Source organism: Catharus ustulatus, chromosome 27, assembly GCF_009819885.2.
Source record: "Catharus ustulatus isolate bCatUst1 chromosome 27, bCatUst1.pri.v2, whole genome shotgun sequence".
Lineage (NCBI taxonomy): Eukaryota > Metazoa > Chordata > Aves > Passeriformes > Turdidae > Catharus > Catharus ustulatus.
Genome location: NC_046247.1, coordinates 58,537 through 160,964, shown reverse-complemented (window position 1 = coordinate 160,964; position 102,428 = coordinate 58,537). Strand labels below are relative to the sequence as shown.

Here is a 102,428-nt window from a genome sequence, read left to right as displayed (position 1 = left end):
GTGGTGCCCCTTAATGCTCTGCACATAAATTATTCAGTAAAACAACTTGCATTTGAGCATTTGTCCCATGTACTTTCCCATTTTCCTTATATTCCCACAAACTTGAGCACTTACACTGGTTTCTCTACTCTTAGGAGCAAGTGCTGTTTCACTGCTACCTGCTGAAGCCTGCTTGCATTTTCTAGCACTCTGGAGAAGGCAGTCACTTAAGTGCCTCTTTTGTACCTCAAGTACAAATGTTTGTTGGGGAGGGCATCTGCTATGTCAGGTGAGGACAGGTGTTCTGTGTAAGTGGCCTTAAATCTGAATTTTCCTGCGCTTTTTTTTTTTTATTTGCCCGATGGAACTTTGCTGCTCTGGTGGCAAGCTCAGGGCCATTTGGATGGAAGATCCCTGCACCGTGCTGTGGCCTGGCGAGCCCTGGAGGGAGCTACAGTGAGCCATGGGTTGGTGAGGCAGTGCCGTGGTCACTGGGTACTGTGGGCAGCCTTTCCCCGTGTGCTGCAGCTGGGGACACAACTGCTGGGGACACAACTGCTGGGGACACAACTGCTGGGGACACGGACATCGCTGCCCAGGCAGAGTCTCCAGGCTCTCCTTCACTTCTCCCCATTCAGCAGCTGTTCCTGAGCCCTATTAAGGGCTGTGTCCCCAGAGCTCTCCTCTCTGGGGATGGGACAGACATTTTCTTCAGGCATTGCTGAAGGCCACAGGCCTCCCGTCCCCACCCCATTGCCATGTCCTCAGGTGCTTGGACCCAGCTGCAGGTGCCCATAAGTCTCCAGCCTGCAGCTGGGTGCCCTGTCCCTGACACCATGGTGGTGTGCAGACCCCTCCTCGGCTTTGTGGGATGTCCAGCCATCCTGCTGCGCTTGGGGACCATCCCCAGCAGCATTCAGGACACTCCACAGCAAGCAAGGAGCTGGCTGGACAGGTTAGGAGGCACACATCCATCTTTCCTTGGCTCTCCCACCCCATGCCCCCAGTCAATATGTCTCTCTCCGATGAGAAAGTTAATAAATTTAGCTCTAGATTAAAAGTATCGATCATTTCATTTGTAAGCAATAAATAACCGGGGGGGGAGCACTGGGCGGCCCACGGGGTAGGGGCTGCCGGCTCCGGCTGCAGCAGCCGTGCACCCCACTGGGGCCAGGAGCCCTCATATGCATTCTGCCCGGATGCTGGCATTGATTTGCTATTAGTCTCCACGCACCACCCAGTAGCACATCATTCCCGGAGCTGCTATTAATGGCCTTTTGATAAATAATCACTTGTAAGTCAATAAATTTTTATTAAACAGTGTGGCGCTTTGATTTATGAAAATCCGACGGGGTTTGTCTGGGAGAAAAGGGATGCAGAATTGAAGCGGAGCTGCCATCCATCTGCCTGCCAGGCTGGCCTGCCTGTGCTCGCACCCCCGGCGCAGCTGGCTCCGGGCTCTGCCCACACAGCCCGGCACAGCACCAGGCACAGGGTGGGCAGAGCTACTGCTCACTGCTGACTGCTCCTGTCCAGACCTCAGCACTGATGGGCACCGCTCTGCCACAGCAGCAAGTGAGAAAGTGGGAGCCACAGTGGGCAGCATCGGGAGGAGAGGGCATCAGTGCTGGCTACCGGGCTGGGGCCCTGCATGGATCAGCACTGTTTGGGGTCCTGTCTCACTGTGGGGATGCACGGGGCAGCCAGGCTGCAGCAGCCATTTGTCACTCTCCCTGGCTACAGCAGGCCCTTTGCCACCTGCTTTATTTGTCTCCCAGCCCTGACGTGGCATCAGACAGGTGTTAAACTACTTAATCACTTTAAAATTGTTTTAATTTTCTGTTTTGTATTGATCTCCACAGCACCAATTAATCAGCTCACTGGACCAGGCAGTTAGTACATTAAAAATTGTCAGCCAAGCTGGGCAGCTTAGAAAATGTTAAAAAAATATCCCACCAGCAGCCCCTCACTTCTCCCACCATGTGGAACCTGCTCCTGCTGAGCACCGGCTCTGTCCACAGACGTGATGTGTCTCTTGCACCAGCCCTGAGCACCATGCTCCCACGGGAGCTGCCATCCCATATCCTTGCAAAGGCTCCATTAGCTCTGTCCTGGCCCAGACTCTGTCCCATGGAGGCAGTGGAGGGGCTGCATGGCTGAGGGGGGAGCATTAAAAGCCCCGTGCTCACTGCAGGGGCTGGACAGGTGGACAGGGCCCTGTGCAGGGACAGTAGTCCCCTAAGCTCTGGCCAAGTGGCACCGAGCAGTCAGGTCTCCTTGCAAAGGGCCCACAGCCCAGTGAGAGACTGGAGAGGGTTTTAAGCCAAGTGGGGGCCTTGGCAGGTTGTAGAGTGATGATCTGCAGCCCCACACAAGGCTGGTGCTCGGGGCCAGTGAAAGGTCCCAGTGCTCAGGAGCTTCAGCTGTCCCAGGCATGGACTCAGGTACTGCCTGCAGCAGCAGGGAAGGGCATCCCTCCACCAGCCCCATTCCCACCCCTTCCATGCCTGTGCCATGCTGCTAATCTGTGCCTGACGGGCTGGCAGCACCTTATCTGCTATCAATTTCCTTCCAAGACACAGCCCACGTGTTTGCTCACACCTGGCTGGCACTTAGTTGGCTCTTGGCTGAAAAACCGCCTGGCCTTCAGCGCTGTGCCTGTGCCAGCTGGGGCTCCTTTGGTGTCCTAGGCAGGTAAGGACAGCTGGCCCTGTGCAGCATCCACAGCTGGCATGCCACTGGTGAGCCACGGGGAGGCAGAACAGGGGGTGTGCAGACCCATGTGCACACACACGCCTGTACGTGCAGCCCCCATTGCACAGGAGTGCAGCACAGAGCAGGGGGGGCCCAACAGGTTGGCAGGCAAACACACTGGGGCTATTGATGCCACATCAATCCTGCAGGCCCGACAGGTGAATGGGCTCTCACTCACACCGTTAAGATAAATGATATTTATTTGCTGCTAAGAGCTTCCAATAAGAGGCCCCAGTGAGTGACTTTTGAACCAGCAGCTCTTGCTGCTGGTACACACCCAAACCAGAGAAACCCCTGAGAAAATCTCCAGGGTTCCCCTGTTTCCCTGGTCACTTCCTGCCCCACGCACAGGACCACAGCATGGTCCTTTCCCCTGCCTGGCATGCAGACCCTACCCCGTACATCCTATCCCCAACCCTTCTGTGGCTCAGCCTCACAAGGCCACCCTGGACCACATGCCCACAAAACAAGTGCTGGGACTTGACTAGGACCTTTATTTCATCAATGCCCGTAACACAGCTGCACCTGATGCTACCATGTGTGCTGCTCCCAGCCCTGCAAGCCATGCTCCCCATCAGGCTGTCAGCCACCCCATCCCAACAGCCAGGCACCTGCTGCTGAGGGGAGTCACCCCTGGCAGGACGGAGGTGGCTGGGCCGGGCACTCCCCAGCCCAGAGGGGCAGGCTGTGCTGGTGCTCAGCCGCTGTGTGTGCCCAAGCCCAGCATTGAGAAGGCTGCACGGTGCTTCCTCAGCAGCAGCCGGATCTTCTCGTCATCTGAGTCTGGGTCCAGGGGCTTGTTGTACTCATCGTCCTCGGTCTCAGAGGCTGCCCGCTCTCCGCCAGAGCCCCCCGCCCGCTGCGAGGATGAGGAGGGCTCCAGGGCACTCTTCTTCCTCCATTTGGTCCGTCGGTTCTGGAACCAGACCTGTTGCCCCATGGGCCCAGCTCAGTTAGCAGCTAACACGCTGCGGACCCCATGAGACACAGAGACCAAGTACTCACCTTCACCTGAGACTCAGTCATGCCAAGAGAATAGGCCAGCCGTGCTCTTTCCGGACCCGCCAGGTACTTGGTCTGCTCAAAAGTCTTCTCCAGAGCAAAGATCTGGTGTCCCGTGAAGGTTGGGCGCGTGTGCTTCTTCTTGTGGATGCTGTCAGCCAAGTGAGCAGGGGCTACAGGAGAGGAAGAGAGAAGCGGGTGAGTTCTTGGCAGCCCACAACTCTGGACAGCTCTCCCCTTGTTCACATGCACCAGCCCTCAGTGACCAAACAGTCCCTCCACACCCGCTCCCCTCCAAATTAAAACTGTATTCCTGTTTCAGGGCTTCAGCCCCATCCCAGGAAGGCTGAGCTGCCCACCGTTGGGGTCCCACACAGCCAGAGCCGGGCTAAGCACCTCCCGATGAAGGACAGTGCTGAGCGGCTGTGGTGAGAGGGTAAGGGTCGCTATCAACAGTGCTTGACCCCAGAGCCACGCAGCGCTGGGATCACTGTGCCCCCACGCCCCACACCTTGCAGGACACACGGCAGAAGACAGGCAGAGCTGGTCATTGGCTCGTAGCTGTGCCAGGAGCAGATGGCCAAACTGCCTCACCCATCTGCTCCAAAATCATCACCTGCAAAAGGGTGAACGGGACCAGAGCTGCAGGTTCTGAGCAGCTGCACCCAGCCTCCTGGGGCTTATCATGGGACAGCGGATGCAGCCATCCTACCTACCCCCTGGCACAGCAGCAACATGCTCTGCAATTTCCCCCGGGACAGCTCTCCACCAGGAAGGCAGCGCTGCCAGCCTGGAGCTCTGGGTCTGGCCATCCTGCCTGTCTCTGCCGTGAACTAAACCAGGCACTGACCCGCAGTGAGGCTGGCTGAGAGACAGGCAGATCTTGTCAGTCAGTGGGTTCTGCCTGTCCTTGCCAGCTGTGGTTGCTGGGGGCAAAGCATTAGCATTTGTCACTAGAGCTGCCCCTGCCCTTGAGCCAAAAGTTGTGTGACAGCTGGAGGTCCGGCCGCTCTGGCACTGGGGTCTTTCCCCCTGTCCCACAGCTGTGCCTCGTGCAGGGCGATGGAGAAGGCACAGCCTGCCCCGTGCCCTTGCCCTGGTGCCGACAGGTCAGGAGTCCGCACGGTGCCCGTCCCCGGCGGCACCCAAGCCCCCAGCACCGTCCGCGCCGAGCCCCCGGTACTTACGGCCGCCGCACTGCCGGGCCCCCCGCCACTCCGGGGCCGCCTCCGCCCAGCAGCTCCGGCCCCGCGGCAGGTACTCGCCACCAGCCTTGGGGAGAGCGCCCACCTGGGGCCCGTAATAGACGCCCGGGGAGCTCAGTCCGTTAAATCCGCCCGTGTGGGGGTAGCCGGGGAGGAGACTGCTGTTGGGTGTCGCCGCGGGCCGGCCGAGGATGTCCGAGATGCCGTGGGGGGTGCCAGCAGCCAGCTGGGCACCCAGCCCAGGGGGTCCCAGCTTGTAGAAGGAACTCTGCACTGAGTACTGGCAAACAGGCGCCTTGGCCTCGGGGAAGGGGCCCAGCGAGGGGCCGTTGAGCAGAAAGGTGCCCGGCAGGTTGGCATCCATGGCTCTAGCGCCGAGGCGGCCCTCAGAGCCCGGAACCCCGGAGGTGCGATGGCTGGCCCATTACCACCGGCCTGGGGGCCACAGAGCCCCAGATCCGCCCTGGCCCGTGGCGCCCGGCTGGCACTGCGGGATCTCGGCGCGGGCCGGGGCCGCGGGCAGCCCGGGAAGCGCCCGGTGACCTGGCGGCGGCTCCGGCCCCGGACCCTCAAGTTGGGCTCGGGCAGCGCCAACATTTCTGTGATAAAGACGAGCTCCATTAGAATAACGCGCGGCCATTGGCCGGGCCCGGCGGCCGCGGCCTCCATTGGCTGCGCCTCAGCGGCAGCGCGCGATTGGCCCGGCCTGACAAATGGCGCTTTGAACACCGGCGGCGGCGGCGGCAGGGACGGCACGGGACGGGACGGGACGGGACGGGACAGGACGGGACGGGACGGGACACGAGGATGGGTCGGATGGCATGGCATGGCATGGCATGGCATGGCATGGCATGGCATGGTGCGATGGGACACGGGGCCGGAGCGCGGCGCGGACGCTGGACAGCGGGCCGGTGCTCTCGGCAGTGCCGCTCCCCGGTACAGCCCCGCAGTGCTGGGGAGACCCGTGGCACCGGCTGCACGGACGCTTCTCCCCTCGGGCGAGCGCCGCTCCTGCTCCCTTCACCTGCCCCAGGCACGGCAGGAGCCGCCATCCCACGGCTGCCCTCGCCCTCCCGGCAGGAGGGGACCCGCCCGCGGGGTCACCGTCTTCCCCACCTTTGGAAAAGCAGAGACCAGACGCTGTTTGTGTTGATTTATTTATTAATTCATAGCTGGTGTACAGGGAAATGATCTATACATCAGGGCCTAAGACAGGGAGATCCAAAAGGCTTGTTTCCATAACAATTAAAAAAAGAAAATAAAAGTCATTTTTAAAACTTCTAAAAAGCTTCTAGTGTGCAGACTGCAGCATTCTCTAGGCTCAATGTTGGGTGCAGCCTCCCCCTACCAGCCCTACAAGCAATCTGAGCGCGAAGCAATGTCACTGCAGGTGCCTGGCACGGTTGCAGCACAGCACATTCCCTACGGCATACACAAGGCCAAAGCACTGGACCCACACACAACTCTAGGGTGATGCTACAGAGTCAGCTGTTGCAGTGGGTCTAGGGAGATTATTGTACGCAGCAAGGGTGATGGATGGAGAGTCTGTGCCTATATGGCTCAACTTTGGGGTGGGGAGGGGACTGCTTTGCTCTCCGAGGCTAAGCTGGGTCAGTTGCTTCGCTGCAGCAAGGCTTCTCAGCCACAGGGCAGCCAGGGGCTCTCCCAGCAGACGTGCATCCACTGAAAGGCAGGGCTGCCCTGCCAAGGCCACCATCATATGGCCTGAAGCTGGAGGTGCGCTTGTTCTGCACCTGGCCACAGAGAACAAACTCAGACTCTGCAAAGCAGGTCCACGGCCACTTCCAGGAGAAAGAGCAGGGGGTCACCACATCACTGTGCTACGAACGCCAGGTCCCCGTATCAGTTAGGTAAAGGACAAGGTCAGGGACCTGGGACCAAGTTCCACCTGTGCTCCTGGGGTCAGTTATTACAACAGGCTCAATCTACTGCCCAACTCTGAGCTGCCTGGGCAGCTCTGCCCAGCACTGCTCTCCTGCTGGAGCAGCCGCTCTGAGGCTCAGGCTGCTGCCACAGCAGATTCCACCTGGAGAAAATGCAGCCGCTGGGGCAGCAGCCCCATGTCTCTGGGATTGGTCCCGGGAGGGTGAGTATCCAGGGCTATAACCCCCCTCGCAGGGAGGCCAGGGTCCCTGCAAAGCCCTTGCCTGGGGTGCATATTGCACAGTTGTTGACTATTGCTAGCTCCTGACTCATCTCCTGAGCAGATATTGTGCTGACTAGAGCTAGGCACAGCCCCATGTGAGGCACAAGCACCCACTGCTCTCTCTCACTGCACATCCTCCCTGGGCCCCAAGCACCTCAACGCAGGCCTACAGCTTCAACCCAGCTGGAGCCAACACGAACTGGGGCTGGACCATGGGACTGCACCTCTAGCCCCCGCTCTTCAGGCCAGGAAGAGGCCAGGCTCAGGCAGAGGGGCACAGGACAGGGGTGGGCTGCTGCCCTCTCACTCCTACAGCCTTCCTGCTCCATTCACCAGAGCTGCTCACATATTCCAAAGGCTTTGCCCATCCTGCAGCCTGAAGAGGTATTTGAGAGCAGAGCTGTTAGTGCTTTGTACATACTGCTAGAGTGTCCCTAGGGGTTTGCATAGTATTTATTGGTTCATATACACAAGGCTGATTGCTGTACAGTTTACACTTTCAACATAAGCAACGAGCTCAGTGCTCAGCCCAGAGCTCTGCCCTGGTGGGAGACTTTGCATGTGCTGGGGAGAGGAAGGGCAGCCCTGCACCAGTCCCTCCGCCCAGTGCAGCTGTGCTCCCTGCAGCCTCCCCTTGCACCCTCTGGCCACTGCTGCCCTCCCCAAAACCCAACACTCACAGGGAGGGATGAGAAGCAAGTCCAGCAGAGGCAGCACAAGCATTTGCGGGGGGGCCAAGCATGTCTCCTTCTGTGCTGAGCAGCGCCATGCTGTCCCAGCTTTCCTCTTGCAGCTGGAGCACGGACGTGGGGATGCATCTACACACACAATCACACGGAGGTGGAATCTCTTTCCCTCTCATTTTCTTCTACTCCAGCTCTTGCCTCCCAAAGGAGCTGAGAGCACGCCCCTGGTGTGTGGTGCTGTCTCTGGGCTCCTGGCAGCAGCGGGGCAGGGATGGAGGCCCCTCATCAGGTTTAAGTACTGTAGCTCATGCGTCTTGCAGTCAGTCAGTCATGCGGATAGGACGGTAAGTATGTCTCATACAGAAATCATGCCACTAGCCTATAGAAACATGTACAGCCAGCCCTGCTCCCCTCCACTCTCTGCTCTCCTCGCCTCTCTTCTCAGGTATGTGTCAGAACGTGTGTGAAGTTCAGTGTTTTGGTGTTGAGGTGCGATCCTGGAGAGACACAGAGAGACACAGAAATGGGGTTACCAGGAATTCATGGTGGCACATCCAGGATAAATGGTGGGGGCACCCAGGAACATAGCTGGGAAGTCCCTTCTGTACCCTGTGCTTGTCTGACATGCATCCATGCTGCCAAGCAACCATAACACAAGTTTTGGGGGGTGTCAGACAGTGACAGAGCACCACTAAGTCGCAGGCCTGGAACTAGGAGCAATGACATCGATGGTATTGATGGTGCTGCCTCATCTGCAGAGAGCAGCAAGCAGCAGCTGAGCTGCACCAACTGCAACGTGGCACTGGGAAGGAGCTGTGACAGCTGCTCCAGGTTCTGGGATGGAGGAGGCCAGCCTTGAGCCCCCCACCTCACCTAGGGTGACTGACTGCACCCCACTCTCCCAGCAACGAGGAAGACCTTCCCCAGTGAACACCCTGGGCCACTTTCACACCATGAAAAACTGTAAAAGCAAAGCAACAGGAGTGGTGCCCCAGAGAGAGGCAGAGCCAGGGACTGTTTGGTGAGTGGGGCAGGCAGATGGGGACAGAGTCTGCGTCAACATGTGCCCACAAGCATAAACTAGAGTGGAGGGAGTGCAGAGGACCAACTGGCCCTGCTCAGCAGCCTCCTACCAGGAGGCAGTGCTGGGCAGCCGGGGAGCACACATGCAACAGCTTCCCCCAGTGCTGCACTGTCAGCCCAGCAGTGAGTGTGCAGAGAAAAAAATGATGCCGCCAGGCTCAAGTGTGCTGTGCCAAGCACCCTGCCTTCAACCTGGTCTAGTCACACTCTACAGAGAAGGCAGGGGGATCAGGGAATGCACAAGGGGCCATTCTGGGGTCAATGGAAGAAATGTCCTAGGTCAACAGGGTGCCCTGTTGTCAGCCCCTTCAGGTGTCACATTCCTGCACCCGCCACTCCTGCATCCCTTCTGCCCCAAAATTCCCCAGCAGCGTCCTGCCAAGGCCTGTCCCCATCCTGGCTTCAGCAGACCTCAATGCTTTGCTGTATACAGCTGACAGAGGCAGCAGCTGCATCTCCCAGATCAGTGCTGTGAGCAGAACCAGCAGGCCACGGCCCCACAGAACCGGGACACCCTTCATCTGATCCACAGCTCTGCCAGTGCCCAGCTGCCTCCCTTGGGAAGGGGAACACCAAGGCACCAGCTCCAAGGGCTGGTCTCATCTGCCACAAGGCTGCACAGTTAGTGCTCACGCATGAAGAGGTTAGTTCTGCTCAGACCCCATGCAAATGCAATCTAGCCCCTGGAATGGCTTTGGACGAAGACCATCCCAGAATAACCAGGAGTAACAACTCACTGTCACTGGGGACCATGACCCTGAGCAGCCAGGATGCTGTCACAGCAGCAGCAGCCCTTGGCACTATGGCTGCAGTGGGGTGCTGTGCACACAGCTGGCTGGAGCATCGCTGCAGACCTGTGCCCACAGCACCCAGGAGCAGGTTATCAGCAGGGGTACACTGATGCCCACCCTCAGTCTTTTGCTGCAGCACAGCAAACCCTCTCTGCAGGCCGGAGTCGGGCACAGCCCTGCCACACTTCCCCCAGGAGAATGTGCATGACCAGCAGCTCAGTGTAGGCAGCAGCATGGAGAGCCAGGACAGAAGGAAGAGCAAAGGCAGGGTTACCTCAAAAGAGGCCATTTGAGGGGTCACTGCTTCCCCCTTTTCAGGCTGGCTCGTTTCACTATCTGAGCCCCCATCCTGCCCCCAGAGACCTCTGGTTTCGGGACACGCACTCGCACCTCCTCCTGAGGAAGCCGCAGGGGCAGGAAGCAGGACATCACCCAGGTGAATAGACAGACACAGAGAAGAGGACAGGAGAGGGAAAGGTAGAGTCAGTTGGCAGGCAGAAAACATCAAGCAAAAGAATGGTGCAGTGGGCAAGATTTGCCCCTGGAAGTCTCAGAGGGGAAACAGGAGAGGAGTTCAGGACAGAAGAAAGGACAGAGGGTGACATTGTCCCAGAGCCTGAGAGTCCTGCTGAAGCCCCGAGAACCCTGGGTGCTGGCCCAGGCAGGCTGCCTGCAAGGCAGGGCTATGAGCCACACTGTACCTTGGCGCCCAGACCATCCCGGTGCAGGATGGAGTATTTCATGAAGTGATCATCCTCAGCCTCCAGGTCTTGGGGCTCCTGCAGGGAGCCCTCCAGAATCAGCTCCTCCTGTTCCTGCCTGTCACCCATGTCGCCAGGGCCCAGCTGACGCACCACCTTCCGGATAATCTGTGGAGATGCACAGAGCTGGGTGTCACAGCTAGCCCCAGGGCACCAGGACTCCCTCCTCACGCAGCCTGGTCCTGCACTGCACGTGGTGTGCAGCCTCTGCCCCATGAGCTGGAGAGGTGCCGTGCCTGTAACCCGAAACAGCGGGACGCGAATGCCCTACATGGGCCCGGGCTACAGGGGTGGAGGGGACAAGAGAAAGGCTGCCTGTCCTTGCCGCCGACCACTCACCTTCTTGGTGATGATATTGCCTTGATCATCGGTGAACTGCTCCTCAGTCACCTGCTCTCCAGGGAGATGAAGGGCTTCATTCCCCTGCAGGAACAGGAGCGACATCAGGGCATGCGAGGGCGGTGAGGGGAGATGTTTTGCAGGTAGAACAACACACCTGGCATGTACCCCTCGGCTCCGTGTCCCGCCCTGCCCTGACCCTTCCCTGCCTTCCTCGGCGTCCTGCCCCGGGGCCGCTCTCAGCTCCCCGCTCGTTACCTTGAGGAGGACGCGCCGGCGGACGACTCTGGCCGAGAGAGCCTCCTCGTCATCCGCCAGCCCCGGGCTCTCCCCGAGCTCCTTGTCCAGCTCACGATGGGCGTGTTTGAGCAGGAAGCGGACAGAGCCCCTGACGATGTGCATGACGTTCTGGCAGCTGACCAGGAAGAAGGCCAGCAGCACCAGGGCGATCAGCAGCTGGGCCAGGAAAGCCCACATCGTGCCTGGGCACGCAGAGCCGCCCGTGAGCGCGGCTCGGAGCCGCGGTCAGAGCCCAGCCATGCCCGGCGGCTCCGCAGGCTGTGCCCGGCTGTGTCAGCGCAGCTCTGCGAGAAGGGAGCGGGCAGGTGGGGCGGCCTCTGCACGAACTGCTTCGCTCAAAGTCATGTGGCCAGCGCAGCCCCTGGCACCCGCAGGACAGCGCTGTCCCTCTGCTCGGTCAGCCTGCCCAGCAGCCCGTCCTCCTGACTGCGTGCGCTCCTCTGTCACAGGACACATGAAGCCCTGGGCAAAAGCCAGGGTTCGGGCTGTCACTGGAATCACGCGTGACTCAGGAGACGCACACGCCAGAGCTGAGCAGCCACCTCCGAGCACGGCCGGGCTGCCGGGATGGCTGTGCATGCCCTCGCTGGGGAAAGGTGCTTGCCCTCACCTTGTACCTGCTGGCTCTGTGTGACCGTGGCATCAAGCCCTCCACCCAGCCTGGCCCCTAGACCAATTCTATTTCTGGCTCCAGCAGGCTGTTGGACTGGCAGCCAGGGCAGATACTCAATAAGGAACAACTTTGGGAGGGTGACTGGGTTATAAATGGAGAGCAAGAGCTCAGGTATCAAGCACAGAAGGCTATTCTGGGCTGAGGGGCACCCCAAGGGGCAGGAAGTATGCCAGAAGAGTCGAGGAGCTAGCACCTAGTCTGCCTGACTGGCCTTGAAGCAGACTCCAGAAAAGGTTGTCCATAGGGTCACCACTTCCTGCAGGGCTGAGTCTCCTGCTTCTACCCTCACCTGCCCAAAGAAGCGGCTGTCGGCCTCCTCCTGCCAGCCACCTGTGGGGTGCTGAGGCTGCCAGTCGCTGTCCTCCGCAGAGCTGACCCGCATCAGCTCCGTGGCTGGCATCAGGACCTGCTCTTGCTCCTGGCCCTGTGCCCCGGAGGCTGTGGTGTGCGTTGGGAGCAGCCTTCGGGTGACTCCCTCCTGCCAGGAGCCCGCTGTCAGGTCCTGTAGGCAGGAGATAAAGGAGCCTTCTGCATTCCAGTCCCTCAGCCTGGGCACCAGAGAGGGACAGGGATAGGGAGAGAGAGACAGAGAGAGAGAGGCAGTCAGCTTTGCATGGAGTGCTGCGCCCTGAGCACCAGCCGAGCTCCGGCAGGCACACCGGCGCAGCCTGCACCCCGCAGGTGCTGGCTCCACTCCCCAGCTCATGGCGCTGCTGGGCGCCCGGCAGAAGCAGCACAAAACACAGATGCACAAAAGGCACAGGCCACCTCTATGCCATGCTCCCTGCCCATCCCACAGCCTCATGGCTTGGCTGCCAGGGTCTGAGGCAAGAGCATGCTGTGCTCTCATGGTCTAGTGTGGTCTAGCTCTAATGTGGTCTAATGCTGTGGAGCATTTCTGGGTGCTGCCAGGGACCTCATGGGTCCAGTGCCACTGGGAATGTGAAGGAGGCAGCCCAGGTTAGGGTTAGCTCTCATAAGTACAACCTACATGCAGGGCCTGGCTGACTGGGGTCTCTTCCAGGTGCTCTGCAAGAAGCCCTCCAGAGCATTGCCAGAAAGGTGTGAGGCACTCAAACCATTGTTCTAGGTACTGCAGATGCCTGGGCTCCAGAACTGGAGACCAGCAGGGAAGCAAGCAAAGCAGGGAGATTATTGCAGCTGGCCCAGCACAGGGCAGTAGCTGGCAAAGCAGTTGTGCTCCCCTACCACGGTCACCCTGGTGCCCCAGGCTGCAGTACCTGTCTGCACTCTTCTCCACAGCATGGCTAAAGGTAGGTGATGTCATGATTCTGGCTTGCACCTTCTGCTGAACTGAAACAAAAGAGACTTCACTCTCCGGGTCCTGCTCCCCAGTCCCTGGTTGATGATCACCAGATGGCATCTTCCCCTCTGGCCTCTGCCCCTCCTCCTGCTCTAGAAGGTCAATCAGGCCATTCATGGCATCTGAGTCCACTGTGTCATCCTCAACCAGGTCCATAGAGCCCATGTGGTCTGGGCCATGAGCATCTGCTAGAAGTTGCCCTGGGAACCGGCCTTCACTTGTGGCATCCGAGTCCTCAGCCTTGCTGCACTCCAGAGAGGAGTCCTCAGCAGTCACCAGTGAGGGGGTGAGCCCCGAGGACCACACCTGCATGTCGGACATCTCCATCAGGGCATCCTGCTCAGTGGCAGCCATGGGGATAGCATCCATGATGGCCACCTCATTCCAGTACTGGTCGGCACGTAGCGGGGATGGCAGTGTGTAATGCAGGGAGGCAGGGGACAGCAGCTCGTCCTGCAGTGAAGCGTAACCTATATGGGCAGACAGAGGCATCATGTCCAGCAGCCATCTCACGCACACACAAGCACAGTAGGGCAAAAGGAAAACAGCTTCTGGGAGGATGACTGCCCCAAGGACAGCAATGGTCATGCTGGTCACAGCCCCCTGTGGCCAGCCTGAGCAGGGCTGTGCACACAGCAGTGACTGCTTTCACATGGTCCCTGCAAATGCTGCCATGCCTCCCTTCAAGTCCTGGGGCTGGTTTGGGCAGGTCCTGGGGCTGCCTCCTTCCTGTGAGGAGGACTAGCCTGGTGTTCACACAATTCTCCATCTACACTGCAGCACACAGTGCCCTCTTTGCTACCCTGGTCTACCAGACCCCTGGTCCCTGCCCACAGCCCCCATCCAGCATCAGCTGGCTGGCAGTCAGCCTGGAGTTCAAGTAGCAAAGTCTGGCAGGCACCAACTCTCAAAGCCAAACACTCTCCACAGCACAGAGGAGCAAGTTGGAAGTACCATGAGCAGAGAAGGATGGTCCCAGAACATGCCATGCAACCCCAAGACCCTGCAGAAGGCAGCCAGAGCCTTACAACCTAGTTGGTGTCTCCAGGGCTACAAGCCATTGTTCTGTCCCATTGCCCAGGGCCATGTGCACAGCTCAGGCACATCCATACGTGTCTACAACCAAGCCAGGCACTCCCACCCATGCAGATGGCTTTGCTCAGCCTTTCTCAGCTTTGAGCCATTTTTTCACCCCTGGAGATCAGCAGTGAACCTGTTCTGCTCCCCTGGCAGCCGGGGAATGTCAGCCACAGCCAAGGCACAGGGTACAGCTGGGACCCTCGGCACAGAAAGGGCACCTCACCCATGGGCACCCAGGTGCCTGGCCAGGGCATGCAGTGCAGTGCCAGCGAGGGAAGGAGCGTGGGGCTGTGCAGGAGGAGATGCTGGGATGCCTGGGATGGCTGCCTGCAAGCATGACAGCTGTAAGAGGGGTAGTCCCTGATGACATGCAGTCACTGGAGTAGGATGCGGCTCCCAGAGGGCTTAGCTGAGGTGGAGACAGTGGAGACAGGCAGTGGAAGATGAGAGAAGGAGAGGCCAGGATGAGCTCAGAGGAGAAAGGTGAAAAGAAGTGACCCACAGGAGTGCCCGCACCTGGCAGCACTAGGTGGCATGTTTGAGAAAACAGAACAAGGGGAGAGACAGAGAGGGAGAGAGCGATGAGCCAGCACTGCAGGGGCAGAGCCACAGTGCAGGGCTGTAGCAGCACAAAGCCCTGCCCCTGTCTGATGTGCCAGCTCCCCAGCAGCGTATGCCACAGCTGACTCTGGCTGTGTTCCCACATCCAGGCATACTCTGCCTGGGACCCAGCCCAGGACCACCACCACAGCTGTACATCCAAGACTCAGTGAGCTCCCTGGCCACTGACCAGCTTGCACAGCCAGAGACACCTCTCAGTGGCACACTGGGATAAGGAACACAGGTCAGTCCCACCTGGAGAGTTTCTGAGAAAGCAGTATGGCAGAGCCAGGCTTTCTGCAGCATAAGCCCCAGTGAAGAGGCCACATGTGTCAGCAATGCCTTGTGCCCACTCAGTTCTCAGTGGGCGCAATCAGGCAAGACACCAGCCCCAACCTCTGCACAGATTGTGCCCCCAAGGCCCTCCTGCATTTCCTGTCTGAAGCTGGGGCTCACCATTCATCTGGGACGGTGAGAGGGAGTAGTCTCTCTCCGTGTAGCGCCAGCTTCCCTTCAGGCTGCGGCTCTGCCGACCAGAGCCCTCCAGCATGTTGACAATTTCACCCCGGTCGATGTTCCTCAGTGCCGTGTACAGGTTCTCAACTGCAGGGGGAAGGTGGTGTCAGCAAACTAATCACTTGGGGAGACACAGCCATGCCCCAAACAGCCTCCAGGTGAGCAGGGAAGGCAGATATGCATGAACCACCACTGTAAAGCCAGTGATCCTTGAAGATGCACACACTGCTCTGGGTAGCTAACCCTGCCACCTGTGTGCCTGTAAAAGGGCACCACAACTACTCACTCTTGACATTCTTGCCCTCACGGCTGGCCCAGAGGTTGAGTAAGGCTATGCTCTGCTCCAGAAGGGAGTTGGGGTTCTCCACACGTATTCTGTTGATGTCATCCACTCCAAACTGCAGCTCACGTGCCAGCTCTGGGGAAAACACCACATCAGTATCACACCCTCTGGTGCCCACCACAAGCCTAGGGACATTGCAAAGGGCTCAGCCAGGACCACTGCAGAGAACCTCTGTCACATACAACTGAGCACAGCAGAACAGGCAGGAGCTGGGATGGGGCAGGGTTGAAGCCCCTCTGCACAGGCTGGCTTTGACTAGTGCAGTAGGGTCTCATGCTGACAAGTGTGGGCTCTGCCATTGGATGTGTGGCTGCAATGAACAGCAGCAATATGTACAACTCATAACAAAGCCCTAGCCTGGTACCCACGTGTGTGAATATGTGCACAGCCATGAGAAGGTTCACTTCAGTGCCCTGGAGTGCTCACAGCAGGGGTGCAGTGCAAAGCAGTCACTCCACCTGGCAGCACACCTCCAGCCTCCCTAGGTGTCAGCTTGCCAAGGAGTGCTGTGCACCCTCACAACTGTCAGGTGTGGACTCACCAGCCCAGCTGAGGCCCAGCTGTTCTGCTATGTCAACCATCTTCTGGTCTGCCTTGTCCATGCTGCTCAGAGAGCCTGGAGGGGAAGAAAGAGTCACAGCTGAGCTGCACAGGGCACCAGAGTGGTGAGGGGAATGGGGTGCTGGCCACAGGGGTCACACAGGCCTGGAGGCACAGCACTGCCCTCCAGGCAGGACCATGGAAACCTTCAGGGAAAGGGAAGTTGCTGTGAGTGCAACTACGACAGGATTATCCCAGCTTTCCACTGGCTTGGGCACCCCAAGTGCAGGTGGTGAGTGGGCTGGAATGGTCCCAGCAGGCTGCATACCAAAACTGGTCTCACTTAGAATGCTGTATCGCTCCCGCAGAGACAAGGGCGTCAGTGTCCTCCTTCGCTCCTCACTGCCGCTTCCCTGTGAAAGTGGTGACAAACCAAGGGGTCAGCAGCTTGAAAAGAGGGCAGCAGCTCTGCCCTGACAGAACTGCTTCTCCTTCAGCCCCAGAGTAGCATGACATGGCCACAGGGAGCAGGTGAAGAAGAAAGCTGACAGCAAGGGCTGTCCCCTGCACTTGGGGAAGGATGGGCCCTCACTGCCCCCTACCAGACCCTACACTGACCTTGGTGCAGGGTGGGATGCTGATGTTCAGGTGGCAGAGCACATGCTGGAGGTCCTCGTATTTCATGGCCTTGCGCAAGAAAGACAGGGAGCCACTGGCTTCCCGGCTGCTGTCCCGGACCTGAGTGCCAGAGCCCAGTTAGGTGGCTTGGCACAAGCCAAGGGCCCTAACTGCTTGCCCAGTCCTGTGCTCTGACATTACCTTGATGGGGATGACCAGACGATTCTCCCGGAAGGACTGGAAGAGGAAGGTGCGGGGCTGAGCGGCCTTCTTGACAGGCACCAGGTTCCCTGAGAGTTCAACGTGCAAAGGCATTCCCTCCACCACCTGACCAGGAGCAGAAAATATGCTGAGACCCCGTGCAGAGCTGCTTCTCCTGCTCCTGGACAGGGCAGGAAACCCTGGCTCTCCTAGCCAGGTCAGGGCCAGGCCCTTCAACTGGCATCAGTCTCCCCTCACTTTGTTATCCCTGTCCCTGCTGCCCTCCACACGTGCTGCTGGGGACAAACCTCAATGTCCCTGCTGCGGGCCACCTCAGTGAAGTTCTCGTGCTGCTCTAAAGTCTTGTCAACCTTGTCATCAGTCATGCAGTAGCAGCGCAGACGGCCTTCCCGTGCATCGTTCATCTTGGCAAACACCACGAATTTGGCCATGTAGGGCACAGCCGTCAGCTCCTTGTACAGCATGGTGGCAAAGTGCACAGCCTCAGCTGTGCGTGGGCAGTCAGCCAGCCAGAACCTGCAGGAGATCTGGGTCGGGGTGCTGCTGGGCACGGCACCAGGGAGCTACCCCCACCCCCCTCAACAGCCAACTGGGCTGCAGAGGAAGCCCCAAGAGTTCTGGACTCAGGTGTAGCCCCATCTGTGATGGGGACACACCCAAGTACAAACAATGGTTCCCTCTTCCTTCTGTACACCCAGCTGTCATGAGTGTTTCCTGGAATGGGGGTCTCAAAGCTAGAGAAAACCACCCTGCATGTAGGAATAGGGCAGCACAGCACCAGGGGTAAGGGGCTTTTCCTGGCAAAGGCTGTAGCAAGGCCCAAGGAGCACCAGATATCCTGAGATGGGCACACGCTTGCTCAGGACTCACCTGGCAGACACATTGGTGGTAAAGTTTGCACACTCATTTTCATAGACCAGCTTTGTGGTGCCTGTTATGTCTTCCCACTGGGCTTGGGCTGTCCCTCCTGCAACAGAAAGCACGGGTGAGCATACGGTATTTCTGTAAGCCCAGGGTCTGCATCCCCTAGGCATTTGCTTTCTCCACAGTTGTGCCCTTTACTGAGCTCCCTGGAGCTGCATCCCCCTGAGGCAGCCGAGCCCATCCCCACAGAGAGCACACTTGCAGCCTCACCGATCACACTGCAGAGCAGACGTAGGCTGGTGGTGTCACCCTCACCACTGTCTCGGGGATTGTCCTTCCAGGATGGTGGCAGTGGGATACGGAGGCCAATGGGGCGGTGGAACTTCCTCCGTCGTGGCTCCACTGTGACAATGGGGCTGAAGGTCGCTTGGTTCCCCAGAAGCTTAGTCACCAACTCATCGGGCACAGGCTGTGCCTGTGGGTAGCACAAGGATGGGCATCAGGGATGGTTTTTCTCCAGGCTGGAGCACAGCCTGGCTTGCTGCCCAGCCCTGACTGCAGAAGCATGTCTGGGCCCCAGGCTGGGCTCTCTGAGGCTCACCTGCAAGGCCAGCCTCACTCTTTTGGTGACAGCAGTTTCTGGGAAGGTGGCCTGTACCATGGGCACCAGTGTGCTTTTCAAACACCCTCCCTCAGGGCCGATCATATCACAGTCCTGGCAAATCCGGGACATGACCACAAAGTAGAGAGGGAAGTCAGTAGTGATGATGCGGCAGACCCTCTTCTTATCCAGCTCCTCCTGGCTCTCCAGCTCTGCAAGGGCAGCACAGCCGTCAGTGCTCATACACCAAAGCCTGTGTTTGTCACTCAACACCCCTCTGTGCCACACTGAACACACACTCAGCCCCGTTCCACCACCCAGGCCACGGCAGCCCTGCCCGCGGGGAGCTGTGGGGCGTGCAGCCCCTGCCCTCCGGCACGCTCACCCTCGTCCATGCCGTTGAGCAGCTGGTCCATGTAGCTCTCCTCATAGCGGTTGCGGTGCTCCTTCCACACAGAGCCATTCTCACTGCGCAGCACCACCAGCTCACGGTCTCCGCGTCCGTACGAGGCAAAGTGTGGGATCTCCACAATGACAGGGCTGCAGACAGCAGAGCAAGGCCACTGGCACCCACAAGCTGCCACAGGGACACGCAGGCATGAAGACGGCCCTGGGCAGAGTGCCTGCCCGTGCTGTGCAGCTGCTGGGGGAAGGACTGCTGACCTCCCTCCTTCTGGGAAAGAGGGCTCTGCCCCGGGTGGGACAGGGCTGCTCAGGGCTTTTCTGCCACTGTTGTGTTACTCTTGATGACCCGTGACAGAAACGTGCTGCACCCAACAAGAGGTGGGATCCCTCCTCTGCCAAACTCAAGAAGCAGATACAGGCAGAGGTCTTGTCCTGGATAGTAAAGCCCTCCAGATGAGCCCAGATCTGGTCTTGAGGGACGAACCTGATGTGGGCAGCCCAATCTGCTCTTTTCCCAGCTGTGCTTACCTGAGGAATTGGGCACCAGCAGGCCCCAGAGCAATGATCCGACTGCCCAGACCCTCCTCCTCAGCCAGTGGTGGGGGTGCAGGGAGCTTTTGGGGCTTCACCAGGCGGCAGGTGATGCGGGTCGGTGCAGCGCAGGCGCGGGGCGGGATGACCACGCGCAGACCGTGGTGCCGGCTGCCCCGCATGGAGCCACCACGAGCATCCACCATGAAGCTCACCAGGAACCTGGAGTGGACAGAGAGGCATGGGCACGTGGGCACCTTGCAGCCAGCTCGTGAACACAGCATGCACGCGCTGCACAGGCTGGGCACTCACCCTGTGTGCACGGGGCTGGCCACCGGGCTGATGTTATCTGAGGTCTCAGTGGCAGGGCTGCTGGGGATCAGGGAATCCTCATCGAACTCTTTGGAGGGCTGTGTAATGCAGGGAAGAGACCCTGTTGCAAAGGGTCCTATCTGGGGGTGTTGAGCCAGCCCACTCTTACACAATCCTTGCTGGACAGTCCAGTACCACCGAGTCAATGCCCATTGCCCATCACACACTTAACCTCTGTGGTGATGGGGGAGCTGCCCCAGCAGGGAATTTATGGGGGAGGCCATGGCAGGCTGTATCTCATGCTCACCTCCTGTGGGGACACCGAGGGTGCATGCAGCAGGCTGACTTGCTCAGCTTCTGTTTCCACTGGTCCTACCTGCTCAGTCTCCTCAGCTCTGGTCACCACAGTTTCAGGTGGGATGCAGGGGACCTGCAGGACAGCTGGAGACTCCACCCTGGCAGGAGAGGGTAGTGACAGACACAGAAGTTGTAGGGTCCCTCAGCCCCTGCCCATCCCCACAGAGTCCTGGGGCTGCTGGACAAAGACAAACTAAGCAGCAGTCCCACGTCCTGGTGCAGGAACAGCACTGACCAGCTTTGCCTGCCATGCCAGCTGGTGAGGGTTCAATGATCTGAGTGCCCTGCCCAGAGCCTTATGTGCCCCACAGGAAGCCCAGCCCAGCACAAGGCTGGTCCTGGGCCCTGTACCTGCTCCCTCCCCACCATACAGAGTCTCTTACGTTTGCTCCAGTGTCGTTGTGGTCATGAACTCCAGTATCTCCCTTTTGCCTTCCTGGTCTCTGAGATCAGGTGTCTTGGGCTTTAGTGCAATCAGCTCTTCCTCTGAAACCAAGAGCTGGCTCAGCAAGCAGAGGCAGACGCACAAGGGAACACAGACATCCAGCCCTTGCCCCCACCCCTCCTGAGGGCTGGAACCAGGGCCCATCCCTGCTCCCACTCCTTGATATACACACACCTGCCCCCTGGGTCTCAGCCAGACACGGGGTGGGGGCTTTGCTGTCTGCCAGAATGGGTTTGCTGGCAGGGCACGGCCCGTGTGGCAGGCCAGCGGGACAGGAGCTGTGGGAGCCATCAGGAAATCACTCTTTCTCACAGCACCAAACACAGTGCAGAGACTGCAGTGAGCACCTTACACTGATGTCTCAGACAGGGACATAGGCTCGGCTGGAGGCTGCCCTAACGCTGCACCCACTGGAGGCACAGAGCTCTGCTAATGCTGACCACTGGTCCCATTAACACCTGCTAACTAGCTCATCAGAGTTTGGCTCTAGCCAGTGCTACGTGGGAGGTGTCCAGCACCTCCCAAAGAAGCAGAGTGCCCCAGAGAAGGGGAGGGGACCACAGCAGCACAGAGACCCTTGAGCGCTCAGGTTAATCCCTGCTCTGGCCGGGATGGCACGGGGCAGCTGCAGAGGGACACCAGAGTTTGGCACAGTACCAGGTTCCTCCACCTGCCATGGACAGGGCCTGGCTCTGATGAGGGAGTCAGGGTCCTCCTGAGTGGGAGGATGCCCATTCATGCAGTCACACCACAGCAAGCAGCACGGACATGGATTGGCAGAGGGGATGGCAGGGCTGGCTGGAGAGCCCCAGACCAGCAGCAGGGCTCAGCAGATGGATGTGGCGTGCGGATGGTTAGTGGCCATGGGGTGAAATGGGCCATTGAGCTGGGGCAGGGGGACACATTTCATACCCATTACTGTGACATGAGCAGTGCCTGCAAAGTAAGAAGAGGCAAAAGTGAGGTATTGGTGGGAGGGTGCAGGAGCAAACCAGCTGCAGCTGGGCTGGGAGCTGGTACCCTCCAGCAGAGCAAGGCACAGTGGGGGCTCTGCATGCCCAAGGGCTCTCTGCACAGTCCCTGGGGCATGGGATCACAGAGATGTCCAGACATATCCCTCCTGCACAGTGCAAGGAAGCACCCAAGCCAGGAGGTGCCACCTCAGGAGTCTGGTGGGCTTCCCTCGTCCTCTCTGCAATACCACAGCAGGGCCCACACAGCTCCCCCGCCCTAGGTGGTCCCTGCTCCAGCTGGAACACCAGTGCCATCCCTGTGACTGCTGCCTGCCACACCTGACCCAGCTGGCAGATCTCTGGGATGGTGTGACCCAACTCTCACCCCTCACCTTCATCTTCTGATACATCCAGAATCTCGTCCACAGTCTCTGGGAAGCTCATGCGGTGTTTGTCACCAACGGACTGTGGGAGCAGAGCAGAGTCAGAGGAAGCCAGCATTTTGCTGCACAGCTATCTGCAGCCCCCTCCTCACACCTGGGCTAAGCACCCAGCTGGTGACCTTTCCCAGGCTGCTCCCAGTCCCAGCCCTTCTCCACAGCATCCTGGTCCCAGGGGCTCACCGGGATGTCGGTTTCCTCTGTGACAATCTTGAGCACGTCTGTGACGGAAATGTAGCCAAGCCGCTTTGCGATGGCCAGGGGAGTGGTGCCATTCTGTGCACAGAGCAAAGCCTGGGTCAGCAGCAGCCGCAGGGCAGCTCAGGCAGCTGCCTGAGCTTGCCACAGAGTGGGGAGGTGCAGAGTGGGAGGTGCAGGGGAGCAATGAACTCACCGTGCTGACCTCGTTGGGAGACGCGCCGTGTTTCAGCAGCAGTGTCACCACGTCCGTGTGGCCCTGCTGTGCTGCTTGGTGCAGGGGCGTGTAGCCCAGCTGCAAGGGAGGACAGAGGATGCTGCAATCACTTCTGGAAGTCTGCTGCCCCAGAAATGCCCCCAGGCCTCACACACTGTGCTTCATGCCTGGAGCATGAGGACAGCTCCACTTCCCCATCAATCTGCATGCTGTTTGGCATGGCAGAAGGGTACCTGGAGCACAGGACACCTCTGTACCTTAGTCTTAGCATTGACATCTGCTTGGTGCTGCAGCAAAAACTTCACCAGCTTGATGTTCCCATAATGGCTGGCCACATGCAGTGGGGTATAGCCCATCTGAAACACAAGATCAGGTGTCAGTCTGCCCTCACCACTGCTTATCACCCTTCTGGCTTGGATATGCTCATCCACAGGCAAGCCCCTATGCATGAAGGATGAGGCATATATCTGGGGGCTTCCCAAGAGCCCAAGACCAAAGCAGAGGGCTTCAAAGCATACTGCATCTGTGGGTACAGAGGTGAGCTATAGGAGCAGGCAAAAATCCCCACCAGAGAGGTGGGGGGGAGAGGAGGAACAGTCCCCAGGACACAGGCAAAATGGTAAGGATGCCTGCTAGAAGGGATTCTCTCGCACAAAGAAAAAGAAAATAAATGCTCTTCCCTGAGCAGGCCTAGAGGTAGTCCCCCATGTGTTTCACCAAAGCCATGGTCAGTGCACTACTTTACCCTGGTCATTGCATCCACTGTGACTCCATGTTTCACTAGAACATCAGCAACCTGCACATGCCCCTCTTGGGCCACAAGATGGAGAGGAGTCAGGCCACTCTGCAAAGAGAGGAGGTCTCAGCACAGTGGCACTGCCATGACTGCAGGTCCAGCAGCAGAGACTCTGTCAGGTCTCCAGCCTGGCAAAATGACTGACACAGTGTACTACTGCCCAAACACAGGGAGTCACAGGGGCCTGGACCACCACCCAAACTGCTGCTCTCTGCTGGCTTGTTTGCCTCCAGCCTGGCAGGATGCACTGGGATAACTTACCTTGTTGCCTAGGTTGCCATTGGCTTGTTTGGAGAAAAGTAGTGCCACCATGTCTGCATGTCCCTCCTGGGAAGCCAGGTGCAGGGGAGTGACTCCCTGCATTGATTCAGCATTTGCAGAAGCCCCATACTGCAGCAGGCTGCTGGCCACTTCCATCTGGTTCTGCTTGGCAGCAATGTGCAGGGGGGTGTACCCATTCTGCAGGGAGAGAAGCTCATTGCAGTGCTCAGCCCTGCCCAGCTGACAAGAAGGGACAGGAGGTACCACCCTGCCTCTGCAGGCCAGGTCTGCCCTTCCCAGCTGCCTCCAGAGCTCAGCTCTGCCCCACGCACCATTTCTCTGACAGCAATCAGCCCCGACACTGATGCTAAATCCCATTTTTCCAGCCAAGTCAGCACGGGGCTTTCAAAGACCACCTGCTTCAGGTTTGACTGGTGGGGGCTGTCCTGGAGTTTTCTACACATGGATTTCTGCAGCAGTATGCAGCCTCTGGGAGCTGCAGAAAGCTGGGGCAGACACACCTCCCGGGATGTGCCTGGCTGAGGTGTGGAGCTAAACTCCCAATACACAGCATTAGCATTCAGGCAGAGACTGCAGGGCCTGGAGCCCTGCTCTGCTGCCACGCTGCAGGAGCAGAGCAGCTGGCAGAACCCGCTGCCCGGGCTGACGTGAGGCTGCTGGTGACGCAGACCAGCGCGGGGCTGGCGCTGGTACCGGTGCCTGCCCAGCATGTCTGCCGGCAGCCTGCTCAGGGGAGAGCAAGGTGCCAGATGGGGAGGGCTGGCACCACCAGCCACTTGGCTGCTTCGAGGATGCAGCTTCTGCAAACAACATGGGAAGCAAGGCGCCTGCTGGCATGCTCTGTGGGGAGATGCTCCCCATGCTCAGGCAGAGCCGAATGATTCTCACAAGCTTGTGGGCTTTCTGACTCACTGCTTCATAGCTGCATGCAAACATTTGCCTGTGCTTTCCCAAACTGCCAGACCGCAGCGCTGCTCTGCAGGACTTGCCATGGAAACACGTTCCCCACGCAGCAACCAGCATGCTGCTAGCAGGGACCATCCCTGACACAGCCTATCTGCTGGAACAGGACCACTGCCTGGCACCCTGCCTGCTCCACGTGCTGTGAGCACAGGCAGGCGTGAGTAGCAGACACGGAGAGAGGCTGATGGTGATCAGCTCCTCACACATTCCCTGAGTGCCAGCGTTGAGGGGCAGTGCTGGCCCCAGACTGGCAGGCACTGGACACACACCACATTCCCACATCCCCAGGGAAGCCCAGCCCAGACTTACCCAGGCTGAGTTGTGCGGGGAGCTCCCCTTGGGAAGCAGCAGTTTGACAATCTCCAGGTTGTTGTGGTGCACAGCCACATGCAGTGGAGTCAGGCCATTCTGCAGGGGGAGAGAGAGTACAGACAGGTGAGACAGGGCCTCTCCCCATACTAGACCACTCCTCCCACACAAACAACACTCACCTTCCCTGCTGCATTGGGGTGAGCGTCATGTGCCAACAGCAACTCTGCCACATCCACCTTTCCATACTTGGCTGCAACGTGGAGAGGGGTAAATCCTTTCTGAGGAGAAAGGCAGCCCATCACAGGGTGGCAGAGATGAAGAGGCTGCTGGTGCCTGCTGCAACACAGGAGGAGGCTGCCCCTCCTGTCACAGGGACTCTGTGCCACCAGCCTGCCCAGCCTTGCCCCAGCGGGGTGATGCCTTCCAGCTGCCTACCTTGGTCATGCAGGTCTGTGAGGCTCCCTTCTCCAGCAGGGCCAGGGCTGTGTCCATGTGCCCCTCTCTGGCAGTGATGTGCAGGGGCGTGTGTCCTGCTGTGGTGGCCAGGTTGGGGTTGGCGTTGTTCTCCAAAAGGAGTTTGACCATTCCAGTGTGGCCAATGCGTGCAGCACAGTGCAGAGGAGTCTGGTCGTCCTGTGAGGGTGGCAAAGAAGTTGTTTGGGCACACCTGGACCAGTCTCTTCTTGAGATGCCAAAGGGGTCTCAGCCCTGTTCCCACTGTTGCACAGCCCCTGGTAGGGGCTGCACTCTAAGCACATGACAGAAAAGAAACCTGCACTAGCTGTTCCAGAGCTGATTATCACACAGGTGCTCTGTACCTACCTTGGCCTTAGCATTGGCTTTGGCTTTGTTCAGCAGCAGGTACTTTGCCACGTCTGTGTGCCCAGCTCTGGCTGCCATGTGTAGGGGAGTCTCTACTTTCTGCACCAAAGACAGGATAAAGTGGTAGGGCCAAAGGAGAGAAAACGCCTTCCTACAGTCATTCCTCTGCTCTGAACAGAGGAGAGCAGTGCATGCAACCCCTACTGGCTCCTTGTGCCAGCACAAAAGAGAGGGCACCAGGGGCTGCTCAGGTCAACAGAAAGTGCAAGACCTGGATATCCTGCTGAACCCCAATAAGCTGAGCTCCCAAAGTCCCAGTCAGGGTGGAACTCACCACGTTGGACACATTAGGAGAGGCTCCACGCTGCAGCAGAGTCTTGACAATGGGCAGGTGTCCCATGAAGGCAGCCACATGCAGGGGTGTCAGGCCAGACTGTGAAGAGAAAGAGTCCAGAAACCAAGACAGGACTTACGGCCTTGGCAATATCTCTTAATGTCCCCTCCTCCTCCTCCCCAGGGCAGGTCTCAACAGAGGCAAAATCTGAGTCCCCAGTCTGCTCCAGGAGCCTGGCAGGTGAGTGTGGAGGAAACAAGGAGCTTCTGTCTCCCCTGCATCTCCCTGCCCTTCAGGAAGATGCTGTCAGGGTAAATAGGTTCTGAACTGCAAAGAGCACCAAGAAAGGTCCCTGGGGCTTGGAAGAAGCAACAGGGAGATCACATCCTGCCACGTTGCCCACACTGTACATGCAGAAACGAGAGAACTGAGGATGGGCTCAGCCCTCCTACCTCTGTGACAGCATCAATGGAGGCACCTGTCTTCAGCAGCAGCTCCATCACACGGATGTGGTTTTTCTTGCAGGCAATATGGAGGGGCGTGAAGCCGTTCTGCAGAGACAGGGGGACAGTCATTTGCAGGAACACTCCCTCTCCCCAGGCCCAGCCCACCTGCCCTTCCTCACCAGGGCTCGGGAGTTGGGCTTGGCCCCCTTCTCCACCAGCAGCTTGGCCACGCGGTGGTGCCCACAGTGTGCAGCCACGTGCAGCGGCGTCAGGTGGTCCAGGGTGATGTCGTCGATGTCGGCGCTGTACTGCAGGAGCAGGCGGACGCAGTCCAGGTGGTCGCCCTGTGCTGCCATGTGGATCGGCGACAAGCCGTTCTGCGACCGTGGAGCAGGGCCTCAGGGCTGGGCCAGGAGGGGTCCAGGCATCCCACCCAGCCCCTGCCTTGCACCCCTAGAGACTACTCTAGGGCGGAAGAGACAGCTTGTTCCCCAGAGAGGAGTCCCAAAATCCCTCACTGAGACTTACAGAGGAGCAATGTCAAGTGGAGGGAAGGGCCTTAAGAGCTGCTGCCATGGGGCAAACTGCACCCAGCCATTCCCTTCTGGTTCTGACTTGTCCCTTTGAAGGATGAAGCCCTCAGGCAAAGGACTCTAGCTAGGGCAAGTAGGGCAGGAAGTTTCTTACACCTCTCCTCGTCAGGTCAAAAAGAGCCCTAAGCCAGCCACGGGTGCCAGCCAGCAACTGTACACAGCTTGTTACCCCACAGTGCTGCCCTGGGACCTTGGCAGCAATCACAGCCCCACCAAGTCATCTGGGTACCTTGGTTTTGGCTTGAATGGGAGCCCCATGGTCGAGGAGGATCTCTGCAATTCTCACATGTCCATTGCGGGCTGCACAGTGGAGAGGGGTCAGCTCATCCTGGGAAGAGAGAAGGGTTCAAGGGCTCAGTATGGCATGGAAGGGCAGGGTTCCCTCAGGTAGATGACTAACAGGGACTTTGCAATAATAACTTCTTGCCTGCAAAATAAGACAAAACTGAGCCTGGCCACTGCTTTGTTGCCATGCAGCCTCCCCTCACCTCCACATGTGCCAGCAAAAAATCTGGTCCATCCCCTTAGTGCACCAGAGGCTTTCCCCAGCAAGACGTTTGCAGGGTAAGCCCTGGGCATAAGGAGCTCAGGGAGGGAGATGGCCCGTGTAAAGAGGGGCTGTGTTCAGAAGTGCTCTCACCTTGGTCCTTGTCTCTATCTGGGCCCCACGGTCCAGCAGCAGCCGCACCATGATGATGTTGCCCCGGCGGGAAGCTATGTGCAGGGGAGTGATCCCATTCTGTCAGGAGGAACAACAGTCTGTCAGAAGGAACAGCACCTTCTCTTTCGAGGAGGAAAGGGACAAACAATGGAGAGAGGGCAGGGAGAGGTGCATCTCTGCGCAGGGACAGTGCTGGGGAACAGCTTGTTTAACAGGGCTGTGAGAGGGGGCTATGCAGCCAAAGGTTGCAGACAGAAGCTAAAGAGAGCTTGCAGGAGAGCACCAGCTCATGGATTGTGCTTCACCCATGGGTCTGGAAAAGGCATCCTAACTGCAGGTTCTATGAGCTCTGCCCTGCAGCAGCAGCACCAGCTTTCTCTCAGTCTGGACACAAGGTCCCCAAGAGCTTTCAGGGATGCATGGCTGCTTCTGACAGAAGGGAGACATAGCAGAAAAGGCCCATGCTGGTTATTAACTGCAACTCCCCATGCATCTGTACTACTTTCTGCATAGTCCCACGTCACCAGCATGCCCTGGCAGCTGCTGCTGTATCCTACATGGATAGGAGGCACAGCATCCTTCTCTGGTGCTGGAGCACCACAAGCCCCAGGAGCTTCCCACGCTGCACTCACCTGGGGTGTGAAGTTGACACTGGCTCCACGGTTCAGCAGCAATTGGGCCACACTGAGATTCTCATAGTGGGCTGCAATGTGCAAAGGGGTGAATCCAGTCTAGGGAAAGAAGGAGGGATCAGCCAGCCAGACACATGCTCCCTGATGAAACTACAGATAAATACAGCATACCAAGCTGCTGTTCTCCCTGGGGATGTGGGGAAGCTCCCAGAGACAGCATAGGAAAATCACACACCTTGGAGAGGACATCAGCATTGGGGTCATTCTGCAGCAGCACAGCAGCTGTGCGAGTGTCATCATTGCGGGCTGCAATGTGCAGGGCAGGCAGACGGACCTTACCCCTTGTCCCATAGTTGATAAGGTGAGCAACCACATTCTCATGTCCTTGCTGGAGAGCCACAGCTAGTGGAGTGAAGCCATCCTGCCAAGGAGAGGGAGAGGATCAAGGAGCCATGGCAGGACCCAGCACATTCCTCAGTAGCCCCCACAAGCAGGGCCACAGGCTCCTCCCCAAGGATCTCACCTCTGTGGCTACATTCTGGTTGGCTCCATTTTCCAGCAAGAACTTCACAACTTCCAGGTGGTTCTCCTGCGCTGCCATGTAGAGAGGTGTGAAGCCTTTCTGCAAATACAGGTCCATGTACATCAGCACAACTCTTCCTTGTGTTTCCTGAGTTCTTTTAAGACCTACAGCCCCACCAACACCCACACTCCCAGGTCAATGAACAGGGGCAGAAGCATCCATTTTGGGTGTGAAAAAGAAAAAAAAAAGCCTGGCAACAGTGGAACAATCACAGAGAGATGGAGCCCAAGGCTCCACATATCCAGAAAAAAACCAAGCAATCCTTCGTAAGAGTCAACCCAGGAGACACTGCCTTCTGCTCACTGCTCACTAGCTTTAGGGACAATTCTCCCATCAGGCAAAACCTGAAGAGCTTACAGCCCTAGCAGGTGCAAGGAAGAAAGAAAGAGCAAGGGAAGCACAGTGTATTTAACTGCAGGGACTGCTGGAGATCTCAAAGCTTTGCCAGGGAGGCATCAGCCACGAGTCCTCCCAGGATAAATTCAGCATGCTTGTATGTGTTGACAGGGACTCCTTCAACAAAGACCCTGCTGGTGCCCCCATGTGCCTCCACACCATTTGCACTCTTGTCTCTTTTCTGGAGTCTGGCAGAGCAGTCCTTGCTCCTGAGCAAGAATAGAGGGAAACTGCAAAGGGCTGCTGAAATACCCACGCTGAGCACAGTTCCCACCATGAGGACACCACCATCACATATGATGGGTGCCTTCCTGTTTCAGACCAGGTCACCCTACCTGGGACTGTGCATTGACGTTGGCCCCATAGTTCACCAGCTCCCGGACCACGTCCTGCTGTCCAGCCAAGGCAGCAATGTGCAGGGCTGTGTTTCCCTTCTGAAAGACACCACAGGAGAGTGCTCAGGGGCTGAAGCAACCCAGGATGCCAGGGAAAGATGGGCCTGACATGTGCTAACAGGCATGCAAGCAGAGCAGCTGACCAGGAAGACCTTTAGAAGGCCATGCAGCTCTCACTCCATGTTCCATCCCTGCTGTAGACCAACCAGCCACCCTTCCCCTTTGCTGGCCAGGGAAGAGAGTGATTTCATCTCTCCCATGAAGTTACTGGCAGCAGAGGCTGTATGCACTGTCAGGCGCTGTGCATCTTCAGCACTGAGAGATGGGAGGGGGATGGGGGAGCTGAGCTGGCAGTCTTCAGGCAAAACTGCAGTGTGCACCCTGGTAGCCAAGGCATCCCAGCAGATTTAAGGGATGATGAGCAGCCTGGAAAATGCACACACAGGCTCTTCCGACTTGTGCCTCTGGGTGGTGTGGCAGAATGCCAGATTGTGCTCTGTGTCCAGAACCTTGTGAGAGCACCAGGGAGGTGGCAACTGAGGCCTCCTGTTCTCGCAGCCCTTCAGCTGGTGCTGGAGGCTGCTCATTTGTCAGCCCTGCTTGCTTGTGCCGTTGTCTTGCTTGTCATCAAGTGAAAACCACACCTGCTGTGGTGGTGCATGAGAGAACAAGATGTTATTTACGGAGCACCAGAGCTCTCCAGGCTTGTGACAATGGTACTGACGCCATCCCAGTGCTGGAACATGCAGGGGCTGCCCTGGGGCAGCAGCCCGTGCCAAGAGGAGATGTTAATAAGACAGGACTAGTACATGCTGTGGTTTATGTTGCTCCCCTTTGAAGTCCACAATGGCCCCCACAGGGGAGAGGCACCTCCCACCCACCTGGAGAAGCCAAGCCTGTCCTTAAACCAGAGCCTAGTCCCAGGGCTCAGCCCAGCAGCGCTGCCACTGGCACAGTCTCTCTGGGGGCTGACAGCAAACAGCATGATCTCTGCTCAGCTACTGCTGGTGTGTGTGACAGCAATGAGAGGTGCAGAGCTGTGACCAGCGTGGCCAGACTTCCTTGTCCTTACCTTGGTCGTTGTCTCCAAAACTATCTCCTTGTGCAGCAGCTCCACCACCATTTTCACGTGGCCCTCCTTGGAGGCCAGGTGCAAGGCGTTCAGCCCATTCTGGAAGAGGCAAAGGTGGGAAAGGGGAATTGGTCATCATCTGAGGATGGAGCTCTCTGGGGAGCACCCTACTCTGAGCTCCCTTGCAGACATGACTGCAGGCACTTGGCCCATGCTTGGAGAAAGTCCAGGCTGGTGGGGGCAGGAGCGATTGTCCTGTCCTTGAGCCCTGCACTGACACCCAGCACACCAGCCATGGTGCCACAAACAGCTCCATGCTGCCAGCAAAACTTCACACAACTGAACGCTGAGTTGCTGACTAATGCTGGAGGTTTCTCCATGAGCAAAACATGCAGCCCATGTAGGCAATTTCCTAAGGATGGGTGGTACCAGAGCTCAGAATTTATGTGCTTGAGGCACAGGAATAGCTTCAGTCCTCCCTGCTCACGCACATCCCTCATGTCAACTCCTCTCTTTGCTCAAATGACTTTCCACGGGGAGCCCCTCTCATAGTCAGGTTTTTCACACCTGAAGCATAGAGCTGAGCTTTGTGCACAGCCCAGAGCAAAGATGCACCACAACTGCTGTGTAAGTGTACATACAAACCTTAAATTTTAACATTTACACAGGCAGTGAGAAGCACTGCTTGGGACAATGATTTTATCAAGCAGCAGCCAAATTAATTCACATAGTTCGTGAGCTTCCAAGCCAGAAGCTGGCTTCTCCCTGGCTTTCAGACTGCCCACCAGTACCCTGCAGCCCACAGTTTTTGCTCCCCTGGAGTTCAGCTACAGTAAAGAGTGTAGAGAAGACGCTGGCTGTGTCACTGTTAAGCTCTAACAGTTCCAGGAAGCTCCCAAAGAGCTAAAGTGACTTCTTAGGAACATCTCTGTGCGTGCCCCAGTTTAGTTTGCCTTTTTCCTGCACATGGAACCTGAAGAGCAGACAACCGGCCAGTGCCCCTTCAGCATCTCCAGGCTGTCAGAAGGAGGGGTGCCAGGCCAGACAGCATCCTCAAGGCTACTGAGACAGCTTCTGCTCTGGTATTTCTGACACCCTCTTCCACTTCCCAGATGTGAACAAAAGGGCTGGTATATTTGGCAGAAAAGAGGTTAAATACCTGCAGGCACTTTGTCTCCTTGTCCCTCACTTCTCCCAGGCAGATATGCTGGGTTTGCTCACCCCTACTCAGTGTTGCATGGCACAGGGATACCTGCTCCTGCCCAAGTACCCCACCTGCCAATCATGCATTTCAATTCCTGACTGGAAGGTGACTTCACAGAAATGCTTCATTCCCATCTAAATATTGGCAGGGGGAGCAGAAAATGCCCAGGGAGGCTCAGTTCCAGCCCTCAATACTCCAGTTAAATTCAGAACTGCTTCAAGAGTGTTGTCAGACTGGAAAAGGGTTTTCCAGTCTTTCTCAATGAAAGCACCAGTTGCCCAGGATCATAGCTGGAGTCACAGATTCTTTTGCTCAACTCTGATTACAGCACAAAGAGCAAAGATCTAAAAAACCACAGGCTTCCTCAGCACACCAAATCCAGAGTTCTGTCAAACCTCAAGTACAAAAGGTCTGCTCCCAAGGGGAGATGAAGTGGGAGTGCTGTAATACCCACAGAACAGTGCCACTGAGAGGAAATGCTCCCCAACTATGTCTGGCTACACTGAGTCCATCTTGTCTGGCCAAGCCCTGTTTCTTTGATGAAGACACACCTACACAACCCCATATAGATAATCACTGACACCCTTACCTCTGCGAGCTCACAAGTTGGATAAGTGGCCACAGACACACAAGTTTTTTCTCAGTTACACTCACATAACCAGCAAATGGAGAGTAAGACCACAGACGCTCAGCTGCTCCCCTCAGCCCATAAGCCCTTTTACATGAAGAATTCATAAATAACCTTTTGAATGCTATAAACCTGTGACAAATCATTAACCTGTAACAAACAGTTGTCCAACAAGCACAGAAGATTGTTTTCATTGATGGCCCATCAGTATTTCTGCTCCAGGAGCAATACAGGCTGTTTTGACAGCTCATCCGACCCAAAACTACCACAGGATGTGTGTAATTTGAAAGATGCCATATTTTCCTCACCAAATGCTACAAATAATTCCCACAAATCCCAGTCACTAGCTATCAATATGACAAATGCAGCGCAGTAGAATAACACAGAGACTTTGCACTTAGCCTGTCCCAAAGCAGGGACCTGCTCTGGACTGCCTGTCAGGACGGGCCACTTCAATAAAGACCATCTCCTGGGCACCCACGTGCCACCACGGTGCTGTTCCCAGCTGGTGAGAGTCCTGGCAGCAAGGTACACTCATCCTCAGTCCTCCAGCTCCTCTGGGATGAGATGCGATCATGCCGGAATTTGAAACACGAAAGGTGGATGATGAAGACACTGATGCAGCAATGAAGGAGGTGAAATCGGCAGGATGAAGATCAGATGGCATGTCAAGGTCTCTGAACTTGAGTAAGAATACAGGGCCTGTGGGATAGGTCTGACCACATATATCCCTCTTTATTCTATACAGGACATGTGAGGTTGGACCTTTCCCACAGGTCTGATATTCCTCAGAAGGAAACCCCAAAGTGCCATCTAACCTCAGGCAGGAACCAGTGCAAAGACATCACCGAGAGAAGAGCCTCATATTGCTGTGGCCATTGTCTTTCCATCAAAGTGTAAAATGCCCTCACCAGCACCAGAAATCTGGCTGGAATCAGGACTTGAAGCCGGTCAGTGGAGATAGCTGATGATAGACCATCTCTTTTGGTGAGGAAGAAGTTAAAAGCCATCATCTTTAGCTTGTGGATGAGTCACCCTGTTGTAATTCTTTACACAGCCCTCTCCAGAACCCCATACTCCTCTGAGCTAGAGCATAACAGGACCAGTGGACGCAGAAATCCTCCCTCTACTTTTAGGCTTGCCATTGGAAATGAGTGAATATTCACGGTGCACTCTGTGGGAACCTGTCCCCAGTAACTGCCCTGGCTGCCACAGGGCACAAATCAGTAGGGCTGAACTTCGCTTCCTTTGGGGCCTTGATACTGAGACAGATGAGCGTGCCTTTGTGCTACCGGCTGAGTCAGCCTCCCCAGCAACACCACTGCTCCAGAAAGCAGTGAGCACAGCCTGTCTGCTCCCCCTGCTCAGCCTAAGCCCCCAGAATCTGTCCCAACAGCATCTGCCCCAGTTCAGGCTCAGCCACTTGCATTTGGCAGCTACACAGATACAAAATGTTCTGATGATGATGTGCAAACAATTCCTCAGTGCCTGCAGCTCTTTGCTCCTGTACAAACGTGTTTCTGTGCAGGATGAGCAGGGCTCCTCCTGCCCAACACCTCCCAAACCACCACAACTGTCATTTTGCAGACATTGACTGCTCGTGATAAACTGCAGCTTCTAGGAATCCAAAAGCCTCAGCACTGCAGGCAAGGGCAATAACCCCCAAGTGCCATTCCTGTGTACCAGCCACTGTGTTACTCTTCACAGCTATCTTCTCTGCCCTCTGAGAAGCAGCTGTGCTCCTTCCAATTGTCCCATTTGCTTGGCAGACTAAAGGAGCCCCCTCTGCTTACCTGTTAATGTTCTTTTCTACGCTCCAGCCAGTACATCCAACTCCCCAGATCTTTATGGGTATTGCTGCCCTCCTGGCCCCAAAGACAACTGCTCCAGGTCTGCCCTCTGGTCTGCCACATTTTCACATGAACTAGAGATAGTACCAGAAGCCCTGTGTGTTTCACATACCTGGTTACAGGTGTTAATATCTACCCCATTCCTGAGGTGATCCAAGGCTTTGTCCAGGTTCCCAGATCTTGCAGCTCTCAAGAAACTGGTTGCAGCATCGGCCTTGGGGACAAAAAGAAAAAACCATGAAACTCAGAGCCCCCTTGTTCTCCCCCACCACCAGCACCAGGTCAACTCTTTGCTCAGCTGCAGAGAATGTAACTACACAGACCAGGCAGAAAAGGCAGAGCCAGGCAAGTCACAGTGGGAACTGCTGGGACAGACTGAGGTGCTCCAAATCAGACAGGAAGAAGAACGGCTCGGACCTGATCTTAGAGTGAAAAGCATCCAGATAATGAGGCAGAAGTTCTGCAGCTTGTCCCATCACACTATGGGGACATTAGGGAGGGAGCTCCTGCCCCCATGACAGCCTCCCTTGGCCCAGGAAACCTGGGCTGAAGAATCACACTGATGGAGCTGTAGTGAGCCCACCCCTACCCTCCTCCAGAAGCCACTGGGTAGCAACAGTGGTGAGCTCAGGTACTGGCACCAGGGACCACGGCCCCAGCTGAGCACCTCACAGCTGGGAAAGTCACAACTCTCTTTTCTGACAGTGCCTCCCTGCCACACCACAGCCAGCCCAAGCAAGGCACAGCAATACTTTTAGCAACACTCCCTAGCAGTGTGAGGCAGCAAATGGAGACAATGACATGGCTCACTAGAAGGTGGAGAACAGGGTGGAAATGCAGGATATGGGTCTGTGAGTCTGGGAACTTGGACTGGTAACTGGAGTTGGTATGTGCCTGCTTGGGACAGCCCAAAGGGCTCTCTGTGGCCACAAGACATCCATGGCATGGGTGCAGGGCACAATCCTCTGTCTTCAGCTCCAAGAGAAAAACAGAGCCCCTCTTGTACCACTCACATCAGGACTAACCAAGGGACCTCCTGTGCCAGGAGAGCTTCTGTTCTGCTACCACAAGTGCTCCTGTATTGCCCACAGCCTGGTTGCAGAGGAGTACCCAGGATTAGGAAGCTCCTGGGCAGGAGCTGGAAGCAACACAGCCAGAGACAAAACCACTGGAGGCATATTAGGGAGGATGATGCACCACACAGGTTCAGGGCTCCTCTCTTCCCTTTTCTTTGCAGTCTCAGACATTTGAATTGAGAGTTTGGAGCAGCACAAGTTAGATGGTCTTCTCCATCTGCCTTCCCCAGCTCATTCTTCCTGCCTGACACTCCTACCACAGAGAAAGGCAGCTGTGCCCTGCTCCCTGCTGTGGAGGTAAGGCCCACAGACAGCGTGACCTGGCCCTGCTGGTCCAGGCACAGAGCTCAGGCCAGGCTAGCACCACATGGCAGGGTGCCACGGCCCCAGTGGGGCAGCCCATGGGTCAGAAGGACAGGTGGTGCAGGGCAGCAGCACCATGCCCCACCGCGGTGCGCAGGCTCCGCGTGCAGGGGGAACACGTGCTGATGGCACGACCTCCTGAGCCAGCTGGCTCTGCTTGCTTCCAGCTCAGAGCAGAGCCCCGGCTATCAGGGAAGAGCCCCCAGATTCACAGCGGAGCTGTGGCTTTGGAAGGCTGTGAACCCAGAGGAGACACAGCACCTCAGTGCTCTGCTCACACGGAAGGATTAACTGCAAGAGGCGGAAGGCAACACCAGTGTTGTGCTTAGAAGTGCACATTCACGCTCTGAGCTCTGCGTGCTGTCTGGGGTCCAGTGAGGAAAAAACGCTGACAGCCTCAAGCAACAGGCTGAATACAAAGAGCTTTTCCAACTCCAGACACTGCTAGAAGCCTCTGCTTCTCAGGATCAACGACAAGGCAGCAAACCCTTGGAAAATCACAGCACAGCTCAGGCAGGCTCTGTCATCCATGGGACACACATGGAGCTCTGAAGATTAAATGGTTAAACTCTACATGGTCCTGCAGCAAAGGGGCTCCCAAAGCCCCAGCACATCCAGCAGCAGAGACAACAAGCAGAAAGCAAGCAGAAAAGCAAAGCAGAGGTCTCTGTGGGCATGAAGGAGAAGTGTGTTGAATACTCACAGCCACGTCTGGACCAGACCTGCCCTTTCGTGCTGCCATAGCCCGGCACTTCGGCTGAAACCTGAGCCTGGTGTCCCCTCTCTCCCTCCTTGGTTATCTACTCCCCAGCTTTGAGAGAGCCAGTAAGTTACATTGCATTCTATCTAAAAATACAGGCTCCGTCCTCTCTCCAATGCAGACCCTGCAGGGATCGCCAACTGCTAATGGAATTTGTTCATTTTCTCTCCATTATTGTGTCAGACAGGATATTTAATACCAAGCCACCTCCGGAAAGCAAATGACTGCTGCCAGGCGCAGGGAGGGGGTCAGAGCTGCAGGTACTACCTCATGGACAGCAGAGGAAAAGCTGCCCTACAGATATGCCCAGGAGCCTGGCAACTCACAGGTAACTCTGGCCACAGAGGAGAGGGGTTGGGGTTCCCTCCTGACCCTCTAGATGGTGGGGCCCAGGCCTTGGAAAACATGCCAAGGCTGGAGTGTGTCAGAGGTGCTGCCCTTTTGCTCCCCATGCTCAGCATGTACCTTCCAGAGATGCACAGAGAGATGCAGGGCATCAGACACTAGCAATTCAACCACACATTCCACCAGAGAAGATGGAATAGCTTGGTTCAAAGGGTGAAAGCAGATTGACAGTCATATTGTCCTTCTGATGTCAGGCTGCAAGATGGGACTGCCTGCCCATTGCTCAGGGCAATTCTCTCCCCAGGAAATGGAAGCATGGGCTGGGTCACTGCCATCTCCCAAATTTCAGCAAAAGAAAGCACTGATAGCAAGAAATGCAGAGACCCCGTGAACACAAGTAGATATGCACATGGGGAAGATACACACACGTATCCCAGCCAGCACCATCCCAACCCACCAAGCCACAGACACGCGCTGCACAGTGATCCCCACCCAGTAACGAGCACAGAGCGCAGCCGTGCCTCATGCACACGCAGTCACTCGCTGTGTGCCTCACAACATGCAGCAACTGCTTCCAGATGCAGAAGCTGCCTCTGCTGATTTTCTATTTTTTGGAAAGTTTGCAAAGTTTTTTTCCATTCTTCTTTGCCTTCCTAGCATTTTTCCAGGAAGGAGATACTCCTGGGGAGAAAACAAGCTGCCTCCCTTGCTGCTGTGCACCTCTTGCATGTTTATGAGGGTTCCTAAATCCTATACACAGACATCGTGCTCTGCAGACTTGCAGACAACCAAGCTGTGAAGTGTCAGGAGGCTGCTGCCAGCAGTTCTGCAGGAGAGAAGCCTCAGATCTGGACTTTGTCAAGTGCTCCAAGACCTTCTAAAGTCAAAAACTTAACATAGCACATCAGACTGGGCTTCTACTCTCCTTCCCTTTCTTTTCCTTCAGGAAAAATCTCCACTTGCTGCTGACAATCTAAATTTTTCCCTTTCCCTCTGTCCTAGTTTCAGAGTTAATTTTTTCTCATGACACCCTCTCCTGGCCCTGAGGAGAGGCTTCTTCTGTTCTTTTTCTCAGGGGTCCTCCTGCTCTCAAAGCATTAATGCCACTAGCCTGGAACCACATGAGCCCATTGCACTGTAGCCATGGCCAAGGCAATAAGCAAAGGGGAAGTCAAATCAGAGGCTCAGGCTGGATTTCAAGGGCAGCAGTCAGAGGTCTGTAAGCCCACCGTGTCTCGGGCTGCAGTCAGTCTCTTGCTCTAATCTCTCTTGGTCGCGCCTCCTCTCAGTCCCACCCAGGGAGGAGCTCCCACCAGCTCCGGCTGCTGCTGCTTGTCGCTGATAACAGAAGGGAGGGTCTCAGCATTGCCTCCTCCTGTCAAAGGTGGCCACACTTGGCAGGAGCCCGCTCTGTATGAGCTGCTAAATGCTGTAAGTAGATGATTTCCAAGCACAAATGAGTTCAGGGACTTGTGCTGATCTCACAGTGTTTTCTGGGACACAAAAACAAGTCAAGAAGCAACTCGCCACGCTATTCCAGCCTGGCACACACACACATGCTGCTGCATTGCCCTCTTTTCCCTGTCTGCCCACTTGTCTCTTCAGCCGAGCTGACACAGACTCATGAAGCAGCAGACAGGGGGTCCAGCAAGGAAGCACTCGAAGGCTGGGCAGGACACAGTCACCCCAACAGCCAAAGAACCCCAGGACTAGCAGTGAGATGCAAACCCAAATCCTGGCACCAAACCATGTATTGCTGTGGGCATCCTGTCTAGATGCTGTGGAAGGGTCCAACTCACATCTCAGAGGTCATCCAGTTATTTCCAGCTACTGGTGCCAGTGTCTTGGAACCTAAAGTCAATGCTGCCAGCTGAGGACGTGTGATAAACCCTTGCCAAAGGCAACAGCCCTTGCCACTTGCTTGGACATTTCCATGCTCATGTGGACTTGTGTCCAACAGTGGGCATGATCCTCACCTTTGAGGCATTATTTCCAGCAGAAACACCAAAACCTCACATCAGTGTAGTGGTTTACTTCTAAGTAACTGTCCAACCTAGGAATGTCTCTGGAGCCAATGCTCATTTGGACCTCTCCACCTTGCAGATATCAAGTACACAGTTCTGCAGGTGATAGCCTCAATCCTTTCTCATCAGATGAGAAGGATTTGTCAGTCCTCAAAACACATTAAAAGAGCTGCTAAGATTAAGAGCAGTTAGGGATAACACCTAGGGTCCCCATAGGATAATCAGGGAAAATCAGGAGATTCAATTCAAAATGCCCAGAAACAGAAGCCATACTGTCTATCTTACAGGAACTTTCTCTCCTATCTGTATGAACAGAAAGTGGATGCTCTCAGTGGGCCCTGCAACAGAAACAAAACCTACTGGCAGGTTTCTGCCTTCTGACTAGAAGGCAGCATTCAGCAGAATACAGCAACTCCAGAGAGGCCACAGTAGCAAAGCCTCAGGCAGTCAGCCAGCAGAACACAGGGAACAGGCAGATAATGCAAACCCAGAAGAAAGTAAAAAGCAAAAGCATTGGGAAGATTCATCTGATGAAAGGATAAATCCAAATGCTTAAATTCTATTATTTCATCATCCTCACCCATATCCACATGATTCAAGACAGATAAATCCAGATGCCCAAGTTCTATTCTCCCATTATCCTCACCTCTGCCTACATGATTTAACACAGGTCTGCAGATCTAATAGGACTGATGAGAGTTAAGGCACAAGAAGTCATCTCTGGCATCTGCCAAGTGAGTTTGTTCTCATTTCCTGCACCAGCCTGAGTAAACCCTTTGTCCATGCTCCTTTCTGCTTAGTGGAGATTTCACAACAGCCCCAAAGCACGTACCACAGAGGCTGATGGCTGATATGCCCAGCAGACATCCCCGAAGCAGAATGCAAGGGAGAGCTCAACCATCTCGCAGCAGGTGAATCAGAGCATGCAGGAAGTGACAGATCTGTTCATGTTCCCGTGCAAAGGATAGAGCTAGAGAAGAACTCAGCACAACTGGCAAAGGAGAAATCCCAAAGCAGAAGAAGGAGGGAATGAAGGCTCTGGCAGGTTTGTGGGAAGGGAAGCAAACTGTCAATTAGCATTTTTCCAGCACTGAAGGAAGAGAGGGCAAGCTTTCTGGTGCCAGCATCAGAGTGGCCTCTCCACCATGCACAATCCCCCACCATTACATAATCATGAGTAATGAGCTTTTGGAAAGCCCATTTCTGTGCACCCTTAACAGGAGAGGTAGTTCTGGACTGTCACTGGTGGTACAGGTCAGGGTCAAGGTTAACTGAGTCCCTGCTGAGCATTTTCCCATACAGACGACATCTGCCTTGCCATTTGGCTCCTTCCTTCCTTGCTCCTGGGTCCCCTTTACTGGCTGCTCCAGCTGGAACACGTTCAGAACTGCGAGGAGGGCAGATACACAAACAGCTTAATCTGCAGAGAGCAAGGCAGCAAGGAGCTGCCCCTAGCCAGCAGACTGATCTTTCTGATAAGGATCCTCTGGAGGGCTGCAGCCCACAGCTCTGAGAAAGCCTGAAGTGCCCGCCTGCTGCCTAATGGATTTTCTAAGTAGTGTGTTCAAGACCTTGTTCTGTCATTTGCAAACTATCACTCTCCCTTTGAAGGGCAGTTCTGGGTCCAGCAGCAGCGGAGAGTGAAAGAGGGGCTGGTCCAGAGACCTGAACAGGAAAGAGAGACCAGAACATCTTTCCTTTCACACAGAGCCAAAGCAAGGCAAGAATTAACACAGCTACTGCTCCTGCCAGCTGAGGCCACGCACACCCAGGGGAAAGCTGTCACTCTCCTTTGATGTTAGCAGAAGCCTCTGCTCTCTGCATATCCTGAAAAAGAAAAGCTATTTTTACCTCATCAAAAAATATATAGACTGTGACTGAAGACAATACATGAGAGCTCTTTGCTCAGGCACTACACCTCTTCTAATAACATAACAACATTTACAGCTGCTGAGAGAGATGCAGCAGCACAGCAACTGCTTTCTATCTCCTACTTTCCTGATGCACTACCTTTTTTGGACCATGACACAGTTCAGGCAGGTCTGTGCAATAAACACTGAGAGGGCTCTAGTATGCTGCCAGTGCAAGGGGGGAATCAGAGACCTTCCCTGAGCCTGCCTGATGTAGGCTTGGGACTAAGACACAGCTTCTGAACCTGTCCTGGGCTCTGTCAGCACCCTCATGCTCAGGTGAGGTGCTGGAGTCCAGATCATACCATCAAGGTCTGCCCTGGTGCCCTGTGGAGAAGCTTCCTTTTCTTTCCTAGAGATGCTAATAAACTGCTCCTGATTTCTGCAGTCTGTTCTGACTCATTCCCTACCTCTCCTCCAGCAGGACTAGTCCACACCTGCTTTGCCTGCCTGCATGAACAAAAGCACTTAGAAGGGGGTTTTCTGCTGGGATCTGCATGCTGAGTAGCATGAAGTACAGCCCTTGTACAGCTGTGGCTACCATAGATTTACTGTCTTGAGCCTTAAGCCAGGCTTGCCTGGCCTGCGCTTGGGGCGCAGCCTCTGGAAGCCATGCAGGGAAGAAAGCATTGACAGAAAAGCACCAGAAGCACAGGCCTGGCAATATATCTCTGCCAGCAGATCCCTGGAGGGGACATGCGAGCAGAGCCATTGCAGCACAGGCACCTGCTCCACAGCAGAGCCAGCGCAGCACTGTGCCCAGGGAGAAACATCATCCTGTGCACCTGGCCCAGGGCTCCACAGGGGCAAGGAAGGTGACAACACAGGATTCAACATTCACCATCACACCATCACAATACTAAAAAAAACAACACCTGGGGCACCTCCCTTCTCCCAGTAAAGCAGTGATGAGAGGGACAAGCCAATGCAGCACTGAGGGACCTGGTTTCAGTGCCAGGCACTGTCACTGGCTCCAAGGACAACCTTAGGCAAGTTAGCACTGACCTAAGAAGGGCAGCAAACTCTTCCTGCTGGTCTGAGGTCCATTTAGCTGTTTGGGGGGAATAGGCATTATCTTTGGACTAAAGTTCATATTACCAACCAGAATATACCTAAACTCCTTCATGCAAACCAGCTGGCCTGATTCCTCTCCTCTTTTGCTGCCCAACGAACCCCTGACCATTCCCAAGTACTCACCCTCAGGTAAGGCATGCATGTCATCACTGCAGGAGACGGTCAGCTCACCCTGGACAGCCAGGGTCTGCAGCTCTGATCAACCAACTTATGCCGAATGCTGGAGCCAAACCAAGCATGAGCAGGCTGGAAGAGGTTTATCAGCAGCTGGACTGCACCCTATCACCACTACGCACCTGACTGCAAGCCAGCACAACAAGGAATCTCCTGTCTGGAGTCTGGAGATTACGAGTTGTCCCACGTCAGGAAACTGGGGGGAGTTGCCAGGCTGGGCAGTGTTTAGTGAATGTCATCCCTGAGCCATACTTCATAAACATGTCTGTGAGCTGTGAACAGGGGGGAGCCCATGTGCATGACCTCTTCAAATAGTACAAGGGAAGATGAGACTTCAGCAATATAAAGCAAAATGAAACAGCTCTATGGCCGGAATCACACTGTCTCTTGGTCTGTGCCACACAAAGCAGGCTGGGCTGGAGACAGTGAGCAGAAGTCCTCAGGTTTTTCACAGGCTTGGCTGGGCAAGTCCCAAATGGAGGACACCGAGATGGAACTGAAGTAGCAAATGAGGTCTAGTGACAGCGCTCCAGGCTCTTTGTAGGGCCTAGAACCCACTACAGTACAATGAACGCGCCCCTTCCCCCCTTCTACCTGCACTGCAGACTCCTGCTCCAGCATCCCTTCAGGAGATCCTTGCTTGCAGCAAGAAGGCAAGGGGTCCACAGTGGTTGGTGCATGCCCTCTCTGAAAGACACGCAAGGGAGTCACACCAATTGTCCAAAGGAACAGAGCTCCTGGAGACCGCTCCCGTCCCACCCTTTCCTTGTGCTCCAGCCTGGGGGGACCCTGCGGAGCAGCGACCGCCTGGCTGGCGGGAGTCATCCCTCTTGCTTGTGCTTTCCTATCCCATCCTGGCTCCAGATGCTAAACTGGGGTCAGCCTGGCAAAGGACTTGGGGCACTGCAGCGGAGCCACACCGCTTGGTTTCTATTTCCAGCTACCATTCACCTGGCCCCTTTTTCCAGTCACAGGGTCAAGAAGGCCAAGGTGCTTCCAGCCAGGCACTGGGGCCAAACCAGTGAATGCATGGCCATGAGGTGATCACACCTGGAAAGGCCTGGGCAGTGTATGGATAAATACAGCTTGTGACATTTGCAGCTTCGAGAAACTGCTTTGTCAGCTGTATCTCTCTAGGGAATTCCTACAAAACAGCCCAGCCCACCACCAGAAAAGCTTGTATGAGCTGAGAGGCAGGAAAAGTAGATCAACAGAAGATTGCTTTACGTTACATAGTCATTGAAATTTTTGTACTGAGAAAAGGCCAAGTTTAGCATTAGAGCAAAGCCGAGTCCTTACCTCAGTCTAGGGAAAACACCTTCCCTTTTTCCAGAGTCATTCAGCACTTCATTGACAGTCTAGATTCCCTCTGATGTTTGAAATAGAATAGACACCACCTTCAGTTCAGATAGAGCTCAAATGTTTGTTGCCCAAAGGATGGGCACTGCAACTGCTGGCACACTGTATTTGCTCTCAAAAGTGCCACTGGTCTGAACCTACAGATTCAGTGTCTATCAGTGCCTCAGATCCTGCTTCACTCTGTAGCTGCATGTCGTGACTGCAAACACAAGTCCACACTCTGACAGAGGCCATTACCAGCCAGAGCTCATGTACCTATTCAAAGTTTCTCCCTCAGCATAATGCAAACTTTCTCCAGATCCTGCATCCACCAGGAGTGTTTATACACTTGACAAAGCCTAACTGTGCCCTGCAGTCCAGCTGGGCTTACCTCCCAGCACACCTCAGGGAAAAGCAATGTTACAGTGCCCATGGGATTGCCTCCCTCACCCCTCCCATTCTGAGATTCAGGCTGGCTTTGCTTTGTGCAACCTCTGGCACTGGTGACTTTCACAAACCCAGAACAGGGAAACTCAAGCATGGGACAATCCCCACGGCAGCAAACCTTTTACACAGACTGGCTCAGTCCTACAGATTTCTGGTGATACAGTGATGCCTCATACCCTCCACAGGGATGGAGAGGAGACAGGTAAGCCTTGCACAGTGCTGGAGGGAGCACGGGGCTCACCTTTGCCTCTGGCACAGGACTCCCTTATGGACAACCTTTGCCCACAACCACGGCAGGGTTCAGGGAAGGAAGGCTTGTGACTGTGTGCAGGGTAGGAAGCAGCTGTGGCGATTGTGGAGTCTGGAATGATGACCACACGGTGCTATGGCAGACTCAATAAGATGGAATTGCCCCAGGTCCCCACTAGAGAGGCAGAACCTTTCTACCACGGTGAGGAATGAGAAAAGCACCTAAATACAACATCTGCAAGTCAGAGCTCCTCTGACAGAGAATTATTACCTTTCGGTATGATCCTGACAAGTTTGGCCAAGCCACAAAGTCTCTACTTTCCCACTAAGACCTGGAGTTTTGCCTGCAAACAGCTCTCAACAACTTCCCACAGCCCAGAGCTCAGGGCACTGAGGCATCCTCGGCCATTGGTGGCATCCACATGGGTTGGCAGGTCACAGGCTGCAGCAGACCCATGGATCTTGAGGCAACTGTGTGGAGTTCACAGCATTAATACTGCTATCAGTCACATATCTATAGCTCTAAAAGTGAAGGTGATTTTGGGAGCATGAGTGAAGGGGGTCCTGTGAGGTGGGAGGTACCTGTCTGTGTTCCACCTTCCCTGAAGATGGGGAGAACAGAGCACTTTGCATTGAGTATGTACTAAAAACAATTTCTTTTCCAGGCTGTTTGTGAAGCTGGTGCTGGCTCAATCTGTAGGAAGACTGGTCTCTTTGCTCCATTAATTGCTGTCCCTTGTTAATTGTAATTTCCTTAACACTTCCCATTGGTGCCTCTAATAGGTCTCATTCACCCATTACCACCTCACCTGAGGCATCTCCAAAAGTTACACCTACCTGTAAATAGCTGAGCTGCATATATCAGTGCTGAAAACTCATACCTCAGAGCAACCTGCTTTACTAGCAGTTTGTCAGTGTTATCTTGCCTGTTACATCTAACAGGAACATCCTGGCAGTTCTGGAGAAACCAACACTATGGGCAAAACCCTGTCTGAGAAATCAGAGCCTTTGAGAGCTTGAAAAATAACAAATACAACTCAAATAAATGAATGCTTTTAATTACAAAAGGTCTTTCCATTTTCATGAAAACATCTCAAAAAAAAAAAAAAATCTCAGGCAGTTCCTTAACACTTACCTGTTTCCAGATGCTGAACTAAGATTGTCTGGACTGCTCATTCCCCAAAATTTCATTTTGTGTCTTCTCTTAGTGACATCTGAGCATACGATCATCACCATAAAGGCTTCAGAAATAATTGAAGATGGACTCGTGTCATGTTGTACTCATAAAAGCTAACACAGAGTTAAACTGGGGCTCTGCAAATGGACATTATTTACACTAGGAAAAACAGGAATATTGTCTAACAAAGAGCAAATTCATGTTGAGAAAAAGTGACCAAAAATTACTTTGGATAATACCAAATAACAACCTCTGGGAACCCCTAGGGGCTTTAGGGATTTTTTGCAAGGCAGGGTTTCAGCATTCTCTTAAGTGCTGTTCCCTGGATGCTATCATACTTATCATACCCAGGTGAAAGCTATTTTCTCCCTCTGCTATCCTGAGGCAGCTCCTGGGATAAGGCTCAGCATCCCTGGTGCCTCAGTGCCGTTGTATTCTGGGTTCACACCTGAGATGAGAGTTGAATTCCAGCAGCAGCTGTAGACAGAGTCACACGTGAAGAGAAGCTCTGTCAGAAATTTAGAAGGCAGAGGTCTCTGAAGAGAACTAGTCCTTCAGCTACAAAGAGCCTTTTTTTTTTTTTCAGGATACAAAGTTCTGCCTCTGACCTTTGGAGAAACTCTTCAGCTGTGTGATGATGTAGCTGTGAAGGAATGCAAGGCTCCTTCCTTGGTTTTGGTATCTGCCATGTAACCAGAGAAGTGACTGCCCAGAACCAGGCACTTGCTGGCTGCTACCAGTCTGTCCTCAGCTGTTCTTCCTTTCATTTAAAGGAACGAGGAGTGTAATGTGTACAGCAGAGAACCTTAAACACCTCACCCTGGAGAAGAATAAATTACATAAAATGGGCTTTAATACTTCGAGGAAGCTGTCTGTGCCTTTGCCCAGGAAAGAAACACAGCCCCTTGTGAGCCCAGCCACTTGAGAAATGATGGCAAGGTGAGTCCAGGACTGCAGCCACTGAAGGGAGCTCCCCCCGAGCACTTGCAGTACCCTCCTGGTACAAGGACATGGATACACACAGGTTCACCTTACTCCAGCATGTCCCATTTGTCCTTAGAGAGGAAAACACTCCCTGTGCTCCCTGCTGAGGCTCCCAGGACCAGCCAGGCTCCCAGGTTCCAGTCAGCAAGCTGTTATTTCAGGAAACATCAATGTAGTTTTAAAGCTGAGTCAACAACAGAAGCTGAATAATTTAAATGTTTAGCAATTCTGCTACTGCTGCCCAGCCATGGATAACAGCAGGTACACAGAAAAACAGTGGCACTGTCAGGCCACTTCCTGTTGGGAGAAAGCAGCAGTGATGCAGGCATAAATAAGTGGATAAGGATGCTCTGCAGAGCTGAAATAGATGCTGCAGCTCAGAGCAGGCAGCCCTCAGAACATCACAGAGCTGAGGCTTTGCTTTCCTGTGGTGTTTGTGGCTTCTGGCATGGTGAGTCCTGACTTCACAGGAAGTGCATAGGTGCCACTGGTGCTCAGCTTCCAAAGTGCTGGAATCATCAGCCATGAGCAACAGAGGAAGCATGAGGGGTCCACACTGATATCTGCTCTCCACTTTTCCATCTGAGGAGAAGCTGTGCAATGTGACGTGGTGGGAGGGGGACAAAGGTTTGCTGTACACAAATATTCCAGCCCTTGCTCTCTAGCTGCCTCTCCACCTCCTTTGTTGTTGGGGGGAGGATGAGAAAGCCAATTTAAGGTACTTCTCTCCAAATCCATCTAACAACTGGCATGCAGAAGCACAGAACAAATGAAAAGAAACCCAGTGGACTGGTTTGCAAAGCTCAGCAGCTATTAGAAATAAGAAATCTCTTTCTGTCATAGCCCTAATCTAAGAAACCGTTTAGTGGTCATTTATCTGTTCAGAACTATTCAATCTGTGAGATTCTCAAAGGAAATTCAGAAATACAAATTGAATAGATCTTCTTAAGGCTGTGTTTCTTGAACTGTGCACTGTTGCCTCCAAAGGCATGACTTTGGAGATGAAGCAGACTGCTCTCTTACTCCGAGAAATAGCTGCCTTGTACCAGCACAATCACAATTTAGTTCTTGGAGAGGAAGCCGCCTGAGCCCCAAACCAAGATGTGTCAGCAGCCTTTTGCCCCTCCCTGAGCACATACTGAGCAGACAGACAGCTTCATAGCATGTGCCTCTGGCATCTTACCACGACTTACCAAGTGTTCTTTTTGCTCATCATTTCAACAAGCCAGGCAACACAACTGAAAATGTCATCACACTGATTTATCTTATTTATACTTATTCAAGCATAAAAACTCAGGAAGTCAGACTCTCAGAGTGAAGACATGAAAGAGCTGCAAAGCTCCCAAACAAAAGGAATATTCACATCCCATTGTTTATGCTACAGCTTAGTACTGTGCCATCCTAGCTGCAAAGAAGATATCTGCACAGATAAAATTGTTCAGCAACCTCTGCATCCAGCTGTCTTATCCAGTGGACCAGAACACATCTCACCCACAAGCATTCACTGTTTACTCACTCCTCTTAGAGATTAGGCAGTTCTGAGAGCAAAAAGCATCACCTAACTCAGCCTGAATCTGAAAATTCCCAGTTCTGGGAACTCAGAATTTGGCATTATGCCCACAACATGGGCCAAGGGCAAATCACTTCTTAATTACTGCTCATGGTGCAGATTTCAGCTTTCATTCAGACAGGCACCAATCTGAAAGATGTAACAAGACTCTTCTCAGGCTGCAGTTAATCTCACCCCAGCTATTGATCCTGTTGGATCCACTGGTCCTGCTGTAACTGCAAGTCTGCAGATAACTGAGAGATGCCTGAATGTTATGCCTGTTTGGGAATCTCAAGACCACGACATTTCCGTCACTTGGCTGCAGTGCATGCCTGGAGGCAGCAGAGACTGACCTCCTGTGAGAAAAGATGAATGCACAGTCCCACCTGGCAGGCTGCAGTCTGCTCCTCTTGGAAAGGAATCTGCTCTGCTCCTGAGAATCAAGCCAGAGAGCAAGAGCTCAGATCTTGCCTCACACTTTCAGTGTACCTTTATTCGCAGGCACCCAGTCTCTGAGGTCTGCACTGTACCTAAATACCACAGCCTGCACCAAAATGATCTTGCTCTGTCATGTTCAGGCAGTTTGACAAAATATTTCCTCCTTTAGTATACAGTGGCCAACAGCACTGAGATCACAAGTCTGAGGGTTGTCTATTGTTGAAAGCACAAGGAATAGGCAGGGTGCTCAGAATGACCTGCTTTCCTTCCTCACACCACCCAGCTGCCCCAAGTGCCTGTCTGCACACACACACCACCCCCGAAGGACATCTGCTGTGTTCATGTCCGAGTAAGTCACACATGTGCCTGTCCCCTCAGACATGGGCCAGAGATGCTGGAGTCACCCACACGAGCAATGTTCACAGAGCAGCAGTGAATTCCCAGGGGCCATTTCACAGCACACAGAGAGGAGGACAGGGCGTCTTGCCCAGGACACACAGCTTGACAGACTCACAGTGAGGATCAACAGAAGCCCCTTGTCTGTGCTGCTGGAGCACACTACAATGTCAGATAGACCAATATGATATTTTCTCAGTGTTTAAAGCTCATCTTTATGTTCACTCTTGAAAATCCACTGCATCCAGCATATCTGGAGCTGCAGGAGGATAGAAGAGGCACCTGAAGCCAACATCCCAAGGGTAGGCTCACAGAAGCAGTTTTGGGCTCCTACAGAGTCAACGCTTGAAGCAGGGCTCAGTGCTCAGCTCCCCTGAGAGCCAGCAGAGAGAAACAAGAATATCTAAGGGTATAATTCAGCTGACCTACTTCCACATGTGGCATAGCATGGGAAGGACTCCCTCCTCCTCTCCCAGGCTGGAGGGAGTTGAGGTGAGCAATTCAGACACAGAGGTCTGCACCACAGCACTCCTGGGGTGGGCTGAGCATCCCCTCACACAGCAGATGCCCACCATGGCACTGATGTGAGAAGAGCAGCCCCACTCTGCCCAACACACCCAGCAGCAAAATCCCATCCCAGAAACATCCAAATCCTCTCAGCTGCTGTTGCCATGGTAACGCCAGAGCCAGGATCTGCCAGCCTTTGATGTTCAGATCTGCTCAAAGCGTGCAAAATGTTTAAAGTGTGAAAAATGCCATTTGGAAGCTGGGGAGTTGTGTGGAAGAGCACCTGGCTGCCCTGAAGATGGAAGGCCCGCCAGGGAGAAAGTGTTAATGCTGTCCAGCACCACTTCATCTTCCACCACAGCCCGTCACTACCAGCATGCTGCTGCTTCTGTGCCCCAGCTCACCCACTTAAGGAAGTTTAATATTTAACATCAGACAAGTGCCATTTCACAGGGTAATTTGGGTTATTAATTTAAAAAAAAAAATCCCCCTTCCCCCAAATGATAAAAAGCAGGATGCTGGTACTCCATTTTATCACTGCTGGGAGCTAAGCCCCATGAGTGCTGGCTCCAGAGCCACTAATAGGGAATCTGGGAAGGGAAGAACAGCCAGAACAGCCAGCAGAGCCAAGTAAGGTGCAGCACAACACACTCCCCATCTTCCATTGCATCACAGCAGAGAGGAGGAAGCAATTCCACATGACACACAAGTTGTGCCAATCACAGGAGCAGCTGGCAGTCTGATCCCCCCTCCAGCAGCGCACAGAGATCCCCTGCATGGCAAGGACACCTCCGAGCTTATGACTGCACAATCGCTTACCTTACAGAATTAACACTCTTGTAGCATTTAGTGCTATGATTCCCCGAGGATTTGCAAAAAAACACTGCTGTCAGTGCCAGGAAATGCTTGACACTGACCCTGCATCCACCTGCCTTACTGAGCCACCAAGTCAGGGTGGTTCAGTACAAGCCAAGAAGCTCTAAAGTGTAGGGGCATTGAGAAATGTTTGAAACATGTGAGAGATTTTTATGCCAGGCTTCTGACAGAATTTGCTTTACAATATGAAGCACAGAAACCTGCAATAGTTTCCTACTTCAGAGAGTAGGAGTTCTCTTCTACACTGAGAACATGTGTCCTGCACTCTGTCATTCCCACCACTTTCATTTTAAGATTCAGCCGACTCCACAGCTGCAAAGTTTCTTTGTATTCTTTCACCCTCTTGCTAGACGAGGGATCCCATAGTGATCCCAGAGTAAGAGGAGGCAGCCTTCAGCAGACCACAGAAATGCTACAGAGAACTCTAGGAGCTGGGGAAACAAGTGGCTTGAAAGAAACAGAATGCAATTACTTAAGAAAGATTTTTGCTGAGCAGAAGATCAATCCATGCATGCAAACACTTTATTGTGAAAAGTATCATAGCATCTTTGGAAGCAACTATAGAGGATGCTGGATATCAGGCTCACAAAAGAAATTCAACCTAAAACTTTAAATTTCCTTCTCTTAACTTCTTGAGGAAGCCTAAGTATCTGCTTTACAGGGACTACTAAGGCTGTGCTTGGCTGTGAATGGAATTATACAGTAAAGAAATCCTATTATTTCCTCTTTTGACTTCTTCAAGTTCTTTTCAACAGAAGAGACGAGCCATTTTCAGGTGCCAGCAGGCAGAGGCTGAGAAACCATTTTGGCCAGGATGCCCACTGTGGCAGATATGTGACAGTACCAGTCCTATTACGGCTGCTTTGCAGTGTTATCTGCTGACCATGGTTTGGAAGATGGACCTGCTGGAAGCCTGCAGCATTTTACTCTGTCCTCCTACTTTATTGCAACCCTTAGAGCCTCTTCAGAGGTATAACATCCTCCATACATGTTTCCATGCATGTTTATCACTCTGGTCTTTAAAAACATAGCCAAAATTAGGTCCTTGTTTTCATGGTTGGGTGCTAAAAGAGATTCCTTTGATTCTTTGTTGTTTCTTGGCACCTCACAACCAGATCACTGGCATGTCATATATCTGTTTTAATGTAAATGCAAAAATTATATATATCCATTTTCTAGACAGTTTTTGTCATTAAAAAAAGCCTAATATTATCCCAGCAACCTGCTGGCAAAGCTTGGCAATAAACAGCAGACAGCTTGAGGGTGGGGAGCTGACTGCAGCAGCTGCAGCTCCAGAAAGAGGACAAAAATCATCTTATATGCTTCATTTGTGGTGTTTGTTTTTTTTCCCCAGAAATCTCCAAAGAACAGTAAAGGAAACTCTAAAGCCTCTTCCTCCTCTGATCTCTTTTTTTTCCCCCTCAGTGTTTTTCAATCAGTTTTTACTCCAAAGAGCAAATGACAAGTTCATATCTCTTTACGGTGCACTTTCTCCAGCCAGAACTCTGCATTTATTCCTAACAGAACAGACAAAAACCACACCACCTCTGCAGAGAAAAAGTCTGCTCAGACTAAAGCTCTCAATATGCAGTACCCCTTCTCAGTGATGAACCTTACCTCCCAGTTTCATGAGGAAGTTGCATCACTATTGCAGCTGTGAGCAGAGCCTCTCAACCAGCTGCTCCGAGTGTCTTCACAGCTTTCTTAGCTCTAAGGCATGACTTTAAAGCAAAGTGAATTAGTGAAAGATGTCAGCTCCTCTTCCCAAGTATCTGCAATTTACCCATATTGTCTGGCAATAGAGGAGAGGCAGAATGACTGTTGACCCTGTGCTGAAAGTGATGGTGGTGCCACAGAACGTGCTGAGAGGCCGTTCAGGCAAGTGCTGCTGATCCCTGTGAAATGTTGTCAGGAGAGAGCAAATGCTGCTGCCTCACATTTTGAGTGGAGAGAAGGTATTTTCACTATGCCTTATTGAATGCTGCTGGCCTTGGAGGACTTCCCTGACAGGTCTGAGAAGCACATCTCACCACTGGCAGGGATGAGTTCACAAGTTTTCAAAAGCAGTTTTGCTGATACAGTACTGGTGGGCAACAGATATTTTATACTTTGGCCCTGTGATACTGCAGCTCCTCTTACTGCAATCTCAGCTCCACAGCCATTTGACAGCAGGCTGACAGGAACCATTTTTTCTCAGTCCTCACAGAAAGGGGGTCAGCCTGCTGACCATCGTGCTGCTCTTTAACAGGAGCACATTGCTATGCATCAGTGCCGTGGCACGTCCAAGCTGCGTGTAAAGAGAGCTGCCATGCTATGCTCCACTGAGCAATTCTTGCTTGGACCAAATCTACTGTCACTGTGAGCTAAGATGATTCTGCCAGGAAAAGAGCTGAAGAATGAAAAAGCATAGAAAATAAAAGCTTTCGGGACAAATACTGATCCCATGCAGGCATCTCCTAGCGCTGAACTACCCCCTGCCCCCCACCATACCAAAACCAGTGTCCCACTGGTGGGGGTGCAACTTCTCCTTCAGCATTAAAGATGGGAAAATCTGTAACACTCCCCATGAAGTAAAGGCAACTCTAACATCAAAATTCAGTAAGATTTATCATTCTTGGAACTCTCTAGCACACCACCACCTCCCTGTAGTCCACTCCCTGTTCCCACTGTCAGTCTGAATACTTTCATTCACCACAAGGGAAATAGAGAGGGGAAATAAATAAAAAATCACTCAAAAAAAGAGAGAAACGCCACACAGAGATTCACAAGTCAAGAATGCTAGATTATTGAAGTTTAGCATCTTATTTAAGGACATAGTTATAATCAGGTCCATAGAAAGCATTTATAATAGAATATCATTGATTCAAACAGCCATGTGAGAACCTACAAGATGTATATGTATGGTTATAGCACACAGTGAAATCTCACACTTCAGTCATCAGCAAAATACAGCTGATGTCCAGACAGACCAGAGAAAGACCTTTTACTGTTCCCCTCCATATTCCTATCAATGGAACAAAGAGCTTAGTATACAGGCAACTGTACTGTTAAAGCTGAATGTGTTTCACTCACCCCGCACCTGTCTGTCATACCCACCAAACAGCACATTCTCATAGTATTTATCTTATTCACTGGTGTTGTAATCAGCAAGTCCTGGGAAAGACACAATTCCATGCTCATTCCAAGCATGGCATCATGAATGGACTCAACACACTGCACTTCCTGCAGAGTATCTGCACAACTTATTTTGCTGGAGAAATGACACTGTAAGAAGGTGACAATATTTATTATTCCTTTGCAAACACTATCACACTGGTTAAAAATCAAACATAGTTTACATTCTGCAAAGGAATATAACATTCTGCAAAGGGTTTCAGCGTGCTGTTCTCTGCATTTCCCATTTGAAAGTTCCTACATAGGCACATGAACGCACCCTACAAAAACTGCAAAGTCCTGTCACCACAGTGTAGTGACGGACCATAGCCTTCACTTGTGCTTGCTGTCTTGCTGGAGTAACTTTCCTCTTAAACAGGAATCTTCCCGTGGCCTGGCCACACGCACAAACATGCGAGCACACACTCTCTCCTTCCTTCCTCATCTCTGTATAATTATAGAAACCTCATCTGTTTTCTAAATGCTCTCCTGCTGCTGCATTCTCTCCTTCCGCCTCCCAAGACACTTCAGTGAATACCTGCTGCTTTGTCTCTGCTGTAGATTTTTCACTGAGGATGCAACATTTTGAAGCCATAGATTTAACGAAGTCCCCTACACTTGCAGCCCCTACACAGAGCTGTATGGCTACGGCTTAGAGCTTCACCCAGTCAGCAAAATCTGGTTTGCAAATAGGAAGGGAGCCTGAATTTTTGCTGCTGCTTGCAGAGTTGAGGCTCAAAACATGACATAATCGTTTTGTGAAAGAAAATGTGAATTTTTAGATAGTTCTGTCATGCTGAGAAGTGCCCTTAGAGAGAGGAGGTGTCAGGAACTTCCCTCCACCTAGGAAGCTGCTCTCTACTCATCGAAGGTTTTAACAAGGCTGGTCTATTCAATCCAGAGCTAGCACTTTCAGAACCTACCCTCGTGGCATTTTGAGAGCTGGAGGTGAGGACTGTAAGAAAGACGTAAGTAGGCCAGGGAATCCAGAAACCTCTACCATCATTGATCCATCCTTCCATCTTACCACCAGCGATGCTGCACGTTTCCAGACCACCATAGGGAGGTTACATCTCGGAAGAACCTTGACACACTTAGACAATTAAAACAAATTAGCATAATTCAGACTAAACTTCTAATTTTAGCACTCTGTAAATCTGCTTTCCTTTGAGCTCAGATCTAGTTTGCTGTACCTCAGCTTCATCACACTGCAGGCAGCTTCCTATGGTGGATAGACTAAGCCCACCAGGCTGTCACATGCAGGACTTTTATGAAGGCACTTGTCCTTTCTCTCTCCCTCCTGCAAGCATTTGCTGCGGGCAGGGCTCATTCCTGCATCCAGCCATGCCCTCCTGAGGCACACGTCCTGGCCGAGGTGCCAGGCACAGAGGACATCGCACAGCTTCAAAGAACTTGCCCCTGAAACAGATTTCTGAATGCTACAAGGTTTCAGATGCTGCTCGCCTCATTTCAGCACAGTGGGCTCACCAAGCACATACAGATGCCATTACCTGAATAATTTAAGAGCCTGCAGAGCAGCAGTGCAGAGTAGCACCAACATCCCCCCAGCGCTTTCTCCCACTAGCGAATCCCTGCAGCAGAGGATTCTGCTGCTACCCAACATCCCTCACATCCAGATGCCCATATTCCACTCCCGTCCACCCCACCCCATCACGGGGAAAGGACACAAAGCAGCTCTTGTGCTCTGAGACTCTGCAGGCAGCATGGTCCTTTCTCCTGCTGCTGAGCTCCAGATTGCAGGTAAGATACCAGCACACCTCCCAGCAGCTAGTGAAGACCCAGGTGGCTGACAGCCAGCCACGTCACTTCTCTGGCAGGATCTACTGCAACTGAATGCAAGAATCACAGTAGCCTAATCCAGTGATGGTCCAGTGGCCAGATATCCATGGGAGCAGGACATAGTGGAGCTCAGAAGCCCAGTTATCATGGGGATGTTCTGAGCTGCCTGCAGCTGGGTCTGCTGAAATCGTTTGCCCTCCTTCTGCCTATCACTCTTTTCTCTGCATCCTCTCTAAACCCAGCACAAGCTGAAGGCTGCTGCAAAGAAACAGCCATGTGAAAGGATGCAGGCAAACAGAGAACGGACCCAGTGGCTGCTCTTTGGCAGCACTCCAGCAGCGATTTCTCACCCCAGTTTCTCATGTGCTTATTGCATAATTCTGACAAAGGTTTCTTGATTTTCTATCTCAGAATCCTAAGCTCAGACCACCCTGATATACCCTATTAGTGAACAGTCATTGAGTGACCTCTTTTGCTTGTCACACAACAAGAACGAGCATGGTCACCCTATATGACTGTTTAACTGTCCTTCTAAGGAATCATCTGTAATTGCTCCTCTGTCTGATTGAGTTTGTGGCTGTTGGTCCAAACCTTTCCTGACTTGTTCTAGTTACCACATTGCCCTAGCTTCCAAAGGATGGAAAAATTAATCCATGTAAAAGCATTCTCATCAGCATCCTCCACATTGTGGCAATTATCACAGTGCTGCCTCTCCCTAGTCGACCTCACACACCTCAGCCTGGAGTTTCTTCTGACAGTTGTTATCAGCCATTTAATTGCCCACACTGATCCTTTTTCCATGCTTGAATATAGGAAGGGGGGGGTCACTTGATCCTCTGTCCTTCCTTAGCTCTTTCCCACCATTTCACTCCAGCTGGAGCAAGAGCTCTGTCTCTGCCAAATGGAAGAGCTCCTGCCAAATGGAAACACCTTGCTCTCGCTTCAAACCCACTCTCACAAATTTCTTGTCTCCCTTCTCCAAAGCACCCTCCCAGCCTCTCCTGGCAGGGCATGTTTCAGTGTGCAATCCTGAGCACTAAAACATTTCCTGCTGCAGCATGCAGAAGCAATACGGTACTGAGGATGGGTGCCAGACTGTAATGTGGAGATCCATGAGCCCTCAGGCTGGTCTGCACGCTGTTTTCAGGAAACTATCAACTAGAAAACAGGCGAGGAGTTTTGTGCAGAGTGTTTCTTGTTAGGAATCACTTACTATTCAAGAATGCATTACAGGAGAGGCTCTAAAAATCCATAACAAGAGACTGTCTTACCCTTGAACACTTGCAAGACAAAGAGAGTAGACAGAAGCAGAAAGAGAAAAGAGGTTTGTTCCTCATTGTATCTTCCTTGCATCCCCCACCCCAGCCAGACAAAAAAGAAAAAAAGAAAAAAAAGTGGTAAATTCAGGGGCAGCCTTGTTCATTTGTTCTTTAGATGCCCAAGTAAAGTTTGCTCTGAATATACTAAGAGGCTGTATCGCATATTTCATACTAATAATTTAAACACTGGTAGGAATCATCTCCAAATTTTTCATCCAAGCTTTTGGTTAAATCATTATTTAATACCGTAGCCCCAGTTATGCTGCACACAGACTGAGTATGCTTTCACATTGTGCACTTGATAAATTCTTTGGACATTATTATTGGCACTGCTGCTGTTACTGAAGTCCTCTTGCCATTTGCTGCATAGCATTCTTGTCATAGACGTTGCAGAGGTTCCAGCCTCCTGCTCCATGAATCCTGTATGTCCACTGAGAAGCACAGCTGGAATCTGCATGTCTGTAGAAAGGCAGATGAAGGTGTCTGCCCCGTTTATGCTTGACTAAATATTTGGCTAAATTTAATACCAGAATATGTACACTTCAAGAGGAAGAAAGATTTTCATGGAAGTACTAACTTTTATTTATTAGCCTCAGTCAAATCATGTCGGGTTATAATGCCACCAGCCATCGACTGTGGGGCACCTGGTACAGCAGCAAGTTGCCTGTAGATGTATGTTTGAGACAAAGGGCAAGTCAAGTGCTCCGGGCTCCAGTTTGGAGAGTTTGGGCCCTTTCTAACAACCCATTTGGTGAGCTCTTCCAGTGTTTCCAGAATTCCTGGCAAGGGATTTGGTCCATTTTTTACCTTTAAGATATAGCTACAATAAGTCACAAGCAACTCAAAAAGGACTCAGTAACTGTGTTCACATGACAAGCTACAGAGCTGCCTCATAAACAGTGTCAAAACATCACTTTTCCACTCTTCCAATGTGCTTTGCTGCTGCCCACTGACCCTGGCAAAGACAAGACTGTCTCTTAGAAGTGCTCTGCATGGCTTCCCAGTGAGGGCTTCCTGCCGAGGTCGCTTTACCACATCTGCAGGGGAAGGAAGGAAGTGTTCTTGACTATGACTGCCTCTCAAAACCACAAAAAAAAGAGACATATAGCTGCATCCAAAGCACAGAGAGCGTTCTTGTCAATCACTGCTTCCCTGTCAGTGCAGTTGGCCACATGAGAAACTCCACATGCAGCCCTGCAGCAATGACAGAACGGCTCTGGTCCCCTATAAACTGCCCATCTAAGCAAAATGCACAGAGATTTGAAGCTGGGATCCTGCAACAGGAACAGCAAGAAGCCAATCCAGATGATGCTTGGCACATTCTCTAACAGCAGTGCACTTCTGTTAATTCACACTCTCTTTTGCTCATGTCTGCTCTCTGTCACACCTTCCTGTCTGCAGGGCATCACCAGAAGTCACTAACACATCATGCCACAGCCCTCTAAGTCCTCACAGTTCAGCACTTGCACTAAATGTGGGAACACACAGGACTATTGAACACTTGTTCTCTGGGGTCATCCTAAGATCGAGACCACCTCCAGCCACTCTGCAGAGCACACAGAGCAGGAACACCTCAGCACATGCCTGGCTGTTTCATGTGGCAGCTCTGCCCAAAGGAGAAGTGTGCCTGGGCTTGACACGGAGCAGAGGTGTGTGGCAAGGTAGCTTTCCTTAAATCCTTGAAGCAGCCCCTGTCAAAGGAAAGCTCAACTGTCATCATCTTGAATTACAAAGGTTGGGGGCAGGGAATATTGGAGGAGCGACAAGGTTATACATCTGGACTGTCCTTGTGCCAAGAGACAAACAAGAGGTAGAGAACACAAAAATGGACAGTACAAGGTCAGTTAGGTTATCGTTACATGCACTTAATACTAAACCCAAGAAATTGTTATGGAAACTGGAAAGCAACAAATACAATCATGGTCCAAGGAGAAGGTTTTTGGGCAGCACAGCATTAAATAACAGAACTCACTGCCTCTAAGTATCACAGAATACAAGGTTCTTGCAGGATACAACTGTGCAGTTCATGGGACACATAAAACCACACAAAAATTCTAGGAAATGTTAATGGATACTAAATTGAACAGGTAACAACTCATAACAGCAGCTCGCATGGAATGGGATGAGAAGCTATTTCTTCTGAGGCTGTCATCTCCTTCCCTCTGGCCATCTTCTCTGCTCTGTGTCATGCTAAGACTTCCTTGGACCATAGGTCATGCCTCTGCTAACTTTCATTGCAGCTATGCTTGGTGGGCTCAACCAGATACCAAGATACTGATACCCTGCACTGTACAAACACCAAGTGAATGAACAACCTCTGCCCCAGAGAGCCTGTGTCTGCGTACAAAGCAAGATCCAGCTGGCAGGCACTGGCAGAGAAACAGAAGGACCCAGTGACACCACAGTGGTTTCAGTACATTCCAACAGCCAGTGCAAGGGTCGTTGGCATGAACACGAGTCCCACGCAGGCTCACAGGGCACTGGCAGGCACTGACCTAACCCAAATCAAACCCCCACAACTGCTGCAGCAAAACAGAATGACAGATTCCAATACATCCTGGTAGGCCTCCGCTTGCCCCCAAGGAGACTTGCGCAGGAAGAACTATCACTGTCACTAGAGATGCTAAGGCTTTGGGGCAGGGGCCAACTAGAGACAGCTGGCCCAATAGAAAATTGTCCTGATTTGGGGCTCTTCACATCAGATCCCCTTTAAAGCCCTCTGGCAATGTGAGAGGCAAGCTGCTCCACCAGCTTCCAGTACAAGAGGCCCTGCAGAGAACAACCATGGACCTGCAGGCACCAAGCAACTTTTATCACTGGAGAAGAAGGCATCTGACACGACAGTGTGGCAGCTGAATGACCCCACATTCAACTCCCCAGCTGCTGCCTGAAGACCTCACATCTGTCTTGATGTGTCCACTGATCTCCCCTTTATGAGCTGCTGTCTGTGGACACAGACCTCTCCCAGAGTGTCCTGGCCCAGCTTTAAGAAAAGCAAGGCTCTCCTCAGTACTCTCAGGGCCCAGCTACCAGGAAGTCTCCAACTCTTTGGGTAGAGATAGACCAGAAGCCCACCTAAGAATTCCTGTATCATGACCTTCTATCAGATATATCCTTGATTATCCTTGGTTTCACCTCTCTCCTCGCCTGCCTTTCTGCACTAGTGCATAGCACACATACCATCAGACCCTGCTGTGAGAAGAATATTCAGATTCAAGAGGTCTGCAAGGGGCAGAAAAGCTGTCTTAACAATATGCCCATTTGTGCAGGAGGCTGGCAGCAAAAAAAAACTGGCAGTGACTTTCCAGAGACGAGGTACAGCTTGAAACAGCTGGCAGATCCCAGGCTCCAGCAGGCTGGTGTGAGCAGAGGGGACAGACACCTCTTTGCTGCCCCTGAACCCCCTCACCTGCTGCCAGCAGGGAAGGATGACCCATGTCCCATGCACAAATATAGCCTGCCCCCAGGAGCAGCAGAATCCACTGACCTCTGCACAAAAATGCCTTCTCTGTTAGGGGTCTGCTCCTGCTATGCCCTGGTTTCAGTGCTCTGGTGCAGATCAAGCAAGGGATGGAGTGGACATCAAAACTAGTCCTTCACTAGAAAAAGGGGTGGGATTCTCTTGTCCCTGTGCTCTCAAAAGTGATTGTGGGAAACAGAAGGGAGCTAGAAACCAGCAATTTTATCTTAGAGATCAAGTCTGTTACTGGGCTGAGTGAGTCTATTAGGCTGCCTTGATAAACCCCTCACTTCCCTTTCATTAGGCTTTTTCATATCCGCGCTCCCTCCCTCCCCCTGCTCCCTGCAAGCTGTCAGGGTAAACAGCAGATTTCTGGTCCCAAAAGTTGTCCTCTGTTTGACAGACTGTTTCTTGTGCTGACTGCACGTAGGTTCCTACAGGGACCAGGCTGCCTCCCTGTCATTCTCTCCCCACCCTCAGTTCCCCCAAACACAAGGAGCACTCACTGTCACAACCACAGGCACCTGGCTATAGGGCTGCTCGCCCCATGGACACTGACCTTTTTCTTCCGGTCCCGAGAACGGTTCCTGCGCTTGCGATTGGATTCTTCCTTCTCCTTCTGCTCCTGCAGAGCCTGTGCCTCAATATCTTTGATTTTCTTCAGCTGCTTAGCTGCTTGAGCCATGGCTGGTCAGACTGCAGTCCCCTCCGGAGCTCACACCTGCACTTTCCGTGCAGCACCCTCCGATTCCTGGCCAAGGAAGTACGTTCCCCTCACTCAAATGCTGCCGACCCAGATGAGTGTGAAAGTAGTAATGAGAGGAAAATTGAAAGCAGTCAGTAAGCCCCAAAGGATAGCCAGTGTCTCCAGGTAGTTGCTAGATGCAGTCTGGGATACCTTTATAAACCATTAATAATCCCAAATCCAGCTGTTCCAGAGGTTCTATGCACCATTGCAGCAGCCCCTGACTGTGCTGGCACATCATGCAGAAGCCTTCTTGTGGGACAGGACACTGGATTGGTGCTGTGCTCTCTCCCTCACTGTTTCTCCTGCAGTATGAGAAGAGATGCAGGCAGTCAGCCACAGGAAGGAAAATAACTCCCAGCAATTAATGCATGATGACAATAGAGAAGCGGTGAAAAAGGAGGCCGATGCATTTCATTCGACTTCTGAGGTCTCTGTAGCAATGCCTAGAGAACAGTAACCTGCATGTATTCAGGCAGGGGCTTTACCACTGCAGTGCTGCTGAGGCAGTCTCTCCAATTTTCTTCCTCACAGTCGGTCTCGGTGCAGCAGCCGCATCATTCACTCACTCTCTGGGTTACGATTCCATCTTCTCTCAAAGGGAGCAATAGGGAATGGCTGCATCGGTTAGCAGGCAGTCAGCATCTCTGCTCAGAAAACAGCCGATGCTGCAAAGGATGTGCCAAGTACTGGAGCAAAGTGCAGCTTAGCAGCATCCTTTCCACATCGCATCTCCCCGCTGAGTGAGCAGCAAGAGGAGGGGAGGGATCTTAGCCGTGAACAGGAGACAGAAATGAAGGGTTCAGTCTGCTCTTTACACAGCAGCAAAAAGTAAACCCAAGCTTCCAGATCTGCCCACGCAGGCATCACCACAGCTCAAATCCTCTCTGAGGGCTCCTAGGCAAGACTCCCAGAGAGTCAGCCATCCCTTCTCAACACACAGCCCTCCATTTCAACTGCAGTTGTCTTCCAAAAGCACAAAAATTTCTATGTTGGAACCCAGGAGTGAGGCCTGGAGGAGTGACTGTGGTTCCTGCACACGGCACCAGTGTGTAAGGGGGCCAGGATAAAACCAGGATGGGTTTTTGGGGTGGTTCTTCAGTGGGGACCACACCACAGCAAAGTGTGTTTATCTGTTCAGGCACTTCTGAGCAAAAACTCACCCCCTCAGTCTTTATCAGAGCCTTTATCAGCTCAATTCTTGTTCATTGGAAAAAATACTGCCTAGGTGCAAACCCGTGGACAAAGCACCCATGGGAAGACTATCTGCACTGGTGGAAGCTCTGCAAATGCTGCACCTTTCTGGAACCGGCTCCCCTAATTGTAGGCAGTAATGGTCCCTTAGCATTAAGAGATGGCAAAGCAGGGATTAATGTCAATTCCTCAGCAACTATCTGACAGTCAAGGTTATTTAGACTGGCAAGAAGTTGAGATGCACACTTAATTGTAAAGACACTGTAGGTCGCTTTCTTGCCAGACTAAGTATTCTTATATTTTCCCCCCTTTGTTTCTTTTCCCTTTGAAGTTCTTCCAGGTCTGTTTGCTTCACCTATACACCAAGGAGTGTGCTACAACCAGGAAAACAGACTGGTGCATCATACAGTTTTTAAAGAATATGATGACTGATAACATAGAGAAGGTTCTAATAAAATATGAATAATAGGAAATGATAAAATTTTACAATGTGTTTCCCAGTACAGCTTTAGTTTTGTGTATTTTACCGACATGGATAAATAATATACTCAAGTCTAGATACAGTTGCACATCTTTTTATAGCAATGTTCTGTCAATGCCCATGAAAATAAAAAAAAAAAATCACAAAATTAAATAGAAGTTGCAGAGTTAAAACACTCCACAGACAGAAGGGATCTGGGAGCACAATCACCCTAACTGAGCCTCCTCCACATGAGTCCTTTGCAGCCCATAAGAGGTTGAGGAAACATTACCTTTGTTCAGCAATAGGCGCACAGGAGGCAGTTTTCAAAATTAACCATAACACACTGGGAGCACCTCACTTCTAGATGTTGGGGCTTTGCATCCTAAATCAGCTCTCTGCTAGTTTGCAGTTCTTTCTGTGGAATTTCCTAATTTTTTTAAACAGGGAACTCAGAAATGACACCAAGTTCTGCAAAATGCAACCACCTTGTTTCCCACCAGAGGCACTCAGCCAGTCTGGGCATCAACTGCTCAGCGCCAGGAGCCACCCCGAGCTCCTCCTATGACCAGCAAGGACATCCGAGCCCTGCCTTCCAGGTTCCAAGGTTGAAGCAGGGTCAGACTTCAGAATCCAGGCCCACTCAGTGCCAGGGCCGGCACACTGACACCCAAGGGATGGCTGTGCTGCACTCCAGCCTTTGGCACAGGCTTTCTCCTTTTGCCCGATACCGAGCGCGCTGCAGACACTGCTCCACGGCATCAGCCAGCGGGAACAGCTGCCCTCCGCCTGTCTGCAGCAGGACACAGCCTCCTCCTACGCTCAGATCCCACCTCTTAACTCCCCGTAAGCCAGAGCAGAGTGAGCACAGGGCAGGAGCAGGCAAATAACCTGGAACTGATGAGTGAGATGCTGAGGCCAGTCAAGCTTTGCATGCTTACAGCTTCGGAGGACACTGTGGGCATGCAGTTGAGATGTCTCAGCTGCTAGAAAGCAAAATACCTAAGTTTGCTGTGGGAAAAAGGAGCAGAGCCCACCAGCTCTGGGCACATAAACCAGGTTGCTGAGCCTAGGAGTCTCTGGGAAAGCTTTTTATTTTGTCACTGCTGCTTTTAACCTGCTAACCCATTTGCTGGCTTATGCATCAGGCACTGTGTTCTTTCTTTTTCTGCACAGTGAGAAGCAAGTGAGGGGGAATTTGCGAGACCTCAGTTATCTATTTCTCTTTTCCTGTTCCAGGCAGCCTTATGCACTGCATAACAAACAAAGGGCTGGAATAAAAAGCAGCAGCATTAAAGAATAGGGACACTTAATGAACTCAGAGAGTAGAGTTTTAAAAGCCATCTAAGAAAGAAGTTACTCACAAAATCAGTCTGGAATATACTATTCCAAGTTAACAGCACAGCTCAGAGCTGTAGGGCTCAGAAGAACTCAGAGTTTTGCAAGTGCTTTGAGTGACCGTAAGGGGGACACTTTTCAGAGGAGGTGCAAGTGTCCTTAACGTGGGTGTACCTGGCGTGCCATTAGCAGGCTATTCTGCAAGTGCAGACTCTTTAACTAGTTGAGTGGCCATTCTTGGTGTCTGGATATGCTTGGGCATAGCTAGCCTAATGTTCTTCAACTTTGCCTGGTAAAGCCTCCAGACATGTTTACTTGGATGCTTGGCTGCCATTCTCTTTCATGCACAATGAGGCAGTCATTTGAACAAAAATAATGAAAATATTTTAATGATTCCACAAAGAAGCATAAACGCATATAGTGAGGCTTGAAGGAATCTCCCACGTACTAGCAGGCAGACAGTTCAGGAGGCAGCTCTTTATCACCACAGAATTGCATAACAATTGTATACCCTTTGCTTTAGGTGACCCCACTGGAGCAGGGGTTGCAGCAAATGACCCACAGATGTTCTTCCAACTTCACTCATTCTGCAGTTCTGTGGTACACGAAGGGATTGCACATGATAGCAGAGAAACTCAAGACTGAAAGAAGGGCAATAACGGAGCACGTAACATTGTGACTGATAGAGAGAACACACAAAGTGAGAAAAAAACATTATTTTACACACAAAGGAGAATCAGACACAGCGTATTTCAAGTAACCACCCCCCCAAATAATCTTTCTACTCAACATAAACACGAAATGTGAAATCCACTCCTATGGAGTGCTGTGAAAACAAAGAAATACATGAGGTAGAATAATTTGGGAAGGATAGGTCCATCACAGACTACTGAGAACATGATGCAACTGCAAGGAAAGACTAAGAGAACTGAGTTTGTTCAGCCTGGAAAAGAGAAGGTTTAGGGGTGACCCAATTGCAGCCTTCCAATATCTGAAGGGACCTACAAGAAAGATGGAGAAGGATGTTTTACAAGAGAATGTGGTGACAGGAGAAGGGGGAATGACTTCACACTGACAGAGAACTCACACACGAGAATAAAATTCTTTCCTGTGAAGGTACTGTCACGAGTTGCCCAGAGAATTTGTGGATGCCCCATCCCCGGAAGTGTTCAAGGCCAGGCTGGATGGAGCTTAGAGCAACCTGTCTGAGTGAAAGGGGTTTGGAATTGCATGATCCTTAACGTTCCTTCCAATCCAAACTATTCTATGAGTCTATTATTCTACGGTTTGAGTCCAGTCTCCTTCTCTAGAGGCCCTTAAACCAGAGGTTCATTGGAATGCAGGAAACAGGTGCTGAAGGGAAGATGAGATGCAGAGAACTTTTCAAAACACTCTACCTGGCCATAGCATTGATCCTAAACCCCTGTCCCTGTGATCCGGTGCATTACTGCATAACTAATCATGACATAGAAAACCACTGTATACATGAATTGCAAAATACCACTAAGTCCCTGCCTTCCCACAAAGCAGAGCAGAGAATGAGCTAGCAAGACTTCAGAAAGTCCCAGGTTCAGACTCCATCTGTAAATCAGGGGGATTATTGATCTAATGCACTTCAGGTGCAGCCTGAAAGACACCCAAAGCATTATCTGCCATCCCCAGAAAAGGAGGGTGCACTTGAGTAGATGAATAGCTTTTACCAGTGCAGCTGAGACACTTGCACTTTTCAAGGGCTAGAAATGTTTCCCTGTTCAAAATAATTTTCCTTATTACCTTACCTAGAGCAACATTGTATTCTTCAGACCCTGGCTATAACACCGCTATTGTGTAGCTGTACATAAACTGTCAGAGCTTCCAGACAGTGCTACCATATAACACTGCAACTCCCTTTCCTATCCTCCTTCTGCACCAACATTTGCTGCTTGGACTTCCTGAGCCCTGTGCAGAATCCATGATGAAGGTTCTTGTGGACAGCAATCAGGTTTCCAAACAGATCAAAGTGCCTGCTTCACAGCTGGATAGACAGAGAGATGATCAAGGGTATCTGCAATGGCCTCTAAAGATATAGTTTTTTTCAGTGCTTTCCTTTGTCCCCAGCATTTCAGCCATCACCTGCTGACCCCATGCTGTGTATACTCAGGCAGTTCTGATCACTTGCTGAGGACCAGCTTCTGTGATTTGCTTTGGTCTCAAGAGCATGCTCACTAACACAATGCAAAGGAGGACAAGGACGCTCCTAAAGTAACTGCAGTCTTGCCTACTTCAGACTGCAGAAGATTTTTATCAGAAGGGAACACACAGCGACTTGAACCCGCTCCCCTGGAGAATAGCTCCTCCCAGCGGGACTGACTGAAGCCCTGCTCCAGGAAATCGGCTGACCAGTAACAATTCAGTTCTTCCTATGTGACACCATTTTATCTTTCCCCAAGATATCAGAGAGGATTTCCTCCCTACCAAACTCTAAATTCAGAGCTGTTGTCTTGGTACCTCCCTAGCTGGTAGGATTTGAATTGATGCTCAGCCCTCCGATGGGGGGAAGCAGCATGCCAACTGAATGGTTTTGGCATCAGTAGCAGCTGTTTCTCAAACAGCTGTCTTGAATTTTGACAGCGTGATTTAAAAGTCAAGTTAACTGGAAGTAGATACCTCTGCCATACATCTAAGATTGTCCTGAGTAGAGGCTTACACTTAGGACGTTCTCAGGTAGGACTGATACCAAACTTCTACATGCTGTTGTTGTATGCTTGGTAAAAAAGAGACCCTAGACATCTGCTGCACATAAACAAAAGCTCATTGTCTTTACCATTCATGCAGGACTCAGGACAGGAGAATTAGGAAATGGACTTAGTAATTTGACTTAACTCATCACATTTTTTTTTATTTTTTTTTTTTGTCCAACAGTGATTTTTGTCTTCTTTGAAGAAGTTGTTTGGGAAGCTTCTAGATGATCTCTTGTTGCTGCTTGTTCCTTTTGGGTAAAATGGGGAAACAGAGGATGACAGAGTTTCAGTAAACACTTTGTCCTTTAGCTGAAAGGTACCATGTGCGTGTATTAGCCAACAGGTTAGTAGAAATGGTTCAAGAATTTTATTTAATTATTTGTTACACAGTGCCATATTTATCACTTTTTCCTTGTAAACAGATTACTTTTACTATGATAACTCTGTTACCTCAATCAGTGGGATTCTACTATGTTACACAAATAACAAACATACCCACATAGTGACAACAGTCACCATCTAGAGTTCACAGGGCAAAGTATTTGGCAAGGGAGAACAAACAAATACTGACAGATGAACCCTTAGGAAAATTATGACATGAAATGAACAAGGTCAATAGAACCTCCTATAAGGAAGGAAGCACGGAAACAAATTCCTGACTCTCACTGCAAGATACTGCAGCTGTTTCAATAGATTAAGCATGTAGCTGGAGTCCTGCCTTGCTCTAGGTGAAAAATCAACGTTTGGTGAAGTTTCTGAGATTCTCTGTATTTGGGGCAAAATAATTTTATATTCAAAGCTCAACTCCAGGCATCTATTTTTAGGTAAATTATTCTGGCTGACAAGCTGTGAAGATAAAAGACGCTGCAGGCCTCACCTCAGCTGCTGTAAACTTGGTCTGCCTCAGTCAATCTGCATTCCTCTATTACTTGCAGAGATCTTGCAGAGATCAGATCCCAGCAAGGAACTCTTTCCCTGAGCTAATTAAGATGGTTCAGTGCTTGTTAGCTTTTTCTGAATTATCTCACTGATGAGCTTTCAGAACTGCTGTAACCCTTTAAGATCATTCTCCTTTCAGTTAGTTTCTTTCAAGAACCACAACTCTAGTCTCCCAGACAGTAGTTTGTTGCTGTAGGTTGCATTCAAACTCTTCCCTGCATACTGAGAGCTGGAAGCAGACATTGTGGTTCCCCTATCCACTAATTTAGAGCAAAGCTGACAGTGTTGAACAGAGCAACCCTCCCCATGTCCACAGTGTGATACCTGGCTGTGGCACTGCACAACCTGTAGGAGCAGCTGTTCACACCATACTCTGTGGTACCAAAGGTTCTTGATCTTCAAGATAGCCAGATTTCAAATCTGTTTTGGCTTGGCAACTCTCTCAAAAGAAAACGAGATAAAACAACAACAATGAAAAAATCCAAAAATACAGCAACAACAACAAAAGAACCCACAAACCCCTTCAACAACAGCCCCTTTCCGCTATTTAGTCATTCTCTAATGGTAGGATTTAATAGTTTGACACGATTCTAAAAAGGTCACCTTTTTCATGGCTCCCAAGTGTGGTTGTCATCAAGCCAGCCCGCACAAAGGGAGGCTGGGTTTTTTGTCATTGGTTTTAATTAACAACTAGTTAACAATGCAACCTATTTCATCAAATAATGCTTTTTATAAAGAGCTTGCCTTCTTGAAGACAACCGTGTGACAGCAGGTCTGTGGAAAAGCCTTTGGAAGGTTCTTGTGGCTACTGGGCCTCTCTATAGCTTGGGCCAGCCCTGGGACCACAGGAGGCCGAGGCAGTGGCTCCTTCCCGAGGCTTATCATGCTTGTCATGGGAAACTTGAGCATCGATAACATACATGCTGGAACTGTGCTTCCCTCTAGCGTTGTCAGAACTCCGAGCTTGTGGAGAATGTGCAGCGACAGCAGGATGCCACCCCAGTGATCCAACCGTGACTTAAAGCTGCAGGGCAAACCTTGCTGGGTAAAATGTCTCATTCTCTTCCTATTTGAGATTCTCATTACAGACAAAAGAGCAGCTGAAAGGGATGGGGGAAACTCCGAACACACACTGCCAGTTTGAAAGTACACAAGTCAAAATTACTAACTGCAGCTGATAAAAACCAGGACCACATTTGGTTTTGGCCAGCCTTGGCAGAAATTAATTCGAAGGTGGTGATTTCTGGAAAAGCTTCAAGTTTGTTCTTCCTAATTTTTCTCTAATTCGAAACTCTAGATAAAAATTAACATGAGCAAGAGACCTCATAAGTGAATTCTCTTGAGGGTGAAAAGGCCCACAGGGAATCATAATCCCAGGACCAAGTATCAGGGACAGCATTCACCACTCAAATGGAAGAAAAAAAATTTACACGCACAACTGACATCCAAAATGGCTCAACATAATTTATTTTTTTTATGTTAAAATGTACAGAGTTCTTTTGAAAGTACTTGCTAGAAAGGGGAAAAAAAAGTGATATTACATACAAGGAGAGGAAGGGAGACCATCCAGCCAGGAGCGTATGACATGGAGAATTACAAAGGCATCTAGGCACCCCCTTCCCCTTAGCTTACAAGTCACCATGAACAAAGTACAAAGAGGTTACAAAACAGGAAAAGCAAATATAAACAGACAGGAATAGACTCAGCTTCATTTGTACATGCGGCTTTTAGAGGCATCTGGAGCTCCTATTCACACACTCTAGAGATCTCTTTAAAGAGAATTTTATCTTTCTTAAAATAGTTTTTAATATTCTACAACAAAGATAAAAAATTTTAAAGATGGAATGAAATGAAAAAGCTCTTATTTTTAAAAGGCATCGAAGTCACTAAGAGTGAGTTTCTTTTAATTTCTTTTAGAAGATTACCCAAGTTATCTTGCTAAAAATACATTTTTTTTTAAACAGAAGTGAAAAAATGGTAGGTACCAATATTACTGCGCTGGATAATTTCTTTTTATATATAGAAAAGAACTTTTTTTTTTTCTACAATAGTTCTACAGTCACAAAGGTTTGTGGAAAAGGGAGCTGCCCAATTGATAAAAAAAACCCATACAAAACCAAACCAAACATAAAGGCAAACAAACTAAATTCATGGCCCTCGTTTCAACAGCTTCTCCTCCTGTCTCAGACCCACCCCCACCCCCAGGAAGCAGCGACACAGCTGAAGATCTAAGAAGAGAGGGCAGCACAGTGCGCTTTCTACACGGGTTATTTGGAACTGGAATATTATATACAGAGAAATGGGGTCCTACACAGCCTTGTACATGCTCAAAACTAAACAGAAATAAAAAGTGGAAGTCCTTTGAATTCTGCCTTGTATGGTTAGCAGTTACTGGAGGAAAGTCCATTTTAGTGCATCTGAAGAAACCCCAACTTTTAGATTCTTTTGGTTTAAAAACAAAAGGAATTAGTCTTATTAATGTGTCTGCATTTCTACTTCATATACAATAAAAAAAGAACTTTACATTAAAGGGTTGTCCCTTTTTGTACTGGGTGACATGCCAGCAGTGTAGCCAAAATTAACGCAAATTGGATTTTGCAGTAATAAACAGCAAAATCCTGCCGCTTGGATCCTGCTATGGTGTTGGGACGGTTTCACTGCTGTAAAAGAGGCCGATTCCCTTCTTTTCCCACACTAGATCAAACGTGTGGCTATTCCTATAAAATGGATATCAAACAAAGTAAGAGAATCAGGAAAAATATCACTGACTCCCAGAAAGCGGCACATCCAGCAACTTCCTACCCCAGACCAGGAATGGAAGAGTGATGAGGACACCACAGGGTTCTCATCCCAGTCACCAAATGCACACTTTTTCTTCCAGCATTTCCCAAGCCAAGAGATCAACTGGAAACAGCTGCTTCCGAGCTCAGTCTGACTCAAAGGCTCAGAACCAAAACCCTCAGCATTTCCAAGTATGTACTAAAGCAGTCTGGGATCTCAGAGCTGCGGCTGACTTGCAGGTCACCAGAAGAGCCTGTAACCACTTTCTTGTCCTAACAGACCATTACCCACCCTGTCCTCTTCACGACTGCCGAAGGGATACAGAACAAGCTCTCTCTTGAGATGCTTCCAGCAGTTCAGTGACAGAACATGTGTGCATGCATGCACGTGTGTGTTCATGTGCATGCCTGGGTGGTGAATGGAATCATTTTAAAGTTACATTATATTTTCAGCATAGAACATACAATTTCAATTAACTCATCTACAAAAACACCAATGTGAATGGTTTATTGTATACACCTAACTCCAAATTTTACTGAGGGTGAGGGAGTCAAGGAAAATTAAAGATTTTTCCTGACTTGCAGAAATAAAGATCTTCATTTATCCTCTGTGTCCCCTTCCAAATTTCCCAATAAGTGCCTCCTGCTAGAAGTAGGAAATGTTACGTGGGGTTTAGAGGGAAGGATTGTTATTCTTTGAGATGTCAAACATTTTACATGGCTGCAGCACTAGAAACTGCATACAGAGGGGCACAGGGGAGGGAAAAGGACATATATTGAAAAAAAATTTTAGGAAGATGATTTAGGAAGATCACGTTACACATAGTCTGTCCACTTTGTCAGCAAAGTAAGGCTCTTTTTAAATTATGAGAAGATTTTGTGCATTTTTTCCCCTCTTAAAAATATCTGTAAGTGATTTTAGCTGTAAAATGTTTGACAATTGTGAAGAAAAGAAAAACAAACAAACAAACAAACAAGCAAACAAAAATCAAGAAAATAAAACCCAGGCTTCCTAAAAAATAAAATAAAACAAAGAAAATCCCTCTAAATCTACAGCAATATTTTAACTGGAAAAAGGTCCATTTTCTCTGGTTCGTCAGTATAAAAGGTTCCTTTATTTATATTTATTTCAGTTTTTAGGATGCAAGTTGATCTTGCTCATCTTCTCATGTATGGTCCATTAAGAGACTGCTTGGGCACCCCAGCAGCATTCATGTAGCTGTGATGGGAGGGGCCAGTGTACATCATGTTTCCATGAGGATTTGGCTGCATAGGCTGCTGGGTATAGGCCTGGCTCCCCATCATTCCCATCTGCATCTGCATAGGATACTGTGCTGTCTGATTCATGTAGGCAGGGTTACTGTGGTAACTGCTGTTCATCATGGGCTGTGTCATTCTGTAGCTGTTCATGGCATTCAGGGTGTTCATATTCATGGAGTTCACGTTGTACGGGGTGGTTGGCATCAGGTTGACTCCCATGTTCATGCCCCGCTGCACAGCCAAGGTCCGAGGCCCAGCCTGCATGGCGACGGCGGGTGGGCTGCGGCCATACAGCTGCTGCTGGTGTGCGCTGGCTGAGGGCAGGGGTGCGGATTTGGACCGGATGGAAATGTGCCCCTTGACTGGCATCTGCCCCTGCAGCCTCTGGCTATGGGGAATACCAATATTGGTAGCGGACATATTACACTGAAGCAGAGGTGATGTGAGGTTCATGGTGGTAGATGCCAGGTTTGGTGGGGGTGTCATAGTGGCTTGTGCTTGTGGGGTGCCAGCCAGGGGGTGAGAGGGAGCCAGCTGAGCCAGCCCTGTGTTGGAAAGAGAAACGCTGGTTGCATAGGAAGTCACAGCAGGAGAATGGCTATAAGGCATGGCATGAGGGTCCATAATGGTGTTTGTCAGCTGCTGCAACTTGGCTAAACTGAACGTGGCTGATGGTTGTGAATAGCTCCCAGCACCAAAATCCCCTGGAATCCTCTCATAGATACTTATGTTACCAGCGCTGCCTGATTCAGGTATTTCCATGATCATAGGTGCTGGGGTGAAGCTGTTGTTCATGCTACACTGAGATAATGGAGGTTGCTGCTGGGGTGGAGGTGGAGGCTGTGGCTGCTGGGACTGAGGCTGCTGCTGTTGTGGCTGTGTTGTTGGTTGCTGGTTACTTGGGGGCCTTTCTACTACACAGCTCTGAGGTGACTTGATATTACAGTTTGCTGCAGGCTGGACACTGTTTTGCTGCATCATGCTGCAACTGCTGCCAATGTTTGCCATTTGCTGAGTGACAACACAACTGTTTTGAGTGAGGCTGCTAGAAGAAGACAGTCCTCCATATGAACAGCTGCTCTGGGAAGAATTATTTCCACAAATGCTGCCACCCATAGTGGAGTCATAGCTGCTGGGGTTTTCATAATTCTCTGTAGTGCTCTCAATGCTGCCAAGGTCACTGAAGCCACTATCCACCACCTGCTGAGAGTGGTCCGATACTGAAGGCACATCCATCATGGGGCTGGTCTCCATGTTCTGCATAGAGGGTGCGGACAGGGATCCTTGTTCAGGACTTATCTGTGTGTAACTGCTCTCCAGAGCAGGCACATTTGGGCTGCTGACAGAACGCACAGACTGGCTGGGGTGGGACTGAACAGACGATATTGGACTATTGTGTTCTGAGGCCTGGCAATCTTCAACCATTGATATCTGAGGATCCTCCTCAGTCTGTGTATAACTCTGCAAAGTCTGACAAGCTGCAAGAGTTTCTTCACAGTCCTGGTAAGCTACATCATGCTCATTGCTTTCCTCCTGTGTCAAGGACTGGACTGCTTGAACAGTTTCAAGATCTAGTTCACTATGAGGAATCTCTTCCTCTTCCTTTAATTCAATTAACCCCTCTTTATTACTTTGCTCTTCTTCATGATCATCTTCAGACCCAGGGACATGCTCTGAGCCCACTGATGTCTCATGGGAAGCCTGCTCTTCCTCAGAATCTGCCTCTGCTTCATCTTTTTCTTTCACATCTTCTCTACTGCTTGGTACGTTTGTTTCTAAAAAACATTCTTGCACCTGAGGCTCCTCCTTCACCCCTTCTTTAACAGGGTGTTCCTCCAATTCTTTTTTCTTCAAAGACTCTGGATGACCATCATCTTCATCATCAGCATCATGATCTTCATTTTGATTTGTCACTATTGCAACTTCCTCTTCCTCCTCATGGTCCTGTTCAGGCTCATCTAATTCTTGCTGCTCTTCTTCTGATTGCCTCTGCTCTTCTAAAATCCGTGGCTTCTCCTCCACTTCCTCTTCTACCTCAGGTTCTTTTACTTCTGGCACTGGACTGCTGCTGCTGTCCACAGGAGAAACTGCTCTAACTTCACTGCTGGCTGTATCTTCCTCTTCTCCCTCTCCTACCTCTTCTGCTTCCATATTCACATCTTCCTCTTTCCTCTCCTCAGTGAGAGGCAGGTCTTTCTGCTCAACACATTCTTCTTTATCTGAATTTTTGGCCTTACGCCCTGGTTTTGAATTAGCTACCACTTCATCAACTATTTCATCCTGAACTGATAGTGGCACCTCTTCCCGGTTCAGTTTAAAACCTGGTTTTCGACCAGGCCTTTTCTTCCAGTGGACTGGTTTTCGGCTTTTCCCTTTTGGCCATCCCTTTTTCTTTTTCATAGGTGTGGAAGTATCTGGTTCAAGTGAAGAATCTTTTGCTTCACTATTCCTCAGCATAGATAACGGTTTCAAGGGTGGGTTACCTGAAAATACAAATTGAAAGACACTGTTCAAACATTTTTTTTTACCTAAGCATTCATGAAAGCCTTCCCAAGCATGCCCAAAATGTGTATCAACTTCAATATTAGCGTAGACATTTATTAGAATTTACTTATTAGCTTGGAAATATTAGTTTAGAAGGATTAAGGTCTGCTCACTAGCAGCATGTAATGTTGCACATTACATTTTCTAAGAATATCAATGTTTTCAAGACTTTCCATGTTCAAAGCTCTGAGCCTTTAATACACAATTCAAATTAGGCTCTAAGCTATATAACAAAGTCCTGAAAAGACAAATTAATTGCTGCAACACTGTATTTCTGAATTGCCATAAGGCAGTGCTGTCCCTCTCGCCCAGCCTAATTTTTTACCAAAATAAAAAGCCAGCTGTTTATCATGAACATGTTTAGGTAACTGACAGCACACTGTATTTTCTCTAAAAGCATTACAGTTTTAATATGCATATGCAAAGGCATCTGCACTGAAGGCAAAAGCAGCCAACAGATACTGTGTGATGTTAGGAGCAGCAATACCCTAAAATAATATGGTTACTACTTTATTGCTTCAAGGGTTCTGACCAATTTGCAGAAGTTCAGGGGGGAAAATAAAAGCAACAGAAGTGAGACAAGGGAACAGAAAGCACTAAATGGAAAGTATTTATAAAGTAGGTGAGCCAGAAATATACCACTGTAGTATAAAATGAGTGTGGCTTTCCAAGTACCATTTTTGATCCCTGATCACTTAAAGGACTATTTCTAGTTTGCAAAAGATGGTTAAAAATCACTCATTTATTTTATAAAAGAATATGCATCCACTGCATCTCCACCAGAAAACAATTCAGAAGAGCACAAATGAGAAAGACTTAAAACAACAGATCTAAAACATCTGTCTTCGACTCCATAGTCTTATTAATAGTGTTGGAGTGTCACAATAATGTATTTAATGAGTAATCTAATTACAACAGAATTAAAAAAAGCCAATGGTGTAAGATGACTGTGCATGTATTCCCACCAAGCAAACTCAATGCTGTCTGCATGTTTGCACTAAAACTACACAGTTATATACTCTAGTAAGGATTTGAAGTTCAGAGAACTTTAAGGAGCTATGAGAAGCTGAGAGGGTGAACATGCAATGTGATGAAGAAGAGGATGGCCAGAAGAGACAATTTAGTATTTCCCTTTGTTACGGAAAACTGGGGGTTTGCCAGTTCATTTCCATTTTATTTCTAAGTGACTCTGCTGCATGGGTTTTTTCCACAATCACAGATCCCAATTCCATTAGGAAAGCTGAATCAAAAGGATAGCCTGGGATCAGGTCATTGCCAGTAAGATAGTTAAATGTACGCAGCATATTTTCATAAAACTAGGGAATGTCTGAGGCTAGTTTGACTGGCAATTTATGCCTAACCCACCTTTCAGCTGGAAGTTACAAGCCAAAGAAAGCAGCTGGTTCTGTCATGAGCTGTTATCATCCAACACAATCTATCAAACTTTCACCAGTGTATCACCATACATACCATTATTGTCATCGGACTCCTCCTCATCTCTGGACTTCCTCTTAGAAGAGGGTCTATGCCTGAGTGTGTCTGGTTGGGCTAAGGGTCGAAAGTACCCACTCGATGAAAGTTCACTCTCCTCCTCTTCATCTTCCTCCTCCTCCTCTTCCTCCTCCTCGATCTCAAATGTAGGCTCTAATTGAGGCATTGGTCGTTCAGAGTCTGAGTCTTCAAATGGTTCATCCAGCACTTCTGTGGTTTCTGAGATTGTTTCAGTGACAACACTGCTGTTGTGGTGCTTACGCTTGCGGACTCGCCTCTTCCGATGAAGAATTGGTTTCTGAAAGTGGAAGGTGGGAAAAGAGAAAGTATTTTATCATGTGCAGTAGAAATTAAACACTAGATAAACACAAAACATGAACAGCAGAGTGCTCCCTTCTAGAACCCAGAATTCACTAGAAATACTGCCTGGCACTAGTCAGAATTTAAACAGCTAAAACCATCAGCCCATCCATAACAGCTGGAACTTTAGACACACTACAAGACAGATGTGAATAGCTTAGAACAAGGTGCAAAAATTATGCAAAAAAGAACTTTTTAGTGCAGCATTCCATGAAGAAAGCATTTGCTTAGACACATTGATAGAATCCCATGTCCATGGTAAATAATTTCAAAGACTTTACACTCTGATTCCAGTTGTTTAGAGAGCATTTGTGTTTTGCACAAATGCATAAGTAGGACTGTATCTGTTTCTATTTTGCATGACTGAGAAAAACTTAAATAAGTAAGTTAGAAAAAAAAATTCAAAAGCACAAGATAGAAGTTAGAATCAAAAAACTGTCAAACTCCTACCTCTGATTCACCAAAAACCACCACTAGAAAACTTAAGCAGGAAGTACTCTGCAGAGAGAGTTCTGAACATGGAACATGTGCTCCCTGTACACTTAATACAGACCTTATGAACTGCACCATCCTTCAGAAAGCCCCAACATACTTTCAAAACTGAGTGGATAACATAGTCAAAAAGAACAAGAAATAAGGCACACACCTTTCTTTTCAATGCTGGCTTGGTGAGAACAGGTGGAGAGCTTGATCGAGGACTCACAGGCTCATCATCTTCCTCCTCACTGCTCTCACTAAAACACCTCAGAAGTGCCCTATCACCATCACTGTAGCGCCGGGGTAATCTGTCACAGTCCTCTGGGAATCTACATTTCAGTGGTTCTGTGTTCTTTTTCAACTGCCCCCTCCACCTTTCCATACCTTCACTGTGCTGCCGACGGGGAATTGCAGATTTTTCACCTTTGCCATACTGTCCCTGGGAAGCTGCAGATTTTTCCTCATCTTCAGCATACCGGCCTCTCGAGGCTGGAGATTTCTCCTCGCATTCACCACATCTTCCTTGCAAGGCCACTGACTTCTCCTCACAGTCACTGCAGCGGCCTCGTGAGGCTGCTGATTTTTCCTCACATTCACTGCATCGTCCACTGGGAACTGGTGTTTTTTCCTGGATGGGCAATGCTGGCTCCTTCTCACAAAAGGGCTCATGAAGTTTTTTGCTCTTGCGGTTCCATCGACCTCTTCGTGATGGCTGACTGTTTGCAGGAAGACTATCCAGGGGAAAAATGTGCTTGTTTGGTCGTGCAGAATTGGCTGGAACAACAATGTCTGGCTTTTTTTCACTCTCTGTTGGTGAGTAAGGCTCTTGCTCTTTCTTCTCCCATGACACAGATTTTACCATCTGATTTAAATAAAAACAAAAAGATTTCACACTTCCTATTTCAGCATAAATGTCTATCCTGAATTTTGATTCCACAAAAGCTTTTCAGCAAAAAGTCAGAAAAGTTTAACAAAAGTGACTTTTAAAAACCTGGGATTAAAAAAAAGATTTGATCTTTTAGAGATCCATGTAGTGCTACTTGCTACTCCCTTCCTCAGAGGTAATAATACACCTCACTTAGCTTCCCAACTAGTCACTTCAGTCAGCCATTCATTCATGGTATGCCAGAATGCTAGCTTAACCTTGTTACGTTCAAATACAGTATTTGTGCAATTTTTAAGAAAAAAGTGAGAAAAACTTGAAGCTATTTTTCCATTAAAATGCACAATTAGTTTAATGTAAATACAGTAACAGCAGATAATCTGCCTCTTAGTATTCTACTCAGCATTCACCACCTGATGCAAGAGCACAACCCCTTCAAGAATTGTTCTCTTAGACTATGCCTTGATGTTTTCTCTAGCTTTATTTTCTAATCTGAAATCATAAAGTTACATAAACGAACCATCACTGCATTGCTTTTTATGATTATGACAACTGCACTAGCTTCACGTCTGAAATTTTGTTAGTGCTCCCTCCAAAAGCATTAAGTACAAACTACATGCCACACAGAAATAAGAGATTCACTCTTACGCTGGTCTCTGGATCCTTTTCTTTCTGCTTTTGTTGCTCATCATTTTCCCCATCCTCTGTTTCCTCTTCTTCATCTTCAGAGACAACTGAGTTGGAAACTATAACAGGTGTCCAACGCAGACATTCTGCATCCACATCAATAGGTCGGACATTAGTTCTAAGCTTTGCCATATGTTCCTGGATAAGCTTCTCACGACGAATGATCACAAATCTGAACAGCAATAATACTCTGATCAATAACAGGTGACATACTGTACGTGTTGCCATGTGAAACAGATGTATTACAGAAACAGTATTGCTCTCAATCAGTAATGCCACAAGTACTTCAGAGAGAACAGAAACATTAAAATAGTACAAATTGCAGTACCATCTGACTACCAGAGAAAGCACCTTACAACTGAGGAAATGTTAAAATTCCTTCCACTTCTTGTTAATGGTGAAGCCATTATTCTTCCATGGATAGCTGCATTTTTATTATGGACAAAGGGTATGCCATTTGGGGAACGGGTAATATAAGGTGAAAGCTACCGAAGAGAAATAAAAGGACTGCTCAAGAAAACTCGACATCCCACTACCATGGGTACATTTTGTTTAAAGATCTGAGAGAAATATCACTGGTTAAAGGTGTACTGCGAGTTGAGGACATGAAACTACTCTCAAGTTTTCCAAATAAGTTTCAACTTTAACACAAACAGAATAGAATACAACCCCACTCACCAAACTGCTGTGGTCTGAAACAAGACTAACTCCCAGTATTTCACCTGACTTGTTGGCTGAGCAGGCAGGTCACCTCTACTCTAAACTGACGCACTTTATCTCTCCCAGCAATCTGTCCCACTCTTCAAGCATTCCATGCTAATCCACACAGTTTATGGCATTTTTGAGACACAGAGGAAAGGAGGGAAGCAATTGTCTGCTCACTGACTGAAAGTAAGGAGCAGATCTGCCTCTAGAGAAGGGAAGCTGCTGTGCTTTCTTTATTTGTGAGTGTATTAGGCTGATTTGGTTGAGGGATTCCAAAAAAACATGACCAAAAAAGCAACATGCTCTCACAGCAGCAAATTACTCAAAATTCCACATGTGCAGTGCTACACAGCTGGACATCTGATTCCACTGCACATGAGTACCATTGTCTCAGTATTCGGACACTGAACTCTTTAGTAAAATCAAATTTATTAGATATGATTTGTCTTCAAACACCATTAAATTTCAATGAAATACATCTGAAAGTATTTGGGATTACAACAAGTCTCTTGTACTCACTGATCACTACGGAAATCAAGCATTCGTAGATGATGCAGAGTGGAAGTGATATCTTGAGGGCAGATTCCAGTCAGCTTGCTCAGTTTCTTGATGCTTAATTGCTTGTCACGCTGGTGATAAAGGCACTCCAATATTACACTTTTCCAATAAGCCATATATGACAGGCGCCCCAGGTCTGACAGGGGCTTCTCTGGTGATCCTGCTTGACCCTCACGCTTTGAAAGTAAATAGCCTAAAGATAAACAAGAAAAAAGTTCCAAAATATTTCTACCCCCACTTCTACAAAGGCCTCACACAATAGTTTAGTGTTGTTTACAAGTTGTACACAACAGCTCTGAATGATAGTTCAAGTTATCAGGCCAATTTTTTATTTACTTGTTTAAACTCCTGTTATTCAGTGATCGAGTAAGAGATTTCTGAATTCTGCTGCCAGACACCGACTATACGTAATGCCACAAGATGGCAGCAGGAGCCTACCTAGAAACTACACCAAGCCTGAAGCACAACTGCAAGCGCAATTTTGGAAATGAAGAGGAAAAACACACTCTTAAAACTAATATGACTAACAATTTTCTTGAAAATTATCTACCGTCAAATTTCAGGACCATACTTGAGAATATCAAGCTCCATTTGCAGAAATGTCATTAATTTAAGACTGTGATACATTGCACAGGTTCAAATTGGAAGAAGATGACAAATGTGCCTTCTCATCACTGTTCTACCACAACCCGCATTTGTTGATTTCTCAAGATACATCCCCTTGAGTTCTTTTGCTTCACCAGTATTTTCAGGAGAACAAAAACTTATCTACAAAATATATAATTCTGATACAATTTTACCAGTAAAGTTTTCCTCTGAACATTAACTCCAAAACTTGTACGTCCACAGGGAGGGCCATATTGAATTGCCCTAGGCATAATAAACAATGTCTAGTTACAGGGGAAGTTTCCCATGACATCATTGAGATACATGTACAAATCTCAGAATTATCTGAGTATTCAGAGCTTAAGTATGTCTGGTTTTATTGCTCTCAAAGTTAAATCAAAATGTAAGACACTTTTGCTTAAAACTCTCATTCACCTAATCAAGCTGCTGAAGATTTCCACAGACCATGCAGCCTTACCACTGGCTTTCTCTATAAGGAATTATATGCAGAAGACAAGCTTCTGCTAAAATCACTATACTGACACATGCCTTTAGTTTCTACTTTAAGTTGCTTACACAGAAAACATTGGAATTAAGGGGAAAATTATCAATTTGTCTTTAGAACTGAAGTTCCAACAAAAAGAGTAAATGGTGAAGTTCAGATGATTTTATAAGCTTTAGAAGCCTTTGTCCTGAGATGTGTTTTACTTTGAAAAATATCTGCTTCTACTGTTAAGTCCTTTAAAATAAGAAAAGACACACTTAAAAAAGAAAAAGTTCCTTACTGAAGTCAATTAGGAACCTGCCGTAGCCCTTACGCTGGTATTGTGGAAGAATCATTATACAGGAAACATTGTACTTCTGTTGGCAGTGTTTTTCCTGTTGGAGAAAAAAGCATCATATTGAAAAAACAGATCAGTGAAAAAGTGTAAGTTGCTCTGTAAAAGTGCCTATGTAGTTCTATAGAAAAAAGTGAGACAGGAAGCCACAGTCAAAGTTTCTTAGGAACAATAAAGCCAAGGAAAGACTTCAAAGAGACAATATTTAATTAATTAAAATTTTATATAATAATTTCAGATAAGAAAAGCAAAAAGAATGAAAACTTGACGTAATCCTCTGCTTAGATAGTATACAGTAAAAAACATGGGCTGCAGAGAAGATAAATTCTAAGAATAAATCTGAAGGCAGTTAAATTCATCGCAAAAGATTGCAATACTCCAGTGATTCATTAACTGTTACAAGCATAACACCAAAATCCAGTCTCATATCTGCTGTTCTGAATACTCAAAAACAAAAAAAAAAAGCTTCAAATGATTTTAACATAACTGAAAAAACTAAGGATAAAAATCTTAAGAAAAGTTCTAGCTGAAATCTTGGCCCTGTTCCCTCAAAATGAATAAAAAGCTTCGAATCGGGTGCAAAGTTGCCAAACTTGTTTGGAAAACAATGCATACACAGAATAAAAGGCGAGATAAACAGAATTACCAAGGAATGCTATCTCACAAACAGTACTACCCAATCTCCACCAAGAGCAGGAAGTTATTTGAAAAGTTTTTTTAAACTACTAGCTGCAGTACAATTTTCTTAGCAAGTATATGCTATTTAGTGGTACAAGAAACTCGGGTTTACTAACTGGTGGTCTCCAAATGTAATATAAATAAAACCTGGTTACAAAAGATGTCTATACCTATACTACATGTTTTATTATATAAAATACAAGAGCCTAAATTACAATAATTTAAAGAACCCAAAGCAGCACTGCACATCATACCAAACAATTCCTACCCAAACACTTACCTTGGAAAAGTAGCCAACAAGGTGACAGCCCTTAACATCATTCTGTGTCAGCACATAAAAAAGAAATGGCTCCACATCGTAATACAGAGTCTTGTGATCCAAGAAGAGTTTAGCTAACAAGCACAAATTCTGGCAGTAGATAGTGCTGACATTGCCATCAACCTTAGAGACATGAGGAAAAGTTCTGTCACTCCATTTGCTGTTACACAAGGACAGGTTTCACCTGAGTATCCCTGCACATTTGAAATGTCTTAACATGAGAGAAGACTTCTCTATCACAGATAGCATCTCAAAGGACTTAAAACTTCCGCAGAATAGTGCCTGTGACAAAGAAACTGTTACATCCAATAGCTTAAGAGAAAACTTAAAATTAATTTTTGTAAAATAAAAATCCCAGATTTTTACAAAGTGAGTCTTCTGTATTTTATGGATGAATAATCTATACACAAGGTCAGTTCCTACTGGCTGCTTGCTTGTCATTCTTCACTCTTGCAAACTCAGTGTTTCAAAAAGGAGGATTCTTAGGACTATGAAAAATTTATCACATGATTAGATGCTGAGGACCTTATTTTATAGATAGAAGTGAGTGGCTTCATTTTCTAACTTACCTCAAAGACTGATATATTATTTTTTCTGTAAATTTCATTGGCTGGAGGATGAAACCAGCCACATTTTTTCATATGCTGTTGGAGAATCGTTCTGCTTTTCATATATTTTAGACAGAATTCACAAAGGTACAACTTCGGTAGCCTGTAAGCAAAGATACAGCAGAGACTGAAGACAGAGACTTTTGTATAAATTTCCTCACTCCTGCCAATAGGGAACTTGACGAAAAACTCAATATACACTGACCTTGTGTTTGTGGTAATGAGGGCAAAACCACCTTACCATGGTTAAAGTCATGACACTATTCTGTAACAAATGCATATTAAAAAAAATGCCCTTAATGTCCTGCAAAATTACATTTATGTTATTAAGCTATGCCAGGAGACATAGATTAAAATCCTAGGAAAAAAAACAGTAATCCCTCCCAGTTTTGCACTAATGATGCTAGGATGGATGAGATAAATATGTACATATGCTTGAATGATGGGTCACATCACCACCTACCCATTAGCTTTAAAACCATATTATATACTACACTGAACAACTGTATTGCATACTACACTGACATGAGCAACTGGAATGCAAGCATCCCAAAATTCTTGTGATTTAACTCCATTCATATACTCTAGCTTGGGCAGGAATGTCTTTGTACAGCAAGAATAATTCCTCATGGTAGACCACATGTTCTTAGTAAATAGCAGAATGAAGAGTTTCATTAAATTTTCTTCCTCTAGCTATAGCCCTTACAAGTCATCCCTCTTTCTGAATAAAGTACAGAGTTTGCAGTTTAGACAATTTGCAAAGTTCTTCAGCAAGAGAACAGCAAAGCAACTATATGTGCAGCACAGCATAACAATCTATCAGACACCAAAATGTAGAAACCACCAGATTTCTATGCCTGCTGGAGTACAGCTTTCCCATGAACACTGAAAAAGAACAAAGAGTCTTACCTCGAGTATTCCTGTGGATATGGGGAGGAGTACCAGGTCTGGATTTCATACTTGCCAAATTCGATAACAGAAGGGCACCGGACTTGTGGATCAGGGGGCCCAGTCACCCCTACTTTCTATGCAAGGGAAAAAAATCCAGTTTTCATGAATTTCCAAGTGAAAGACTTTTAAGATTAAATAAATTGAAACATTTTAATCTACACAGACCATCCTGCTCGAACTCACTGGTAATTATGAAGATGTACATGTTGCCCTCTGACACTAACAACCAGTCACACTTCGAGCAACCATGTGATTCACAAAAAGAAAGAATTAATAAACGTTATCATACCATGTATCTCCACTACCATTCACGGTCTTGCATGTGTTAATTTTAAATACAAATTAGTAGAAAGAGAAGTTTGAGTCTCGCTGTAATTTTCTTTCTTGTTATTTCAATAGTGAAGAAGAGAAACATGAGCTGCTCCTGAGGTTAAAAACTAGAATATGTATTTAACATCACATATTAGTATCTTCCCAGCTCTGAGACTAGATGTACCTCTGTGAATGTAGCAGCTACCAAAACAATATTCACGATGCAGCTACCTGCTTATCATCACAAGTGCTGAAGAATTAAAGAAAAACCTCACATTTATTAGAAGAAGAAAAAAATATAAAGATATTTTTTAAACTACTTATACAACCTTTATTTCTCCATCCTTCTGTCAGTAACTGTATATTTTATAGCAACTAAAAATAAGGATACTAAACGCTCTACTTGAAAAGAAAACAAATGCTTTCTCAGTTCATGAAGATTTTATCTAAAAAGACTGTCGCACACAGAATTATAGAAATCCAACTACACCTACTAGCCTTGCATTATAATATGAACAACCTGGACTGAAGTCACTAACAAATGAGAGCAGGCCTTCACCAAGAAGGTCAGCAACTAATGTGCAGAGTACCAGTGAATTACCTATATGCAAATTTATGCTAGCAGAATGAGACCACTATCTATACACAGGACAACGGGTAAACGTTTGAATGGTAACATTCCAAATTAACATCTTGCTAAGCTTCCTAGGCGGGATTGGAACTGGCAAAAGTTACCTCAGGATCTAGTCCTAGGCGTCCAAATTTCGTGGAGCTCTAGATGAAAAGGAACAGCACTCTCTATTGGTAAACATCTATCAATGTGTACACAGACACAAACAGCAATGCTCTACTCTGTTCCATAAGGAGTTAAATCATCTAGAAAAAGAATGCTTTAACTACTCAGAGACCCTATGTGACCCATGCTGCTAGCAAACCATCCTATATTTTATTGTTTTCACAGTCCACATGTTTTACCAGCTACTTAACAGGTCTAAGAGGACTAAAGCCGCAGTCCCAAAGGCTTTTTAGCCACCTTAACCTCTTACACTCTTATGTTCACTTTTATATTACCCTTCAGCTCTCTTCAGGTCTGTCCACTACTCTCAAGCAGCAGAAACCAAGCACTGTGACAGACTGACTCATCTGAAGTTTGTATTTCTTGTTGTTATTTTGTTGTTGGGGCAGTGGTTTTAGATTGGTTTAAATTTCTTTTACAGATATAGTACTTACTGTCAGACACTGAAAATTTAACTTTACCTGCAGTGCTTGTTCCTGAATATCTCGAAACAACTCCATGTCTTTTTCATTTAAGACATCCTGGCTTCCAAAAAAACGCTCCTCAGTTTCTTGTTTTCCATCCCAGCCATCCTGATTGTCTATAAATGAGAGAGAAAATTGTGTTCACCTACATTTCCAAAAAGTATTTGCTTTTAGTGCAGTGACAAAAACATCAGGCTGTATTCACACACTGTGCCAGGTTTTTATTTTATGGGATTTTCTATTCAGATTTGGGACCAAAAAGGAAGAACACGCTCTAGATGTAGGACCATGTAAGTAGTACTGTCCTATATTTAAGCAGGTTCAAATGTCACCACCTAGATATTCATAGTACCATGAAGGCATAAATGGCTTACCACTAAGCCTGTTTTTCACAAACAAGGATCACAGCTACTTAAATGCCATATATGGTAAAACCAAAACCAGGACACCTACATTCATCACCTTAGAAACACCCCCTCAATAACAAACAAACAAACCTAAACAAAAAACCTAACAAAATCCTCTAGACACTTCACCTCACTCCCAAAGTATTGTCACACTGCTGTTCTTCCAGCACCAGCCAGGTTAATGCAAGTAACTATTCTAAAGCTGTAAACGTAGTATTTTATTGGGGAATATTTCCCACTGCCTGCTCAGGAACAATTCAGAACCATTTAACAATACTGTAAATATCTGAATATAGAAATTAAATAGATAATATCTTAAGCTAGAAAAGCAGAAAAACCAAGGAAAACAGAACTGCATTCCAAAGGGAAGGGATAGTTTTCAGCAATAAGATGCCAAGCCGTACAAACAGGCTCCTTTATGGCTGAGAAAATTAAGAAACATTTGCATGCATCCATAGATTGGAAACTCATGGGTCTGTCAGACTGGTTTTAGTTATCTATTTTCCCTTTCATACTTCTACCTTGCTGCTCCTAATTTTCATGAACCACTGCATATGTTATTTCTTTCAAACGTCACATTATTTAGCCCATTTCCTAGGCTGTCTGCAAATGCCTCCTTACCAATGGGCATCCTACCTCACTGTAATCATTTAACCCCTGATCATACCTTGCCATCATATATAAAGAGGGTAAGGTCTCCAGGACCAATTCCTTTTTCCAGCTCATGTTCTACCTCAATGCAACAAATATAAGTGCATTCCGTGTTAACCTTCAGCTCAAAGTTCCCATCCTCTAACAATTCCAGTCACTTCAACATCCTATCCTTCGAACATTTGCTTGGTATACAGGATACTTACATTGGCAGGGTGAAAAATCTTTACCTGTGGGCCATTCTGAAGTGCTAGACTTCCTGGTACCCTTTTTCCTGATCCTATACTGCTGAGAATAGTCTACCACTTCTCCTCGAGCTTTTCGTCCATCAGGGGAGGGAGTGAAGAATTTAGTAAGGCCATCTATAAGCCCTTTGGTTTTCTTGTTAAACTTCAAGGTGTTGCTGCCATCTCTGCAGAAGTCCAAGACATCTGTTTGTTCCAGGTATCCTCCTTCTGATGATGCTGACTGGCTGGACAGAGCCATCTTACGCTTCCGACCCCGACCAGGACCAGTGCGAACTTTGCTGAAAGGACCTTTTGATCTAAAGGATGAGAAGGGGAAAGATACAGTCAGAAGATGTGGTAAGGTGGCCTACCATCTTCTCTAACATATTTATCAACCACACAGAAATGTAAGCTGAAGAATTTAGTAACACAGGAGTCATCAAGAGTCTGTGTACCCTAGAGGAGACAGGATTTAAACATCTCAGTAGAAGTACTGCACTGTTTTTCTCTACATTGAACATTATGTCAAACTGATTTGAGTATAAACAATAGATTTTTCACCAAATGTAACACAGTATCAAATTTTAAAATCAGTAACCAGAATGAATACATTGCACAGAACCCTTCAATTTATGCAATCATTAAACAGCTTTTCTTTTGCTCCTCTGAGAGCTCTTCTTGGCCAAAAGAAGCACTAAGGTTACTTCTAGTCTTTCACAGCCCCTTTCAGAAAATCTGTAATGAACAGCTCTTAATTGTAAAAGAAAACTTCTCAAAAAGTAAACTAGAGACTTCACAAATACCCACCACCCTACAGAATCTCACATCTTACTCCTCCTTATAGAGACTTACGTTGTATTTTGATTCTTTAACCTGTTTTTGGGACGTCCTATAGGGTTAGCATAGCGTCTTTTTATCTGTGCTGCCTTCTTCTGTAACAGTTTTCTTCCTTTCTTCCGTGGTCGACATATTTGACATATCCACATACCTATAATACACAAGTGCCCATCACCAAATGCAAGAGACATCCATATAGGACAAAAGGGAGAAACACAGTCCACAGGCCTTCTGAGATTACGGGCAGGAATAGTACCAAAGGCACTGATTATCACACAGACATGTAAGAACAATTATGTATATGCTTCAACAACCTAAACTCAAGTCCTGTTAAATATTCCCCAGCTCCCAAAGAGTTCCAAGCACAAAGAAAGTTTCCTTAATTGGCAGTACACCCTCAGAAAACCATAATTTAATGGTTAATTATCCCACTATCTGCTTACAATTATACTACTTCCAATTACTTCATATAAGGAAGTTTTCTTTTAACTACCAAGAAGAATTTTCCATAGATAATTTGCCTTTTGATTGAAAAGAGAAGTTCATTTGTCCAGAATATTCCACTGTCCAAATGGTTATCACTTCAAAAACATAGGAGCTGTCTCTTTCTTTTGTGCAAGGCTATTCATGCAAATGAAAGCTGATCATCTTAATCTGCAAGGATCACTTCTACTCCTTCAAACCTCAAGATTTTTTTTCAAAACCCTTCACACAGAGTAATGTACAAGAAAGAGGAGATAGTGAAAAAACCTGGATGTGAGGTTCTGACCCTTCTTTGGTTTCTAATACCTGAAAGGCAATTCCATACAAAAATGAGCTAAATGTAGCTAAAAGAGGTCCAAATAAGTGGAAGCACTGCCTGCTCACTGATCTCTTCCAACACCATCTTAAATTATCCTTTTCACCACAAAGTGCTCACCTTTTGGCATTCTGGTAAGAGGAGGATCACAGCACTCCATGTGAAAGCCACGGTCACAGGAGTCACAAAATAGCATGTTATCCTATTGAAGACAGATAATCTCTCTTTATAGGTGCATCAGCATCAAGCCCCCCATTAATTTGTCACAATTTCAGAGAACAGGCACATAATCTTCAACTTGGACAATTCAAGATATTTCACAGGTCTCAGAGTACCAGACTAAAATAAAAACTGCAGATATTTGCCTCTTAAATAATTTATTCTGTAATTTAATGTAACAGCCACAAAACTGGTATCCTCTTCATTCAATCCACACTCCACTACTCACAGCATTTTTCCCTTGATCTCGACAGGAACTGCATGTTTTGCATTCAATACACTGCCATCTCAAGGCTTTCACTCGAACTGTCAGCTCTGGAGAGAACTTCAAACAGGACGGATGACCTAGAGAAAAAAGAGAAAGTTTTACTGGTAAAATCATTATACTTCTGTTAACGGTCACAGATAGCTCACATAGAGGCTACTTTATCAATCATGTATTCCCATGCAGAATTTTGGTTATTCAGATACTTCTATTTTTAGGTGCTTCTACTCTTAGCTACTTATAACACAAACCAATATCCTAGATAGCAAACGGTAGGCCTACATACAAAAGAACCTAAAGATAATTCTTCATAACTGAATTGAGAAACATGGTGAAACTGGTCTTCATTGCCACATTTAAAATAAAACTTCCAGGAGATATATTAATTATTTGTGTTAGCTTAACTTAGCTGTTTCCCCTCTGGAAGCCTAAGATTCAGCTGAACTAACTGCACTGTATGCCACAGAAGCATATTCCTCACATGTCTGGGTCAGCAGGAGTGACTACACTAGACTTCTCTGTCTTAAGTGGCAAGATTCTTACTAGATGCACACTCCCTCTGTGCATGGGGCAGCACCAGGCAGTGTAGCAGCTTTTCTGTCTCCAGGGAAGGGGTAACACTAGCACCCCTGTAAACGATCACCTACCACTGTTGCCACAGTCAGCACAAGAGATGAGATCCTCGGGCTTCTTCTCCCGATTCTGCTCTTTTGTACCAAGGCAGAAACTGCAAATTGGAATTGGTTCCGCAACCGGCTGTGAGGAAAACAGACAGTAAGAGCACTGGGTATCTCAAGGGAGCAAACTGTAATACACAAAATGACACAGATGTTTATATATCACATAAATATGATGTAATACACATCATGTCTCAAAGATTTTACCTGGTTCCCACATTCAAAATAGCACTAACTGAATAGAAGTCAGGACTCCAAAGTACAAAAACTGTACAACTATTAACACTGCCATGAAAAACTAAAATCTTCCTGCAGAAAATTATGTCAGTATGCTATTTAGCAATCACAAGCAGATAAAAAGATATTAATTAGCCCACAACACATTTGGACTGGAATAAGCAGGACATTTTTAAATTTAAGGACTGACATTCAGCCTCATCAAAGACGTAGTAAGTGTGGTACTTGATCAACTAGTAAGAGTGAAAGTATGGTATAATTTAACATTAAATGCTGGATTTCACTATCTAGAAAATTCTTTCTAATCCAATTCTGCATTTAAATCCTGTGATTTATAGTTTCCAGAGCAAAGATGTACACAAAATTTCATTTTAAAATACAATAAAAATATGCTAAAATCACATTGAAATCACTGGAAATGGGAATAATGTTAGATTATGGCAAGTTTTGAGAAACATTCTTTGTATAGCTGTATCAGGTTACAGTTAATGATTTCGAACATACCTTTTCAGAATCTATTCTGCTGGTACATATGTGTATACTGTTAATTACTGCATGGAAGCATATGCCAGAAGAACTTCAAGCACCTTCATTCTGCCTAAGCCAAAGCCAAAGCTATATCCAGAACAGTTTCTTGCAGGCATCACGTTTATTTATATTACTGTAATACAGAAACTGAAAATTTGAAAGTTCTGCCTTTCACTCAAGTGTACAGACATAGCACACACAGCACACTTTCAGTCTGAAGTGTGGTCTTTAAAGCACCCACTAGACAGAAATGATCTGAACACCTTGGAAATTTGCTGTTTCAAAATTCAGCCGCACAACAGGAATGAAAACCTGACATTCTTCACTTAGAATACAAGTATTTATATAAGCCTTTGGGTAAATCCCAAATAATGCTGAAGTATAAACTAACATGAAATCACCTGCCCATCAAACTACTTCAGTCTGGAATATGTTCACAGGATTACTTAATTGAAGGATGGCAGTTTTTGCTCCTTTTGGGAAACAGAGAAAACAAGACAACTGTAGATAGTTATGCCAAGTATATAAATCATTAATATCCAAGTGGGAGGGGAAGTTAGTATCTTCACTGCCCACAGGCAGTATCTTTCCAGCCACAGTCACCAGAGCAATTGAGCTGAAATAAGCTATGCACAAACTGTTCTCTTTTGGTTCATGACTGGATTCTAGGTGCCAGACAGCTAGCTGCTTCCAGGCACTATCAGGGTTTACTGGGGGGGTAAAAAACCTTGCGTATGAAGGGTCAGCCAGTGCTTTAATTTCTTTGGAATCAAGATTTCAGGAATTACTTTTACCTTCTTTCTGCCTTTTGAAAGGAAAGCTGTAACACTCAAGCAACTTTTTAGGGGAGAAATAAAATTATTTCATGTATCCTCTGCAAGAAGTTCATTAACTATTTATTTAATCAAATAGAGTTTTACAGACATTCACCAGCCTAAGATATTGATTCTTTTCTGTTCCAGCCAGTATTTGTGCATACCCTGTTCATCCCCATAGTCCTTCAAATTTGGATGCCCACATGTAAACACTGCCCAGGTTTGGAAGAATCAGCTCAAAGACTATCCTACACAGCTTCAATGTTTCCTGCATTTACTACCCATGGCAAGCTGCAAGCAAACACTTTATCACATTTTAGAAAACCCCAAAACATCAACAGTTTGGGGGAAGGCTATACTAGAATTCAAAATGTTTTAGAATAATTAATTAAATTGGAACAGTTTTGAACGTGAAGATCAGGCTGCTCTTCCAAAGCTTCTGTGTGAGACTGTTTTACTAAGTATGGAGAGATTTCACTGCTGCTGTGTTTGTTCAGCAAAGAACATCCTGGCAAGTGAAAAATGCAAGCACACAATGAAAGATTAGTGAAAACAAGACTGGAAGCAGGCAGTTCAGTTTCATACTGAAAATTTTTGGCAGACATTCAACTCCTTCTGCTATTTTGCTAGCAAGCACATCTATCTGTGTGATGTCACTAGATTCAGTGAGGGAGGGAGCCAGAACAAATTGGACTGACAGTGTCTTACAGCCTGCCAGCCTCTCAGCACATGCTGTTACTATACAAAGGGTTTCTAGAAATCAAATGTGCCTTCAAGATTCTTAGACTGTATGCTCTCCTAAAGGCAACTATGGAGAAGTGCCTATGAAAAAGGTGTAGTAATTTTACAATCTCAGTTTTGGCCAACCCATCTGCTTTGTAGTCTTCTAAATGTAGGAGAAGTAAGGTTAGGAAATGCCTGAAATCTCAGTCAAGTCTGCAGGCCACAATGTCACAATGGTCACTTGCCAGTAATGTTAAAGCACTTTACAGACGTTTTAACACCATCTGGGGCTCACCAGGTACCAGGACTATCTTTGTCCCATCATCACACACGTTTCTGGTAGTCATTGTGGTTGGAATCGAGTGGGTATAGAATTTAAACCAGCACAGAAGAAACACATACACTCACACCAATATTTTTTTGCTTTGCTCTTTAAGACCCCTTGAATGGGATCTCCCTAGATGCAACAGTAGATGACTTCTGAGAATTCACACTAGAGAATGCTTCTTTGTGTGCCTGTTTTTAAGCAAGTGACAAATCATTACTCCTCACTTCGAACAGCCCATTCTACTGCAAAGGTCTCCCTCAAAAGCTGTAGCTCTTGGCAAGAGCAGATGAACCAGAAAAGACACAAGGAAAGTACAACCTATACCACATGGAAAAATTATTTAAAATATGAGGAAACATGTTGCAGTGAGCATGGCATCACAAAGCCTAGATTACATGCCTTTTGGATCCGTGGCTGAAGAGGAAAACTGCTTCGGTTCCATGCCTCAATAAAATCAGAACCAATGAATTTCCTATTGTCAAAGTAATTTTACAAACCATGTGGGCTTTTTTGCTGTATATAAAGAAAACTGCAGAATTTAGGAAATACTATTCAATAATATCAACTTGTAGCAGCAATGGTTAGTAACTAACCCTTCTTCTATGTAAGTTATCAAATGTTCCCTCCAGACAGTATAGTGGAAAAAAAAGGAAGCAATTGAGAGTAAAAACAGAAATCCCTGAAAATGCTTTTTTACTCAACAAAACAATGCTTAATATATTTTAATACACCCAAGAAAAGCTATTACCGAAACACATACATGTATGCTTGTCTGTGTAAATGGATATTGTCTCCAATTCACTTGCTGAATCACATTTGAAAGGAAGAAGCACATTTATGTGGCAGAATGATGGCCTAAAACATGAGACTATATTAAAACAAATATAAGGGAGAAATAGCATACAGAAGAAAGGAACAATTATGAAATACATACCTCTTCTTAAGAGAAATATACAGGATCATTGAAATAGAAAAATTAAAGGACATTTAAAATATGCGCTGCTGTTTGAGGAAGCTGTAATACCATGGAGAGAAAATCTGAAATGCTGCTACAAGAATAGAGTCTAGTGTGAAGGCAAATAGCTTGGATAGCTTAGTGAGGAATACACAGGCTGAATTTTCTGCAGTGATTATTGATATCTGGAAACCAATGCAAAAAAGCAATGTAAATAGTATCTGGCTGACATTCAAACTAAAGAAATTATCTTACTATCAGATACAGTAAAAACTTTATAGAATGTCAATGGAAATGCTTAGACAGACAGTTGTTAAATAACCTTCCCAGAACTAACAAGTTCACTAATCAGAGGATTAAAACTATTCAAGATTTGTTAGTCACAATCAGAATCACATGCCAAGACTTCCTGACTGCAAACTCAGGGTGGTGAGGGAAAGAGAGGCTCAGATTTCCTTCTCTGCACTATAAAGAAACTCCCTTCACTTGACACTGTTTCAGGAACCTAGCAGTTCAAGTTACTGAAGTTTTCTTTACCCAAAGTTAAATCCTGTGAGCTCTCACGTACACTTTGTCCCAGCTTCATAATTTTCAAGAAAACATAGGATGCTGTCTTGAAAGTGAAAGATGACTGTATTACTCTATTTTAGATCAAAATATATTTCTAAGCCACAGCTGCAAAAGAAAAACACACCCCTCGAATTAAGAATAAGCTAAAATCTTAATTCCTGTCACTGAAAAAACCCTTGTATTCCAGTATTCCACAATACTTAGACTGTCACCAAATAAAAAAAAAAAAAAGGAACTTCAGCATTTACTTTGATTTCTAGAAATCATAAGTTACTTAGGGGATAAGATTTTGTTAAAAACTAAGTAATGTCTGTGTGTAGAAGTAATTATTCTATCTTTAAATACTGTACACTGCTTTACTTCAAGATTAGCAGCATCCCTAAAAGAATGGAAAATACTTCAGTTAGAAAATGGAAAGAAGTATTTAACAGGATACAGAGCCTCACATAAACATGATAGCAGAGAAGAGGAACTGTCAATAAGCGTTTCACGCACATTAAAGACCTCTACCTGATCCAAGGCTGCCACTTGTAGTTTACCCAGGATACCCACCCAAGTTCAACTGTGATACCAAATCCTACTCAGTTTTGGAAACTTTACTACCTTGAGCATAAAATGGAGAGAACAAAAACATTCTACACATAAGTCTTCACTATCAAAATTCACTGCTCAATATACCACTCTTGACAGTAAGATTTAACCAAGTCCCACAGACACTACACACTATTTTCTCCCCCAGAACTGTCTGCACAGACACAGACCTTTCTCACATGAGCAGCCTTATACAGCAGTGTGGCAAAACCCCGAACACATGCAAATGAAACTTTTTACAAACAGGTCTGTTGCTGAGCGACCACCCATACAAAGGTATCCTGAATTTGCAAAGCCAGGTGAAGGCAGTCAGAACATTTTATGGTTGTACATTTTGAAGGAAAAAATACCATTGGCGGCAGCACTAAGCAAGTGCATCTACTTGTTCCTGAGATTGCACTGAAGATTTTGCATGCAGCTTAATGATTAGCAGCTTCTGAAGTTCAGTCACTGCAATGCTCAGCAGCAGAATCACCTTCTTTCTTTCCATGCACACCTTCAAGGAATTCACTATGAGTCCAGACAAGTTCAGAGATCCAGCACTACAATCAAAACACGCATTACTAAATATCCAGAACTGAGTCTCAAAGACTGAGGAGAAACCTAATGCCAGGGAGAGGCTGTACACTGTTCATGAATTCTAAATGAAGTCAAACCTATACATACACTCATCCAAAGGCCGTATCCGACACCAACTTTTCTGAACTTTTAAGATTAGATGAGACAGATCAGAAGAAACGGGGAGAAATGTGTAAAACTGTTGACTTCTTTTACAGTTCAGAATCCCTTTAGTTTTTAGTATTTTCAAACCAGAAGTCATTGTTCATGCATAGGTCTACAGACTGGTTAACTAACCTTCAAAAGCATCTCAAAACAAGCAAATACATTACAAATGGGATTCTCTTTCCTACTCCAGGGTCATTCTTCTTGGACACCCTTCTCACTCCTTTCTTTTGCATCTCAGTACAAGTCCAGATTTACCACAACAGCAGTAACAATGGGTAGACTGCCAGATTCTTGAACATTTAAACAAGCAATGTTGGTACCATTCAGCCCCATTCCATAACATCCACTCACAGGTGTCCATGACAACAGTATTAGGACCTGCTCAGATTGGCTCAATTACTAAGAGCTACTTCACCTGTTCATTAATTGAGTGAATGAAGTTCAAAGTAATTTTTTAACACTTGGGTTTCCAGAGTTACACAGTGTACAGATGGAGGCCATCTGTTATTAACCAGAAGGTTTTTTTTAGACAGAACTACAGACTTCTCCCGCAGAACCAGCTGGAAGAGAGTGAATTCTAATCCTCCTCTAGCTGGGAGCCTAAGCTTGAACAGTGCCCTTGGAGAGATGGGTGAGCTCTCAATATGCAATCACAGTGTTCTGGCTGCAGATCATTTATGTACTCCACCCCAGACAAATCAATCCAAAAATAACCTTTTACCAGTAATCGGACAGTTCTTTCATTTAAGACACGGAATTAACAATTACTAACTTTAAACAGGCCCAATATAGCAATACCTATTGCATGTTTAAAGGCCTTCAAAACAACTGTGATATCCACACAGCACATGAACTTTTCAAAAAGATAGAAGTTGTTTAGCTTCATGTGAGTTTACAAGTGCACAGTACTCATAAACTACTAATAGAACTACTATTTGCAAAAAAGAAGGCCTGAAGGATGCTGCATGTATAATAGTCCACAGTTAAACTGATTGATAAGTACCAACCGATATAAATAGCAACACAAAAATAGGAAACAGACACGCCATAAGGAACATGCAAGACAGTAGCACAGGGAATCAGCTTTAAATATTACTCCTACTTTTCAGCCACAGAAGTTCCTCAATTTTTTTCAGGAGGCACTTCCAGAATTTTGGCGTTATACTCTCACCTGTACTGCAGGATAATACTAAGATGTTTCCTTGGAGGTTGCTGCAGCCACAGCCAGTTTTAACTGACATAAAAGACAGTTTCAAAGACAGTGCAACTGGATATCAAATAATACCACCTGTATTTTCCTTCTAATTGAGGAAGAAACAGTCCTACTGTTGTCCTGAGATCAAATTTCAGATGCTCTGGAAACTTCCAACACATATAGCAATTATTTCCACTTCTCCTTCAGTTAGCTGATGTTACTGTTGTTTTTCTTTAATAACAATTTTATCAAGATTCTATCTGTAACAAGAGTCAACTAAACACACACAGAGCAAACTATCTTTAAGGCATCCAGCCTTAAGACCTGCAACTTACTACAGCTTACATGATGGTGTACCAGGAAAGAGCTCTTTGCTCTAAATATTACTGTGTTGTAGTAGTCTCTCAAAGTAACGTAGTAGTTATTGCATTGTAGCAATACTACACTAACTATTGAACAGTTGTCCTGGTTTTGGCTGAGATCGTGTTAATTCTCCTAGTAGCAGGTACGGTGCTGGGTTTTGTAGGATGCGAATACTTTGGACAACTCATTAATGTTTCAGTTGTTGCCAAGTAGGGCTTACACCAAGTCAAGGACTTTTTAGCTTCTCACCCCACCCACACTGAGGAGGCTGGTAGGCACAGGATGCTGGGACAGGACACAGCTGGGACAGCTGACCCAGCCTGTCCAAAGAGATATTCTACACCATATGGTGTCATGCTCAGTATATAAACTGAGGGGGAAGCTGTCTGGGGGCTGCTGCTCAGGGACTATCAGGCCATCAATTGGCAGGTGGGAGATCAAACTTTTTTTGTTCCTGTTATTAATCAAGGGAAATATTGTCACAACACTCCCAAAGAATCTGTACCAAGTATATTTCGTTGAAGAAAAAAAAAGGTCATTGCAGTGTCTGCATGGAAAAAACAACCAACCAAGAACAAATGAAAATCAAAAAATAAACTGTCTCCAAAATCCTGGAGAACAGGAACTTTGAGCCGCCGCTGACTTGCCAGTCAATTAATACTGGCAGAACCTACATGGTTTAACATAGTATCTTCAAAATTACTTCAGAAACTAGTATGAAACTCTGCCTGAGTTATGCAGCACAGAGATGGTACATGAAGAGCAGAAATCTAGGGTTAAGCAGAGACACACACAAAGACACAAAAACTCAGAAGAATTTATTGGAAAAATCCCTTGCAAAATTTATATTTTTCCAGGGGAACAAAAAACAAATCCTAGAGTACATTCAGTATTTATAGTAGCTCAAACTACCATTCACCACTCTGATTTATAACATTTTAAGGAAAGTGCAGGGAACAATCCATCTCAAAGAATATCAAGCTGCTCCCGAGTTTCGGCACATTACAAAAAGGCTGAATAGGCTGTGAAACATACTGTGTTAATACGCACAGCCACTGTTATCTTCTGTTACCAACAGTCTCAATCCAGCCACCTCATGTGCCAGGTTTGTTTATATTCAGTTTACACAACATTTTAGAGCTATGCTGGTTTCATTATAGATAAAGTTGGAGACTTACATAGGAAACACTTGTAGACAGAACACTGGAATTTTCAGCATAGTAATACTTCCTACGTTACCCCAGCCCACAGCATAACACACTGACAAGTTAAGCACTGTGTCCAAGTAAAGCTCCCACAGTTAAGTTAGAACTTCAGGGAAACTTTACTGGTGATAAAGCAGCTGTGCAGATTTTATTTTCTTTAGGAAGAAGATTCCTACAGCAGTTTCAAATCTTCAAATCCTAATAGATCATTAAAGCATCTCTCACCAGAGAGGGAAGCTCACTTCAAAAACCATGAGTAGGACACACCCAAAGATCTCATCACTGGACAGGATATTTATAACATCCAAAAACTTCCCACTCTGCTGAAAAATGTATCTCTATAGGATAAAAAAGAATAATTTTCACATTCTAGATGTCCTAGAGACAAGTAGTGCAAATGCATGAATCACTGGCAAACTGATCTTCAGTAAACAAAGACAAGCTTCTATTTAACTCTGCAGTCACAGTACCAGAAAGAATAAAAAGATACTGACTGGGTATGAATTTCACTCCAAAAACTTCATCCTGAGGTTAGAGCAGAGGATCAATGACCTTAGGAATGCAGAAGTATGGTGGAATGGAGGGGAAAACCACAAAACATAAGAGAAAGCGACAGAAATTTTTTTTTTTTTTTAATAAAGAACATATATTTAAAATGGGGGAGAGGGGAGGGGGCAGGGGATGAAGAAGTCCCCGAGTGCACCTTCCAGCATCTCCATGCTCTCTAGATCATAGAATGGCTTGGGTGGGCAGGGACCTTAAAAGTCATCCGGCTCCAACCCCCTGTCCCAGGTAGGAACACCTTCCACTAGACAAAGTTTCTTCCTATTTCACTACAAAGAGGTTCTGGGTCAGAAAGTTCTTTGCCCATTATAAAGAAAGCCTCTAAGACAGCATTAGGTGGCAACTGCTGAACAACCCCTCACTATGTTACCTGAATTCAAATAGAAAGAAGAAATGGCAGTCAAACAAAAATGTGAACGTAAGAGATGATCTCAAGTTTGCTTTGCAAATCCACCTCACCTCCGAGAGAGGAGGCTTACTGCCTATCTTTTGCTGACAGACCTACAGTAAGCCTGTTACCATACTTTCAGTTCCACTGCACAGAAGCGCTGTAAATTCCCCACAGTAGCTCATCTCCAATTTTCTGGTCCAAAGTACAAATTACAATCCATTACATTTCCTCTCATGTTTAAAAAATTGGATACAATGGGATCCTAAATACACATTAATAACTTCTAACATACCAGATTTAAGATCACTGGCCTCAAATTACAACTCTATACTGACACATTCCATTAATCACAAGAAAATGACCATGCAAAAAACTGTGTCTTACCTTATCCTTTTCGTGGGGAAGCAGACACACTGGAGGGAGACAGGAAAGAGATTCAAAACTCTCCTTCCCATCAGCATTAGTGGTTGCTTTAGTGTTGAGTTGGTACAGAGGTCCATCCTTAAGGAGCCTACCATGGCCAACAGCACGTTTGACGGCTAATCGTAATTGCTGGTGAAAAATGGAGGCAGCGCTACCTCCAAATAATGCAGATACATCTTTCTGACCTTTCAGAAAGCGCTCGATGTTCTTCAAGGATGAGCCACTAGACTCAGCCAAGCCCTCAATTGCCCGTTTAATAAGTTTATTCCAGTCCACATTTGGTTTACCATCCAACTTGCCATGGTTCCGTGGCTTTGGAAGTGCTATTCTCCCAGGATTATCAGGATCCTTGTAGGAGTTGAGACCCTTGTTGGAGACTTTTAAAATAGTTCCATCTTTAACACTCAACTCTAACTGTTCCAGAACAGTTTTGCGGTCCAAACCATGCGAAGATGACACTGCATTGCATATCCTCTCCTCTGAAGGTCGTTGTTTTTGCTTCTTTACCTTTTTGATTGCCTCCAAAATCCACTCTGTATACAGCGGGTTGGCGAGTTTTACCATGGTGAAGAATTCTGTATATCCATAGAGTCGTTATCCTTTATCCTGATGCTGAACAAGTTTCAAATGATGAGAAAACAGATCCTCGAATGATGGGAACCAGCTAACCATAGCATACGCGTTTTCTGTTCTGAATTAATCCTTCTTTCTCGAACATTATTTGTTTTCACACTGAAGAGAAGAAAATAAAACAGTTAGAAACTTCTATACTCTTTCCAATAAATCCCGTAACAGCTTCACAGAAAGGTTTTCCACAAAGGTGTAAAGATTTCAGCATTATCTCACCTGAGCTTCTGGTCTCACAATCAAAAGAGCTCTAATGTTAGGCCTGAAAGAAAACAGGAGAGACATTTAAGAAAAACAAAACAAAAAAAAAAACAGTTACGAAGAAAAAAGTAGCAGACAACATTAACTTGTTAAACACACAGCAGAGTTTTAAGCCACTACAGTTCTGAAATACTGAAGTAATACTTCAGGTTTCATCTTCACTACTAATAAAAGCATACTTTAGCACTAAAATTACTCCACTCAACCTAGAGAAAAGTGTCCTTTCCATTTTGATCCATTAGTATATACCAAGATTTGTATCACTGCTGAGCGCGACAACATAAATTAATATTTGAGGGGAAAAAAGAAAACCACAACAAACATCTTAAAAGGGAAGCAGCTCTCTTAATTTTTACACATGGAAGACACTGCCTGAAACTTCAATAGAAAATAGGAATAACCAAGACTTTTTAGCAAACAGCAAGAAACTTTCAGAGCACTTTCTGGAGTGTAATCATGGGTTTCCCTTCTTGAAGAAAAGCTATGACAGTTGTTCCATAAAGGAAAAACATGAAGAAACACAGAGAGAGATTGTAATTAAATGCTCTACTTTTAGAGGCTATAGAAAAAAGAATACAACATAATTTTCAGTATTGATGAGGCCCACTGAAAGCACCTGAGGACAAAGTAACAGATGACCATACACAGCATAAAAGGAATGCTTATGACACTGCTAATTGATGATGCTGGTGAAAGGGTATGAGGCTCTACTTCAGAGCCTTCAGCCAGTTATCTTTAAAATAGCTTTTTCTAGATGTGGTAAGTGTCTGTTGGCTGAAGTTCTACTTCAGAAATACACTAATACACTAACCAAGAAGGATCTGTAAAGTGTTTATCACAAGAAATAACGACTTTCAACAAGGGAAGTTTTAGACAAGAGCTAAGTCGACAACACCGTTATCCTGCTCTGCTTTCTAGTAAGTACTGAAGAATTTATCAACACATAGAACACATTTGCATACAGACATCAGACTCAATAGCAGAGCTCCACACGGCCAGTACTAGAAAAACTCTGAACGACTGTTTAAACCAGAAAGGATACAGTGTTCGCCTAGAGTTCTTTTATCCTGCGAACAACAGATGTAAACGGAAATACGGTCCTCGACACTTGCCCTCCTCGCAAAGCAGAGATGCGCTCCCGCGGTGTGCCCCTGCCCGCCGGGATCCCGAGGCCCGAAGGATTCCGTCCCCTTTTCCCAGCCGAGCTCCCTGCGCAGGGCGTTATGCAACCGTCCGGCCAGGCCGGGGCGACACCGGGAGGGTCCCAGCGCCGGTGGGTCACTCGCTCGCTCTCTGCGTGACAAGCGACCCCTGCACCTGCTACCGCTCGTCCCCATCCCTACCACGGGTGGGTCCCGCACACGACGCACCAAGGAGCGCACTGCCTCAGCACAGAAACAGGCACCGGTGAATTCGGGGAAAGCGGAGCGCAGGCCGCAGCCGCGGCAGACAGCCGAACCCCACGCAGCCCTCCGTCCTCCCGGACACAGGCAGTGCAGCCCGGCCAGCTCCTCGCACTGCTACGGCTGGGCCCGCACCGGCCTCAGCCGCGCTCTCTCGCGCCAGACACTGAACGGAGCTCAGCTCGCGGGCCCCCGACCGCTCCGTTCGCCTCACCCGTGCCGTGCCGCGACCACCACCTTCCCGAGGCGTGGGCCTGGCGAGCGCCGCGGGAGCGGACGGCGGGGCCGGGCCTGGCGCAGAGCGGCGGCGGGGCCGGAACAGGCCGCGAGCCTGGAGCGCCCAACGGGCCTTCCCCTTCCTCAGGCCACAGAGCTCGCTAACCGCCTGTCCCCGACTTCCTCGGCATCAATCACCCGAGTCGGTGCGGCTCCGCCAGCGTTACTTACCGAGGCCCGCGAGCACGGGGACCCGGGAGGTGAAGGCCGGACGGCAGCGAAGCCCGAAACTGACACGGCGGCCATCTTGGGCCCGGCGCGCTGCAGCGGGGGGCGGGGGGGCGCGAGGTGGAACAGCCCGCGGGGGGAGGGGGGTGGCGAGGCGACGGAACAGCGCGTTGGGACGCAGACGGCCGCCGGGGGGCGCCGTGGAGCCGCAGCTGCGCCGCCGCGGGCGGGGAGGCGGGGCCGCGCTCGGAGCTGCCCGAGCGGAGCGGAGAGCGAGCGCGGGAGCGGCCGGGCCGGCGCTCGGTAGAGGCTGATTGGACTCGTACTAGGGGAGTACTGGCTGCAGACCTGGGCTTTTCGCTGTGGCTGTGCGGAACTGCTGCGGTCCGGAAACGCGAGCTGCGGCCGCCGGAGGATCCGACCGCCGAGAAACGAGCGGGATGGTGAGAGCGCTGGTACTGCCGGGCGCGCGCTGCAGACAGATACCCGTGCCCTGAAAAGAAGGAAGTTCCTCTCTTAGGCTTAGTTAAGCTTGCGCTTGAAAGCGCGACTCTAGGGTCTTTCCCAAGTAACGTGGAATTCTGTTGTAACGATACCATGTAGCTCTGACAGCGGGTACTCTTTGCCTGTGCCTCTTCATATGTGCGCGAATAAGGGCTGCTCTATCCTTGGCCATCTTTGCCAGGTAATTTGTGTAACTTTCTGACACATTTTACTATGTCGAGTAATGAATAATACGCTGTCAAAACAGTAGCTGTCCTGCATGACAGTGCCTTGGGAGCTCTCTAGCTGCTTCAGCGTGGCTGCGCAGAGCCGGCTGTTCCGCGCAGGGCTGTCTGTTCCGCGCAGGGCTGGGTTCCGCGCAGGGCCGGCTGTTCCGCGCAAGGCTGTCTGTTCCGCGCAGAGCCATCTGTTCCGCGCAGAGCCGGCTGTTCCGCGCAGGGCTGTCTGTTCCGCGCAGGGCTGTCTGTTCCGCGCAGAGCCGGCTGTTCCGCGCAGGGCTGTCTGTTCCGCGCAGAGCCGGCTGTTCCGCGCAGGGCTGTCTGTTCCGCGCAGGGCTGTCTGTTCCGCGCAGAGCTGTCTGTTCCGCGCAGAGCCGACTGTTCCGCGCAGGGCTGGCTGTTCCACGCAGGGCTGTCTGTTCCGCGCAGGGCTGTCTGTTCCGCGCAGAGCCGTCTGTTCCGCGCAGAGCCGTCTGTTCCGCGCAGGGCTGTCTGTTCCGCGCAGGGCTGTCTGTTCCGCGCAGGGCTGTCTGTTCCACGCAGGGCTGTCTGTTCCGCGCAGAGCCGTCTGTTCCGCGCAGAGCCGTCTGTTCCGCGCAGGGCTGTCTGTTCCGCGCAGGGCTGGCTGTTCCGCGCAGAGCCGTCTGTTCCGCGCAGAGCCGTCTGTTCCGCGCAGGGCTGTCTGTTCCGCGCAGGGCTGGCTGTTCCGCGCAGGGCTGGCTGTTCCGCGCAGGGCTGGCTGTTCCGCGCAGGGCTGGCTGTTCCTCGCACACTCAGGGCCCGTTAGAGCTGCAGCCTCGGCTCACTCACGCCACAGGTTCTCCTGGGCTCTGCGAATGTACAGCGTTCCACTGGCATGTGCTGAAC

General features: G+C 48.7%; 3 protein-coding genes across 19 annotated transcripts; all 3 read right to left on the bottom strand.

The window, feature by feature from the left end:
- Window positions 1-3,193: 3,193 nt before the first annotated feature.
- NKX6-3 (NK6 homeobox 3) lies at window positions 3,194-5,407 on the bottom strand. The gene is made up of 3 exons (XM_033081308.1): window positions 4,923-5,407; window positions 3,739-3,908; window positions 3,194-3,661 (listed from the first exon to the last, which is right to left on the bottom strand). The coding sequence occupies exons 1-3, from the start codon at window positions 5,302-5,304 to the stop codon at window positions 3,431-3,433; spliced, it is 783 nt and encodes a 260-aa protein (XP_032937199.1). The 5' UTR covers window positions 5,305-5,407; the 3' UTR covers window positions 3,194-3,430.
- A 672-nt stretch (window positions 5,408-6,079) lies between these two features.
- On the bottom strand, window positions 6,080-61,314 carry ANK1 (ankyrin 1). Of its 17 annotated transcripts, none has more exons than XM_033081054.2 (46): window positions 60,254-61,306; window positions 42,596-42,688; window positions 34,388-34,489; window positions 30,594-30,692; window positions 29,462-29,560; window positions 28,671-28,769; window positions 28,383-28,568; window positions 28,148-28,246; window positions 27,495-27,593; window positions 27,084-27,182; window positions 26,441-26,638; window positions 26,268-26,366; window positions 25,816-25,914; window positions 25,482-25,580; window positions 25,095-25,292; window positions 24,839-24,937; window positions 24,657-24,755; window positions 23,364-23,561; window positions 23,052-23,150; window positions 22,564-22,662; window positions 22,286-22,384; window positions 22,075-22,167; window positions 21,844-21,916; window positions 21,411-21,434; window positions 20,437-20,539; window positions 20,073-20,151; window positions 19,697-19,794; window positions 19,382-19,606; window positions 18,834-18,988; window positions 18,449-18,660; window positions 18,118-18,322; window positions 17,854-17,950; window positions 17,271-17,499; window positions 16,963-17,088; window positions 16,762-16,881; window positions 16,472-16,556; window positions 16,145-16,219; window positions 15,547-15,678; window positions 15,201-15,347; window positions 14,661-14,669; window positions 12,982-13,534; window positions 12,030-12,288; window positions 10,768-10,851; window positions 10,369-10,536; window positions 9,942-10,063; window positions 6,080-8,290 (listed from the first exon to the last, which is right to left on the bottom strand). In XM_033081054.2, the coding sequence occupies exons 1-45, from the start codon at window positions 60,377-60,379 to the stop codon at window positions 9,965-9,967; spliced, it is 5,937 nt and encodes a 1,978-aa protein (XP_032936945.1). In that variant the 5' UTR covers window positions 60,380-61,306; the 3' UTR covers window positions 6,080-8,290; window positions 9,942-9,964. The 17 variants fall into 17 exon arrangements, with proteins under 17 accessions (XP_032936945.1, XP_032936953.1, XP_032936942.1 ...); XM_033081062.2 differs by having other exon boundaries at window positions 12,982-13,054; window positions 20,004-20,151; window positions 60,254-61,304; XM_033081051.2 differs by having other exon boundaries at window positions 20,004-20,151; window positions 60,254-61,302.
- Window positions 61,315-68,534: 7,220 nt separating this feature from the next.
- KAT6A (lysine acetyltransferase 6A) lies at window positions 68,535-100,937 on the bottom strand. Its single transcript, XM_033081140.2, has 18 exons — window positions 100,843-100,937; window positions 98,951-98,993; window positions 98,066-98,836; window positions 88,461-88,569; window positions 87,778-87,893; window positions 87,450-87,531; window positions 86,546-86,681; window positions 85,697-86,010; window positions 84,406-84,524; window positions 82,795-82,910; window positions 81,847-81,988; window positions 81,239-81,400; window positions 80,227-80,320; window positions 78,797-79,028; window positions 77,534-77,744; window positions 76,172-76,864; window positions 75,145-75,463; window positions 68,535-73,613 (listed from the first exon to the last, which is right to left on the bottom strand). The coding sequence occupies exons 3-18, from the start codon at window positions 98,666-98,668 to the stop codon at window positions 71,029-71,031; spliced, it is 6,033 nt and encodes a 2,010-aa protein (XP_032937031.1). The 5' UTR covers window positions 98,669-98,836; window positions 98,951-98,993; window positions 100,843-100,937; the 3' UTR covers window positions 68,535-71,028.
- Between the last annotated feature and the right edge of the window lie 1,491 nt (window positions 100,938-102,428).

Excerpts from the sequence above, each read along its gene's own strand:
- ANK1 (XM_033081051.2), bottom strand. The coding sequence starts at position 60,379 with ATGGCTCAAGCAGCTAAGCAGCTGAAGAAAATCAAAGATATTGAGGCA. Across the intron at positions 21,435-21,843 it reads GGATGTATCAGAAGATGAAG|GCACTGCTCATGTCACAGTA; the intron begins GTGAGGGGTGAG and ends CTTACTTTGCAG. Across the intron at positions 17,951-18,117 it reads TCTGCTCTGCAGTGTGATCG|GAGGGACAGCCCAAGCCCAG; the intron begins GTGAGGCTGCAA and ends TTTCTGTTGCAG.
- KAT6A (XM_033081140.2), bottom strand. The coding sequence starts at position 98,668 with ATGGTAAAACTCGCCAACCCGCTGTATACAGAGTGGATTTTGGAGGCA. Across the intron at positions 80,321-81,238 it reads TTGTTGGCTACTTTTCCAAG|GAAAAACACTGCCAACAGAA; the intron begins GTAAGTGTTTGG and ends TTTCTCCAACAG. Across the intron at positions 75,464-76,171 it reads AGCCAGCATTGAAAAGAAAG|AAACCAATTCTTCATCGGAA; the intron begins GTGTGTGCCTTA and ends TTCCACTTTCAG.
- NKX6-3 (XM_033081308.1), bottom strand. The coding sequence starts at position 5,304 with ATGGATGCCAACCTGCCGGGCACCTTTCTGCTCAACGGCCCCTCGCTG. Across the intron at positions 3,909-4,922 it reads GGCCCGGCAGTGCGGCGGCC|CCCCTGCTCACTTGGCTGAC; the intron begins GTAAGTACCGGG and ends CCTCTCCTGTAG. Across the intron at positions 3,662-3,738 it reads TGACTGAGTCTCAGGTGAAG|GTCTGGTTCCAGAACCGACG; the intron begins GTGAGTACTTGG and ends ATGGGGCAACAG.